Source organism: Rissa tridactyla, chromosome Z (assembly GCF_028500815.1).
Source record: "Rissa tridactyla isolate bRisTri1 chromosome Z, bRisTri1.patW.cur.20221130, whole genome shotgun sequence".
In the NCBI taxonomy this organism is placed as follows: domain Eukaryota; kingdom Metazoa; phylum Chordata; class Aves; order Charadriiformes; family Laridae; genus Rissa; species Rissa tridactyla.
The window spans coordinates 31,583,586-31,727,764 of NC_071497.1; positions in this window are offsets into that span (position 1 = coordinate 31,583,586).

Below are 144,179 nucleotides of genomic sequence, written 5' to 3' on the forward strand. Positions count from 1 at the left end.
TACCGATCAGAGGATTGCAGGGGATGCAGAGGGTAGCCTGTGTGTGCATAAATTTGGTTAAGGTCATAAGACACTCAGGTATTTGATCAAGCCAGAGGTTCATCTACAGAAGTATTTTGTCTACAGCAGTGGCGTGAGGCACATGTTCATCCATACAAGAAACAGAGCGAATATTTTGTAATTCATGTCCCCACCTTCCATTGTGGTTTGTGGATTCTCTCTGCATACTTGGCATCACGTTAAATGCACATCAGTGCATCTGTCCTCCATGCATTTTTTTCTAATTTGCTTTTGAACTCATTTTTTATTACTGACTTTCCAGTGTTCTGTAACAGGAGTTCCCAACCTGAACTGCATCATGGTAAAAACAGTTAATTTTGTTCATCAGCCTTACTTTTGTGATTACACTGCTTAATGGATATAAGAAAGCTTTGGTTTGCCAAGAGGGACAGACAAGTGGGTATACGTATGTAGATATGCATAGCAATTGTGCCTGCTTTCTACAAGACAGCACATGCACATTTGCAAGAACATATGCTTGGAAGAGGGTGAAAAAATCCATATAAACATAGGATTTGCCGTTTACAAGAGCAGCTCTTGCAATAGGCCAGAAATGGAGCAGAGTAACCCAGAATCTCACCCTCCCTGTCAGCAGCTCACGCGGCTGTGGTATGCTGCCCTGTTTGGTTTAACAGCACAGACAGTGACTCTCCGACACCACTTAGGGAGCAATCAAGAGCCTTCTCCTCCAGCCAGCGAACTCGAGCTGTCCAGGAAAAGGCAGCCAGGGGCCCATCTGGCTTGATCTGGACACCACTGCACACATCGTGGTTGAGGTGGAGGGGAAGGGGGGGTAGAGGTGTTGGTTAACCTTTCTGTAATTGCTTTGTTTTGACACGCCTCTTCACTTCCTGGCTTGGAACAGGAATGGAAAGAAAGTGTTTTTTTAATAAAAAATAAAAACTGCTCTGAGGTGCCACAAGCGAAAGGCCCATTCTGCCGTTATTTTAGGCTCAGATACCAAGGAGGGAATGCTACAGTTCTGTTTTCTATCTGGTCAGTTCAGATTTTCTACCTGAGGCAGCACAGATGGTCAACGAGCCAAAATAATCCACCCCTGAGTGTGTCCATGGCCACTGTATTTATCAGACTGGAAGAAGCAACTGCTGATTATCAGTACGTTCACTGGGGTAGTGCTAAAGACTGAGACCCATCAACCCAGACATTCTACAGATGTAAACTAATAGTTAGAGATTATTCAATTAATACATTGGTTTATTAAAAGATGCCATCATTCCCAACAGATACCAAGGGAGATTGTGGGAGGGAGCATCACAGTAAACCCAGAGGCCTTAAAGCAAAATGGAAAGTATCAGCATTTGAAATGGAGACCAATTATATGAAGAGAAGAAGATTAGAGAAGTCAGACCCAGTGGTGATGTCTGTGTCACAGGACCTGGCACCTGCAGTCCCCTGATCATTACACATGGCAGCATCATCAGACGTTTGACTAAACAGCTAACAAACAATGTGACCTTGCCATCCTTTCAGAGTTAGACAATCACTGCTATGGCAATGTTACTGTCTAACTTTTTGTCTATATTTGCATTCTGTGTATTTCCATCCTTTACCTTCTCTAAAGGCTATCACTTTACAGCTGTCAGGAAATGGGTATATTGAAAGAATTTTCTCCTGTAATATTGATGTGCCAGAGGTTGCCTGCGTGTAGATAACAAACCACCGTTGTTTTTATTCCTGAGCAGAACTTGACTTTGTTCCTCTAGCTAGTCCATTACCAAAATAACGGTTTATTTCTTTCACCATGGAGAGGTCTGTAAACTTTGATTATATCTTCCCTGTACACATGTGGGTTCCAGACTCCCCCAGTAAACCCTGAATCATCTTTTCTCCACTCTCCATACTCAGAGCTTTGAGTCAAGGCTGAGGAAGCCTTGGTGTCCTGCAAGGGACGCTGGAGACTGAAACGTCCATTGCACTTTCTTGACCTTTCTTCACAAAGAGGGTGGTCAGTCACTGGAATAGGCTCCCTGGAGAGCATCTCATGGCACCAAGCCTGTCAGAATTCAAGAAGCGTCTGGACAATGCTCTTAGTCATATGGTTTAGTTTTAGGTAGTTGTGCAAGGATCAGGGAGTTGGACTCCATGATCTTTATGGATCCCTCCCAACTTAAGATATTCTACGATTCTATGACCTGGAACACACAAACCCACTGTCTTGAACAGGGCACAGGCTGGTTAGGTAGTAGCATGGTGGAATTCATGTAGTTATGTCAACATGCCTATTTCTGACCAAACTGCCCAAGGGTCTTATTAAGCCCCACACTGACTACATTGGGCCCGGGAGAGGTTCACAATGATTCCAAGTGTGAAATTAAGAAGAAAAGGAGGTCAGATGCTTCTCACTGCAGGTTTGCAGGTTTATTGTTATTCCCCAGCAAAAGTCACTACGACAAGCCGTAGAGTAAAGGCAGAAGTAGAGGAAAGGCAGAAAAGAGAAGCAGTATTATGGAGCATAGCAAGAGTATAGTCACCACCACAGGCCCGACGACATCTCGTGGGTCTTCCGTTCAGAGGTGTCCCATTGATCCGTGGTTGATGGTGGTGGGGGTCTCAGTCCTGAATCCCAAATTGTGGTGGGTCACCGCACCAGTTATAGCCCAGGTAGCCCAGATCAGTCCGTAGCTTGACCAATCATCATGACAGTGGCCTTTGCCCAGCTAATTGTCATTTTACGTTACACGGTTGCTGTATAAGCTTTTCCTGCCCCCTTGCTGTTTGGGCAGCGCTTGGCTCAGTCATTGTGCTTCAGCAATTTTGGAGTTAACGGCACAGGCTCGGGTGGGCCCCAGGCTAGGCGGGGTCTGGCCACTCTAATAGCCAGAGACCTACACCCTCTCCAGCTGGGGGGAGCAACATACCCTCTTCAGCTGATGGCAGTCTTGGGTGGTGACTGGCAAGCAAGAGGGTGGTCTGCAGAAGGTGCTAAATAGATACAAGCAAGCATCTCATCGGCCTGCAAGCCTGCCGTCGATTTGCAGAAGCTTAAACAAGCTTTGAGACAATTATTTTAAAGCTCCAATCTTTCACAGCTCTTCATATAGACCACAGAAAGAATCATGCGCCTGGATTACTATGTGAGGCTGTAGAAAGTTATAAACAAGAGCTAGGTTGATTTTTACCAACACACCTTTTGTAAAGGCACATATGTAAAAGGAGGAGTAAGCAGGCAGTTCCTCAAGAACTCTTCTGTAGGGAGACCCAAGCCCCATACCCCAGGCTGTCTTCTCAGCACGCTGCTCCATGCCACCCTCATTGTCTGCTCAGTCTCACACATGCTCCCAGGAGACTTCTACCCGTGGCTTGGGTGTCGGCAGCCCTAAAGTGCATCACTTGTTACTCCCTGGAGAGCAGAGCACCTCCAAAGTTGCTGTATCACCCTAAAATCAGTCTGCACAGCAGGCGAGATTTGGGTGAAAAGTAAAACGAGTTTTAGCCCGCTACGAGACAACGTTAAGAAACTAATTACTAGATTTGGAAAATGGATACAAGGAGACAAAGCGGTAACACACCTTTTAATCTGCCTGTGCCTGGACCTGTTCCCAGCCTCCTCTCCGATTTACTCAGGGAAGAGCTGACGAGACACATTTGCAGCTTGTTAGTGCTGGGGCCCAGTTCCTAAGATAAGGCTCGTCCCTCCGGCAGCATCTCCTTGCGTTGGAACCATTCACATGGGGCAAAACCTCTCTGTTCTAATGTCTCTCTTCCAGGATCCCACTCGGTAAAAAGCAACCCCACAGGAGTTTCCCATAACCCAGATCCTGTGTAATTAGTTCAGTTTGGTTAACAACTTGGTGAGGGGAGCACTGAAGGTAAGTCTAGTGCTGTATTTGCTCATGTAATCCAATTGCATAGTGGGTGGCCAAGACTATTACCACCTTGGCAGTCAATAGATCACGGTCACAGTCTGTAGGCGTGTTCCTGTTTGGCAGAGGAACTGCAGAACAGGAGCTGAAATGCATCTGAGTTGGCATGTTGCATTTTCTACAGCCTGTGGCTCTAAAATGGCATCAGTGGTGACAGTGGGCTTATTATTTGTGTAGGGATCTATAATAAGACCACCTGCCTCTTGGTGCTTGTAGTTTCTGGCTCTCCAATCAGGTAAGAAAGAAGATTAATAATGTTAGCCCCACTTTGCAGATGGGAACAGTCAAACCCTTCAAGGAAAAGACAAGTAGTTTGTCCTGGAGCAAGCAAGGGGATCCTGTCCTGTCTCCTGCTATCTCAGTACTGATCCCGAAGGTTTTACTGAACCTCTGGAGCTAATCTACTTGTGGGCAAAGGTGTTTTAAATACACACTGCCTTCCTTTCAGTCTTCCACCCCAGTGTATGTATAAAGATGATAGAGATGTATAAAGAAGGAAGAGATCTTCCTTGATGAGATTTCTCACATCTTACTTAACTCCTCCCAAAATAAAAGTTTTCCTGAAACCTCGTATGTCTGCCTTGTGTCTTTGTGAAGCAGGTTTTTGTTGGGGAAACGTGAATGTGGTTTAGGTGTTCCACGCTCCTCCTGCCACCTGTGCTGTCCCTAGGAATGGGGTCTGGCACTTCAAAAAGCCCAATAAATGATGGAGACATACCAGTCGGAAGAGTCCAAAATGCAGCCTCTGGTTCCAACACATTTCCCTGTGGTCCAGGTAAGCTTGCTATAGGAGATGGCCTGGAGACATAAACCACCTCCAAGTTATCTTTGTGGACAGTGTTTAAGGTACCTCTGCTTGCGACCAGGGAGAGGAAGGGTCCAGGCAGTCACAGGGGAGGGACACCACTTGCTGCTGGGGAACTCCCTAGTAGAGCTCTTCAGGTCACTGGGTCCTCAAGAAGTGGTTGAGCGCCATGTGAAGGCCAGCAACTTTTCATCAGCAAGACTTGTCTGTTGCAACCTAAGCAATTATTTATAGCCTCTCAGTGCTCACAATGACCTGGATGAAAATAACAGCACAATTCTTGAGAAGGCCTTTGTTACCAACAGAGATGCTACGTCACCATTTGGAGATAGGTCCAGATTTTCAAAGAAGGGTGAATATATAGGAGTCAGCTTATGTGAGAAATAAGTCATAGCTGGAAGAAAGTGCAAGAGATAATAGTATCTCAGAAGACAAAAAAACAAAACCAAAAAAGACCAATCACCAAACTCACAACACATGTAATAAACATATGAATTGCTGTCTGATTTTTTATTTTTTTTTTGCCAATTGATGTAATGCACTATTGTAACAAGCTGTCTGCTCAAGGCCTGGTCTTCCAAGGCAGCCTATAAAACTCCAGTGAAATTAGCTTGGTGCTGATTGGTGCCTATTTACTCTGACTACAAGTCCTGCAAAGCTGTGGTCATGACCATACCACCCAAGTTGTGGAAACACAGGTGTAACCCTCTGCCCCTCTGGGGCACATGGTAGTAAGGAGGCTGTGTCAGGGGGTCCAGCTGGAGAGGAGCGAATACTATCAGGCTGTGGTTGTACCCTCGTTCCTTCCTCAGCATCACAGGAAACCTCTTCAGCGGATCAAGGCTCTGGTAGGCAGCCATGAGGGTAAAGACCTGATGGCAGCGTGGGGCTCCAGTGGTGAGGACTGAGAATTGCTAGGGGGGAAATTCAGAGACCTGAGGTGAGCAGGTGAGTCTTGCACAGAAGGCGTGAGATCTGAGAGATCTACCCACAGACAGCGGGGGGGGGGGGGTGGGGGGGGTGGGGGTGGTGCACCCTTTAAACCTCTCATTAAAATCCCACACCTGCTAATGCAAACACTGAAAACCCATCCTTTGATTCTCCCAGTCAAAGGAAGAGATCCTTGTGACTTTGCTTATAGCTGTCCATCCTTTTAAAATATATGCTGTTGCTTTGGATTTTTAACTCCTGAAATGCTTTGGGAGTGGTCTTCAGAAATAAAAGAAAGTAAAAGATCTGAAGCTGGAAAGCCACACTGAAAGATTCATCAGTGCCAAGTTATGCAAACAGATTTATTGTTTTTTTCCTTGTTCTGGACATGTAAAGCATCCCAGGGTGGCACTCTTTGTAATTATGGTTGAATACAGTGGGAGGGAACAGCAGTGCCTGACAACAGGTTGTTGGGACCCAATGTATGGGGACCTAGGCATGATGCACCAAGTCTATTTACTTACTAACCAAAAATATAAATCCTTCTCTATTTCAGATAGATAGTTTTGGGTGTCAGATTAAATCTTACCCACCTGCTTTTCCTTGACTTGTACTTAGTGAAAACTATTCTTGCTCTCAAGGGTAGTGGTACCCCACATCATAGGTGGGGAACTGAAGGAGCTGGCAACATTTTCCCAGGGTCACAAAAGTAGTCAGTAAGGGACACCGTAGTTTTGCGCTTTTACAGGGTGTTAGATCATGGTTACACAAGGGGATTCTTGTCCAGATCCCAGCTGTGAGTAAATTCTACCCATAACCCCTTCACACAGGACATTTTCCACATTTCAGTGAGAAATATTACATTTCTTACCATTCTTCTGGTTTGCTGGGGAGCCATCATCTTGTTACTTCATGTTGCTGCATGACCTCAATTTCATGAAGCAGACAATGGAATTTAGTGAAAAAATACCTATATTGCCCACTATTAGACATTCTTTATGGCTGCCAGATTGCTTTCTCCTGCTTTCCTGCTCTCCTGCCCTGGCAATAGGAACTTTGGTAGCTGGATGGAAACATTTGCAGACAGAGTTGCTCCAACAGTTCACTCATCCTTTTCTATCCCCCGACAATACAAAGGTTGAACATACCTGAAATGTAGCTTTGCTTCTGGCTTTTTTGTGAAGGTGGATAGATCTTGCTGTTATACAGATTGAAATGCTCAGATCACGCCCCTGTAAAAATGTATCCACCAGACCCTTGAAAGGGCATGAGCATTAGACATGAAACAGAAGGTATCACACAAGTGAGCAGGTTGTTATGATACTGGTATGCCTCAGACAGCTTTCCCTGCCTACATGCTCTCACCTCTTCCTCTGTGATGCTGATTTGGTTTGCCCAAAATATGCAAGATCACTTTCCTCATCATGGTGCTACCTCAGCCTGTGAATCACAAAGTCTTAAGTCCAACATTTTGTTTGCTAAGGGCACTGCCTACCTAGCAGAAATTGTGGGGAAGTGTTTGGAAGAAGAAAGTAGCATCCAATTGTCACAGTAAACTTCCCTTCATCCCTCAGGCATTGCAGTTTTAGTCCTTTACAAAAAAACCCTGAACACTAGCTGCCTTAGAGAGAAAAGGACTTTTTATTATTTAGCATCAGTCTGTGCTCCTAGAGGTAGTTTACAAAATGTAAGAGTAATCTGAAGGCATACTTCAACCACAGAATGTTTTTTTAATCTGAGGAGTCTGAGTGGGATTTTTTAGTTTGTTATTGTTACTTAGTGTAGAAGGTACACAATATTAGCTGTGACAGTTTTCGCATGCAGAGCAACAACACTCAACTCTGCACCACGCTGATCAGCAAAAACAATAGACAGGAAATTCTCAGAGCATGGCAGATGGAGAGTCTCTTCAAATCAGTTTGGATAACACGTCTTTCTTCCATTTTACTGTTGAGAGACACATAGCTATGTTGTTTATCATGACAGCAATGGTGTTTATCTTACCAGGATTATGTTGAAGCAAGTTTAATTCTATTAGCATAAAACATATCAATGCTAGGAGTGACGCAATGTGTTTAGCATCAATATAAAGGTTGCTAAGTTTTATGCTTTCAGCTGGAATTAGAGCAGCAACAGGACACTGGAACATATGGAATGCATTTTAGGTTTTATGTTTGTGTCTCTCAAGGAGGATTAGTACATTTGCAAAGATTCTTTATGTGCTCTACCATGGGCAGTAATAGTGTGTGTGTAACAGCACCACCTTTCCCTCCCCTGTCTCCCCATTTAAACCTGAACTCAATTGTTTGGGAATTCTTTAGAGGCTTGACAGCTGGTCCTAGCTTGCAAACATTATTCCATATCTGCTGCTTGATGAGTTATAAAAGTAGCACACTGTATACAGCAGAGCAGTCGGCAATTTAGATCGGATAAAAGATATTGCCAAGTTCCCCCTTATTTATATCTATTGGTGCGTATTAGATCTGCTAAGGTAAAAACTGTGGAAAGAATCTGGATTTTGTATCTGCCTGGTAGGGATGCCCTGATTGGCTACAGCCTTCACTGACCACAAAAGAAGTTTTCTTCAGCCCTTCCATTTGACATGCTTAGAAAACCTCAAACCTGAGGCAGTCCCTCAGGTACTGATCAATGAACCCTTTTTGTTGGGACCATCCTAAGATATGACGTGTTTAATTCCTGATGATTTGCACCAAGACATGAGACCTCACTTCCTGTCCAGGCCTTTTGAAACCTGCTGCTTTCTTAATGGTCCTTTTTTTTTTTCTTCCCTCAAGTCCAATCTTCTTCATTATTTGTCAGAATTGCTCTTATTTACAAATTAACAACATGCACACAAAACTGAAACAGACGCTATATCTGAGTCACACCTATGCAATGCGATGTCTCCCCCCAGCAACACACATACATGGATTTGAAAAGATGGGTCCCACTACCTGGTAATCATGGACCGTACTGAAATTAAATGCCAACTATGTCTTTCAACTTACATTTTCCCTACTAACAAGACAAAAATCAAAGCCTCGAACACTCTGAGAGAAACATTGCACTATGGACTTACATACAAGCAGCAGGATAAACACTCTTCATAGCGTCATCATGCCTACTTGGGGTAGCCTTGCCATCCTTTTGCAGCAAGGATTTGATCCTGAACCATTGAACTACGCTTCCGTTTTCCCTCCTTGAATGCTTATTTCACTGGTAGAAGATGTGACCTTTGAATGAGAACGCAAGCCACCAGGGTATGAGATCAGGGAAGAATGACGCAACACCACTGCTGCAGTAGCTGCAGTCCCGTCAGAGCAGCAATGTCTCGGTTATCTCCTGATGTCATCTCTACGTGCACATCAAGACTGAATGCTTTTCTGGGGAGTATGGCTTACTCTGATGACAATTACTGCACTCAGCTTTGGGGTAAGTTAATATAACGGTATGGAACTACAGGAAGTAAAAACCATATGTTTTCCTCCTGTAATTTATTTTGGCTTTAAGCTCCAGAAATCTGTGGGTATCCAGTTATTCTTCCAGACGTTAAGATGTAATCTAGTCAAATTATTGCAAAGACCTATCTGCAGGACCCAAAATTGGGCAAAGTTGCATGTAGTATTTCTGAAGGGTGGTGTAGAGATGATTTCACCGAGTAGTTAGAGATGTTGTAGAAGACTGAATTTTGGCATTTCCCTCCATGCAGACAAAACCTCCATTCTCAATGGGCTTTTTCTGAAAGCATATGGCTAAAATAGGGAAAGGGAGAAATTTAGAATTTAAAGCTGACAAACTCCCCCTGCATCCCTTATAGAGGTAGTAGAAAATCAAGCACATTCTTTAGCACAAGAGCTGGTCAGAGTATTTTCCCTTGCAGAAATTTACAGCTTTGGAAGCTGAAGTTTTGGAACTGGAAACATCTTATCAGAAAGCCAGAATATTTCAATAGAGGGATATTGCGCATAGATTTTGCATCTATTTACCTCCTTCTCCAATGATCCTCCCTACTCTGGGCTGCGTGGTCAGAGTATATCATTATCAGGTTCTCGTCCTTATTTTCAAAGCTGGTCTTCAAAAATATCTTCTTCAGTTCTCAAATAGGTTGCAAACTGCTGCGGGGTGGCAAGGGGAAAAGGACAAGCATTTGCCCTTTTCTTGAGTCTTTATTATTCTAGCTGTGAAATTCTCCTTTGTCTCACATCTCTCCTATATTTGTCACATTCAACTGTAGCTGGGGAAGGCCACTGAGAAGAAGAGTAAGCTGCAGACTCATCACCAAGTCTGAAAAAGTGCTGCGAGTTCTTACTTCTTCTCTAATAAAAGAGATGCGTAAGTCCTTCTCCTTAAAAATCCAGCCTAAAAGGACAGCAGATAAGGTACTGGTTTATCCTGCAGAGGAGCTTGACCATGGACCCCAAGTTCAGAGTCACAGTCTTTCCCTCTCTTTTACAGCTCCCTTTCCACCACTGAATGGCAAGTTCTGTAAAAGCCACAAAATTCCAAGCTATATGTAGCACAGAGCAGCTGTTTGTCCCAAAATCCCACTGAGCTGACTGCAGCAACACACAAATTACAAGCTTTACCTAGTTGCAGATAACCTACCAAGTCATTTCTGGCTTTGAGCTATGACAGTCAGTGGGGTTCACTCTTGCAGCTGCCTGCACTTGATTCAGCTCTATTTTTGAGTTGTGTTTTTCTTTTGGGGCCTTTCGTTCAGAAATGCCTGGGTTCAGAAGAGGCAAAGGGAAACGGAGTACTGACTTGGCATTAGTGTTCTGATTTTATATTTACAACTAAGCATCCAGCAACATCCTGCCCAATAGACACCTACTTATCTTGTTTGTCAATGTAAAATTATGCATAAAATTCTCTCCTGACACCAGAGATGGGGTGAACAGGGAGTGTAAGCTACTATGTCATTGCATACCTTTTCTTTTTTTATCGTTATTGCATATTAAATTATATGAGACCCAAATTACCATTGAAAGAAGATGACAAAGGCTTCCACGTTTCTGACAATGGAAGTTGTCTAAGCAACACAGACCTCACAACACAAAGTGGAACAGACCCTAACCACAATTAACAACTTGAGCTTTGGTTGTGGAGTCCGACTGACTTAATTAAAATTTTGACTCGCAAGCGGATGTGTTATTTTTGAAGGGCGTCTCCACACAGCCCCGTGGAGAATGGGCAGAAATCCTAATTTGTCTGAGGATCAGTTTAATTGAGCTGTAAAGACCACAACGCCAAATGCCATGCAGACTGAAAAGGCTGGGTACTGAAGCAGTAATGGCCAAATATTTTTGGTGTTCTTTATGAGTCCTTAAAGTCTGTGCCCTCATGGGCCCTCATGTTTCCAGATGTTAGATTAGGAAGTCCAGAATGGTCTAGGTGGTCCTGTCCTCGTCTGTACCACCCTTGAGACATTCATTCTGGTGATTTCATTGCTAAATTTGCTAAGAGAGACTGTTTAGCAAGACTAAGCCCCTTCCTGTAACTAACCTTTGGTTTTGACACATGAAAAGCTGCAAGGACACTCAGAACAACTCCAGGGCTTCCATCACAGCTGTTTCAGGACAGGCACAAAAGCCTTCCTGACAGACCTGAGGACCTGGAGGCATATTTCAGTCTTACATTTCACAGCCTTCGGTTCGTTTATGCACCCTGGGTTGCATAATGCTTAAAAAGCCAAATAGGCAGCAATGGGAAAACATTTCTGTGGTTGAGCTGTGGCTTTTGCTCCAGAAATACACAGAGCAGCTCTATGCCACAGGCATGCAAATGAGCAAGGGCTCAGTTTGCATGTCATGTTCAGAGATACACTTGATGCGTTTTCACCTGTCAAACCCATCAAGATGCTACTCTCCCCAGGAACAAAGTCCAACAAGTCAATGATTTGCATATTAATTAAGAGCAAGAAACACTTTTTATTCACCGTGCTTAACAAGTGCCTCTTGCACTGGGGAAGGCCAAGGCAGGCGGTGGTATGGTGACTGCTTTTTGGGAGCTAGCACTTCTACTAGTGCTTCTCAGTGTGCTGGAGGTATCAGCTCAGGACCTGTACTGCCCCAGTCAGTTACCAAGGGGTGTTTAGCTGCAACCCTGTGAGCAAGAAGCACAAACCATGGACAAGTCACTTCTCTTCTTTGTGGCTTGTTTATAAGAAAAAAGAAAATTATTTCTTGTTCCTCAGTTTGTATGGGTAGCACCTTACCTTGCCAGTACTTTCTTTTCCACAGGGGGATGACTGCTTCTTGACAGAGCCCTGTGGTGACTATCTAACACTAAGAATTGCGACTGTTTTGATTTTTGATATGTATTATACTGCTTCTAAGGAGACATACATACACTGCTTCCTATGTAACTGCCCCATGGCAGAGCTGAAGAGAACCATGCAGGCACCAGAACAAGTCCTGTATATCTGGCAGTAAGAACCTGCACCTGTTTCGCGTATATGCAATTGAGACAGGACTATTGGGTTTTCATTGTGTGAGCAGAGCGCAGAATCTGAACAAAAGAGGAAAATCAAATGATTTGTCGATGGTTATATAAAAAAGCTGCAGTAAAGCCAGAACACTGTTGTCCGAGTTAATACTCCGATAATTTTCCCACAGGACCATCTTTCTCTTCTCCAGCAAGCGGCTTCCACAGAGCTCACACCACAGACACAAGGATATTTATAACTAGACAGGATAATAAAACACTCACAGGAAGGCTGAATTCCAGACTCGATTATAAGCAAAACCAACAGCTCTTAACAATGAATGCTGGATATCTTGCATTGCATTATCACACTGCACACTGGATAGCTTTTCCCTAAAAGGAAAAGATGTGGTCACACTGGGATTTGAGATGGGAAATGGCAGAAACACTGGCTCATTATTTATTTTTCACTCTATGGTATTTCTGTGTAACCAGATGTTCATAGCAGTTAAGCATGGTGAGGCTGTCTAAATTCACTAGTCTGAACCTAAATGGACAACCAACCACTGCACTTAGCCTGTTACCCCTTTCAGGAAGCCTACATTTAGTCAATTCTATGGATACAAGGGGTACAGCTATGCCACTAAATAAAAGACTGGACAACTACCACAGGTGAAGTCACATCCACATGCTTTATGGCCACCTCCCTCTACAGCAAATCTGGCTATACTCATACCACGCAAGACTTGGTCTCCTCTGGACTCCAACCACTTTTGCTGTCAATTGACGAAATTTGTATGATTTCTCTTCAGTCTGTTCAAATAGTCTGAAATAATGTGAGACAGGTTACAGCCCTCTGGGATGGTGTTTCTCTAGCAAAATATAAGGGTGTACATAACATGGGTTTTGATGTAAAGGCATGTGGAGGTTCTTTGGGGAGTTATAAGACCTTCTGGAATGGTGTTATGAGACCCCACAAAGCAGAGGGATCCTAATCTCATGCCCACACTGGAGTCAGTTGGGGCATCCCAAAACAGAGCAAGGAAGTAAACTAGCAGTTCGGGAGCAGATCATCAGGTCTCAAGCTTGTTGCCTAGGCAGATTTGTATTATGAAGCACACCTAATATTTCTTTCAATGCAGAGACAAAGGATCAGGTGAATACAGAGATGGATGTTCCTCGGAGATACAGCACATTACAATGTACGTGGCGGTGCTGGCAGGACATTTGCTTCAAGGTATCAAGGAAGAAGCTCTCCGTAAAAAAATAGGTCTCATCAACCTGGAAACAAGGTCATCATTTTGAAGTATGTTAGTCAAGGGTGCTTTACAAGCACTGACATGCAAGGGAAAGTAGCAGTTCAGGACAGGTATGAGGTCTCACCCTCACTCAAGTCAATTAATAAAGTCACTATAGTGCTAGGCCTGGTTTTGGCAGACAGAAATCCAGTTTCTGACTTTCAGGCAAATCTCTGCAGTGGGAGAAGGTGGGGAAAGAGGAAACAGATCACAAACCAACATGATATAACATATTTCCTCTAAATGCTTCAACATGGAAAGACTGGTAAAGTTTTCCATGAGGTATTAGTAAGTGTCTCAGTGAATAACCAAGGGAGCAGAAACAAAATTAAATCATGCCGGGGGCAACCAACAGGTTTTTAATTGTGGTTTGGGTTGTTGTTTGTTTTTTTTTTTTAATTCCACTTTCTCATTTCACTCTGTATTAGGTAATTCGTTATCTAATTTAAAGCAGGTATTACGCGTTAGTCTCCGCACTTTGCAGCTGGCATGTTTAGACCATCTCCTTCATGCAGTCTCTTAATTTGGCTGCCTGTGTTGTTTTGGCTGCTGGAGTAGAAATCCTTTGCTCCTGACTTTCAGAAAATCTGGATCCCTGTTTCCCCTTGAAGGCAGTTGGAGCAGCTGGTGCGCTGCCTGCGTAGGCAAGAGGACAGAAGCCCCTAGAATGGCAGATACCTTTGGAAAAAGTGTCTGAAAATGTTTTAGGTACAATTTTCAAAGTGTCAAAGAAAGTCTTTAAGTTAAGTTTGCAAGTGACTTACCTTATTAATGTCATGAAAAAATAGCTGTCCAGACTACACCATATCTTCCTCTTCTGCAAAGCTGGAGATGTTTTCTCTTGTCTAAAAGAGCAGCTGTAAATGGAGAGTGAACTGGAAGTTCATGTAAATTAAACTCCCTTCACTCGCTCTCTCTTTTAGAACTACCTCCACCTATGGCAGGGAGCCAAAGTAGGTGTAACTCACGTGGGACCCGATCCAGTTCTCATGAAGTCAATGAGAGTCTTTCCACTGACTTTTATAGGCATTGGATCCAGTCCACAGTGAGGAGCTGGAAGGTGTAGGTTAAAATATCCCTCTCGTGTTTCCTTTTACATATACACGGTAATTCCCTTGCCTGTAGCTTGTTTCAGTAACACTTCGTGTTTTTTCATCCAGAATCTTTTACATGCAGCTTCTGTGGGGTTCTTACCCTGAGGCTAGAGAAAAGCTTTGAAACTCTGGACTTCTGAGGTTTAAGAAATGCTGCTAGGTACCATTTGTCCAATTTTTATCTTCGATCTTTCATTCAATCCCATCCCATCCTGACAGAGTTAGAAATCCTACTTATTTTGGGGAGGTAAGACCCTCTTGCCACAAGCCAAGCTGAAAACCATCGCTACTAGGAGCTGCTCCTCCCAGGAGATGTCTGTTAATCTATAGTAAAACCTAAGACTCTTAATATCTTATCTTGCTCCCTGTTTCTGCTAAGCATTCTCCAGAGAGCCCTAATGAAATTCTTCCTCGCATTTCTACCTTGACAAAGATTGCCATGCTGTTTGGTTTATTTAGATATGTATTTATAGAGTGTGACAGATCTCAGATGATGATAAGAATCAGGTTTGACACAGCATGAGCAGCAAATGTGCAGAAGAAAGGACTGGCTTCATCTGAATTTCATCTCAAGTTTATCCAGAGCCAGGGAAATTGCGGTATAAGGTTCCCTCTGCTTTATGACCATCAGGACCTGCTACAAACTTGTAATAACTCCCACCACAAAGTGAGCTGACTAAAAACTTGTTTGTTTATGTATGTGTGGCTACAAGCTAGAAACTAAGATGTAAACTGCAAAAATCAAGCATTTAAGGGGAGAGGGGGGAGCATGGGGAGTTTTTCACCCATAAAACTGTTCCCACTGAGATCAATGGGACCTATTGCTGAAAAACCTCTGCGGGAGATACTCACAACACCCTTTTTAGTGACTGTCTGGGGAGCAGTCCTGATAGTAAGCAGAGATGTAGTAACAGAGGGCAGTGACCTTTCACAGATAGCACACCGAGATGTGCTTCCATCTCCCAAACTGGAGAGTGAACACGTGGGAGGAAAATTCAACCGGATGTGGGAGCTGCTGAGCAGCAGAGAAGTCAACTCTTACCTTCACATCAGAGGGCAGTTTCTGGGTCCTTCCCTTACACCATCTGAAAAAGCAGGCTGGAGGTGGCTTCGTCTGCCTCCAGATGAACGCAGCAATCACGAACTGAAAGAGAAATAAAGGCAATGAAATGTAGGCTCCTCACTAGTTTTTAGGAGGTGGCCTGATTTTCCAAAGGATAAGTCAGTGAGTAGCTTTATGGGGATACTGCTTTTGTTTAAAAAACAAATCATCTCTCTGATGCAATCTTTGCTCCTTCACAAAGTCCACATGCTCAAAAATCAAAAATCAGATTTAGGTCCTTCTTTTCCTCCTCCCCCAAAAAAATCAGTTGATAGACTTAGAATTTAGGAACTCCTTTTTTTTTTTTTTTTTTTTTTCCCCCTCTGTGAGATGGCCTCTGTAAACTGATAGAAGTAATGAAGACTTCTTTAGAGAGTCCTATAGCTGTGTGTTCTAGATCTGTCTACTCTACACAAGCATAGCAGAGCTCGGGACAGAGGCAAGTTGGGAATGAGGCGAATGATTCATAACTGTTCGCCAGGCTGAACCATTGGCATATTTCACAGTAAATCCTTGATGCAGCAAAGTTGCCAGGCAGTATGATTTTGGTGACACTGAAACCATTTACAAATTCAGTTTGCACTTAGTGAGTGCTTTCTTAGTCCAAAACATTTTCTTCTTGCTGAGATTAATTCCCCCTCTTCCTCCCAGTCTCCAGGATTTTGCAGAATAAAATGTGTTATTCTGGGAAAAACAAACTGTGACACTTGGACATTTTTAAACAAAGCTTGGGAACCTTGGTTTAAGCATTTTTGTTTCAACTTGGGCCACTTTTAAATGAAAAATGCTGATTTGAAACAGTACTAAATAACCAAAACAAAACTATTCTGTTCAGCATCACGTAGTATTCAAATTAAGACAAATTAATCCCCTTCTTTTCCCCCCCCATTGCACTTCCAAACACTGACGAACTTCTCTTCTGGATCAGCTGGCACTTAATTTTCCCCTGATATCTTTGTTAACTCATTAAACTGAAAAAACCCCTCATCTTTTTATAACAGATTGGCATGGAAGGCTGTCTCCTCCACCCTCCTCCCCACTTCTCCCAGCCAAGCTGTTTGACCCCAGCAGCCTAGAGGGAAAGCAGATACCACAAGAGAAGTAGAGAAAACATTCAAAAAGAGCGCGGTCAACACATACCAGAATCATCATCCTCACCAAAGAATGTGTATGTTTGCATATGCATGTCCCTCTATGTAACTTTTTTTCTGTCTTATTATAAGCTTCAATGTCAGCTTCCACAGTAGCCACATACCTTACCGTGGTTCAGGCCCACAACCCCTGGGGGGGGAAGGAGGGAGTACAGTGTGACAACAGAGAATCCAGACCAATGGAAGGCAAAACACCAGCCCCAGGTAGAGGTCCAGCTCCATCCAAGGTGGGATAACTTAGAAAGACAAGCAGAAGAAGTTTTGGGAAACACAAGCAGAAAATAATGTGTGCTTCATGCAGAAAAAATGGGCTATGAAAAACACACAAGGACAAAGCAAAACCCCCAAAGACCTGTTTGGAAAGGTCAGCTGAATTCAGAGCAAATCAGGGCCAGAGCCTCATCAAGGAAGCACAGCTGAGGTTTGCCAGGTTACACCCTCCAGAGTAAAAGGAGAAGAGTAGAGAGTGCCAGAGAGGCAGAGAGGAAAACCAGGAGCAGGACGCCAAGTGCTTTGCAAATCAGCAAGCCTCAGTGGAGTTACGTCAGTGGAGAGACTAGCCCAGCAGCTAACCAAAGGCACACGTCTCAGAATAGCAAGCTTCAGCCTCTGCCTCAGACACCAAGCTAAGCAAACCTGCAGAAAAGGACAAATCTAAGCATTTAAATAGATTAAATCCCCCTGCAGATTTCCTCTGTCTAACCATATTGGTCCAGACTTTCTATGCCTGGTTCCTTAACAATCTACCTTAAAAATTTTCTATCCTTTCTCCTCTGCTCCAAACCCATCTGTTTTGAGTCATACCCGAATCACCATAACCTGCAGCTCCCCACAGATCTAGAGGTTCCCCAAGGCTTTGGGATGCCCAGAAAGCAAGGTTTATGTGTTGGAACACCTGACTGGAACAGGGGCCCACCACACAGGGCAGCTCATGCTGGTGTCACGGCACAAGCCATGTGTTTCTGCTCACCTCGAGTCACACCACACATTACCTTTCTCCTTTGTAGCTTCAGTTTTAAAATCTGGGCTAGCAAGCACTCCCGAAAACCAATATCCATCTCTAGGTGGACAAAAGAGACTGCATATTACTTTGAGCTCTATAGCTTCAAAAACACAACCATCACCCTTGGTGCAGTTCTGTTGACCTTATCCCTGGCCACCAATTATAAGTTTCAATCGATCAACAAACATTAGTCTTGGCTTCAGTTACTGGCAGGTGGACACCCAAGGGTGTAGGCAACAACGGAGCAATGACAAGGTTCCCAGTGTTGGGGCAAAAGTCCTTCTGTTGTTCAGAAATTCAGATTGTTGCCTCCCATGATGAGAACATGGAACAAATGCAGGTGACCCCAGTTTGCTGGAAGGCATCATTCCAACAGCCCTTTCAGGGTTTCCTCTCTATCTCCTGTAGGAGTCATGTTCTGTTGAGTAGAGAAATTACTTCTCGCCAAGCAAAGGATTTGATAAATCCTGTAATTAGTAAAAGCAATCTTTTAATCCTAGGCATTGTCTTCCTATCTTCCATTTCGCTCCTTTTCCCACATCCTCCACCCAGCCTTTGGTTAAAAGCTCTGTCTCTTGAGGATACTGAAGGAAATGCAAGCCTATTTTTTTCCTCTGTCCATCTTCCTCAAAATGCACCCAACGAGGCCCTCACCCACCACTGACTTACTCACTGGCTTGGCTTTAGTCTTTGAGAACACAAGTGCAGTGACTTACATGTTTTGAAATCAGCATGTGTATAAGCCTTTGCTGACTCTAGGACCTAAAGACATTAGACTATAACCAAAATTGACAGTTGCAGGGACCAACTAATTCAGTTGTGCTGTGCATTTCCTTAACTAGGAAAGGAAAATGTATCTCATATTCCCGATAAAGCAAGCCTCAAAGACAGCATTCGTAGGAATTGTTTCTTTGCCAGATGTTTTTTACAAAGGTGCACTTTTTTCTGTGTCTGAAACATGCACATCTTGCTCCACATTGATCAGCTAATGATTTCAGTTGGTTTTTGAGTGGCTGTTGTAGAGCAAATGGCCACAGGGTAACCAAATGAGAAAGCCACATGGTATGAAATGGTAAATTCAGTTTCAACAATAATACGAATTGACTTTATACTTGACAACATGGCTGCCAAAAGAACATTCTGCTCCTCTTTCTCCACAAGCAATACTCTTAGCAATTTCATTAACTCCTGTGTAAGTGCAGAGACTTTTGCCTTCAGAATCTACTACTAATTTTAAATGCCATCTGGGGAGATATTTACAAAATGCCAGTTTTGCATTGGTCTGAAGTTTCTGTTTCTAGCCAGTTAAAATAGAGATCTACAAAATCACCAAAGGAGGGTAACTCAGAAAAACCTACTCACCGTTTCACGTTAAAAAAGAAGAATGAATGAATGACTGGAATTATCAAGTAGCTTGTTTCAAGCACTCCAGAAACATTGCTCTTCTCAACCTGCAGAGATCCTGGCCAAAAATTTTAAAGGATTCAAAAGGAAATATGCAAATCCCTGAGGAATAAGTTTAATCGGTGGTTATTAGCCCTGGCAAACTGGCAATAACATTGGTCTCTAATGTCTCGAGCCCAACAGAAAATAAAGCTAGTAGGAAAGAGATGTCTTTATGTTGTTTTGTGGGATTTTCCATGACGTTCCTCGTACTGATGGCTTCTGGACACAAAGATCCAAGACTCAAAAACCTTTGGTCTGACTTAGTATAGCACTCCTTATGTGAAAAAGTCATACTATCAGAAGTACATCATCAGGATGATAGCATATACCAGACCCTTTTACACCGTGCATCACACCCAGCCATGTAGTATCTGAGGATATGACAAAAATCAAGCAATTGCTCCCCACATAACCCCATTAAGGCTGGAACGTATCATCATCTCCTATGTGCACTGGGAATTGAGGCACACAGACTGCCATTAATTGATTTGCCATGGACCACAGAGCCTTGGAGACATGAAGATGGGACCTCCGCCTTCTCTCTATCCCACCAAGAACAGCTTTCTACTAGAGCCTACTGCCATTCCAGTTTGTGCAGTTCATACTATGGAGTTGACCCACATCCATTGCTAGGCTGCTTGCTGTGCGTCTGTGGAAGTGAAGCATCCCATTCATTAACCTGAGATCATGCCCCAAGATCTGGCTTCAGTGGCATAAGACCCAGAAATTCCTAACCAGACCCTCATGGGATATTTTCAGGTATTTGTAAATCAGAATTAGGTCACCTCACAGCTTCTTTTTCTTGACAAGACACGGATTTGCTCTTGAAAAATTTCAAGATAGCCATCGTATATTAAATGAGTCTAATACTCGTTCTCTTATCGTTCTGAGACACTCACCCTCCATTCCAAATACTCAAAGTGAAATTCATCGACAGGTTGCAATCTTTATCTTTTACATGTATCAGAACAATCTTATGGCTTTTGTGTCAATGAACCTTTTAGCATTCTCCTAAGATGAAATATTTCACTAGTGTTTCAAGGATGCTACTGCCTTCCTTTTTGTTTTGCTTTGCTTTGCTTTTTGGAAACAAAGAAAAAATGTGTTTCCTCCATGTTATCCTTCTTGCCCCTTCCTCTATGTTTTTCTTACACACAGTAATGATTCACAACAGCAAAATGCTGTTTGGATGCAGCTCACCCCTAGTCACTGCTAACAATCTAATTTCAAGGTGTAGGACTCACACTGGCTCTGAACATCAGAGTAAATTGTCCCACTGGTTTGCAGTGTGTATGGTAGGCAGACACTGGGTATTTTAAGCTGTGTTTGCACTCAGAACATTTTCACTCTGTCATTCAAGTAGCGATGCCTGAAGTGGAGATCAACTGTATCAATACACAGGTGCTCCATATGAGTACACAGGAAGGTGTCCTGGTTGTAATGTGTCTTTATGATGGGGTTGTGTAAATGTTTCTTTGTTGGTAAAACGATCACGCTTCTAGCTACCATGGATCAATGTATACAAAACTGTGAGTAAGCTACATAGTTATATATGTCTTCAGAAAACCCTGTCTGCTTACTCAAACACAGAGAGACATCCAGTCACCTTCTGCAAACATTTTCTCATCACAGAAGTAATTTTCAGTGATCATTGAAAGAAAGTTAAATAACTGCTACATTCCACGAGCTCACAGTGTCTCAGAGTGTTCCTTTAATTTCTGCTGCTTATTATGCTTTCTGTAAGTTTCGCTTGCCTAAAAGTGAATGGAAATACCATCAACTGAACCTGGGGCGACTTTCACACAATAGACAGGTAAAAGAAATAGAAAAAACTTCTGACAAAGGAAATATTTCTTTAGGCGAATGAGCACATTCACAAACGTGTGCACACTTGCACACACACACGAGGACATGCATGTTTAAGCTAACTGCAGCAGGAGCATTTCTCCAGAAAGCATGCGAAGAGTGCGCATGAGGTAGACCAGTTTTTTCACTGACAGTGGAAGTTTCTGTCATTATTATGCACAGCTACGGTTCCCCAGTTGTTCAATAATACACCTGAACATACAAAACAGACAAATGTTTGTAACATTTGAATGTCGTGGGTCTACGTAGAGACAATGGAAAAAATAAGCAGGTAAATGAGGCACCTGGGTGGGGAACAAATCATGGTAGGGACAACTATCATTGTGCAGATGTTTTATTCACTGAACATTAGCCTGCTATCTAAGAAATGAGATCATTTCTCACTCCGCCTTTCTCTCCTTTAAGGCTCTGAAGAAACTTTGTGTAAATAGGAATTCTGAAATCTCAGGGACTGCCAAATATTTATTTGCTGGTACTTGCCCTTGCAGATGGTTGTCCCATCACCTATATAAATGAGAAGCCTATTATAGAAAACGCAGCAGATGGCTACATTTCAGGTTCCTCCCGCCACAAAGCTCCCACAAAGGCTATATTAGGCCACCCACCCACCCTTAGAAGTGGTAAGTAATCTAGTTAAACAGAAGCACAGAGTATTCAAGAATTTTCAGTCTTGGAAAAAAGCAGCAGTTCAGTTAAGAAACTGTAGCTGCCCCCTCCTATTTTTATTTCAGAAACTTATTCTTTTTTGAGCGCGCATTTCTGGAGTTTTTCATCTTCTTCTTGCTTGTTACCAATCTCATGTTTCATACGCAGCTGTACCAATATATCACACTGAAAAAGTGAGTAACAGACCCAGCAGAGGTAAAATGCTAGGGGAAAAAAAAAAGAGAAAAGGCCTGGGCAACAGGATATAGACCTGGTCTCGTGGTTCTGAGCAGTGAGACACAGTGAATCTGGATTCAACTGCCAAGTCTGACAGTGTCTTTTAGTGACCTTGGAGGGCATTGTTAAAACCTGGAATCAAGACCATAAATACAGCCCAATAAAGATCTTAATCTCATTGTGCCTCTAGTCCCACTTGCCAAAGTAAAGATACTTTGAACCTGTCTGAAAAGAAATTTTCAGCAGAACACCTGTCAGTTAATGCTGTTTCAACACCAGTTGAGCAGTTCATTGATGCATGTCAATTTCTGTCAGAAAACTTTGAAATGATTCAAACAAGTATTTTTCTTTTTCAATCTTTATCTTTCCACCTCTCATTCTCCTGTTTTGACTACCCTACTTTGTTTTGAAATGCTATTATATGAGGTAAAGCAACACTGTTTCAGTTTTGACAAAATGAGTTATCTTGATAATAAAAAACAAAGCACCATTAAATTTGAAAGTAATTGCTTTCATACAACAGCAAGAAGAAAAAATCATATTAGAATTCCCCATGTGATAGAAATTCTATTTCCTGTCATGCTGTCAGATACTGTTTTTCCTGACAATCTTTTCCATCCGTTTTAGGTGTATCCTGGGGCAGGAATTCCCTTCTACTCTCCACTTGCACATTCACTTTTTATCTTCTCCTGGTTGGAGAAAAAGGCCACAGTGAAAACAGGATTCAGATAACTATCTGGACTGTAATGCCATTTGCTTTTTTCAGGATATTTTCTGGGTGTTCAGTGCTAACAGCAGTCAGTTCTTATGGCTTCAAGTACCACAGTAGTAGCTTAGTCAGTGAGACTTTCTAAAGCATCTTTTCTTTATTGCTGTCCAGTGGGATCACTGTAGTCATCTCCTTAACCTGTAAGTTACCTATTCCCATCAGTTTCTGCATTCCTTGCAGAAAGAAGACAAGGGCCATTATCAAAGTCCCAAGAAAAGGGTACCTGAAGCTTGCTTCATTACTTAAGGCATGCCCATGGGTTTGGTAAGGGATCAGGCAGGGTACATGGTGTGATTGTGAAGAACTGTTCAGGAGCAGGAGTGTCATGCAGTTTCCAGAACACAAAACCTTGTGTGAGACCAGTGAAAAAAAGAGGCAACACAGGCAGGATGAGCCAGAATCCACTCCTTTTCTGGGGACTAGTTCTCCACTAGCGTGCTGGTGACCTCAAATCCCTCCAGTGTTTGATCTTCAGACCCCCTCACATGAGACCTGCACACTGAAACTGGACTCAGGCTCGTCAGAAGACAATATTTTTTAAGTCCACACAAGGAATTGTTCTGAGATCTGGAAATGCCAGTGACAGCAGCGATACCAGACAGGCCCTAAAGCAAGTGCTGCTCCATTTGACTTTATGAATATCTCCACTCTACCTCAGGCAAGCACCAAGGGCATCATGGAGAGCAGAAGCATGGGTTGTCATCACCAGACGCTCTCCATGAGTGCCCCCAAGGGCAGCTTAGGCTGCTCCTGAGATGGCATGCTGCCGCGGTACCCACAGTGGCTGAACGAGTTTTCTTGGGTACCTTTGCGATGCCCTTCCGTTGCACTGGGCAGGCTTTTAGTAGGGAACGGTCAAAGTTTACGTCTCCTCTCCACATACAGAGGACTGCAAACAGTAGGCAGCACAGGTAACGCTAAGGAAAAGACCAGCTAAATAACAAATTCATTACTCTCCTGATGTTACTTGGAAATATGCAGCTAAAAAGCATAAAGTGGGCAAGTATTTTGTTTCTTTTGCCGTTCCTCCAAACAGCCATGTTTGTTCTGTGTGGAGTCCCGGGACAGGAAGACAAGCTGTCAGCCCCTCGTCCTGGCTGACACCCAAAAGCAATTGCTCTCAACAAGTCAAATGAACAAGGGACAGGTTTCTTCTCTAACTCACTCCTCTCTTTGCAACAACACATGCATCACAGTGTTTATCCTGTGAGAATGACTCACACCAGGGATTTCCCAGTGGTGCAACTTTGTTCCTGGACACCGGTCTGAGCTAACAACTGTCAGTGCAGACAGCAAGGGAATGAGCATTGGTACCTTTCTTGTCCTGGTTTCTGTGGCCTCATCAACATGCCACATGATGACAATCAGCTTTTTCATTAACAGATCTGGGGTGAGCACATTTTGGAGGCCAGATTTTACCCGCAAAGCAGAAGGGAGAGCTGGTGCATGTCCCTGCCTAGCAACACCACAGCCCACAGAGGAGAGATGACTTCCACCTTGTCACCACTTCACTGGGGTGACAGTTTAAGTCTTAAAAGTATGTCACATACAGGCACAAGCACACCCTGTCAACACACTGAGCTAGCCAGAAGCAAGCCAGAACCAGAAGCCGTATGACTGTGGTTAGTGTGATGCTGTGTCTGTGGCAATAAACACTCTGCAGGGGCAGGCTGGCTCGTGTCCCTGTCCCAAGCACAAGCAGAGCAAAACGATCTGCCTGCAAAAGACCTTGTTGATATACCCTCAGGTAGTGAGGCTGAGACACCCTCAGATCTTTCTGGGTGCTGTAACTGGTGATGAACTTCTGTGTCACAGTGCCGAAACTCTCTGAGAGGCTGAGGGGAGGGTCATAGTGAGAGCAGCTCCCCTGTGCTGCCTCGTGACATACGCCTTCTTCCCACAAATGCCAAAGAAAGGCTTGTGGATCATTAGCCACTCAGTCAGGCACCCACACTTTTTGCCCTAGGCATCGTGTTCCCAACCTACCAGGACAAAAGATGGCATGCTCAAGACTGGCAGGCAACCCACTGACACAGTCTAGATTTTCTTTTCTGTGAAAGACGATGCATGGTGCACAGCGAGTGGTCAGGGAGCCCACCCCTGCAAAAGCGCGGGTAGCATTTCCCACAGCAGCGCTGGTATCTGGCACTGTCTTTGACCAAAAAAAAGAGCCTTGCCGTTCACACTGAAGAGCATGGCCACAGGCAGCTCCGTGGCCTGGACTCACAGCAGCGGGATGTTTGCCGTCAGGGTTTTTTTGAGCAGACTCCCCGAACTGTCCCTTGAGCCAGGGTGCTAGTCAGTGTCCTGCAAGCATTGGCAATGTCATGGCTGTCTCTAGTGGACTCAGCCCATGTTTGTCTGTGCCCTGAGCTGATGTTTTGCACCTTTTACTTCAGGATGCGTTTCCTGAGATGTATCTTGCCTGGTATCTCCACTCTTCCATGGCCACAACCCCCACTGATCCTGCTCCACCTCACTGGCCACTGCCCGTTAGCACTGTCACCTGTATCGAGGTGGGTTGTGGTCCTAAACCCCAATGACTGCTTGATGGAATGTGTTTGGGAATGGCGTTTGTAAAAGCTGCTGTATATCTCACAGCGCTGAGAGAGGGCCACCCCAGCTAAGTTGTGTCTAGCAGAGGTGGAGGCAAGGGCGCTCCTGAGCATGTGGGCAATGTGGTTCAGAATCGTGTCCTTCCTGGAAGCAGAGAAGCTTGTCACAGTTTGAGAGCAAGCTGACTATCTGTGCCCAGAATCCTGCAGCTGAAGTGGAGCAGCCTCCCGTGATGCTGAACTAAATGGATTTATTTTAGCATCCTCTCACTCCACTTCAGTCATATCACCACCTTCTTCCACTGAAGTGGGCAGCTGTGCCCCAGGGTCTGCTTCCCTGGTCCATGTGGCTGTCTAGCTTAGGAAACATTGTTTTGCTTGGTTCTTCCAGGTCTCTCTTGCACAACTTCCACTACAGCTTTCGACTCTTTGAGCTTTCACAGGGAAGATTTCTGACTTTTCCCTCATTACGATGCTTCCTTCATGACACTGCTGAAAAAACCTGTCTTCTCAAGGCAGTTTCTGAGATCTGTGCTGCATCTCTCACCCTGACAGTTTAGGAAAAATGAGGTCGCACTGACCTTTGATCTAGGATGACTGTTGCCTTTTCTCAGGCCATGGAGTTTGGAGCAGCAGAGGTGCTATGGCTATAGTGAGGAAGGGAACAGAGACAGAGAGATTACCTCTCAAAACGGCCAGGGAATACCTACTGCTCTTGCTATCTGTAGAGACACTTAGCCTAAAAGTAATTCTACCTAAGCGTCCTTCTCCCAAAATGCCAACTGCTCAACTCCAGAGGATAGTGACACTCACAAGAAGAGCTTGCCCAAACACTTGACTTGCATCAACTACAGGGAACTGACAGTGAATGAAGACATCAGGCAGCAGTGACAGAGAAGAAACCTCAAGTCTCAGAGTAACCCTGATGAAATGAGAAGAAATGGGATAGTGGGAGAGGGCAGTGGAAATGTTAGATCCACTTTTTGCATTTTTCAAGCAGGGGATGAGATTTGAGCTCCAGCCCTGCTTCTCTGACAGCATGGACACAGATGGTTCAACCCATAAAATAAAAAAAAATTGAATGCACCCTCCAGCTCAGATAACGCAGATTTTGTAGACACCATACTGCACAATTTGGCCACGGCCAGATGGGACAGACAGAGATTGTACCCAGATTGTCTCGTGCAGTGCTTTAACCACAACACATCCTTCCTCTCTGATTTAAACCACTTTCCTCTTCTTTTATGCACCCTGACAAAGCTGGAAATCTATAGTGCTGCACACATTGCACAGTGATTTTAATAACAAAACTGACATACGGATATGACGAACGGGGATGGTTCCAACCTGTAATAAGTAAAAACAAAAGCAGAAAGCAAAGAAAATGCAATTTGAAACTGCATATTTGAATTTGACTATTTGGACAGTCCTAGCCTGACTTGGAGGCAACAGGACAAAGGCCTGCTTGCAGCTTATCTGGAGAGCTATTCTTGGCTTCTCTTTCTTGAGTTTTAATTTAAATATCTGCAGTTATTTACCTACACCATGTACCATTTTTTTTCCTCTTCTTGAACAATGACTAATTGCCTCATATGAAGGTAAATATTTGAATATGTGCACAAGAAAGCTTTTCACTCCCAGACAGATAGCAAGTAGCACCATAAAAGGCCTGGTGTTCATACGTGGGGTTTCACGTGTTTTGCTCACCAGAGCTTACTATTTCTAAGCTCTGTGAGGAACCAGACCTCGACAAACTTGGACTTCAAGAGCAATGCTTGCATGAAGAAACTGGATCTATTACCACATAGCTCATGTCTGAAAAATTCAGGCTGATAATCTCGCAAGGTCTGACAGGCTGGTTGCATGAGCTCTGTCTTTTGGAGAGTTTTGTTTGCGTGCAGATATTAGCGTGTGCATCAAAGCAGGCCATGGTGGATGGAGGCTGCTTCCAGTGATTATGTGAGCTTTTTGCTAGTTGGCGCTCACCAGGGTGACTTTCCCTCCTAAGGTCACTTGTATGCTCTCAAATAGCAATCTCGGAGGACAAGTCTGCCATTGAGAGGGCTCCACAACCTTACCCTTAGACAGCAGAAGTGATGTCCAGGACAGACTGTGGGTTGAACACCCTACGTCCAAGTTTTAAAAATACCAGAGTTTTCTTGTCAAGGTTTTTAAATATAGACTGACAACTTGAGGCAGCTATTTCAATATGAACAGCAGGCAAATATGTGTGTGTGTACACATACAATTCATAAAAAGCCTTGAAGGAGAAATTGAAATAATAATAGATTTATGGAAAATGAAAACAGGAACTGACTAATCAAATTTCACAAATTTCTTCAGTACGAAGAAAGCATAAGACATTTGCAACACTTGCTTGTTTAATGAGCTGCTCAAAATTACCATATAAGAATTATTTTATGAAAATAATTATTTTAAAACAAAAAGGTAACGGTTTCCAAGCAATCTTGCCCTCCACTGTAGTCTTTTGATGAACTAGTCCCAGTACTTTTTTGCAGCAATATTGTCCAGGGGGTTGGGAAGAAAGCCTAGGAAGGAAACTCAGGTTGAAAAGATCATTTGGTTGTACTTAGTAATGCAAAAATTTAGGCATATACTTAAATTCAAATGGATGAATAATCTCTCCAATACTTGTTAGCAATTCACTAACATGCATTTCACATCTCAACAATTTTCTGCATCGTAGGTAACAGAATAAGGTCTGTCTCTGATTAAGTCTTTTATCGCTGCATTACAGATGCAGAGAGAAAATCTGTGTATGCTAAATATCAGCATGGAAAATACTATATTTGAATAATAAAAATAAAACTATAAGGAAAAAAATTATTATTTCACATTCAAATTGCCATGTGCAAAACCATATGGTAACTTTGACAATTAAATGTTCAGATGGCAGTTTATTCAGATCATTTCTGAGTATAAGCCTGGTCATCTGACTTCTGGAGAAGCAAGGCTTGTACAATATGCTGAAGTCAATATCATCATTTTATTTTTTCCCTGAAGAGGATACCGAACAGTTTCTAAACTGATCAGCCTGGAATTGCCTATTTTACTACAGAAAAATTCATATTAGTCAACAGGGCACTGTTCTGCCCCTTCCAGATGTAGTTTTTAATTTTCATTTTGTGTTGCATCGTCCAGGATAAATCACATTAGAATGGTAATATGAGCCTGCAGAACAGCATGTCCTGCTGTTAGCTGTAAGCGATGCTGAACAACAACTTAAAAAGTCCCTAGTTTCAGCTGCACATTCAATAGCTGTCAACACACAGACCTTTCATTTGAAGATGGAAATAAACATTTTTAATGTAAATTAAAGCATCTGGGCCTGCAGGAACATAAAGAAATATATATATTCTCCCTTTCACATACAGCACAGGACTTGGTTTGTCCAGGATGTATATGAGCTTGTAACAGTCATGACCTTGATCGTATGGTCGAATATTTTGTCCAAAGGCTGATGTCCTTTCCTGATGCACTTTCTAATGGTATTCCTACAAAGAGCTGAATCTCAGAGGTAGCAGTAGAAAGAGTTAAATGCTTGCTGGCTTAGAAAGCTTTCTCCCCACCCACCTTCATGCTCACAGGGAATCTGAACAATACACATGTACAACATGACTTGTACTTGTCAGCCACGCTGAAAATATAAACAACCTTCTCCCACTGATGGTTGAAATTAATGGCATAATCATACACATCTGAAATTATTTTTGCAAACATGGGATTATAAACATAAATTGGCCTGCCCATATTGACTCAGCACTGCTGTCATCCTGCAAATACTGAGGATCCTACCACGGTAAACCATGTCCGTTGAAACAGGGCACAAAGCGTGGTGGTCTGCAAAGCATCCAGTACTCAGGGGAGTAACTCACTCATAGCTGGCTGTTCCCAAATTGGAGTCATATAAGCCCTATCACTGCATTCACAGGGTCAGGGTCTTTCATACAGCTTTGGCTGAAATATCAGGCAAGGTATATCCGAGATAGATAATACAGTCCCAAGATAATCCCAACAAATGGTACAGTTCTAAATAAAGGGTACCATTTAACATGAAAAATCACTGTCTGTCTGCTTCTAGTGGCAGGTGTTTGCAGCCCTGTCCCTGCTCCCCTGGCATTCCCAACAACAGATATCTAGGCTTATCCCTCAGGGAAACCTCCAAATGTTTTGCCCAGATGCATACCTTGTTAAGTCTTCTGGGGCACCATGATGTTGTTCATTCTTTCAATGTGAACTCACCTTAATACTATTTGTGCCTGTAACAGAAAGTCTCTCCCACCACAGCTTAGTCTTCTTGTAAATCCAGGTGTAAAATTATTCTTGCAGGCAGTTGTGCTCTTGGACAGACTTCACTCTCCTTGAAGTCAATGACAAATTTGTTGCTGACTTCAGTAAACACATGGCCAGAATATTTAAAGTCCAAGGATTTGGAGATTAAAACTACTCAGAAAAAAACCACAGTTCAAGCCTATCCAATCTGAATACATTTTTATATCATATCCACCACCATAACATGGGCACACACTCCAATAATGTGCTATGCTGCATCACCAGCTTTGTCACACTGGGTGCACTCTTTGTGTGTGTGTATGACAAAAATAACACTTGCATAGAAGAATAAAACAAAGGACCACTTGCTGTGAAACAAGCAAAGGGAATGTAACTGAAGCCATACGCAGAGGTGCATACGTTCCCTATTGTGCGGTGGGCACTGAGCTTGGTGAGGGGGCTTAAAGAGAAAAGATATAACCTCTGGCAGTCTAGCAGGCAGAGCTTCTGCCCCAGTGATCCCAGCTGAGTTCATCCCAGGCCTCAGGGGAACTGCCCCACAACACTGTCCTACAGGTCTCCCTTAAAACTCTGTGGCAGCCAAGAATACATATACTACATTGACACACACGGCATAAAACTTTTCAGGAAGACAGGACTACTATAGGAGTCTAGAGAAAGGTCTTCATCGCTCATCCTGTGCTGACCCTTCATTTGGCAAATGACAGGTCAAACCCCATTGGCTGTACTTGACAGTGATCTAGTCATGACTGGATCTCAGCTGACACCCAAGCCCACGTTTTCTTTGAATGCTGTCTTATTTCTTCCACGCTGTACAAAACCAGCCCAAAAAGTCCGGACGAGGGTTGAGGTGGAAAACTACTTCCCTGGAGCATTCAAGACCCAAAGGATTCACCTGCAAATAAACTACAGCAGCAGCTGAAGCCCTTTCCAAATACTAATTCACCATGTTTGCCCGCTTCAGCTTTGTCTAGGTTCTATTGCCCTGATGGTCCATTCTCCATTCATGCTTTGCTCTGAAGATTGTCTTTATGCTTGAAAGCCTTAATGATCTTTTCTCATGTTCGTGGCAGACAGCATGAGCATAATGAGCCTCTTCCCTTTCCCGAGCCTCTCTCAGGAAGCTCGTGGAACATGTGTCGTCTGCCAAGTCCCTTGTTGGAAAACTTCAACCAAATATAGAAAGTCTGGACAAGAACTGGACATTTTTTTCCCTTCTTCTGCTGTCTGGTTTTAAGTTTGTCTGCAGCTGCTGGAGTTACACAGAGCATTGAAAGAGTGACCACTTTTATTTTTTGACTAGATTGCAAGCCAGCCTTACCACAAAGCCATTTTTATGGTTTTACAAAGAGCATGTGGCAAACCTTTGAAAAGCTACTTAGTCATCTTGTTAGTGACCACTGTCTTCTGGAGTTTTTCCCTCTTCTCTCTTCCCTGTTCCTCATAGAGATTTTCTTATGCCATTTCCCAGAGCAGAGGCACGTTCTTATCAACTATGCGGCATGTTTAATAAAAGTATCCCTGCTGTTTCTAAAGTATTTATTTTCCCAAAGCAATGTCTTCCAGAGCTAAGATTTAAAGCATATTTTACAGCAAAACTACAGATTAAACACAAAAGAAACTGAGAGCTGATAAAGCTTTCCCTAGGAACAATTACTTTTATAGATTCACAGCTTCAAATTTTCTGTTGTAGAACTAGGCAATTAACTAGGAAAAAAATAGAAGGAGATTTCATGGATAATTAAAAACAACAACAACAACAAAATCTAGTTGTGGCTTTGTATGTAGGAAGTGAGGGAGATCCATGCTATTGTCCAGCTTCAGCTCCCACCCGTGGCAGAATTTCTATGCTAAGGTGTAGACCTCATTGAAAACTATCCTCAGCGTTTGGCTTAACCCAGACCACTTGTCCATTTCCTACTGCTAACCCTTGCTAATCCCCACCTTCCCAACTGAAAACTGAGGAAAATGCTATTTTTACACCCTCACTGCCTGTTCTATTGTGTCACATTGTTATTTTTGTCTTAGCATGGTGGAGTTAAGTTACTTTCTATCTTCCGGTCATTTTCCTGTCCCTTGGAAATAACCCATTCCACGTTAGGACAAACCCTTCAAACATTTCCATGAGGCGTCGGGTGACAAAAATGCCCACCTGGACTTGGGGGATCCACATGCACCCAAGGAGGGACTGATGGGGGACAACATCTTTTGCGGGAGAGCTGCCTGCTCCTCAAGCACCTTAGTTCCCTTCGCTGAATATTAGGGACGTGGAGCTTATTTAGCTCAAAAGCAGACTTCTACCTTAGCAATGCGTAGCACAAGGCAAGGTGAAGCGCCATGAAGGGTTTGCAAGAGTGAGGGAGGCTGTTCTGACAAGGAATTTCGCTCTGGTTGTAAGAATAATCTTGTCAATACCAGTCCACCTACACAAAGATTTGTTTTCAAAGTAAGGCATTTGTTAAGCAAGCATTCCTTGGTGCCACTCCATCTTCAGCCCAAAATGAGGAAGGTCTGTGTAATGGGGTTGTTCCTCAGCAGGATGAATGCATTTCACTCACTATCTCATGCAAAGGTGTCTTTATAGGACATCAAAGTTGAACGGAGCAAAGTTCAGTCAGGCCGCGATCATGGCATTTGTGGGTATACCACACCTACCTCAGCCAGTCCCCACAGCAGAGCCTGAGGTGGAAAGGTGGTATAAACAGGGCATTCAGAAAGGCCTGAAGTCACATTTAGCCACCTTTTAAATTAGTTTTTTTATCAGTATTTTCACTAAACAAATTAAGAGGAGGAAGTCCTCCAAGTGCTCGAGGAAACAGGAAAAATTATTAAAACAAAACAAAAGCAGGCATTCAATTTGTTTCCTTTCCTTCATCTTTTCCAACTCTTTACCCCCTTTTGGGTGGAAGAAAGATCAAAAAAGAGGAACATCTGAAGGTAGCAGTGGTAGAAACAATCAGGGGCAGAAACAACCAAGCAAGCACTAACCAAAGTAAAGAATGGGGGATGGGGAGAGTGTCAATAAAAACTTTGTTTGCATTGTTCATGAAGAACATATTCTCCGAAGCTGTGCAAGAAATGCTGGAAGCTTTTCATCCTTGATCACTCTGTGCTAAAGACAACAACCCGTGCCTAAGACACGGTGCTTAGGCCACTGAAAATGATCCACTGAAAATACAGAAAAAGGAAAGAAGATCTGTGTATGTGAATGTAGCTTCCAAGTGGCAGAGTCTTCCAGCCACGCTCCAGGAACTATGCCTGCCCGGCTGGGAAAGAAGCAGGCGATTACACCTGCTGAATGAGCCGACGCTGCCCTGGAGATTTGTAAGCCACAAGTGAAAATGCAAGGAGGAGCGTGTTTCTGCTGAAGGCATGTCAGCTTGGGGTAACCTCGCTTGTTTGGGAATTCTCTTCAGCTCCTCCGGGAAACGTTCCCAGCTCACTCCACCCAGATTATGTCATATAATTTCTATCACTCAGAAAAAGAGCAGGAGCAAGTGAAACAAGCTGCAATATTAAACTTGAAGTGGTACGCAAAGCAGCCTACGTAGAAGCACTTTGCTTCATTCTGAGGGAGTAAAAGCGAAAGAGAAGAGCATCTTTCTCTAGCAGAGGGCTGTGAAGTGGGAATCTGATGTCGCAGGAAGCATACAGCATGTGCAACTCCAGGCACTTTTCTTGTGTGTGATATTAAGGTTACACAACTGTAAACATATCGTGTACGCATATTCCCAACTTCAGTAACCAGCTGAAAGCTACCAATGGGGCTAAGGTAGGTCCTCTGATAGCCACAGATCTTTTACTTGCTTCTAACATGTTATGAAGCCCACAGAAAAGCAGAGTAAATTGTATTTGAGATCACATCCATCCTTCTAATTCTCAGGAAGCCCATTTGCTTGCTGGTATTTACCTTAAGAACACTCATATGTCCTCCATACATTAGCTAACTTGTATTTATGGTGCAGAGTTTAGCATAATGTATTTTGTTACTATCTTTCACTAGAGTATTGGGATAAGTAAAGGGCTGCAAAATGCATGTATTTTGAAATCTAGTCTTCCACAAAGTGTACACAACCAGACAAAAATATGGTGCTATTTACTACTGGTATTAAGCTTGTCCTGGAGAGATGAGATTCAAATTAAAGCCCCACTGTGCATGACTGTCTGCATTCACAAACTAAGGGGTAAACCTTTTACTGGAGAGTTTACAGCAGGCACTTTATGCTGACAGCCCAGTGAGTGTTTGCGGAAGGAAAAGACTGCATACAGAGATTAAGCACCATCCCAAGGTCATACAGTGACTCAAGGGCAGGAGCTCGAAATAGACCACAGAGCTGTTCTCCACAAAATAAAACCTACTGCAGTATCTTGAATGCTTGACAGAAAGCGGCTTTCCTGGGAAGTCAAGACTGAGAAAAGAGTCCATACAAAAAGATAAAAACATCTTTGGATAAAGCAAATGAAGCAGGAATTAATATTGGAAGGGAAGTTGCTACCTTCAACCATCACAAACTATATTACAGACTTCTTTTTAATAAGGGAAAATAGAAAACCATTTTTATTGCATTTATCTAAATAGTAATTTTCCATGACAAAATAAAAAAAGGATTTGTTTGTTTGGGAATTTTTGTTTTTAAGAGGCTCAAAAGAGTTAGTGAAAGACAAAACTACACTGGATTCCTCCATCTCTAATTACCCACAAAAAGTTATTTGTTCTGAGCATAAAGGTCTAAAACTTTCCCTAGAGAACCTACAAACATTGGAGTTGATTTTAGCCTTAGATATACACAATCTTGAGAGTATATACTTATGAGTAACTTTTTGGTCATTTTGGTCAGCCTACTCCAAAACCCATCAAAGGCAGCAGAGATCATTGCTTTCAGAGAGTTCAGATTAGAAATGACCGATACCCACTCTAGCAGAACAAGGGGACTAAAAAATGGTAAGATTAGCTATGTGACAATGGAACCGTCCATCAGAAAAGGAGCCAAAACCAGAGCTAAATGTTAAAACAAAAGTGAAAAGCATAATTTTTTTCCTGCTTACAAAGACTTGGCATCAACTAGAGTATGCAATGTTATGCTTTATTGGACACTGAGACTCCCATTCTAAACATACTGTCAATATCTCTCTTCTTTAATCTCAGCAAACTGATGGGTGGTAGCAATTATACAGGATGATTTATTTTGAGTACTGTAATAGGCTACTACTCTGCCTTGCAGGCTAATCCATGAGCTCTTTTCCCTTGCCCTAGCCATGTGGAAATCATCCTTGATTTCCAGAGTCATATATTACAAGAACACAACTCATTTATCTTTAATTTTTCAAGGAAATCTGGCCCTGGGGGAAACAAGCATTTTTGCTGTAGAAGCAGCTAGTTCAGATCCACAGACGGGTAGAAAGGCTGTGGTGAACAACAGAACACCTCCTATTATTGATCCTTTTAATTTCAGGATAGGAGATAGGATTATTGGGATTTTCCTCTGACTAAAAACTCAATCCTGTCCTGCCTCATGCCCACTTTAGGACTGGTGAAAGCAGAGCAGATGACACACAACACACGTGAGAGAAATTTGGCCCCATGGGACAAGTATCCATAAGACCCTGAGATGTCTTTAAAGGGAAGGTTCTTTACAGAGAGGTCTCTTTACCTGAGACCAGGTCTCAGAAGCATACCCTGGTATACATTGCGGGGGAGGGGGCAAAAATCACTGCATCTGTGGGCTTTTACTTTGCAAACACTGCTGCACAAGTCTCAGAGGCAGGAATCCAGGCTGACGTCCTCCTCCCTCCAGACGCTTGGAGCAGCTCCGCTACAGCACAGCTCGCAGGAACCTGGCTTGAGAGCTGCGGAGGGACAGATGCCTCCGCAGTGGGTGGGGTCCTTGCTTGCAAGTCATCTCCGCAGCATCTTCCCCTCCCGCCCTCTTACCACCTGTCTGAGCTGAGGAGAGGTGCCAAGCTCACAGCCTTGCTCACTGTGCTTGCCCTCTGGCAATACCCCGGCAATGGAAATAGGACTCTGAAGGATGAAAGTCCTGAGATAAACCAGCTTGAGCCAGCGGGAGAAGAGAGAGTGTCTTGAAGTGAAGAGTGAAGGAGAGTGAAGAGTGTCTGTTGAAGTCTCTTGAAGTCTGTTGAAGAAGGAGAGTGAAGAGAGTCTCTTGAAGTGAAGAGAGTGAAGGAGAAGAGAGAGTGTCTGTTTCACCCTTTCCCCGGCACTCTTCTGTGCACTAAAGCAAGCTGTGATGACTGGCAAGGAAGCCCCTTACTCACATCTCCACTCATTCCCCCATTCCCTTCACCTGTCTGCAGGTAAAGGTGGTGAACAAAACGAAGGGCACAAGTTTGCTCTTCTTAGATATCTTGGGATAAAGGGCTTTGACAATTTAGTTTATGGGGAAGACAGGGTTTTGAGGGGAGGGGGGATGCTAAATAGGGGAAGACCTTCTGGAGGAATTAGCCCCCCTCATGCCAAAATTAATCTTCCATCATTTCTGCCCCATTTGCGAAGCCCCAAACTAATTCACAAAAGCAAATTGGGGAATTCATGAACCCTTGGCAGTTCTCTGATAGAAGGCCCACAGAAGTGCAAAGTATTCTTATTGCTGGAAAAAGCAGTCCATGGAAATATCTCTGCCTGACCCAGAGACGGGGAGAGGCACTGTCACTCGTCCAGCTCCTTGTTGATAGCTCTTCCGTCTGCTCCACTATTATAGTTACTCTGCCGAAATGAATTAACTGCCCAAAGCTTGGAGCTTTCCCAAAGATCTGAGTAACCAGAAAGGAAAGAAAAAAAGTAAGGAGGGAAAAAAAATTATCTTGTTGCTGGAAACTGTCTTTAATATAGCTTTTTTTTCAAGCAATATTTTGTGATTTTACCTGTTTTCAGATGTCTTTTTTATCTTGCAGCTTGATTGGGTGAAGTGTTGTCTTCTACCCATGTTAATTTGTGATGTTTTGCCTTTTCAATGTATTTTGGTGTTTTACACATGCATTTCATACTGAGAATGTTCTTTGTCTTTGCATTTCTTTGTTAGCACAAAATCCTTTACAACCCTGCGAAGCAGCAAAACTGAGAGCAGCACAGGTGTGCTGGTGTTCAAAATATCTGCTCTTATCACCTATGATGGATGCATCAGATGTCCTGCCAAGAAATCTTCCCTGCAAACAAGGTAGCATTGACTTAGAATTCAATTGAATTTCAGAGCGAAAAGATTGGTCTTTGCTCCAAATACATCAAGTACCAATAATATCTGTTTGACATCTCTAGATTTTTTTAAAGCTTTTTTTTTATTTCACATTGGAGAAAGGTATCTCCATCAAAATCCTCTTTACAAAATACAGCTTCACTTTAGGGAAAAAAAGCATTCCTAAACAAGACAATACTTGAGAAGTGTTTAAGGTTAAGCAGAAGCCACGGAAATTAAGCACATGTCTCTAAGACCAGAGCTTTTCTTCTGGAAATTTTTGGATGCATATGTGAAAAAGAGTCTAAAGGAGAACTGGCATGCTGAAAGACATATAGCTCTTCTGATTTACCACCGCTCAGGATCTGACACCCTGCTAAAAAGTTACCTGTTTTCAAACCTTTTCTTTCAAGATGCCTCTAGATCTTAAATCTTTTTGGTATGAATATTGAAAGAGAATTTAATATCTTTCTTTTATTGATTTCCTTTAAAAAGATTAATTGCACATTGCATCTGAGGACTAGTCTTATGGACACTGTTTTCTATTAAAGGGAAAAGGCTGTTACTCTTATTTTGTTGGCTGTTACATTACTTTGACTGTATAATGACTACAGACACTGCTCTATGGGGCAAAACCCAATAATCTGGGTGGACATATCTGGGCCTGTCTGTAAATACTCAATGCAGTACTCAAACACAATAGCACTACACCTTAACATCTTAACAGAAGCACTTGAAGACCATTTAACACAACAACTAATAAAGACAGTGGCAGAATGCCTAAAGTTTGATCACGCTTAATGTTTCCAGCTAGTTCGAGGTCAGGTCAGAAAGCCAGCTGAGAGGAAGCTGTGATAGGTGCATATCTAGTCAGTGAGATACGCCACCTCCAGCTCCTGTGGGCTCTGCACACAAACCACAACACACAACTGGTACAATACTCCCTATCTGAAGTGAGTCTAATTGTGCTTTCAACGGCGGATTAATTTCTGCAAAATACTGAGGTGTCCAGTTAAAAACTTGCTCTGTGAATGAGAATCCCTTCCCAGAAAGAAATTAGGCTATCTGCTTCTATATTAAAATCTCTTATTTCCCTGTGTAGGATAATATTTAGCTTTATCTCTAAAAGAAGTGAGAATCATTAATGCGGGCCTAGAAACTCAATTTTTTAGCAGTTTTTTCATCTTATGTTCCCCTTTCACTTCCTAAAAGTATTCAGACTGCTTAATGATGCACAGATATTTTAGCTCTGTTAGCTTGTTTGAATCTATTTCTATCTGTCCGTTCTGGATAATCGTCCAGGTGTTACAAAAAATTCTTGCAATTTTCTTCCTTTCTTTTTTTTTTTTTTTTTTTTGCCTTCTTGCGTTTAACTATTTGCAGGATGACAAAAGCTGAAGGACTTTGAAAAGTCTGATGTCAACCTGAAAGTCTCTCAGCCTCATTTGGGTGGAACATGACCCTTCTGACTCATTGAAGAAACATTCATAACAGAGTGAAGGCCTGCGAAATGCCAAAAGCGTCGCTCTGACGATAACAGCAGGAGGCAATTTCCAAGGGAAGGATGAGAACAGAACCAAGCCTTTTGAGCCAGCACGCAAACAAATTTGGCTCAGAAGATTTTCAATTTCTATTTCATTTTTTTGAAGCTCAGACCAGTTTGGAGATACTTCCCCCTCTATCCTCGTTCAATTTCATGTGCTTCTGCCCTTCTTTTTTTTCAGCTGGGACTACATGTGGATTATTTTGGCCCATGCTCCAGCTCCATGGCTTGGTAGGGCCTATGGAAATCACAGCTGCTTCTCCAGACAGATCCCTCTGTAGCACAATCATCATTACTCTGTTTTCCAGTATACCACTTTTGGTTCCCAGTTACCATTTGTGTCGCTTTGGAGCCATGCAACAAAATCTCTATTGATTGCATGGAAAACACACCTGTCATGGCTGAGACGGATGGATGCCAGAGGCTGAACACTGCGTAGCCATTCAAACCTGGAGAAGGAGTAGCACAGGATCCACTTGAGGTTATGTATGGATCATCCAAATCACATCCATTCTGATCAAGAGAAACCGACACGCAGGGCCATGAGGTTGCTTAAAATGTGTGTGATTAGAATTCAAGGGACCTCTCGATCCAGCTTGTAAGTGTTTTGCCCCTGAAGCTTGCTGCTTAGGAGCACAACGAAGATCACCCCTTCTCAGCACTTCTTTGCCAGCGAACCCCATAGTGAATACTCAGATATACTAACAGACTAAAAGGTGTTGCTTTTGTTGCCAAAAGTTCTTGCAAGGTTTTGCTGCCATTACTTAATTCCCAAATAAAAAAAATCAGAAGCAAACAATACACGTAGAAGACGCTATTTAGCTAGTGTGAAAGGAATGACTGTTTGCGGAGAGTCCTACCCCTCCACCGCTACCAGGAAGCTCTTCTGAGGGCAAAACTCACCCTACACTGGTGCGCATTACAAATCCATTTCTGCCTTGTAATTAAAAAACTTTCCTGATTCATCCTAGAGGAATAAAAAAGGTCTTGTATGGGCATAAATTACCTTTTCTCCCAACGTGAAGTCACTCTGCACCTCCAGAGTAGAATAAAAATCCCTGCAGGTCATGTATGAACAATTCTTTTCGCCTTCTGTAATAACTTCAGCTCCATGGCGTGTGTGTGTAGGAATGGGTGGGTGTCTTATTTCTCTATTGGAGTAGAGGCAGACTGGTGCAACTCTGAGCACGGACAGTATTTTAGTGTTTTATAGTGTTCATGCCAATTTTACTACATTTTCCCTTCCCTATGTTGCAATGTTCCCGTTCTCCCAGGTGCGGGTTTGTTCTCAGTGTGAAACCCGCTCGCTATGCACATATCTCAGATCTCTTCCTTGCAGACTCCATCCAGTCCCCTAACCAGGCTAGGTGCATGCAGCTGTGCCTACCTCCATTGCCTGCTTCACAGTCAGCTCATGGCTACAGTGTGCTTCTGTTCTGTCACATCAGCTTGGTTTATTTCGGATTGTTATGCAGAAGTGCTGTTTAATCAATGTGAGCAGCTGATCGGTTCTAGCTATTTAGAGGCCTGAGGACGTTGTGGCAGCACGTGCTGGTTCAGGAAGAGATTGAGTTAAGAAACCATCCTTAAGGATGGGTTTAACAAGGATGCCGAAACAGAAAGCATTAGATGTGAATTTTTTTTTTCTTTCCCCCCCAAAATAAACCCCTCAGACTATATATTATCTCAGGATTCCAGAAGCTGGTGTCTTTATAAATTTAACATACTTTTACCAATAATGACAGAAGAAACTTTGCCAACTATACCTACATCATGACCCCACAGGTGTGAGGGGCAATGAAAAAAAGACACTTCAACCTAAGAGGAATATTTAAAAATTAAAACCAGTTCTCATTATGAAGAAAAGCAAAAGTCATGAGTATAACTGTACAGATTGTCCAAGAAATTGTTCAAGTTGTTTTCAGTGGGTCAGAAGACCGACGAACTTCCATAGTTCCCACATACCACCTTCCTATTCTTGTCTTCCTGCTCCGCTAACACAATTGATACCCTGTTAAATGCAGCAACTCATTTATGTTCAGAAGCCTACTGTAATTTCTTGCTGTAACTGGCAGAAAAAAAACATTCCATCAAGCTCCTGACATGCTGTCCTCAGCTCACCCCAGCCTGTTGCTCGAACTTATAGTTAGTAGTAGCATAATGAGCTTCCATGCAAGAAGAGATTAAGCATGTAAAGGCTTGTTTTGACTGCTAAAAAAGCTGTTTTATAAAAAAAAAAGAGAAATGAAGAAGACAAAATCTGAGTAAAACTGACCTTGGGGAACACACTCCATGGGACAACTACACAGCTTGAAGATAGAAACTTGATCGTAAAGTGGCAGAGAGCCACCACTCTACATTTCCAGGCTATTTGTGCCACGTGTGAAATCCCTAGGGACTGTGGAAGCACCCAGTGGTTATGGTTTGTTGCAGGGTCCTTATGATGAAGTTTCGTCGTAAAACAACTTATGTTTCAACATAAAACAAGATATACAACTTTGGAGAGACTTGAAAGTAACCTAGGACTACTATCAGGCCCAACTAATTGTGCTGGATTCACATGATGCAGTAACGAGAAGACAGGCCCAAAAGCCTGAAAAGTATTCGTAAGTCTCTCAGCATGTCCGAAACCAGTCTCTGGGTATTTGTCATTCGGGTTACCCACCCTAGTGTTCCTGAAAATCAAATGTCTCCAAGTCATATCATGTATTGTTTCAAGCAGCGTGGACATTTGGGGTTTTTACTTGTCTCCTGGGTACCTGCAGTGTGTCAGACAGAAGTCAAGCCTCTCAGTCCTCCTGCAAGATGAGGTCACCATGCTTTACTCAAGTATCAAGTCATAAGTCTTCTTTTCTTCTAAGTAGGTAAAAGCAAGTTTTCTCAATGGTATTTACACGTGAAGAGTTAGGTAGAATTTCAATACCTCTTAAGAGGAGTTTGTGCAAAGGTCTTCTAGATTCAGTGACATTTGAGGAAAATCATGAAAGCTATTCAGAAACAATATGGACCTGTCCTTATCACAGTATAGCATCAGAGTCACAATCAAGCAAGGATGAGATTACATCTTAGAAATCCTCATGTTTTGCCTTGGTGAAGCAGAGTTACCAAAATAAATATTAAGATTATAGTTGCTGTGCTGGCAAATGTCACTAACTGCTTTCAATTCCTAGTAGTAATCCAACCATTATTACCATGTCTGCCGGATGCCTCTAATCCACTCACTTTAGCAGCCCTGAAATGTCATTGTTGATTTCTCAGTAATCTTGTCCCACCCTGAACCTGGGCAGACAGACAAAAGAGTTAGTCCTGAGCCAAGGACAAGATGAGATGAAAACATGGTCAAATAATTTCATGTTAATGGCATTTAGAGTACTGTCTGTTGCATAAATGTTTGTAAGGAAAGAGATACCCATAAAGATCTTAAATCTTAAAGCCCTTAAATCTGAAAAAATAGGAGTGGAAGCAGAATGCAGGATTATTATTGTACAGTAAGGCCTTCTGACACCCTGCAAACAGATGAATCCCTGCATAAAGAGCACACAGTCTAAACCACACTAGTATTATTTCAATTGTGCATGGTGTTAAACAGCTCAAAGCCACAGGACAGACCTTCTGTTATCACAATCATCAGGCCATGTTTTGTGACTCATCATTAAATCCCTACTGTGAAACATGGCCTTTCACTTCTTAGTGTACATAGTCAACCACAGCTTCTATTTTCCTTAACAGTTTGGGCAGGACATCACATTTTTTCTTAAGGTCTCCCATACAAGGATGGCATACAGGAGACTTCGTCACCCAGCTGTTTCTTGGACCCAAGGGCTGTAGACTAGCATTGGGTTCCTTTAGGTAATGGGAGTGATGGTGCTGAAGAACTCCATATGGAAGACTGTGTGAAGTTTGCCCTTTCCTATTGCAGAACACTATACCTTAATTTGTAGATTACTGAGGGGCTGGAAGGGGCATATCCTTTCAGTGTAGTTAAATTTGTGTCCCAGTAATACAAAGGACAGTAAATGCCATGGGGAACATTTACTCTGGTGACACATCTGTCCTGCAGCCCTGTCCTACTTTCTTTTTCCTCCCTTGCAAAGCATCAATTGAGGACATGAACAATACTTTTAAGGATGTGTGAATTACAGTGATGATTTGAAATCAGGGTACCATGTTGAACTGGTAAGGCGAAATTTCCTCTGGAACATTTTGAACCTGAGCTTTCTCTCATGTGCTTTGCTGGCAAATCAGGAATAAAACTACTTGTCTAGAGTTATGACAGTGTAAAAATTAAATGAAAGATAATGCAATTAAAATAACAGTCATTTATTTCCTAGTAGGAAATTGATCTGTAAAGTATAGTTCAGATCCTTGTGTTTTGACCGACAGTAAAGTTTGCTCTCTGTAGACAAGAAAGCATTTTCATCAGGTAGCATTTTCAAGACCAATATTAACTGCTCTACGGCAGATACCAAACACAGAAATAAAAATGCCTTTAGCTTCCCAGCTCTCTTGCCAGTGTCAGCACCTGATGGGATCCCTGGCGTGGGATGCCTACATATCATTGTGTGCTTGGAAAATGGTCTGAGCCACAAAACATTTATACTTGACAGCACAGGCAGCAGGTAGCAGCAAAAAATGTCATTCTTTGTAGAGAGCTGAAGTTCCAAGAAATTACACAATTTAAGGCCACACAGAAAACCTGTGGATGTACTGGGAATCAAAGCCAGATCTCCACAGTTCAGCCCCCGCTTTGCTTTAACTGCCAGAATATTCTTTGTTCTCCTCAATCAACCTTCACCTTAGCTGGCAACAGAAGGACCTCCCGTAGAATCCTAAGGCAGGCTGCTAATTAGCATCCAGCACAGCAGTTGTGCTTATTTCCCATGCAACTCACCCCCACTTCATATTTTCTTTAATAGTCCTGGGAATTATTTTTACATTTGCACGCACATTATCCAAACATAGAAAGTCACAACTGACTTCAGCCTCCTCCTGTTGTATTTTCAATACCTGAATTCAGACACTACATCTTTCAGCTGAAGATAAGCTTTCTGTCACGCATATCCTGTTTTTGCAGTGTTTTTAATGGGGAGGGAAAAGAAACATTAGAGCAAGAAAGCCACTGGAACACCGTAGCCCATGTGAGATCCTGTTAGAGGCACAGGTTTAGTCTGCTTTTGCCTTCCACCCTGCCTTTCTACTAGAAAAGCTGGAAAAGATTTCTGAGTCTGTTCAGGACACCTGGAGAACCACTGCCAGCTACCAATGGCAACAATGGCCAAGGAGAAAGACAATCTCCTACCTGCTCAGTAAGCCTCAGCACATTTCAAGCTTCAGACAAGTGATTGATACAAAATCCTGTTTCAGCTGGCTAGAAAACCACTATGTTACTCTGTTTCTGTTTTCTTTTCACTGCTGTCTCTGGAAGCACATTGTGATCTCATCTAGAAAAGGCAAACGCCAAGCTGCCGAGCAGGATGACCCCTGTCCATATGCCTTGGGCACACCATGGCGCCAATCCACGCTCCGTCTGTCAGCAAACAGCACCTTACCAACCATTAGCAGCAACTGGATTTAGTGCCTGGGCACTACTTTCTGAGAGTAAACTTGAGGGAAACAGGACGGGAAAGATGGGTGTGAAGGCCATTAAATAAGCAAATTCTATAAATAAAAAACAGAAGCTTAGGGGCTGGAAGGAATCAGATGGGGTGATCAGCTTGGGGCACTGGGAGGCCTTGAAACTCTAGCATGCTTATTTTTATTTTAAAAGAGGAAATGGTATGGAAACTCAAAGCTTCCTTTACTGGAGCTCTATCATGGGCAGAGAGCAAGGAGGTGGCAGTACTTGGTATTTGCATTTGGGGTGATTTGTCCTGCCGGTCCCCTTTAGAAAAGGCTAGCTGGGATTCACAGTTCTCTGGTGAGGAAGAAAGAGAGGATGGAAAGGCCAGTCTTTGCAAATATTTTTTATTACTTTTGCCTTTCACCGCTAAGTCTTCCACAACTTGAATTAATTCAATTTCTTTGGCATCCTGGTCAAAACCACTGTGTTTCAAGGAAATTCATATCAAAACCCATGCCAAAATTATACATTTCAGTGTTTTTGGTACAAATTGGACTAGACTGAGTTGGCCCAACAGATTAACCAATAAAAAGAAACTTAAAACATTAAGCACTTATGAATTTGCAGTCCGCAGGGAATTAAACCCAGATGATTTTCATGTGTGTTTTCTGAGTTTTTTCAGTAGAAATGGCTTAAAGAAGAATTTAATTTACCTTATGAATTAAAAGCACAACTTCAAATACACATTAGTGTGGCAGTATAGAGAAATTCTTTTAATTCATACTTCCTTTGTGAGGGTGTTCAGAAGTTCCCCCTAGAGAAAACCACTGCAGTGAGGAAATTGTTTCTTTAATACAGCTTTGCATAAAGGTCAAGCAATACCTTCTATTTATTCCTCATACCTTTTAACACACACTTCTGTATGTAAAAGGGCTCACCTGCATCCATAGCATATTTTCACTCTCGGTTCAAAATGCAACACTTACTTAGCTCTCATGGTCGCAGTGCAAATGGCCAGACTCTTGCCTGAGGAGCCAGCCCACCTCCACAGGTGACAAACTAACCTCTGCATTCACAGCACAAGTGATCAGATATACTGAAGAAGACCAGAGGGATCTTTCCCTCAGCTGAAAGACAACAGCAACTTCAAGTGCCTCAAGACAGATGTACAAGCTTTGTCCAGTAACAGCAAAGTGACAAAGCAAGTGGCCATATGTCCCAGGAAATGAACTGAAAGGATAGGCCTTTCCCACCCAGCCAACCGCTCCTTGCACACCTTGCAGATACACAACATTTTTGACTCCTCTCTGCTCCCTCATTCTTTTATTTGTTCTGCAAATTTATCTCTCAGACCTATAAATACTCTTAAAATCACTCCTGTCTTGTTGTGCTGTGTTGACTGGAAAGGTCATTTTCTCACAGATTAAACACGAAGACTGAGCACCAGGGCATACAGTCAATCAGTGAATCAAGCAGCTAGTTACTGGAGAACACAAGCATGAGGTTGCTGGAGCTGCTTCTTCCCCATTCCTTTACTCCTCTTGGTTTTTCTGGCATATAAGTTGTCTCTCTCTACAGTCACACATTGTTTTTTTGTACCTCAGCTACTCTGTGAAACCCACTTTATGTTGAATCTGTCCTTTGCTTCTTTTGCTAAAATCTAATTATCATTCTCTAGGCTTTTCATATCTTCATCTCATGCAACAAAAGACCTGCATGACCCAGAAGCAAATCCTTGTTTACTTCTCCATAGAAAATGACAATATTTCTCTGTAGACTTCCACTCTGCAGAAACAGAGCAACACCACAGAGCTGGTTCATAACTTCGTCAGTCACGCTGCTCCTCCTGCCCGACTTCTCATTGTCTTCTCATTGTCAAACATCCCAGAAGAGTGAACCAAAGCTCTATACAGGTGTACACAGTAGATGTCATCCACTTTGATGGTGAGTAGGAATTGTGCATCTCCCAAAGCTACGTGTAGGATCCTTTGCTACATTCAGGTGAGAAGTAGCCATGGTAATTTTAGACGTTACTTCTCTTTACTGTTGTCCATCCCAGTTTCCTGACCAAGAGACACATTTTGTCAGAGAGGAAGCAATGTGTGACTCTGCCTTTGTGACCTTTCCTTTGTAAGCAATGATCCCACAGATGGTTTTACCACCTCTGCCTATGGTGGCCTCACCCAGCAGCAGGCACAAGAACACCACATTTTAGATGGATAAGCCCAGTGCATAAGATAGAGGTCTTGCTGTCCGCAAGCTGGCTGTGAAAGGAGACGCAATAAGTGATTAGGCATAAAGCTTGCAGAAAACAGATGATATCTCTTCTGGCCTAAAGCTTGCTGGTACAAAGTCAGCCTGTCAAAGCAGTTTGTTCCACCTCAATCCAGAAGAGTGAGTTTATACAAAAGAACAAGTGACTGATCTTTGGGATCACAATATTTCTAACAATGTTCTTGGAGCCTTAAAGCCAAGTTGAGAGTACAGCTGTACCATAGCCTTACCGCAAACAAACCTTTCTCATACAGGGGTTGAGGCCCAGATAGAATTTGTGTCTCTATCCATCAAATACGTGATACATTAACAAATGCAACAAGACCCCCAGAACCAGCCATCCAGGGCCCTAACCAGCCACATGGACATTTGCAAATGCCATCACCCATTTCCCAGGCATAGGCTAAGCTATGAAACTCTTGGTGTAAATGATACCAGAAACACACCCCAAAAAAAAAAGGTGTGTAAAGCAGGGTACTATGGTTGGGAAAGTCGTTATCCTCAGCCTGTAATCTTGCAAATAATTCTCCAGCCACCAGTGCCTTCAAAACAGAATGGGCTCTCTGTCAAAAAGACATGCACAGTTCAATTCGCTCAGCCTTGTTTAATTACAAATTACAGAGCTGAACTGAAGGAAGTTTTACAGCCTGTAGTTATGCAGTTATAAAGGCCCCTCCTGGTGAACATTTGCTCCATGAATGCATGAAACATTCAGAAAAGTAAGGAAATCAAAAAAGGATTTTGCATACCCTTTTGCTGAAGGAAATCTAAACCATTAGAAATGTATCAGTGCACTGGGAGATCCCCAGTTTTAAAGAATTCAGGCTCAACAGGACACGTAAGTGAAAGGAATTAAGCATATGAGGAAAATGAGACGTAAAAGAAATTGCTGTAACTGCTGAAAATACATTTTTGGACTAGTCAGTTCTATGTATGTAAAAAATGTTGCTCCTAGTAACAGAAAAGCAAACATCCTCCAGAGATTGCAACTGCAATTTGGGTGGGATTTTTAAAAGCACTTAAGGTACTCTGAAACCCAACTTCCACTGACTTCCAGGTGTGTTTGAAATTCTCCACACTTGTGTCCCACCCTTCCTTCCCAGACTGCCATAAAAAGAACAGAGTAATATCTGGTAGATTACAGCAGCTCCATCCTGAGCCAGTATTGTTTCACACAAAATATTGGCTTATTTGCCAATAAAGTGATTTCCAACCTATCTATCTTGTAGCTGGTCATTGCCAGGGTGTCACAGATGTGTAAACTTCAGTCCATGACACTCACAAGAAATTTTACATATCAAATAATAGTAGGATAAAATTGTACTCAATAAAGTTTTATGCATAGATTGCATAAATGGCATTTCAGCAATGTTTACAAAACCACTACTTCTGAAATTTTGTGTCATGGATATTATACTTTCTGTGTATGTGGCAGAAAAGTTGCTCAACAAAAAACATTTCCCAGCAGATTTCAATGGGCAAACAAACAGACAAAGGAAGCCAGGAAGGTAGATATGCATTGAAAAGCAACTTCACAGAGCAAACATCAAAGTTGGAAAGCTACAGGAGCAGATAAACTAATGTGCAAGCTAAAGCAATATCTAGCAGAAGTTCTAGAAGTGAAATGCCTCTGAAAAAAAATAAGACAACATTTTTCAAATTGAACATAAGTTGCAGGCAAATGTGTCAACCTTATTTCCTTGCCCTATAGAGGAAAAAGTCCACGAAATCAATAACCAGAGTGTGAGGTAGGGATCAAAGAGTACCTTTGGTAGAATTTGGTCAAGCAAATGCAAGAATGCTATCACAGAACTATCCCAAAGCAGAATTACGTTGCTTAGATTAGACAATGATTTCAGACAGCAAATGAATGGCTGCTAATAGAAAATTGTTATTTAACATCAATTGTGGCTATCAAAGCAACAAGAGAAACAGGTTGTTCTCTTCTGGCGGCATCATGTTTGGTAGCCTGCAAAGACTTGCTGAAAAGCACCAGTATTCCCTGAGCACACTTGCTTCACTCCAGTGGTTCATGACACTTTGCAAATTCGCTTCTCGCAGCTTCTCTGAGGTACAGTTTTTGCTATGTTGATGGGTGACTTCTCAGATGAACGAGCTGAAGCACAGACAGTAGAAGGGTCACACTTTTTCCAAACATGATAAAGCCAGGATAAGGAAAGAGTTCGTGCTGTCGTTCATCCAGAGATCTCAAGTCAAGTTCAGTCTGGACAGTTAGCTTCAAAACAGGAAAGGCAGGATGAAGCTGCTCCTGTTAGACTTTACTGTAAGGCATTTGCTGTTCAAAGTTGCTGTTTTGGCAAATGAAGGCAACTATGTCCCAAGAATAAATTATATTTAAAACAAACAAACAAACAAACAATTAACAAGCTCGCTATAGCCATTTATTTATTGTCTTGAGCCATGATCATTTCACAGCTTTACTATGACCATGGAAATGGCTAACATTTAAAAATCCCTCTGAAGGGAAGATCTGGATCTCTCCCGGATCTCTCTTCTTGCTTTATGTGTGCTGGGACTTGGTTCCTCATGAACTGCTCTGAGAATAGGGAATAAATTGGTTTGATTTTTGAATTTACATAAAAACAAGAAGTGACTTCTAGATGGCATAAGGCAACTTGGACTAAGGGGCCACATATGTCAGCCCTTCACAAAATCTCCTCCCCAGAGAGACATGTGAACACTTTATGAACATGGGATGAACTGCAGTAGGAGAAATTACACATGTGCCTCTGAAACACTTTCATGTCTCTCACTGCAGACCAGGATTTATCCCTTGCTCCAGTTCCTGTATCTAACTCTGCACATCCATGTAGACTAGAACTCTATGAGACAGGTAATGCCATCAATGGAAAGATAGGTCTAACAGAGAGGTCATTGGAGTGCAAGGTAGGAGATCATTAAACTCTCCTGCATCTCCAGAAAAAAATCTGTGTCCCTAGACCCAAAGTCATTTATATTGTAAAACTTTGTCACAGGAATATGTAACACAGCAGAAAAAAATTTAAGACTTTGGGGCCACTAAGAGGAGATAAATCATAATAATAAGTATCTATGGTACAGAAACTGCATGGACAATCTCCGCTTTTGACCAAGTAGTTAAACATGCACAAAAATACTGTGAGAAAGTAACGGAAGATTGGCGAGGAGGACTGTAAACACGCTCAAGGGAATCACACGCGAGGCACTGGGAACACACATACAAGAGGGAATGGGTTCAAGCTGCAGCAGGGTAGTTTAGGCTGGACACTAGGAAAAAATTCTTCACAAAAAGAGTGGTCAGACACTGGAATAGGCTGCCCAGGGAGGTGGTGGAGTCACCATCCCTGAATGTGTTTAAGACTCGTTTAGATGCGGTGTTAGGGGATATGATATAAGGGAGAACTTTGTAGAGTGGAGTTGATGGTTGGACTCGATGATCCCAAGGGTCTTTTCCAACCTAAATGATTCTATGGTTCTATGATTCTATGTATCACACTAGTGTTGTTTAGCGTTATGGGCTCAACAAGTAGAACATCTGCACTTAGATAATGTAGGCCCATGATGGACTCAGAGGCACCTTTTCGAACATGCCCAAGATTCCTGCCCTGCTGTTGAAGAAGATCAAAGCACAGTGAAAAACTATGCCTGCTGGGATCCTTGAAATACAGGTGAGAACAGCAAGTCTGAGCTCTCGCTCTCTCACGCTTTTGCTAACAAGGATTCTCTTGCTAAAAAGGACTGTCTCTGGCTCCACTGTGCCTGCATCTCCTGCTTGTGTGCCTCTGCCCAGGTGATGCTTCGGAGATTCCTTGACCTGCAGGGTATCAGTATTAAATTCGTTCTTTGCCTTTCATCCATGGTTTTGTGGTTGTTCCTGCATCCTGCCTACATCAGGTCACACAAATACACAAACTCAAACTTCCATCATTCCTTACAAAGTTTTTAAGAAACATTATTTCTTTTGTCCACATTAAGATGGAAGCACAAATAGGAAGCAGGTTATTTATCATCTGTTTCTCTCACCTGATCTTGTTAGAAAAACAAACACAGAATGAGAAAATATTGTAAGCAAGTAAATCATATTGTAAAATAAACTTGAATACATGTAATCCATCTAGTTTATTCACAGTTTGTTCCAAAAACATTTTATCAGCTCCCCTCTGCAGTCCCCATCCAATACAGTCATTAGTGCAAAAATAAGAAAGTGAAGAGAATTATTTGGAATCTGACATTAAAATTCCCTGTAAAACAGTCATTTTAAAAGCTGTTCTCTTGATGCTATGTGACACAATAATAAACACAGCAATTGTTCAGCATTAGATAACAAATAGTGGTTTAGAAAATGTGCATTTGTTGGAAACAAAGTATTTTGAAGCCAGCCTGTCACATATCTTACCAAAACCATACTGAGCTGTTAAAGATACTTTCTTGCTCAAGAAGCGCGTAATATTTAAAAAAAACCAACCAAACAAACAAAAAAACTTTAATATTTGTTGACCTTGTGAAACAGATTTGTTAAAACGTGTCTGCATTCTTCCCACTGAAATATGAATGGGGACCCAAGACAACCTAAGGTGAGAGAATCGGAGCTCATCTTAGGTTCTGGAGATGCAGGATGAAGCCAACAGCGAAATTTTCATTGACTTCAACAGAGGTGGGACTTGTCCCTCATCTGAGTTTGCAGCTTAGGCACTGAGTAAGAAGACAACCTCAAGTATGTCACTTCATGTTGCTAAGCCCCCCATTCTATGTCCACACGCTGCATACCACCAGCTGAGGCTGCAATCTCACAGCTGCAAAGCTGCTGGCTATGCTGGCACTGAGCAATATTGGAGTTCGCCGCAATATGCATAGTGCAGGGGCACCCAGAGGAAACTTCTTGATAATTTGATGTTTCAACCATTGTCACCCACCTTCCTGGTTTTTTACTCCAGTTCTGCTAAACTGCTGTGTTTATGTAATGTCTTAAAGGACAATCAACATTTCTAAGTCAATATTACGCGTTACTGTGTAAAATAGTAATGGATTATTAATCTTTGACATGGCCTTCAAGTGTGTTAATGTTGTGAGGAAAAATAAGAAAATGATGTCTGTGTCCTGTAATTTGTCATCATACGATGTTCAGAAAGGAAGGCTGCAAGACATTATTTGTTCACAACACAGGAGACTGTGGCCCAGATGTGACAAGAAATTTTGGGGTAATGGAGACTGAAGCAGTTTCCCTTTCAGACCACAAGAATATGAGGCAGTGTGCTTTGTGACTAAAATATCAAAAATAATGCCCCTTCCACAGCAGACCCCTGTACCTATCACACTGAAATTGTACTAAAATGGGTGGATACTTCCATTAACATCCATAGCTCAGGTATGAGTAAAGTCAGATTTTTCCACTGAACAGACAAAAATGTGTGATGCAACCCTGGTAGCTTCCTGACTCAGTAAGCCGTGATGTCCTCAAGGTGAACACTCTCTAAATTAATGGGGAGGGGGAAAATGAAGAGGTCTTTGCCTTTGCACCAACACAACACCCTGCTGCCACAGTTCTTTCCTCCATGAATGTCAGATCTGCCCCACACAGACTGGGAAAGCAAAAACTGGAGAGATCTTTACATCTTAGTCTTCCTATATGCTTTTAAATGCCCCACTTTCAGTCTAAGTTGTACCAACGGCAAGCTGGAGTGTTATCAGCCCAGGCTGGTACTGTTCTCAGCCTAACCAGCCATGAGTGTCTGACTATTTGTTCCTTACTGATATCCTATTATATTAGTATAATACAGGGCAACTTTTCTAATATTTACCTTGTTATCACCTATGTACATCTCTTGACTTCTTTGTTTGCCTTCCTCCCGGTAAATTTGTACAGTGCTCCCGTGGCACTTAGCCCTTCCCCTGTGAAAGCACACAGTGCTCCAGCAGCAAGCGGCCAGAGTGCACCAGGACCTCGACCTGTCCCAGAGGAGCTCAACAAATTTCACCATGGGCCCCTCATCCTCCCCCCGCAGCCCTAAGGTAATATTTTCTTCATGATTTTTAAGTCTCAGACATGTTTAACCATGGAGATCTCGCTCCACCACGATACTTCTTTTAATAGCATACCACAGGCACACATATGTGAGATGGCACAAAGCCCTCTGGGCTAACAGTGAAGTACCATGGGAATGGAGAGAGATAAACCTGCTGTGTCTCAAATGTACTATCTACAAGGAACGTTCCCTATCATGCACTGCTCCACACCCAGCTTTCCTGTCAAAAGGAACTAGTTGATTTGTTGAAAAAAAAGAGCCTAAGATTATGTTTACATTACATTTATACTAGTTACCAAGGGACTGGGACCCAGTAAAGTAATGGATAACCAGGTTATCTGATGGAGAGTTGTCAAACAAAATGTATGGCTGTAAGGAGAACGTAACCGGTTCCTGATTCATCACAACAATTTTTTTCAAGTCTTTTGGGATTCTGGTCTTCAGCCCAGGAATCACAATATTTCCCTGTCAGCTTCATCAAGTCAACACTGTGATTCTGACATATTTTGGGGTAAACTGCAGAACCGTGTATGGTGCAGAGGGAGAAGTATGGAGTTGTAATAGCTGCAGACAAAAACCAACGCAACTAATTCTCAGCTATATACCATTTAGAACATTGTGTAAAATTAAAGAATGCAAATTACTGCTAGTTCTGCACATTCGTGTGGTAAAATGACTCTGGATTAGCTGCATTCATTCAACATACTGAATCATCTAATCACAAGTTGAGAGAGGAAGTGTTTAAAAAAAAGCCCTAAATTCAGACAGTCCTTGAGATCATTGGAATACATATTAGATGTGAATGATCCAATTCAGGGAAACTTTAAAAAAATCCTTTCAGTTTGAAGATTAGCTGATGATCTGAAAAACTTTATTAAGACTCTAAAACATACCACTAATTAGCATTTCATTTCAGCAGGGGGGTTGTGCTATGCATTGTTGGAACGTGGCCATTTACTGGCAAGAGGATTGGCAAAAGAAAACTAACTCTTGTGACACATTCAGTTTTGCTGCATCAGGGAAATCAGACAACACAGCTGAGCGCCTGATTTTTGCTGCCAGTTAGAAAGAACTTGTCACATGCTTGGTGTTCACCAATTGCTAACAGAGCTCCAGATACTTCCAGGAGAAAATATCTGCTTTATAGAAAGAAGAATTAATGTTTATGTCAACTATTATTTTTTTCTTGGATGGTCTGATTCAACAGCTCCCATTGAGGAGGCAGCTTATTCTGATAAAGCACAATTCTGGGCTAATCTCCATGTGTTATTGGTCAGGGAAACTCATAAGCATGCACCTAAGTGCTTCCTTTGAAGAATTTCTTTCTAAATCAGAGCTTCCAAGAACAAGGGAGCCAGGAGATGCTGAACACTTCTGCAAACCCAACTGGCTGGGCATGGGCTCAGCAAGGTCACAAACCACGTGTTCAGCTCCAAGCCTGTTCAGCACTCGAATCCTATTCATTGAATGGCTTAAGAAGATAGAAAAAGGGTGGAGTTGATTATATGTTAATAGTCAGGAATATAATTAAGTGGCTTGCTGAATTGTAGACATAATCAGGTATCAAAATAGTCCCTGGTCAATCCTGGGAGGGTAAAGCACTATTGGCATTTTGTCTTTGCCTTTTTCGCCTGGTCCAGAAACACCACAAAGAATCCTGCAGTCAGGTCACTCAGAGTTACTTCAACAGAGTATTTTGACTCCAGATTAAGACACATCCACACAGTTAAGGAGCCACGTCTTCAGGAGACTTGGGCCTGTCCTATGCATTCCCATGGGAAATGTTCACAGCTCCCTCTGTGTCATTGTCCCACAGCAATTTTACCCATATCTTTTTAAATCCAGCACTGCAAGCACAGACACAGCACAGTGCAGGTCCCTCTGCACCGACACAAAGACAATAATTGGTGAGTAATGGCCAGGCAACAGAGTAGTTATTCTGCTTCACCTTTTAGGTCTAACACAGTTTTGTGGGAGCCAGGCGCTCCCCCCAAAAAATCTGGTCTTACTTTTGCTTCTCCATTTATAAGGAGAGACACCACACCTTAAAAAGGAATAAACACTCATTTGCAACTGAAAAAAATTTCATGTTCCCAGTTAACTTTATTGTAAGACAAATGTTTAGACACATGGGCAGCTGTGAATTCGCAGATGGACTCAATATGCATAGTGAATAAGTGTCTTGAAATGTCCACTGGTTATGGATTCTTAAAGCCTTTTTTTCTATGTATTCTATTAGTACTGTCCCAGCTCCCTTCATGTCTGCTAGAAACTTTCAGATTTGGTGTTGCTGATGGTTTCTCTGATGCTCTGTCAAATTTCCATGCAAATAAATCTCGTTTTGCTGATGTCTGTAAAGTTATGCTTCAGACCAGAGATCTCTCAGAGCTCTGTCTTCAATAAAAAGGGGTAGAAGTGGAACTACTAATTTAGTTTCTTTAAAAGGCATGTATTTTCATGCACATTAAATCCATCTGTTTCTGAAATGTATGCCTTTCTTCAGTGTGTAATTTGATAAAACCCAAAAGAAAGCCTTGGAGCTCCAAACCTGAAGCAGAAAGGGAGAAAAAGTGAACAAGACCAAGACCATAACATGGCTGGGAATTTTATAAAAGAAAAAAAGAAAAAGGGCACTATATTTTTAGAATACAAAAAACCCTTAACAAACCACCCAGAGGATCTGACACAAACTCTCTATGCAATTTTAAACTTCTAGGAAAAAAAGAAATTAATCCCGCAGGTCTGTAGTCTGTACACTGCTGCTGCAATCAGAAGGAGGCATGTGTATACATTAATGAAATATGTACACCTTTACACGAAGGCTTAGGTGCTCTGTTTTAAGTATGATATGTGTCCAGGCTATGCTAACGCTACTTGTAACATTTTTAAATTCGCCTTTACTTCGGGGAGCTTTTATTTCAACACACGTCAAAAATACGACGTCTGTTTCATTAAGTTAGAAAAACTTTTGGATCTCAACAGCAGCATTACGCAAGCAGGGGCGTCATCAGTGTGACTACGCTTAGCTCCCTACATCACTCCCATTCTTCTGAATGATCTGCCTTTTAACAAGTCTGTGTAAAATATTCTGTGTGTCAGGATCCTAATTAATTTGGGCAGGTTTTTTTGAAAGCTTCAAACACCCCTACCCAAAAACTTTTCCACAGAGCACTGAAATAATTAACCATGACCACAATGTGACTAGGCAGGATTGTGTTAAAAACTGGCTGTTGCTATAAATTATTCCGCAAATGCAAACAACTGGAACCCAAAATGGTGATATCTAATTAAAATATAGAAGACTAAACTTCACTTTAAGGATTGATCTGACTTCACAGACATTTCTTTTGCTGTTTTCAGCAGAAAATGGAAGATCTGTACACGAAATAGAAAATCTTCAAAGTGCACCAAGCAGGAGCCTGTAATTGACAATTTATATTACTTGGAAGATGTGCTGTGGTTTCATAATTTTTCTATATATGGGGCCACAATTAGGGCTAAATATAAAAGCTACGACATGATTTTTATAGCACACTTTTTCTCCATAGCTGAGTTCAAGAAAAAATAACTGCCTTTATGTGTACTTGCCTCACGTGCATAGGAAAATAATTCCAAGGATGCCCTTAAGTTTCCTTCAAGTGGCTTGTTCACTCCTATGCAAAAATATGTGCTGGGAACCAAGATGAATGCAAGCATCTGGTCACTGGGATATGTATGGTAGGACCTCACAGTGTTTTGTTTGCTTGTGCTGCCTGATGTTCATCTGTTTTTCTTATTTGCCTTTTTCTCATGGAACGCGTCTTCTTGCTCTAGCAATCCTTTCAAAGCTTCTGCATCCCTCCCAGTATCACCGAATCATAGAATAGCTTGGGTTGGAAGGGGCCTTCAAACGCCATCTAGTCTAACCCCCTGCAACGAGCAGGGACATCTTCAACTAGATCAGTTTGCTCAGAGCCCCATCCTACCTGACCTTGAATGTTTCCAGGGATGGGGCATTAACCATTAGCCCTTGTCCTGTTGCAACAGACCCTGCTAAAAAGTCTGTCTCTGTCTTTCTTTTAAGCCCTCTTCAAGTATTGAAAAGCAGCAAAAAGATCTCTCTGGAGCCTTCTCTTTTCCAGGCTGAACAACCCCAACTCTTTCAACCTGTCTTCATAGGAGAGCTGCTCCAGCACTCTGATCATTTTTGTGACCCTCCTCTAGATCTGTTTCAACAGGTCCATGTCCTTCCTGTGTTGCTGGCTCCAGAGCTGGACACAGTACTCCAGGTTGGGTCTCACGAGAGCGGAGCAAAGGGTCAGAATCACTTCCCTTGACCTGCTGGACACGTTTTTTTGATGCAGCCCAGGACATGGTTGGCCTTCTGGGCTGCAAGCGCACATTGCCAGCTCACGTCCAGCTTTTCACCCACCAGAACTCCCATGTCCTTCTTGGCAGGGTTGCCCTCAATCCCTTCATCCCCCAGCCTGTATTGATACTGGGGGTTGCCCCCACCCAGGTGTAGGGCCCTGCACTTGGCCTTGTTGAGCTTCATGAGGTTCACAAGGGCCAAGTTCTTGAGCCTGTGCAGGTCCCTCTGGATGGCATCCCATCCCTCAGGTGTGTCAGCCACACCATTCAGATTGGTGTCACCTGCAAAGTTGCTGAGAGTGCACTTCATCCCACTGTCTATGTCACTGATGAAGATATTGAACAGTACTGGTCCCAATACGGATCCCTGAGGGATGCCACTTGTCACCCCTCTCCATCTGGACATCGAGTCATTGACCACTACCCTCTGCATGCAACCATCCAGCCAGTTCCTTATCCACCATCAAATCCATATACCTCCGACTTAGAGAGAAGGATGTTGTGGGGAACTGTGTCAAAGGCCTTGCAGAAGTTCATATAGATGACATCCGTAGCTCTCCCCTTGTCCACCAATGTAGTCACTCCATCATAGAAGGCCACTAGGTTGGTGAGGCAAGACTTGCCCTTAGTGAAGCCATGCTCACTGTCTCAAATCATCTCCTGTCCTCCATGTGCTTTAGCATAGCTTCTAGGAGGATCTGTTCCATGATCTTCACAGGCATAGAGGAAAGACATCTCTCAGAAGGTGTTCTCCCATTCCCACTGTGGCACAGGAACTCCTGAGATCTCTTTTGCTGACATCTGACTGCTCGCAGGTCAGGTACATTAGCAGGAAACACTTCCTGTAGGGAAACAAATTAAAAGACAGTTGATGTAATTGGATCTTGAAAAGAGTATCATTGATTTGCTTTGACATGAAAACCTCCTAACACCACTCTGATCATAGAGGAAATTAAAAAAAGGGAATTATTATATGTGCCCCACAGGAAGGATCTAGATTTAAAGTTATACCACCATAACTTTATCAGTGGGGCTGGGACAATAGGAAGGGACATTTTGCTTAAACAGTCATGTCAGAAAAAAATCCTTGGATAGATGCCAATAAAAATGTGTCCTTTACAGATAAAGAAGTATTTTGCCTCCTAAATTAGGATTAACTATACCAAGCCTTTTTTTTTTTTACCCCAGCATTGTTTCATCCACACTTAGAGGGAGCTGGCAGCTTTAACAATATCAGCAATCTTGGATAAGTGCGAGTCCTTGCTATAAGTAAGATTCACGTCTTTTGGGTTACGTTACTCACAGATGTTGTTTGTAGGGAGAGCAAAGCCTGTTTATAGCTCAGTGAAAAATACCTCTCTCTCTAGCATTCCTGTGGGTGTTCACCTATAATCACTTTAACACATTTCACACACAATTTTCTACGCAATCTGACCCTTGTTGAAGCCTTGTTGATGTGAATGATGTGAATGATGTGACCAAGGTACTCCCCACACCGCCTTCATTGTTTCCACGACAACAGACTGGGTACCACAAACAGACAGGTCTGCAAAGTAGCAAGTTTTGGTTTTCCAAGCAAGGCCTGCAAATGCAGCTCACACCTGTGCCTAGCAAAGGCAGTAGTAGACATAAATCACCTGTTTTATAATTCTTTTAATGCCTACTGGGTGGCTACAAAAGAAAGATCCCATTTTACACTGCATGATTCCATTTCAGTTGGAATTCGTTTTTAACTGACCACTCCCTGATTCCATTAGACTGGTCTCTGGAGTAAGAGTGGAAGAGATTATTAAAAACTATTTTTCTCATGAAAACATGTCAGTTTCTGTCCCCCTTTTGCTGTCCAACCTTGGAAGAAAGGATGTGATGCATTTGCTCCAATTCTTGAATGTCAGAAGCGAGGGAAAAATCTCATACTGAATGATGATGTCACAGCCTTGATCTAAGTATGAACTTCCTCCTTACTTCTCCTCTTTCTGAACAAAACAGGCACACACACATGTAAAACATATCTGCCAACATTATAATCCCACAGAATTTCCTGTGATCTATTCATTTGGAAGATATCACTCTGTCTTACGTTGAGATGGTTGGGCTGGCAAAAGATAATGGGAGAACATCACTGACTGCAAATCAGTCCAACCAAAGTTTATTACATCGCCCCAGGCAAATGGAGTCAGGTAATTTTACAATCAGTTAACAGCTCGCCCTCAACAGGGCATTTTTCCCCCAAAGCAAAGATAACTGAAGCCTCTTCCTCTTGCAGCTGTATGTAAAAACTGGACCTCTGAAAGGGCCAACCCAAACATACAGTTAAAAGGCTCTAGAGTCTACCCCACTCTTGGAAATCCCATTTGCAGACAGTGAAATTTTAGTTACGTGAAAATAATGTTTACAATACATGTATTGTAAAATATATCTATTACCTTCAAGTGTGGAAGATTCCTCTAAAATTATTGCAGGTCAATTGCTTGTTTGATGAATGTTTATTATACATGCACTCCCAGCTTGCCCATAACAAAAAGTTAATTGCTCCTATGCAGAGAGAAGAATATCTCAAGGAATAGCATCGTAAAATGTGCTGCTCATGCAAATCTTTGAAGAGAAAAGCAACCCTTTATTAACATTTTATTCTGCCATAACCTCAGTTCCCATTAAAAAACAGTGACCACTGGATTGATAGGGGAAATTAGTACCCAGCTTCCTCATTTGGAAACTAAATGGGAATGGAATCCTGTGAAAAAAAGGAGACTGCCTGCATCAGTTGGGTAAACAGCGGCAGGGGGGTGTCTTTTGTTGTTCTAGAGGGAGAAGAGGCAGGTTGTTTCCTCTTGGTACCATGCTCCTTCCAACACAAAGAGGATCAGACCAGAAACATGGGCATAACATGCAAGGGCAGTTCAGGTCCATGGCAACAGCACTTGGAGGAGCTTGCTCTTTCACGGTTGCATGACGAACAATGTCTTTATGATAACTCCTTTCAGCTCACCACCTTTCACCATTCATCAGACAGCTGATCAACCAGAGCTTTCTTTTCTTCACCTAGCAGAGATTGCCATTTCTGACAAGAAATTATGAGTCAGATAGTAAAAGCTTCATCCTTCTCCAAGGTATTGTGCCCGTCTTTGCACGTTCTCTGGTGTGAAGACCATCTTGATGGGCCTTCCTGAAGTATCCTAAACCCTTTGATCTTCACTTCAGACTACCACTGCTACCGTAACTCTGCTTACATTGCCCTGATAATTTCCAAACAAATCATTTATCCTTTTACTTTCATTCCCAGCAGAAAAAAAAGCTTGACAAGTATTGTTTCATTCAGACTTTAATCAAAGTTGACTCTAGTTTTTAATATATGCAAATATATGCAAATATGCACTTCATATCTTTTCCTAACTGTGAAAGAACAAACTTTTTTCCAAGTGCACAAAATAATTCAAACCTTATGACACCTTTTTTCTCTTTGCCAGAAATGTAAACCACTCCAGTCCGTTCAAGGAGAAAATTAAAAAAATAAAAAATAATTAAAAAAAAAACCACAGATAAAAACTGAAACAGGCCGTGGGTCCTCTATCTATATCCATTGAGCATTTCTGATTACCCAGGGTTGCTGCTTTTAAACTTTCCCATCACGATCTTTTTCTCTGTACACCCAAATTGGTTGCAAAGTTTTTCCATATCACTTTCATGATGTGAAAGCACACGGATGTGTTTTCTTAGAACTGCCTGCAAAGTTGAGTGCCAGGAAGTTACAACTCGAATGCTCCCTCTACACATATAAAATCTCTTTGGCAAACACATCTTACAAGGATAGGCAGATTCAAACACAGAACAGCTATTGCTGTTAGTAGGGATAATTCCCAGGGAAAAGTTTCTTTCCACAACGCCACAAGCGTCCGCTGTGAGCACGTGGGATCACAGATCCCGCTTGCAACAAATGGAACATGTGGGGAACCTCAACAGAAAAGAAAAATCTTTACATCATAGAAAATATCACCCCTGGGGTTGAAATATGGGTATGAGAACCCTTTTCAAGTGAAGGATTTACAGCCCCATATTTATGAGAAAGTGTTACATTGCTTTGAAAGTATTCTGTCTTAAAAACCAACTAGGACAAATTCATGTTCAGTAGTGTTATTTACTCTTCCAACGCTGTAGCAATAAAGTCTCATGAACGTGCCATTTCATACAGCTTTCTCAGTACTCACTTCCTCAGGAGCAGAGCATCCAGGCACGTCCATGTTCACGCACTCGCACAGATCCCACCTGCCAGCCTCTCTGGAATTCATTTTCCCTCTAAGTGGATCCTTGCAGAGGGAATTGTAGCATCTCCAAGGTAGGAACCATTTTTTAATCCGCATTTCTAGAGGCCCTAATGTAATACAGATTTTCGTTGTCAGCTAGCATTGTGATTACATAGTAAAAAATGTCCAAGACTTTGATCATAAAGAAAAGCCAACTTCCTTAAAAACTAAATGGTAGCATGAAGCAAATGATAAAGGTTAAGGAAGCTGGAAAGGTGCAGGTGTTGAAACATGGTCTTCTTCCCATCGTGAGAAGTGTCCAATGTCCATCAAGTGTGGATAAAAATAATTGTTCCAAAGATAATCCATTGTTATTAGAACTGAAGACTGTGCTCAGAATGGCTTTACAGGAATGCTGGGAAGATAACAACACTGAAAATCACACACTGTTCAGATATCACAATGAAGAGGGCCTTGCAGACATGTCAGAAAGACAGAGGGGTGTTCTGAATGCTGTACATCATGCATGAAATCAGAGGAGGGGCAGACTGCCACAATGAATCAGAGAGGCTCCCCCTCCTCCCCAGGTGCACACTGCCAACCTGAACTGGAGAAGCTGGAAACGAAAATCAAATCCTCTCCCAGAAGGAGAATAACCACAGAGTCATTTCTCTGAGCACAGCTTGGGTCTCAGCACCTGCTGCCCTGTGTATGTTTTGGCAGGCACTGGGGCAAAAGGAGAGAAAAATCAAAAACAAAAACCCTTTGGAATTGGTGAAACAATTAATCACAAAACACTTTCTCTGGTTCTGTGATGCCATGTGTTCTCCCACCACCACCCCTCCCCCCTTGTAAAATAATTTAATTATGAGATGACAGGGGCTTCAGACTCAGCCAAGTCAAGCAAAGACGATACAGGCTCTGATTTAAACCATCAATAGTTTACAGGAAAAAGAAAGAGAAAGAAAAGAAAGAAAAGAAAGAAAAGAAAGAAAAGAAAGAAAGAAAGAAAGAAAGAAAGAAAGAAAGAAAGAAAGAAAGAAAGAAAGAAAGAAAGAAAGAAAGAGAGAAAGAAGAGAAAGAAAGAAAGAAAGAGAGAAAGAGAGAAAGAAAGAGAGAAAGAGAGAAAGAAAGAAAGAAAGAAAGAAAGAAAGAAAGAAAGAAAGAAAGAAAGAAAGAAAGAAAGAAAGAAAGAAAGAAAGAAAGAAAGAAAGAAAGAAAGAAAGAAAGAAAGAAAGAAAGAAAGAAAGAAAGAGAGAAAAAGAAAGAACGAAAGAACGAAAGAACGAAAGGGAGAAAGGGAGAAAGGGAGAAAGGGAGAAAGAGAGAGAAAGAGAGAGAGAAAGAGAGAGAGAAAGAGAGAGAGAAAGAAAGAGAGAAAGAAAGAAAGAAAGAAAGAAAGAAAGAAAGAAAGAAAGAAAGAAAGAAAGAAAGAAAGAAAGAAAGAAAGAAAGAAAGAAAGAAAGAAAAGAAAGAAAGACAAGAAAGAAAGAAAAGAAAGAAAGAAAGAGAAAGAGAGAAAGAGAGAAAGAAAGAAGAGAAAGAAAGAAAGAACAAAAGAAAGAAAGAAAGAAAGAGAAAGAAAGAAAGAAAGAAAGAAAGAAAGAAAGAAAGAAAGAAAGAAAGAAAGAAAGAAAGAGAAAGAAAGAAAAAGAAAAAGAGAGAAAGAGAGAAAGAGAGAAAGAGAGAAAGAAAGAGAGAAAGAGAGAGAGAGAGAAAGAGAGAGAGAAAGAGAGAAGAGAGAGAAGAGAGAGAAAGAGAGAAAGAGAGAAAGAGAGAAAGAAAGAAAGAAAGAAAGAAAGAAAGAAAGAAAGAAAGAAAGAAAGAAAGAAAGAAAGAAAGAAAAAGAAAGAGAGAAAGGGAGAAAGGGAGAGAGGGAGAAAGGGAGAAAGAAAGAGAGAAAGAGAGAAAGAGAGAGAGAAAGAGAGAAAGAGTGAAAGAGAGAAAGAAAGAAAAGAAAGAAAGAAAGAAAGAAAGAAAGAAAGAAAGAAAGAAAGAAAGAAAGAAAGAAAGAAAGAGAAAGACAGAAAGACAGAAAGAGAGAGAGAAAGAGAGAAAGAAAGAAAGAAAGAAAGAAAGAAAGAAAGAAAGAAAGAAAGAAAGAAAGAAAGAAAGAAAGAAAGAAAGAAAGAAAGAAAGAAAGAAAGAAAGAAAGAAAGAAAGAAAGAAAGAAAGAAAGAAAGAAAGAAAGAAAGAAAGAAAGAAAGAAAGAAAGATAAAGAAGAGGAAAAAAAAATAGAAGTCAATTCTGTATAACAGCAGCGGCAGACCTGCCAAAAACTGTGCCCCGTACCACTGCAGTAAATTTAAGGAACTGCCCCATCTCCTCCCCTTCCCATCATATATAGCATTTTCAGATCCTAATGATACCTTGAAATAAGGTCTCCACCACCAATGACAGGCAAAGACAACTTACCTTTTGTGAGACCATATGAGCTGCAGGTCCCCAAGAGTAACCTCTAATTTATGCATACACAACAGTGGCTGCAGCCCCAGCTTCCCTGTGGCACCTAGGGACACCAGATACCTGACAGTGAATAACCAGGGTGAAGCAGAACAGAGACAAGAAGTCTTCATTTGAAACTTACTGTGTACAGACCATACAACTGGAAACTAGCCTGCCTCCAGAAACCTACCGGAAACTAGCTTGACTCTAGAAACCTAAGAGCAAAATACTGACTGCTGCTGACCCTCTTAATTTCTCTCACTTCTCCTGTCTCCCTTTCCTTTCTAGTCTTTCCTATCTTATCTATTCAGAATCAAAGTAAATCTTAGGGGACCTCAGGCACCCCCGTTCATCCTTAAGCACTCCTTTTTTATTTAAGGAATCTACAAAATACATTGATCTATTCTACGAATAGCTCTCCAAACTAAAAACCTGACAGTCTTGGTTATTACTATTTTATATTATTTTTAATGCTTTGAAGGCACAGGCTCTCTTCCATATGGACAGTTGTACAGAAGATGTAATAAACTAAAACCTACACTCAGTGCAGAACAAGACAACAGGATCTGAAATGCACCCACGTTGCAGCTATAGCAAGGCTACGCTGCTCTGCTTGTGAACATTGTTCTGAGCCAACTGCAAACAATGGAAGTACGAATCTGCATGGATTTCACAGCACACATTTCTTGCAAAAGCAGCACTCTGGGACTTGATCACTTGTTTCAGCTTTATCAGAGGGCAGCGCGACACTTCTATTCCCTATAAAACATCTACCTGCAATTAACTGCTGATTTACAACCTCATTCAAGACCTCATTACTTCCTGCTCTTGCATATAGATTTTCCCCCTACCATCACCATTTCGACAAAACCTTCTGTAATTTCTGTTGTTACGTTTCATTTTGCTCGTGTTGTACAACAATGTACCTGCCAAGACTCTAAGCGGTTTAGACTTTGGCTTTTCAAAATGAAAGGATTAAAAAAAAAAAAGGCTGCATTTCCTTTTAAAGCCTTAAACAACACGGGAGGGAGGCGGAGAGAGAGATACTTCATAAAGGAAAATACCATTACTGAAACCTCTTATTTCTTGATGCAGAAGCTAGGTCCTACAAATAGGTCCTCCCACAAAATATTAGCAAAATAAGAAAAACCCTCTGAATGTTTCTTTTTCCTTATCGAGCACAAAGACATAAACTGAGTAATACATTGGCTGGACACTCCAAATGGCCAGAAAACACAAGGCAGGCACCATCCTGACTCTTCATACCACAGTTGCACCTGATAGTCCTAATAGGTGTCCAGGCCCCTGAGGCAGACTGTGTGAAAGTGGTGCAACCTTATTTTCCAAATAGCTTGTTGATCGAGAAACGAATGGCAGAATGAAGGATTCCTGCAAGACTTTGAAAGACAGTGCAGGCCATGGAACCAGCATACAACCACATAACCAAGAGGGGCTTTTCTTGCAGTGCTGTAAGAAAGCACACCCGCACCAGTTAAAGACAATGAGACAAGAATTCCTTCCTGGACCTGTGTTTGGTAGCCAACAAAGAGCTCCACAGCTGACCCCACCACAAGAAACGACAGGAGGTGTCAGGAGTCTTGCTCAATCAGAAAGTCTCTATTTTGGCATAAGCACATAGCAAAGCCCCAGCTGTGGGTGGTTTTGCATGTGCAAAGTCAAGCCAGGCAGGAATGTGAGAGTGATTCAATCTGCATTGTCGTGGTCTGGGCAGGAGGCCAGTTCTTCCCTCTCTGTATTGCACTTCATCAAGACAGGTCCAGCCCGCTATGTCGTTTGAAGACCAATGCCAGGGTGAAGCTGATGGCACATGCCAGAGCTTGTCTCCAGCACTGCCAAGCTCTGCTTTGAATCCCAGGGAGCCAAACCTGCTGACAACAGGCCACAGCAGCAGACCATGTCTCAGCCTTTTGGGACCTGAGGTCCCTCTGACAGGAGTGGGCCTGGTACCGGTACCTGGTACCACATCTGGGTACCTTGTGCCCAGGGTGAGGTGACTCATCCATTAGGGTAAATCTGCAGAAAAGATGTTGAATTCAGCAACCACAGGGTGGTTTGGGTCAGTACGCTGGCGAGCACAGGGCTCCTCCTAGAGCCCACCAGCTCCGTCACTCTCCATGCATGCTTTTCATGGCCCTCCAGCATGGCCCGCCATCACTCAAACACCACCACCATCTCTCCAAGGTGAGCAGTCAGTCCTGGAGCATTGAACATCTTCCCTTAGCTGCAAGGATGCCAGTTTCCTGGAGCAAAGGTGCCGTGCTGCTCCAAGCACCTCAGGTCTCATCTGGGTGTGACAGATGTTCCTCATCCTGCACCAGTACATAGTGGAGCTTGAGTCACTTTGCCCCCTTCCTGATGAAATTCCCCTTCCCGATTCCCCCTTTCAGATGATGGCTGACCTCCTCCAGGGTACCTCCACTGCCTTCACTATGGGGAAGTGGCCACAGGTAGCACGGGGATTTTAGTATCACCATCAGGATGTGCCACTTATGACCAGTACAGCTTTAACGAACACTTAGATCTTCACTGCTGCTGTGCATTCATTGCCTCTTCCATGAGCATCCTCAATGCATGTGATGCAATGAATATAATCAAGTAACAGCCTTTCTGCAGAGCTGTCGCTGGATTCAGCCATTCTTGAGGAAGGACTCACAGAAACAACAGGCACAGAAAAAGTGACAGTAGCTCATGTGGAAGGTGGTCTCTTGCAAGAACAGGCAGATATTTCAATATAAAGAAATCTGAGCTGAAGGGATGAAACAAGACCCACCTGATGCAAAGCTAGGTGCATTTCCAGTTGCGTTCTTCCTAGGGAGCAAAGAGTCAGCATGAACATTTGTTTAAAGTACTGATCGAGAACCGAGAAGTATTTTCACTACAGATTCCACAAATACTCACAAAATGAGAACTTTAGGAATTTAGTGGCCTTCCCTTCACAATTCCAGGAAGAAAACTTAATTTGGAATTTCTCTGTAACTCACTCTCCTGTCTTCTTCTGGATATTACTGGAAAATGAAGGAAAATTGTGCAAAAAAAATGGAATTAAAGGGGCAGAAGAAAGAAATAATGACTTTTTTTAGGTTTTACCTAAACTAGCATGTCTACCTCAAAACTTTTGTTTTAAAAATTTGGAAGAGAGAAGGGATATAAAACCTGTACTCTATAAAAAGAAGAGAATTGAGAAAAAATATTTTTGCTGAATATTTTTTTCTGTGGGAAACTGCTTTGGGATAGCAATTACCTTTTTATTAGACATTTTTACGTGTCTGGTAAAAAAAGAAATCAGTGGTTTCAGTGACAATGTGTAAGTGAAGGAAATCTGGAGTTTATCAGCACAGTGAAGACAGCTAAAGTAAAAGAGTATTTATGTTAGATTAGGCATACGAAGAAATTAGGTGCCCAATATTCTCTGACCGATAGCATTTTAACTCTAAGACCCTTTGGAAAAATAGACAAGCTGAAATACTCCTGGACACCCATTCAGAGTTGCATCTGCCGACATGCTCTCTTTTTTATGGCTAGTTTTACAAATCTACCAATTCTCATTTTCCTAAAAATCATAGTATGTGTTCCAGGATTCAGAAAAAAACAATGTAAGAGGAAAACATGAATAAAATAGGAGCAGACTGAGGAATAGCCCTGGGATCCCAGAGCATCTTTGAGGAGAGCTGAAAAGGTTAAAGGAGCAAAAGTTGATTAGAACTGTACTAAAGACTGACTGACTAGCTGGGGACATGCTTATTTCAGTAGTCACCTCACAAAAACTCAACAAAACTTGAGTTAAAAGCAGACAACTGGAAATGTTCGAACAGAAATGCTTATGAAACTCTCTCACCACCCCCATTTCCATTATAAGCCCATCTCCAAAATCAATTAAAATATTCAGGTCATTCTTTGATTTACAGGATTTCTGTTTAACGCAGAACAGGACTTCTGGCAAAGGATGCAGACCTGAGGGTGAGGAGGAGGGAGGAATAGACAAATCTCTCCACCTCTTACAGTAGCAGCCGCAACTTAAATGGATACAGGCAGTAGAACTAGAAACCATAATGGCTCTGCAGTCCTGTGTAAGGACCATCAGTGACACGCAGCAGCAGCAGTAGCTGGGCAGGACACCCAGCTTCCACCCCACAGTGTGTTAAACTATGGGAAAGGAGTGGGGAAGAAAAGGCAAGCATTGAATCAGAGTCATGAAACACATGAGATTCATAAAGCAGAGAAGAACTCCAGGGAAGGTCTCCAGTGCTGTCACATCAGCATCACTTTACCATGACTGGCCTTTTCTCCTTAGCTGAGACCTGTTTGCTGAAGTACAGAATGCATCTGGTTAAAATAAGGACACCATATTTGTAAATTACTTTATCTGGAAAAAAGAGCATTTTTTTTGTCTGTTTCTTTATTGGCGGGGTGGGAAGCAAAAGGAAAGCAGAATAAAAGATAAGCAGGCATTTATTTTGCCTTCAAGCCTCCTCTTATTTCACTGAGCTTGTTCCAGTCCCTTTCAGCATGGCTGTCACATTTATCAGTGCATTCAGTTGTATCTAAATTCTTCTGAAAGAGTAAGGAGAGTAAGGAAGCCAATGTGGTTGAATAGAAAAGTTAAGAATTCAAAAACTGAAGTTGTTTCCAAGCAAAGCATGTAAAGGGGACATTAACTGTGGCACTAAATGTAGAAATGCAGGTGAAAAGGGGGAGAAACCAGCAAAAGGTCTCAAGCTACTTATTAAATCCTCTTTCTGCATCAAGAGGAGCAAAAAGCTCAGCAGAGTCAGTAAGTCCAACTGACAGCCAGGGCGCGGGAGGAGGGCTGAAAGCAGGGGGGAGTGTTGCAGGGAGGTTAAATGAATGCTGTGCACCAGCATGAACTGCAGAAAAAACCAGGGTGATGCCCACAGGAGAACCCTTTCCTTTGGGGAAAAAATAAAGAGTGAAAGGGGCACTTCGCCAGAGCATCTCTGCAAGAGTGAAGTTGTTGCGGAAGAAATAATAGTTGGCAAAATTAACAGTAGTAAGTCAACAAAGCAGAGTGTATTCACCAAGCAACCCAAAGGATGGAATAGCTGAATTATTAACAGCATATGTAACATCTCACTTCAAACACCTGTGGTACGGGAGGACTGAAGATTGGGTTTTTTTGTTTTACTTCTTTTCCAAGATTTCAGGAAACTACAGGCCTGTTAGTCTAACAATACCAAAAAGCAGAAATTGCAATGAAGTGCAGAGCCAGAGGGCACCTGGATAAATAAAATCTGATTGAGAAGTGTTAGCATGGCTTCTGTAAAGAGCAGTCCCTTCTTACAAGCCTCTTAGACGTCTTTGAAGGGATGAACAAACATTTGCATAAGGGCCATTTACATGATACAATCTACTTGGATTTCTTGCAGCTTTTGACAAATCCCTTCACCTGAGGCCTCTAAGGAGGCTTAGCAGCCATGGTACAGCAGGGATAGTCTTGACAGGTATAAGTAGTTCATAAAAAGGAAACAGAGGGTCTGGGGTAATGGTCAATTCCTGCAAAGGAAGAAGGTCACCCACCGACAGCTGTGCTCTGCGACCCATGCTTTTCCACACGTTCATAAGTGAGTTGGAAAACGGTAGGTGAGCAAGCAGGTAACGTTTTCTTGGCGGCACAAAGTTTCTCAAGGCATTAAGAAAAATGGTGAAGAATTACAGTGAGGCCTGGGTGTGATGATAGGTAGTTTCATGCAAATGTCAGCTCAGTGCTTGGCAGCAGCCAAAAAAGCAAACCAAAAGTTAAGAACTGCGAGGAAAGGAATGCAGAACAAAACAGACGACATTGCTATGCTGACGTCTAAATCTGTGGTTTGCCTGTACCTTAATATCGTGTACATTTCGTAGTTGTGTTTAAACTTTTTTGGCTGGGCAACTGCAGTACTACCCTATACCCTACACCCAGCCCTGATGGAAATGTGAGTCTAAAAGAAAATTTCCATTGAAAAGGTAAAGAAGTAACAATTACCTCTTCCTAGTGCTGTTTGCAGGACATCTAGAACCAGAAATATTTCAATACCTTTTGTTCATTCTGTCCAAATGTCCAAAAATTTTAAGTTGTCAGAAACATGAAGAAAACAACTATAACCTTTTTTTCTTTTGTTTGTTCTCAAATAGAAAATCGAGAGAGAGGAAAGGAAAATAAGAACGATCTTAAGACAGCTTAAAAAGTTTTCAATATTTTGGTCCAAAGGAAAAAATCTTTTGTCAGCTGGTTCTTTCTCAATATCACCAACCCTGTGCATTCTGAACATAACTGCAAAACACATATACTGTAGAATTAAAGTTTTGGAGAGAAGCTAGAAAAATACAGTCAGAAACAATGCCAAGCAAAGCAAACCACATTTGTCATCAGCTTGCAGATATGCATCCCCAATAAGAATCTTCAGGTACAACGGCGATGTAATCAATACATCTTCAAAGCAATCAAGAAAAGCATTCTGATGACACATTAGTCTGTGGAATATCTCCTAAGGTGAGATAGCGTGAATTTCATTGCTTTCACTGCATTTAAAAATGGATTGTGGAAGCACTGGAGAACCCAAGAGTGGTCCATTGTTGCGTGACCTTGTGCAGGTTATCTTAGGAACATAAAGATTTCTGAGCTGGCAGCCCCATTTCATAGTTTTTTATAGCAAAAAATATCAGTGGTCAAGCTTCTGTCTTGTTTTCTAGCTACCAGAGGAAACCTGCAAGATAATATAAAAAAAATAGCACAGACATTACTACTGGCTAAAAACTGAAATTATTCTTTAATTTATCAAATGGCATACCATTAAAAAGATTGACAAGAAAGCAGCAGGTTAATTTTTTAGCAGGATTTCACATGTGCAAAAAGCTGTATCCTCCAGTGGAGGGTCTGATCTGCTTTAAATTCTATACCCACCTCCTCAGACGGTGTAAGCCTGGATGGTTGTCAAAGACCACGTAGGATCTTGTGCCACAAACATTTAGGATGTTTGACTCAATTTAGTCAATCAGAACTCATACTGCTACTCATGAAAAAAAATTGTTAGGTCACAATTTTTTATGGTTCCAACATTCTGGATGTGGAAAAGTAAGACACCATTTCAAGAGGTATTGAGATATGTAATTACCATTTTTTGGTCTGTGGTTAGAAAAACTATGCAGGGTCACTAGCACAGCAGTCTGTTATGGTGGCACATAGTAAAGATACTGAATCATCAAAATCTTTTTTTTTTTTTTTTTTTTTTTTTTTTTTTTTTTTTACGAGCCCTTTGTAAAACTTCCTCTCTGGGAAGGATGCAGCAGCATCTCTGCTCAGTAAAATTTCTTGCTGAAGAACTTCATTTAGGATTGAGCAGACTTTATTTCCTTGTTGTACAGAGTATCTCAGAGGGATTATTTATGTTCCCTCACTTTTTCCTCTAAGAGACTCACAAGCTTTTTTAATCCAGTGTTTGACCTTAATCCTGTTTTTACTGATGTCCTTCTACATCCCCTGGTCTGCCTGTCCCATCCTGCAAGACCTGTCTTGCTTAAATAAATCCCAGTCAGCCACAACACACCCAAAAGCAATAGGAACATTTTTTTTTCTCTCTCTAAATCCTTGCCCTCTTTATAGCCAAGGTCATCAAAAGTTGTGGTTGCGTGGTTAGTTTCACTTACTCTCTCTTTCCTTCTCAGTCATCACAAAACCTAATTCAAAATGGGTTTTAGGTATCTGGCTTTCAGGTTTATTTATAGGCTTGTGCTTTAATCCAATTTAAACCCATTCCCAGGTGGACCAAGCACAGACTTTCTTGGTGCCTCCTCCCATACCGCCGCCACCTTTAAAGGATCATCTGGATTTCTCACTTCTCCTGCTTTCACAGGCTCAGCTGACGAAGCTTCTTGACTTTTAGGTTTGTGGCTGCCTTTGCATCCAAGGAATTTTGCAATCAGTGTCTTGAAGAAATAATTTCATGCCATTTCATTATACAAAAACATAGTATCCAGGATGATCCTGTCATGACGAGGTTGCTGTTGCTTTCAGCTGCTTTACAAGAACAAAGCAGGCTTCACCCCAGTAAAACAAGAGAATAAATAGTGCCTGATTGTACCCCGTAACCAAAATCAAGAATACCAATTTTTCAGCAACTCAGACATATGCTGAATTTTCAAAGGTTAAAGACTATGAGCTCCAATCCACTCCTTGCTTTTCCCCGCACAGCACAGACAGGCTATCCTGACATTGCTTCTGTAGATGTAGTCCCTTCGCAGCCTGTGCAGAACTGGCTTCTTTAAAAAAAAAATTTAAAAAATCTTTGTAAAGGATGTGTTTTTTTTCACCCACCCCCAGGCTTTCTCCAGAACAGAAGTGACTAAAGCAATAGGCATCTTGGGCATATTAGCCACTCTCCTTCAGACACGTGAGACCGCTGGAAACTCTGTGTCAGTTACCACGTCCAGGAGCAGATGCTATGCCAAGTCATTCATAAATGCCAGCATTCTTATCCCTATTTTAACTTTTTTTTTTTTCCCAAGCCACTCACCAGCAGGGCTCTTCCTCACCCTCCCTCCAGCCGACAGCAGTGAGCTCCAGAGATTCCCTGGCTGCCCTTCCCTCTCCTGCTGGCACCAGGCACGGGGAGCTGCTCCAGCTCCCGAACGAGCCCCCGTGGTGCCGACAAGAGGGGAGGAGAGAAACAGCCCAGCTAGCGAGGGAAATCCCCCCTCGCTACCCGCCGCAGCCAGCTTCAGCTGGCCTCACTTCTGAATGCTTCTCCAACCCCCTGGCTCCATCCTCACCTGCACCCACCTTTTGAGGGATGACTCAAATTGTGACTGAACACAATTTAAGTAGATAGCCAGAGGGAAGGCTCCTGCGAGGCACCACTTGGGTGCCTACCCACTACCAGAATTGCCCACCTATCTCCCATGTACCTTGGAGTAACGGGCAGTGCTGTGGACCCAACTGAGACCTGAGCAGGATGAAACACCCCGTGGCATCTCTTGTGGCACCTCTCCTCGCCAGACCAGCAGACCCACACCCATACCTTTCCCTCAGCACACATTGAACACAAATGTGTTTTTCTTGCATTCATATCGAAAGTGGAACTGCTTGAAGAAATTGAAAACTCACAAAAGCTCATACTTTTCACCTGTTTTCCACAAAATAGGGTCACTTTTGTCTGACAAAGTAACCCAAATCTGTGTTTTCTTCAGTACTTCAGTTTTAGTGGAAATAGTGGGGGATAAAAGGCAGCCTCACTCCAAAACCAGCACTCCCACCACACATGCCCTCTAAAGCCAGAGAAGGCAGATTACAGCACCTGTCACCTCCTTTGATGCGAGCAAGAAATATGGATTATCTGAAGAAGGGCAGGACTCTGTCCCCGGGAGCCAGAGAAGCAACATCAGGGAACAATTTCCACCTGGGCCAGGTCCTGTGAGGCCCAGAAGCCTTGTGGGTGAGACAAGACATGGTCACCTGCCTCCCTTGTGCTCAAAGCGTTGTGCTGAGCCTCCCCTAGAAAGCACCGAGGTGTCACCTGTGCAAGCAGCCCTGGCAGAGACAGCCTGACTATTGCTGGGGGGCTACCATGGCTGACGGAGCGATGCTGGGGCATTGCTGTTCGCAAGCCCGGGACAGGGCAATGTCACCGCACTTTGCTGGAGAGGGAGGAGAGTGCTAAAAAGGAGATGCAGATCCTCACCAGGAGGTTTTTGTGGGAATTGGTGTCTGATTGAAAGGAAAGGCTGTGGCTTCTTGAAACGGGAAGAAAAAGCTGCCCCGCAGTGTGACAGGCGGTTGTTAAAAAGAAGGATTAACAGCTCCAGTGTCCGTGGAATGAATTGAGTGAAGCAGCTCATAGAGAAAACACATGCTTTGACATCACTCCTGATAAGGACAACCTATCTAGAGTATCAAAAATTTATCCTTGCATACCAGGATGTGCCCTGAGAATTTAATCTGAAGTAAACAGTAGATAAGAAATTAAACCTGCTTCTCCAAAGCCCTCGCTATGCAGATCTTTCTCTTTCTTCTATGTTTCTTAGTTGCCCCCCAAATTCACTTGAAAATCTACATTGCCCTGGGACTTGAGAGGGTGCCTGATCTAGTGACAGGAAGAGAGGTAAGAGCTCTGAGACTTCTGCTGCTTCTATTCGGAGATACTGCTGCTGCTTCATGAGGCAACAAACTTTTCCGTGATCCTAAACCAGATGGAGGCAAGCCTCTTGTTTTGGAGAGGAGATTAAAACAACATTTCTATTTCTCGTCACTGCTGTAGTAGTGGGCCATTATCCCTCAAGCCTTCCCTCAAGATACGAGTGGGTATGAGATAGTCCCTTGTTTGGTTTCTAAACCAGTGCCTTAATGTCTACGACAGTCTGGAAGCAGCACAAATAATCCCAGCCTGGCTTGGAAGGAAGAGAAAACTTGCAAGCAACACTGAATGAACGTCCCAGAGAAGCAGTGACCAATGATTCACTTTGAGTAATGCTGACTCACTTCAAGGTACTTTCCATGTACACACGCACACGCTGAGAGAGTGAGCAAAAATAAATGCCTGATCTCAAGAAAGTTCAAACTAAATATTGTTGTAACCTTTTACTTTACCCAAAGAGAAAAATCAGGCTCCTTTTTATGGAGAGAGACTGCTTGGCAGAGCGGCTGAAACCAGTTGTTTTTGTTTTTACAGGAGTTTCAAATCCAGAGATAACTGTTAAGGACAAGTTTTTAGGGTGTGTGGGGCAGGCCACAAAATTGCAAATGCTTAAAGCCTGGAGTATGTAAACAAAGGCTTGTAAATGCTGCGGGGTCTCAGCACCTTCATCTGTCTTGGGGAATGGGGCAAAGCGGAGCACAATGGCAATGACTGTCAGTAGCATTTGCAAATCTTTGTCATTCTGAGAATATCAAATGTATCTTGCTTGTGAGCCAGGAGCGCCCTGAACAGTTCTTCTCTCCCTGTCCTATAGAAATATGTCCCTGGTGTATTGTTCCCTGTCCATGAGGTGCATGTACTGGGCTGAAGGAGCAATAAGGCCCTGCTCTGGACCAGTGGTACTTCTGTTTCCCCTCCCTCGTGTCTAGATCTGCCCCAGCAAGTGCTCTGCTTAGCTCCACTCTTGTGCTTCTCCATATCTGTTGCAGCCTTGTCATACTGCCAGTTTCTACTTTTTTTTTTTTTTTTTTTAATCCTCTGCAATTGCCCAAGCACGCGCTGCTGTTTGGGTATGCATCTTAGGGTCACAGCAGCGACACACTTTTGTGCTGCACAAAGTCCTACCATCCCAAGACACAGCACTTCTTGGAAATGCTTTCTGGATCTGAGACACATCTTTGGCCAACTCACTAGACTTGTGGCTTCTCCATGCTGCTCCTGAACATTTCTGAACAGTTGCTCTCTCTGCCATCAATGCCAAAGCCAGCAGGAAGCCATATGTTGTTCCCTTCAGCTCCCTGGCAGGATCAGGGTGCACAGAGACACAGAGTGTCACTGCTTTGTGGAACATCTTCACAGATGTGTTCATGGTTTTGGGGTGGGGTGGTGGTTGGTGAGGTGGTGGTTCCTCTCTTTCCTGTGTTTCCTTAATCCCAAATTAATTCCTTGTGAATTAAAAGCCTAAGAAAGCAGCAGCATTGTCTTGGAGCTCCCTAATGTAGGCACTGAGCTGTGCTAAGTTGCTCTCGGGAAGGTGCTGGGAGGCTGGTGGGAAGGGGCAGGAGGCACGGCTTATGGCCAGGAAGATTCCATGGTGTCAGGCAAGAGCCATGAAGCTAAGCATCCCTTGCAGGGCTGATTTAGAAAGCAGATCTTCACACAGTGGTACCATTGCCCCTGCAGTGCCTTTCACTGCAATAGTCCCTTCCCTGCATACACATGCAATGGATAGAGCTGGTCAGAAATCACATGCCAGCCCATGCACCTGCAGGGAAGTAGAGTAAGTCCCAGCAGCCCTTAATTACCCTCACCGAATGTTGGCCAAGAGGCTGCCATCATGCCTGGAGCTGAGTGCAGGTACTGCCTGCCAAGGGGAAGGACGCAGAACACCTGCTTCAACACGGGAGCCAACAGGCTCTTCATTAATTAAATCAGATAGAAATAAATAATGCCGGTGATAATAAGACAGAAAAAGCGAGTCCAATTATTAATATCAAACCAGATCCAAACTGCCGATACACAAAAACTTTCCACTGAAAACTGCCCCCCCTCCCCTCCCTTTCCCTGATTTTGTTTTGAAACTTCTCATTGCCACGTGTTATTAAATGGAAAGCTTTCCACCTCTAGCTCCTCCACGTATCTAAGATGTGACTTTTTTCCCCCTTCCTAAGCAAGAGTCAGTGCCAGCACTCCTGCATTGCACAAGGGAGACTGAGGCACAGGAATTACAGAGGGCTGAGTGATGAAGCTGTGGCAGCTTGCAGGCCATGTTGCCCTCACCTTTTTCACCACAGAGTGGCATGGGCTGGCTGTCACCACCTCAGGGATTTCAAGCTGTCCACAGAGCAATGGGATCATCCCAGTGTGAGGCATACAATAGTCATACTGACGTGCAGCAAAGCCGTCAGACAAGGCTGGATCACCCAGACCTTTGCTTGCCCACTCTCAGGCAAGCTGTCCCCAGCACCGCTCAGAGGTCTGCCCAAACCTGTGCTCACCAGGCTGTTGCAGTTACAGAAATTAAAGGATTTAACGGCCCCAGATGCCTGTTTATCAGCAGGGCTGGGTAAGCAGTGGATTTGTGCATATGGGCAGCAGAGGTGGGAACCCACTTTGTGGAGCCAGAGGCGGGGGGGGGAGTTTCCCCACCATTTTCTCTGGGGCTACAGTGTCCAGCAGCCATCCTGCTGCCCAGCCCAGATCTCTACTTGCCAAACTGGAACCTCTCTAACCCACCAGCAGCGGGCAAAACCAACCAGGCATCCTTGGGCCAGTGGTGTCTCCCCACGCCGCTGCGCTGATGGTCCTCCTGGCCACAACCCAGAGGGAGATGGCAGGAGTCTGGGTTGGCCAGGGCTGTCTCTCGAGCATTGCTGGTGCTGGCTGAGCAGAGTATTTCTCATCCTGAGCAGGACCAGCAGACTTGATACTCCAGTGGGGAATCTACCACATGGCAAGGATTTTGTCAGGGATTTTGCAGAGGCCCTGTTTGGAGAGAACAGGCTGTGCCTGACCTCCCTGCAGTTCATTTGGCTCACAAGACACCTTCTTGTGCTGGATTGTGCTTCTCCTCCCCTTCCCTCTGTGCCTTTGGCCTTTTCTGTGAAGAGAAACAGCAATTCAACAGTCACCCTCCTAAGACGAGATGGCATGCGTTTCCAGGAGAGGAGAAGGGGAAGGTGCTCACTCTTACCTCTGACAGTGCAGCGGGACCATGCAGCTCTGCACACCAAGCATCCCTGCAGGACAGCTTTCTGCAATGCGCTGTTCCAGTGTCGGAGCCAACTGCAGCTACAGCGAAATGAAAACTCATATATGCATAGTCTTTGCAGGCGCCATCAACGGTATGAGGCAAAACAGCTTTGAAAACACTTACTCATGTTCCAGCCACTCCCAATACTGGAAACATCATCAATGATAAATCATATCTTTCAATTAACCTTGATTGTTTTTTTCTTCGTGCAAAGCTAGCCAAAAATGTATCATATTACAAATGTCTATGTAATTTTGCCATCTATTTGTCCTTCCCTGTTTTTTTTTTTTTTTCTTAGGTATTTTGCCCAATTATTTTAAAGACTTGAGGAAAAGCTTCCCAGGGAATTCAGCATCAAAGGCTGCAACAAAGACAGCTTGTCTGGGGACAGAGGGCTACACCAATGTAATGTCTTGTCAATACCCGTACTACTCAGAATTTAAGTTTCCAATTGTCTTCACTTTGAGTGACTGCTGCTCATACCACTCAGTATCAGCAGAGGGGTAAGAAAGGCAAGTTCTCACTTAACCATTGAGCTGAGAAGTGAAAGAGATCAGTGTAATGCACAACCTTCTCTCCCACAAGACTCTGCAGTAATGCTGACCATCTCACTTAAACTGAGAAATCACTTCGACACCAAGCTGCATTTGTGTAACTGGAAATATGGTCTGATTTTCAAATTATGTGTGTACGCGTAGAGGCAGGAGACTACAAACTAGAAACAGCAAGGTACTTTTCAGCACAGTGGGACTTTCCTGGTTTTGAAAAAATCTTTAAAACTATCCCTCTGTTTTTAGATGCTTAGAACCTCATATGTGTCACATAACTGACTCCCTAATCCTCCTCCATATGGGTTGTTTAGGCAATTCTTTCAAATTTATCTCTCTAGTCTAAATTTCCAAAGACATTTAAACTCCAACACTAATATTGAATAGGTTTCTAAATACCTTTGAACATCCATTTATCGGTGTCCCTCAGACACAACAGGCTTAACAATGACCCCATTGCTTCTCTAGATGCTTCTATAAATAATATACTCTAGTCTTGATTGGTACCCTCACACAGATAATGATAGATTATCCCTCTCTTTTGGGAATCAGTCTCTTTCATGGTGACACCCAAGGCTCAGTGTGTTTTTGTCCATGTGGTCATACCTGTTTACCCCAAAAGCCTGACAAAAGGTTCAGTGATGTAGAGCATCTCCCAGAGGAGGAAGGGGAGGAAGGAAGAGAGCAAAACACCTGACACCTAAAACAAGGTACTGCTGACTCCCTGTTCTTACGTTGCACCTCCAGGCAATGAGGCTCCATAAGAGAATGCACCTTTCTCCTTTTAATTGTGTCCTTCGCTTTTCCAGTGTCCTCTAGGACTTGCAGGAGTGGTAATAACTTGCTTGTTCAGGGCGGTGTTATGAATCAGCCTGCACTTACTGGCTTAAGATATATGAAGTCTGACATTTCACTAACTATGTCTAGGAATCCCCCCATCTTATTATGTTGCAGCTTGGACTTTGCTAAAGAGCAAACAGATTCAAAATGCCCTGCACTACATATGTGGAGGCAGCTCTTGTCAATTAGAATCAGTAGGGTGGCAAAGGGAGAACAAGGAGGAAATCCTTTGAGATACTAAGAGTGTGCATCAGCGAAAGGAACCCTCAAGTTTCATTTGAGTAGGTCTTATCGCAATTGGGAATCACTGACCAGGGAGGCAGGGACATGGCCAGGTTTGATTTGCTGCCTATTAGTAGTAGCTCTGACAGTGAACCACTGCAAAGGGGTCTTGCAAGGTGTCATCAGGAAGAGACCAGCCTGATTCCACAGCTATGTCTCACTCATCATCCCTTCTGTTGAAAATGCCTGCTTACCTGCCAGCACCCGCACGTCACCCAAAACATCTGAGCCCTACCTCACCTGCTGTTTCCAGCAACATTCATGCAATAGCTGCCCCTGAGTGTCCAGGAAGTGGGAAAAGATCATCACTGAGATCTTTATTTCTTGTTCAAACTTACAAGATATTCTGGACAGGGAGCACAGGGAAATATGGACAAAGCTGTGAGTAGCACCATTTGCTTTCTACAGTCACTGAAATGAGCAAAATCAAGCTTGCAATAAAGATAGCCTTCTTACTATTCACATCAGAAATGCGTTCATTTTTTTCTCCAGGAAAATATCTTTTCAATGGACCAGTTTAACACTAACAAGAGAGAATGCACCTTTTCCATCCCACTGAGACTTTAAGACCTTTCACTAGACCAATCTATGAAACTGGTGTGACTGGACTTTCCCCTCGGCTTCCACACAAGCTATTTGTAGAACTGATTTCAGTAACAAAGGAATTTCTGTAGAAATGTGGCTGCTTGCACATGCTCTAGAAAAACAAAGAGGAACTGCTTTTTCATCAGACTGTTGGCTGCAAAGACTCCAGCTTGTTCAAGTGCAAAGTTTGTGTCTTAAATTTGGGTATCAGCTGCTGACTGTCTAATCAAATCCCCAAGGCTCTGCTGGCTATTGCAACAGCTAATGAATGGGCCCCCAGCCTCAAAGCACCTTTCTCAGCCTATGAGTGGTGGCTATCCTGACCATCTTAAGCTACATCACGAAAGCTTCATATGGTGAAGAGCTGCAAAACATACACCACATACCTCAGAAAGCCAAGGGGCCAGAATTGAGCTGGGGCTTCTCAGGGAAACGAGGGAGAGGGGCTGAGCTTGTTGGACAGGCACTTGTGTCCCAGGGTGACCCAGCAGTGTTAATTTCTTCTGCCCCTGCCAACTCAGTTCCTTTCAGAGTTTACAATCCAGATCACCAAGCAGACCTCACATCAGCTGTGATCACCTGAAACAACTCCAGCCTGAGGGCCTTGTCCAAACTGCAACCCTCACAGGATAACTTCTGCCACGGGACAGCTGCACCCCTGCAGTCCTTGCTGGTTTCTAGCACGTTCACAGAGAACAACTGGCATTTTGGCATCCTTTCCTGCAGGGCATATATTCAGCAGTGATTGGCCGCCTTTGGAAAAGACTGAACAAAACCCCTTGGTCAAATGCTAGACTCAGATAAGTTTCCATGACTTCAAGTTTCAGAAAACTTTCCATGACTTCAGAGACAGCTGTGACACTGTAACAGACATAATTTGGGTTTAAGTTTTCTAATCCCCCTACAAAGCCAATATTTGAAGTAAAAAGTAGGCTTGAAAGCACAGAAAGTGATTTCACTAGTACTTGAATGAGTTGCTCAATCTTTCATCTGTCAAAGGGAATGCACTGAACTCAAAAGAACAGTCCAGCTCTATTCCACAGATGAATCTCTACTGATGTATAGAAGACACAAAGAGTAGTCCTAAACCCATGGGCCTCTGTGCTGAAGGATTTTCCCCCATCCCCAAATCCCCTAATGCCTATGCTAAACTATGTGACTGTGATGTGTGAGTTGCCCCAGGCTAGAACGTGCCCAATGTCATAGAGTAGCTCATTAGCATGATCTACACAGCTCTTCTGCATAACCGAAAGGTTGTCTCATTGCTTAGGGACAGCTGAAAAAAGTGTCAGATAACATTCCAGAGCAAAGACTCCTAGATGAGTTTCAGAACAATGCCGTGGCAGAGCTCTCCTGTGGGATTACTAATGCCTTCAGTAGCCTAACTTCAGCTCCTAAAATGATTGCTTAAGCAATGTGGCAGAGACCTAATTAGACCTCCTCAGCCATTAGGGAGCCCAGTACTACCAGGTAATTTCTATGCATCCCCCATGGAAGTCAGCATTTGATTGTTAGGATTTGGCTTTGTCCTTTCTTTTTCACCTCTAATGCTTACCGCTCCAGAGTGTTTGTTGCTGACTTTTCAAAGCAGGAGGCATTCGACTTGACTCTCAGGACAGCAGGTGTATTGGCTTTATGAGATTTTTCATCTTGGTTTCTCCTCCTGTACTGTTGAGGTGGGGGAGTGAGAGAGCAGCTTGGTAGGCATCTGGCAGCCAGCCGAGGTTAACCCACCACACCATGGCTGGTAATGCCCATGCTGGCAAACGTCTTCCTCCATACTGACGTACTTGGAGGCACATGTGGGTTAGGCAAGAAACCTGGTCCTGACACAGCTGTGAAGAAAATGGTGGGAACAGAGGTGGAGTGGAGGTATTTATAGTTTTGCTTGGGTTTTCACCTAGGTTTTTTTCTTGTAGGAAAATGAAATTGTTAATTCAGGATTGTTCCTTTTTTTTTTTTTTTTGCTTACCCATGTTTCATACACTGGTAATGCTTTCTTCTTTGCATGTACAAGTATTTTTATTCTGATTGACGGCACTAATATTCAAAGAAAATTATTATTTGATGAAAGATAAATGTCAGCTTCTTAAATGCTTCAGTGATAAGCATGCAATTTTTCTTTTTCTCCTTTGGGTGCTGGCAAAATAGGAAAAGCCAATGCAGATTTGACATTTTTCCCAAAAGAGGTACTGACTTCTAGTTTTGTTAAGAATGCTCAGATCTAATCATTCATCTTTTCTTTAAAGAAAGACTTATGAATTGCACATCAACCACGAGCTGCACATGTGCTGCAGTAAGTACAAATATATTATCCAGATTTTGAATATGAAATTACTATTTATGCCATCCAATTCATTCTTGCAGAATTGCCTAGGCACTTGAGTAAGCACTTGCATATAAAAAAAAGTGTATTTTTGCTTAAGCAATTGAGAGCTTGTATTTAAAAAGTAAAACAGCCCTCCAAATGCATGTTAAGTACATATCCTAAAATCTAGAATTATTATTGTTCAGATTGTAGAAACTGAATGCTATACTCCCTGTTTAAATAAAACTTCACTGGAGTTTGAGTACTGAATGTGTCTCAGCCAATTTTTTTCTTCAAGTCAGTAAGATATATTATTTATTTTAAGGCAGGGCTGTGCCTACATAGAGATTACAGATGGTTGTAAAGCAAAATTTCTGGTTTCCTGAATTTCCAGCGATTTTTCCAAAATCTTTTCCCAAATTAGGATGCCAACATCTCTCTCAGTCATAGTTTTTGAAAAATGAAATTTTAGAGATGTTCAACTAATTTTTAGCAGTTCTGCCCCTTTCAAACAGAAACTTCCTATGAGATTTTAAAGAAGCTGGCACATTCTTGCAAGGCACTGACTGTAGTTTAATCAGTGTCTTCCTGCAGAGTATCCTGTAGGAAAATGTTTTTGTCTCACAACATTAGCAGGGCTCAGTGGTGCTTCTTCTCCCTGCTGAGGGATGAAAATGCCTTTCCCTTTTTCCACATTTAATAAACCCTTTAACATTATCCAATAGTAATAATAATTTTAAAAATCTACACATTTGCATGATGTCGAGCACCAGAGTGCAAACTCTACCCTGCTTATAAAAGACCGTGGAAGGTTCCTGGATATATTTTATTTCCATTGGCACAGACATCAATTTGGCTTAGAGGCTGCCTGCTTAAGATGGGTTTATAGTGGCTTTACGGCAGGAGATCGAGGTGAGGCAGCCAAAGAGCACAGGTACAGCTGGCTGTACCTCTACATGCTGACAAAACTGGAGGCGTGGAGATGGTCGGAGCAGCACTGCCTGCCATCCCTAAGCTTCAAGGGAAGATCTAAACTGCGATCAAGCCTGTTGTCAATCCCTCCAAAGGCAGAGATGTTGCAACCGGTGGGAGGGGGAGATGGCGAAGAGCTTGGCAAGACTTCAGCCTGCTATTAGTCCTGTTAAGGACAAAGAGTTTCCACAGCCTAGTGGTTTTCTTAAGTGTCAGGCTAGGGTTTCTTATTAAAAAGCCATCTCCTGACCTAAGCGTCTTTCCTGGGAGTGCAGGTTCAACAGTTAGATCCAGCCTGAGCTGACAGCTTCATGCTATCCCAACTTGATGACTTCCATCTGAAGGTTTGATCCTACAGTTACGAAGGTCTCTTTAATTAGGCAATATTCATTTCATTAACTCTGCTTTCAGAATATAAGAGCTTAACAGCAGGGACTGATTATTCTTTTCAGTGCAATGTAGATTTTTTTTTTTTTTATGATGCAGTTGGGAAATACTTTTGGGAAACACTTGTTCAAAACAAAACAAGACCCAAAAAAAAGGAGTTTTTTAAGCCAAGAAATAATACTCCTAAAGAAATAATTTGGCTCGAAAAGGTTGTGCTGGGGTGGTACTAATGATGTACCTTTGTTGCTGCTCTAAATTCAGGGTGATGAGAAGTGCAGCAAACTGGAATCAACATACACCATGGGTGATTCGAACATGCGCCCAACACAGGGCTATCTGCATACACGCTCACTTATTCTCCCCATCTCTGCTTCCCTTCTCCATCAGCCAGACCCCAAGCCCCTTCAAAACTGACGGCAAACTTTCCATTGACACACACAGGCTGTGGGCTGGATCCTGCAGGCTTGCAGCGCATGTCCGTTCAACACATTGAACCGAAAACAGGCAGAGCCAGGAGGGTGTAGACCGCAAATCCGCCAGACCTGTGCTGCTAATTTGAGAGAGGTTTTTTTAAAAAAAAAAAAATTTAAAGAAACCCAAACAACTTCTTTTAAAAAAAAGAAAGAAAGAGAAAGAAAAAAGGAATTGCCAAGATCTGACAGAGGAAGGGCTGTGATATGTGAGAATTTGGTTAAAAGGGGATATTAAACTTTATCATAGCATGGCAGCACAACTAATGTGAAATCATCTGAGAGGGAAGCAGGATATTAAACTCCAATTTGATCATTAACCCTTAGGACAGCAATATAAGTGGTATTAGCAGACCAAATTCTGGCTCCAGTATCTAGGTGTCTAAGGCTTTCTAATAAATCTCTTCTCTGAGGCATGCTGAAAATAAACCACATTTTTTGTGAAGGGCCTACTTATGAGAAGCTCTGGGAGAGAAGGTGACACTTCAAAGACACCAGATAAATAGATGTTAAGCATTCAGAAACGCTGCACCGCCTGACCCTGACAAAGTTCTTGCTCCTGAGCCTTTGCAGATCCCAGGGCAGAGCTGGTTCCCGTGTTTGGTGAAAGCCTGCACCACTGCTGGTGGGAAGGCTTCCCCTTGGCACCGCCAGGCTCAGGGGTGACCCTGGGGTGAGCTCTGGGGAGCTGCAGGAAAGCAGGAGCGGGCAGGGTGGGAAGAATAGTGTGGGTTTTCCCGTGGGATGAAGCATGCCAGCTCCCACCCCCTCCATCCACTTGCCAGCTCTTTCTGGTGTTGAGCCAGAAAGGAGAGCCCTTCAGCTGGGGGAATGCGAAGGGAAGGAGGCAGACCGAGTACAGTGGGGATGGTCTCAGCCACCAGCAGCTGGACCACAAGACAGGGGAGACCAATGGGAGCCCCTCAGGCACCCCAGATTTTATGTTTCTTGCTCCAGTTGCAAAGCATGGTTCATCAGGCCCTGGCCAGGAGAGGTAGGGCAGGTGGGAAATTTACCATTCATAGGACCTTGATCAGAGCTTACAGATATCAGCACATCAAGTTCTAATTTCACGGTCCCTCTGACTTGTGGGGAAGGATTCTCACTCAAGGCTTTACAGAGCTCAGTCCTGTTATTTCAAAGGCAGCCTCCACCAGGTTTCAGCTCTATGGTCGCAGACACACATGGCCCCAGACATGTTGCTGGTGGAACAAGGTCCATGCTCTGGTCTTGCACACAGGAAACAAGACCTCGCTATGACCAAACAGCAGCCTGCAGCAGTCTGGATGCAGACCCTCACTGTCTGCAAGCACAACCCACAAGTCCCCCTGCCCACCTCTAAGTACGAGAGTCATTTTGCAGACTTCTTTGATTTCAGCTCCTTCTTCGAGTGGGTTTCAGTCAGCGTGAGCTGTGGCTGTGTAACCTGGCCCAAAGGCAAAAACTATCCAGGAGATTTTAATTTTTGAATCATATACTTTGGGGTCTTCTGTTTTTCAGTGTAAGTGTTTCATTATATTATATAGTGCCTTGGCTCTGGGGGAGCTGTATGAATAAAAGTACTGTTGTATTGTTTTATTATGGGTTCTGCTTTCCAGCAATGCTTCAATTGATAAAGCTTTTCTCTGATAATACGGGTGCCTGACAGTATTGCGATAGCCAGGACCAAGAAGAGAACTGGACTGCACTACACTACACAGTGCAAACCTGGCAGCTTTTGCCATTGGATTTTGTGGAGCCAAGATTTTGTCCTATAAATCTCAGGGATGCCTCCGACTGTAAGAGCAGCAGCACACAGCAAGAAGGTTGAGACAGTAAACCTGGATGAAATGTGAATGTTGCAATGAATGAACCTGTCAAATAGCACGCACAGCTCCGTGTCCTTGCTTGGAGAGTGTGGAGAGAAAAAATCAGGTTGCATTAATAGGATGTCACGGCTCCATGAAGGAGGTGGTTGTAGAGCCCTCTGCTACTGAATGCCTGCATGAAGGTGTACAGCTCCTGCTGCTTCTTCATTCACAGTCGTTACCTTGTCCCTCACGTTGGATGTCTGAATGGAGGCTCCACAGTACGATGTGTTTTGACTGCATGCTGTGCTATCAAATGCTTAGGATGATGAAAAGAAAAGTCCTGCCTTTCTCACACTGGGCGCCTAAAGCTCAGGTGTGTTTTTTGCCTGGTGTCTTCACTTGCAGGGGGCACAGACCTGATGTGACATTCTCAGATGCTATAATGAATCATGGGCAGCTGGAAGTGGAGGAAACTTACTCTGCTGTCTTTGGATGGGGTTTGTGCGCTATAAATACAGCACGAGGGGTGTTTCTTCTCTGTAAAGAGGAGGAAACTGGATAATTTTTCATTAAATGAGCACAGATGGTCTCATGTACAAAGTCAGCTAAGATTCCCACAGAAAATGGAGTACAAACTTGTAAGTAAAACTGATGTAATGAAGCTATGATGTTGAGTTAAGGTTGGCTGAAACTACAGACACGGGCTCATCAGTTAATAGCAGACCTTTTTGCTAGCCTTTCCACCAGGGCAAATGGATCAGGATTAGGCACAGCCACCCAACTGAACTTTTATTGGGGCAGCTGGTACTTGTGAAATGATGTGCGTGACCACTGAGTGTTTCTAACCCAGCTACAGGAAGTCAAGCAATAAACAACCTGCCACAGAGCACCAGGAGGCAAAAATAACCCACCGTTATCCACCCAGGATCTGTGGGCCAAACCTGGGAGCCCTATGGCTGGGTCTGCTGTGCTGCTGCTGCGTTGCTTCCTATCCTCAGCTTAACCAGCTTCACAGCCCAGGGCCCTTTCAAAGGAGTGGACTTTTCTCCATATGTGCATGCACAGAGATGATGGTTACAGGGAGATAACAGATGCCTTTAATCCCATGAGGAAGGCGCTGGGTGATTTCCACCCGCACTCAAAGGTGGGAGAGAGAGCAGCACGCTTGAGAAGGACAAACTTCATCAGCATCACGCTGGTTCATTTCCCTGGCCCATACCAACAAGTGCATTCCAAGAAAGGCCTTTTATGTAGTGGGGAGGGCGGATTTGTCAATCCCATGGGGACTAAGCCTGAGCATTTTCTCTTTAGCTAAACCTTGAAGGTGCCAGGTTTCAGGGCACTTCAGAGGATCTCAACAGCTCCTCTCGTTGAAAGGTAAAGCCCTGCAGCATGATGTTTTCCTCTCCTCAAATCTTTCCCGCTTGACTGTGGTCAAGGTTTGGATTGAGAGCGCTTCTCCTTTTGTGATCGGTTCTCATTATGTGGCCTCCAGTGCTCTTTTATGATGTTCTTCTCCTCTATTCTTCTCTGCACTTTGAAGTGCTCTTGCATGAAACAGCATGACATAAAATAAAATGACACTCGTTATTAACACAAATGATACATTTGGTTTCAATTATCTCCCCTCTCTCCAGTTGTGTGAGGAGTGAGAAATCACTCATAAACACAGGCAGTGTTTTAAGAAATTGCAGACTTTACAGAGCAAGAGAAAGGAAGAAAAGCAGGCCCTGAGATATTGAGCTTTTCACAGCATACAAAATGATAAGAGAGAAAAAAAGCCTTGCCTGGTGTGCTTCCAACATGCATCAACAGAGGTGCATGGGCTGAAAATAAGAACAAAATTAAACACCAAAGCAGAACTGTCAATTAAACCCTAAACTGAGAATTGACTCTGCCACTGACCTGAGAGTGACCTCTGGAAAGTCACTTTGCCTCTTTGCGTTTCTGGTTTCCCCCAGGTTGTGTTTTTGTCCATTTGGCCTGTCAACAGAGGAACTGAAGGAGGAAAAGGTCTCTTTGGTCAAGGATTTTTTCCTGACATATCCCCATACTGCTTCCAGCTTCAGGAGGATAATTCCAGGCAGAATTTCTCTAACTCTTCTCTACAACAAGGAGGAAAGGACCATTAAAAAAAAAAATTATCTTCATCTCCCTCCGAATTCTGCTAGTTTTACTAGCATTTTGTCCCCTCTTCTATTCCACCAGATAACGTTTAACCTTTAGAAATAGCGTGCATGGCCTCTTGAACTGAGAGCAATAAAAAGGCTTAACACTATGCAAAACAGAAATCTATCCAACCTCAGGGTAGTACAAGCCTATTATCCCAGCCTGTTCCATAAAACAGCTGACTTGACAGCCCATGTCAGTATGGAATGCAGTTAGCTCTGGGTTTTTTCATCTTTGCTTAAGAATGATCCCATTGAACCTAGGCTATGACGCACTGCAATTGGCATTCATAGGGCTTGCACACATCTTGAAAGGAGGACAACTCTCTCCAGGGACTGCAGCAGCGGCCATGGGACTCGGTAGAAAGATGCCCTTCTTGCCCTTCGTTTGAAATAATCTCAATGCACACCAAAACTCTTGCTGAGAAACTGTAGGACCAGGGTTAGATGTGGCTGGGCTGAGCAGTCTGCTATACGCAGGCTGCACCAGTGAGAAAAGGGTTGGCTAATCATGTGCTTTTTGATCCTTGAGAGATCCCTTGTCTCTCCTGAGGTACAGCACAGCTGCTGTTTAGAAGTGTATAGCACCACAACACATGGATGTAAGGAAGGGAGGGAAGCAAAATAGCATGTGCAGTAGAGGAAACTTTAAGTAAGCTAAAGACTATTACTCATATGAGAGCCAGAACCTCCACCCAAGCTCTCCAGCAGTGCAAAATGGACCAAAAAAAAAAAGTGCTTTTCCCTGAAAAAGCCCTTAAGGGAATTGCCTTGTGGAAGAGAGATGGTATAGGCACTCGTGGGACAGCTGTTTCTTTTTGTTTATAAGAGGCATTTATTGTAAGAAAATCAAGAAACTTTATGGAAAGCAGGTAATTCTATGGGAAAAGAAAACATGTTTCTTTTCAGCTTTTTCAGATTTCTGGCCCTCATTTTGTATGTGATCATCAGAGGGCCTCTTTCTTCTGCAATGTAATTGCAGCAACAGTCCCATGAAGCAGTGAAGAGCAGAGCTGGATACTTTGAGGGGGAAGTGCATTTGTTGTTCTTACCTTTGGTGTCAGCTTGCAGTGTTGAAAAGTAGATAAAGCCTGGGGCAGAGGGGACACATTTGTTTTATCTTGTTCATCTCTCCAGCAGGAGATACTGTGACACTCTCACTATCAGTTTCCTAGAAGTGGTATAATGCAGGAGCAGTGGGACCAGTCTTTGGATAAAATCCCTGGAAGGAGATATCTCTGCCCTCACACTTCAAGAATTTGGAGCTTTGCTTCAGATGTATCTTAAGTGCCCTTGGGAGCTGGGGGCTAGGAATATGAACATCTTTATAGGAGTGGAGTAGCTATTAAACAATACACACAGAAGAGAGGTTTGCGTGTGTTCATCCGGCTCATGACCAACATGGTCTTACGCCAAGGCTGGGTGATAAGTAAAACTAGGCACACCACATTCTGCTAACTGGGGTGACAGAAGGGGTTTTTTAGGCATCTTAGCTCTTCCTTCCCACCTTGCCTATGGTACCTGGGCATTAACTGTGAGTGAATCTGTGACAGCTGATGCTCACTGCCTCCCATTTGAGTCCTTCACCAGCAGCATGTTGGATGCTGCTTTCTCACCTCTGGTGGGAATGCAGGTCCCTGTTGACAAGCCACTGTAGATTGGCACAGACCAAGAGCCAAAAGTTCTGACCCCCTGAAGTGTCTGTGTCTTCTGACACCCTCCTTGCTGGCCACTGTGGGAGGTGGTGGGCACAGAAGACTGGTCTGGCACTGGAAGTAACCCCTTCTCCTTCTACCCAGGACATCCTGGGTCACTCCTTCCCACTCTCCTCTCAACTCATCTCCATGAGGTCTCTCAGGACATGTCCCTGCCAGACTATAGCACCCATGGAAATCACTCTAAGAAAGTCTAGTGTCCAAATCCTCGAGGCTCCACATAGGCCTCACTCCATTTCAAAACACAATACAATGCCGTAAATTTATCCTTTTCCAGTTAAAAAAAAAAAAAAAAAAAACAAACAACAAAAAAAACCCAAAAATAAACCAATTATGAGGCAGATAGGAACAACGGGTGCATTTTTAGGGAGAATGCATTTTGTCTTGTTTTCTACTTGTAGGGGTTTCTGTTTTGTTGTGTAGGGTAAGAGAATATGCCCTGTAAAATGGGGAGAGCTGATCTTTTACAAACATAAAGCCAAAAAGCTCCACAGAATGGACAAAGAGCAAAAAGGTTTGAAAGGGTATTTCACCTAGGTTTTCACAGAGATTATTAATACAAGTATACTACATGATATTAAATGCAGCTGACCTTTCTCTTTTATTTGTTTGCTGTTAATAAATCTCCAAAGACAGGCTTTTTGAATATGTTATACTTCTGCACTTGGTTTCTTAAACAAGTTGAATAACCTAAGTTTTTCATTAGAGACCCATAATCATTAGCCTTGCCTGCCTCTCACTACACAAGGAACGGAGCTGGAGCTGTGCCCCAAATGCACCATCTCCTTTCTCCCAGAAAACCACCTTCTTTCCTCTGCCAGATCTTCACTTCAGATTGGTTTTCCACCACCAAAGAGCTGCCCACGGCTCCAGATTTGTCTCTCAGTCCAAACTGTTTCAGACCTCCATCCTCTAAAGGCTGCCTCTAATTGCCTCTGTTATTTAGCTATGCGATGCAACGGGCTGCTCAGATACACACCAGAGCGTGGTCAATGCATTCCCCACAAACAATAAGCTGTCACCTTTGCCGTGGTGAAGTCCCTGGAACATGGCACACGTACTGCCTCCGGGAATTTGGCCCCATTGGTTTGTCATCCTGTGCAGCTGGGGAATAAGAGGCTTCTATTGAATGTCAGCTCTTATTTATTAGAACTTGCAGTCAAACAATAGCCCACACACAGGGAGTGTCTGACAGACCAAAAAATATGCATGCAACTCCGTAAACACCTCAGCCTTGGTTTTGTGTGTGTGTGAAGGCAGGGGACACTCTCTCCTTCATACTTCAGATGCTACTTCTCAGCTTCTGCCTGTTAACTGCTTTGATTCTCTGGATTGGTGGTTAGAGATACCTGTGTGTCCTCTTCCCTGAGAACCACACAAGCCCATCCGACTTTGCGGGGAGGAAATCACCAATTTTATCTAGTTCGGAAAATTTTGAAAAAAGGGTATGATTTTTCTTGCAGGCAAACTTCTGAAGTTTCATGGAAATTCTCGTGTGAATGTTTTTAGATATACTTCTCTGGAAAGTTTGAAAATGAGGTAAAAGACTTACAGTCTCCAACTGAAAGAAAAATGCTTTTCAGCATTGAAATGCAGTTTTGATGGAGGGAATTGTCACTTTGTGGAAAATCCAGAAAGAAGGAGATTACAAAAGCTGGGAGGTGATGGGCAATGTTCTTAGAGTGCTTGCCAGCACCTCTGCCTCCCCTTCCATTAAGGAAACCTAAAGGCAAAGGAAAGGCAGACAGAACAGGATAGGCGCTACCATGTCCAGCATTACCTGACAAAGAGCCCCAATATCAAGGTAGATTATTGCCCTAAGTGATGCCACTGAAAAGCCAGACTGATACATTTTAAAATTTCACTGCCTTACTTAACCCAGAGCTACCGCTACTGCAAAAGTACGTAGAAACTGTCAAAATGGCATATCTAAGAGCAGACCAGCTCATTCTTTCTTCCAAACAGAAGTGGAGTGACACCGAACAATAAATACAGTGCTCAGAAGCTTGGCTAGAGCATGGGGAAATGGCTTCGATGTTGTGTTGTTAGCCATATTGTTTGTCTATTTCTACCATCTCTTCAAATTTCTTTGACCATAATTTTGCCCCCCTTTTCCTTCAGAGGTGCCCACCATTCATGAGCATGGGGTAGCTTGTGAAGGCAGTCACATACTATTAGTGTAATGTTTCTCATGGAGTTTTTTTAAGTTTTGCGAACCAGTGGTGATTTCCAAACAATTGTTTTCTTGTGTGTGAGAATCTGGTCTTTTACATGCTTCAGATCAGGCACCTGAAATCACCAGCTGTTGCCAGATGTGATGGCCTCAATGCTCATTGTCCTTACAAATGCTGCACAAAACCAGAGGAGCTTCAGGAAGTACGCCTGTGCCTCTTGAAGTAGCCATAGAGCTCTAATACATTTCAAGTCAAGAGAGGCCTAAATGAAATATAAAAATTAAAGCCAAGGAAGGACATTTGAAATTAATAAGAGCAGACGTATGATTTAAAGCCACACAATGTTCGTAAAGGCCACTGAGTATGACAAGCGCCTCGAGGAATGCACCCAACACCATCCCCGATAATGGGAAAGGAGGATTTTTGTAGACGGGTTTATAAACATCTTGGGGAATCACTTAAGTAGTAATCTCATGGGGATGCTCTGTTGCTCATTCCATTATATAGACAGTCTGGTTGAAAATCTAAATCCTGGGCTGTATGTGTTTTTCCCCTTCTTCTGCACTTATTGTTTTAAGCTTTTTTTCTAATTAGCTGATTCAAAGTCTCTCCAAAGAAAAGTTTATATGACATTGTTGCCACAAGGACTCTTGCCAAGAAAATGAGCAGGGCAGATGCTGGCTGACTTGTTGATTCACTCACTCAACAAAAAGCTATGATGTGGATGATTTTGTTTTCCTCTGAGGTGCAGACTGTCTCTTTCCTCCGTGCTTTCTTGGACCTGCATGGACCACATGCCTAAAACAAGCTGTTGCTGAATTTCTGTTAACCTGCTCCTGTCTGGAAGTCAGGAAGTGGTTTGCCATTGACTTCAAGAGCTCCAACCGCTGCCTTGTCTTCCTCTAAATCAGTCCTTATTAGTTTGACTAGCTGAACCTGGTTTGTATCCTTCTACCTCCTACTAATCTCTAACTCATATCCTGATTCCACTCAGGGAAAAAGAAAGGACATAACAAGTTCAAGGGCTCACTGGAGAGCTAATTTTTATTTTTCTTTTTGGATGGGAAAATTAGGTATTGAATTCAATCAACATTTTTGTGCAGCGTGCTTCCCTCAGATTGTTCTGGTATTTCATGTGAAAGCCAAAAATTGGGGGAAATGCGGGTTTTTTACAAGAGAAAAATGTTTTACTGAAAACGAAGAAGACAACTAAGGACTGCTACATTTTATGCAGAGGTGAAGAAATATTTTCCAACTGCCTCTGATAGACACTTGCAAGGCCTTTCAAGGGGAAAAGTTAACTTAGATGAATGGGAGGGTTTGCTTCTGATCCTCCCCCTCTAATCTATAGAAACAACCCTAAACTCCCTCATGGATTATACGTCCAAACATGGATAGCATCTGGAGTGTAGACAAAATTTTCTGCCTATAGTGGGATTCATCTCAATTGCCCACAGCAAAATGCCGTGTTTATTTTCATTGCACTACAGACTTTCAGAGTTACTTTACTAAAGGGCACAAGATCTCTGCTGTTTCACTACCAGTGGCCTTTCTTTCATAAATTGAAACCTGTGATAACTGGTTAAAAAAGACATTATTAAATTAAAGAGCACCACTTGTTCCCAGTCCCCATGGTGGCTTTTTGTTGTTTGCATTTTGTGTAAGTCATTTTGTATTCATTTTGTATAATTCTGTGTCTCTACAGCCATATGTCAACTGTAGGAAAGTAATTTTTTTTTTTTTTTTTAATTGCACCTTTTTCACTTTTCATACATTAATATATTTAGGACTAAGTTCAATTACTAAGGAACTTCTTAAAACTGACCCTTAGGCACAAACACCTCCATGTGTTAAAAAGACAAAGAATGAAAATTCTTTTTTTCTGGGATTCTGCTGAAGTTCCTGGAATTACTATAGATAGATAAAAAATGTAACTTGGTGTGTTATTTTATAAATCACAATTTTTATGTTCAGAGCTTAATTTCTTGCATCACAATCTTCATTCACTTTGATTTCAGACACTTTAAAACTTTCCACCTTAACATAAAGGGCAATTGCTTTCTCTTTCTGTAAAAATGGTATAAAGAGCAAAATATTGGAGGAATTAAACGCTGATGTCATTCCAAGAGGGAAACACATATCAGCTGTGAAACTCTCTGTTTCTCACTCCACCTTGGAAATATTTCGGTACTCCTGAGAAAATAAATATGCATTTGATGGCAACTTGGACAGAATTAATAGGGCTACACAGAAATGAGTGGGAATGAAACAACACCACACACTGGGTACACTGAAATTATTTCTCAGCATAAACAATACTATGTAATGTACTAATTCCCTTTTCTTTTAGTGAGAAAAGAGAATCAGCGTTACAAACTCAAGCTGTGCTCCCTCTGATAGATCTGGCTTAAGCTGAAAATGACCTGGCTTCTACATTGATAAAGCAGGCTTTCTCGTGCTAGGCTAGCTAGAACTCTGAATTTAAAAATGACACATACTAAACAACTCAAATGTATGCAAACACACTGCCTTGTGGCATGTACTTTTACAGCTAGGAAAAAGAAAACAGAGCAGAAAAAAAGTGAACTGAAAACCTAAGACCAAGGCCTGGAGCTTGGGAAAGGTGAGTTTGGGTGCTGGCTTCATCCCAAGCTTTTTACATTTGTGAAACTGGTGCTGGAGCTTACAACTTGGTTTCAAAGCTCACTTCCCACACTCCCACCTTTCCACTTTCCTAAGGTAAAAGGCCTTACCCCATCATCTCATCCTTTCCTCAGGCCCAGGTAAAAAGTTGAAGTAGAAAGCCTAACGCTGAAGCTGAGTACCATGAAGCTGAACATCCCCTCACCCTTTGCTTCCCCAGTTACATGTGCAACTAAACAGAAAATGTCAGAGCCAGAACCAGACACCAATTCTGGGTGCCTTGTCACAGAATCACAGACTAATTTAGGGTGGAAAGGACCTCCAGAGGTCACCCTGTCCCACTCTCTGGTCAAAGTGGGTCTAAATAAACCAGGTTGCCAAGGAACCTGTCCCATTGAATCTTGAACCAGTGAACACAGCACTGAATACCCATGCCTTTATCACACCCCGTGTCACTAGGTCTCTGTTCCACTAAGCAGTGAGCCCGCAAACTTCTAAGCCTTCCCTTTGCTGCCAGTGTTCTAATAGAAAGACACTGCTGTCTTCCACTTTCTCTGATGGTTTCAACTCCTGATAAGCTTTGGCTTTCCTGACCCTACTCCTACATTCATGAGCAAAGGAGAGAAACCTTATGAAATTCAACAAGGGCAAGTGTAGGGTGCTGCACATGGGGAGGAATAAACCCATGCACCAGTACAGGTTGGGGGCTGACCTGCTGGAGAGCAGCTCAGTGGAAAGAGACGTGGGAGTCCTGGTGAACAACAGGATGACCATGAGCCAGCAATGTGCCCTCGTGGCCAAGAAGGCCAATGGCATCCTGGAGTGCATCAAGAAGAGTGTGGCCAGGAGGTCGAGGGAGGTCATCCTCCCCCTCTACTCTGCCCTGGTGAGGCCACATCTCGAGTACTGTGTCCAGTTCTGGGCTCCCCGGTTCAAGAAGGACAGGGAACTGCTGGAGAGGGTGCAGCAAAGGGCTACCAAGATGATTTGGAGACTGGAACACCTCTCTTATGAAGAAAGGCTGAGGGATTTAGGTCTCTTCAGTCTGGAAAAAAGACGACTGAGGGGGGATCTTATCAACGCTTACAAATACTTAAAGGGTGGGTGTCAGCAGGATGGGGCCAGGCTCTTTTCAGTGGTGCCCGTGGACAGGACAAGAGGTAACCAGCAAAAACTTGAGCATGGGAAGTTCCACCTAAATATGAGAAGGAACTTCTTTACTTTGAGGGCGTCAAAGCACTGGAACAGGCTGCCCAGAGAGGTGGTGGAGTCTCTGTCTCTGGAGACATTTAAAACCTGCCTGGACACATTCCTGTGCAACCTGCTCTGGGTGACCTTGCTCTGGCAGGGGGGTTGGACTAGATGATATCCAGATGTCCCTTCCAACCCTACCATTCTGTGATTCTGTGATTCTGAGCCTGTCCCTGCTTCCACCTTTCAAGTCCTTCCTCTCTGCATGTGAGCTCAGACAGGAGCTCCATGATCTCTGTGTTGACCTATTGCCCAAGTTGTTTGCCTTCCCATTGCAGCACACCGTTCCTGTGCTCTAAAGAGGTTGTCCTTGAAGATCATCTGGCTTTTCCTGGGTCCTTTTGATCCCCTAAGGGCAGTTTCCTATGAGACTGTGCCAAGCAGGTCCCTGCACAGCCTAAAAATCTGCTCTTTTGAAGTCCAGGCTTGTCTTTCTGCAGTTTATCTTGATCACTTCTCTCAGGAACCTAAACACCACAGCTTCATGGTCCCTGCAACAGAGGCTGCCCTCAGCCATCACATCTTCACTCTGTTCTTAATCGTTTGTGAGTATCAGGTCCAAAAGAGCACCTCCCCTAATCAGTTCATTAATTACATGTATCATGAAATTGTCCTCCATAAACTCCAGAAATCTCCTGGATTAATTGAAATTTTGTCAGGTGTCTTTCTTTGCCACACACCACCCTGCCTTTTAAGTCAATGGTCACATAAGCATACACAAAACCTAATAAATTTTTGCAAAGCCTGGATTTCGTTATCTTCAGAGATGCATTGACGAGCCCTGCTTAATCCTTTCCAGGGACACATTAAGGACATATTGTGGAGTGGGATGATTCTCATCCAGTGGTCCCTCTTGTTTAATTAAAAGATATTTCGTAGCCCCAAAGTCAGCCACGAATTCAATTTTATTAACTGTTCATGAATTAAATGCCCCACCAGAATAGTGAACAAGCCTATGTCTCCTAAAAGAATGGAAATATGATTCAGGCTCTCAGGGACACACAAAGCTGGGACAAAGAAGACCTCTGTTTTTCTTGGGCTTTTTTGTTGAGGACTCCATTAGTCTGTGTTTTGCAGACCAGGAACATTGCACCACCAGCACAAACACAAACCTCAAGCAGTCCCCAGCAGACAGCTCCACCTGAGATCCCCTTCCAAAGAGAAACCCCAGGCTTCATTTTTATCAGAAGCAGTGTGTAGTCAGCACTGATCAGAGAAGACAGCTAAGCACACGTCCCTCCAGCAAATGAACAGGCTGATACCTTCACGTGTGGCTGAGTTCCTCACACCATCCTTCCCATCCCTTGTGAATCACTGCTGCATCTTCTGCTTTTGTCCATGCCTTGCCTTGCATGACTCCATCCATCTCTAATCACCAGACTGTGCAGTCTCACCCTCTGACCTCAATGACAGTCTTTGTGGAGGAAGAGGAGAGGATGCAACCCAGGCTTTATGACTGTTTTCTCCTGCAAGGAGTGAACTGCCACCTTACACCACTGCAACACCAGCACAGCTGCACTGAGTGCAGCACACTGCATTCAGAGTCACTCCGGCTTGCAAGAGAATAACTTCTTAACAGCAGTAAGTGCTTTGCCAGGCAGAGCTACCATGTGGCAAAGCAGGTTGTTTTCCTAGAATTAAATTCTGAAACACAAATTAAGCACTACTGCATTGCCCTGCAGCTTTGCCAAAAGCAGCAAACTAGACATAGCAAGACAAAGCTTAAAAATAAAGACTCTGAGGCAGCTGCCTGGGACAACTGCCTTAACAGTTTGATTTTAAGTCTTCATCCACCTCAGCTCACATACAGCAGTAACACCTTGAGAGGGCTGTCAAAGTCTGCCCATTTCAATTCCCTTCATCGCTGCCCACTCCCCACCTGCCTGATTGGAGACCGAGGGCCTACTGCAGAGCTTGGTTAGTGCACAGTGCCCAAGAATGGGAGAGAGTCTGTGTCCTTGCCCACGGGAAGGAAGACAGTTACAGGCAGGACCTCATGGTTTAGCTGTGGTCCATCCTGCCAAAACAGGTCGAAAGTCCAGATATCATTTTGGGTTGCTAACGCAGATTAGAAACACAGTGTAAGAAGGTGAGCAGAGACCTGGTATCAGGGAAAATGGGTTCCACTTTTTGCCCTTCTACAGGCAGCCGTATAGCCTCAGCCAAGGCACTGGAGAAGTGTTTAAGCCTCTCACTTTGGTAGCAATAAGAGTTTGACACCAACGTAACTACAAGGATGGGAATGTTATCCATGTGTATAACCTCTATGGGATGACATTCATTTGCAATCAGGATTGTGAACTGCGGAAATACCCAACAGGATCTGTCGTAAGTATACAGCTAAGAACACTGTATAGAGTTAGTTGCAGCCTGCTGCCAAGGAAAGCAAAACATATCCTCCAGTGGTAACAGCCCACTAAATTGTTCAGAGGAGAGGGTTTTATAAAATAGAATTCTACCAGGGCTACCTTCTACCTTCTTCTGCATCTTTGTTGCAGAGATGCTTTATAGACTTTTTATCCAAAGCTCTGCCAAATGCTACCTCATACATCACAAGTTTCCTCTTTTTCTCTCACCACAGCAGTAAGTTACTTCTCACTTTCCTGTCCCCCAACCACTGCAAACCCTTAGTGTTGGGTTTTAATTATAAGCCCAGGTCTGAGGCTTGAAAGAAGCTTGTCTGAGTACTGATAGTCATGCAGAACTGAATGCTGTTCTTGCCCAAACTGCTAAAAGACTTGGCTTTTGCTCAGAAACAGGGATGATTCAGGATGAAATGAGAAAGAGGTTGAACCTGCGCTCTAAGCAGCACATGACAATAGCAAACAGCAATGGGTATCTACCTTGGCCCAGCTCTTTTCTATATACTTTCTATTACCTTCCATAGGGAAGGATTCCCAGCAGAAAGTTTCACAGCACAGCTCAGTGGCCAAGAACTGTGTTGGTAACAGGACTGCAGTCAGAAGATGAAAAACACAGCTGTAGGAGAGGGTTCATGATATGGCTGTGGCTCCCCACTCATGCATGCCCAATTCCTTTCAATGACTTATGACATTCTACTTCCTGCTCTGATCAGGTCAGAAGGTAAATCACCGAAAATTACAAATGGGGGAAAAAATCATTACTCATCCATACATTTGGTCTCTGTCTCTCCAGAGGGAGTGGGATGAGTGGTGGAGCGCTGGGAACAAAGACTAGACTCGATTCCAGGTCCTAGAGCCTAACATGAACTATGCTGGGGGATCTCTGCAGACAAAGCCAGTTCCTTGTGAGATTTACACCCTCAAACCTCAAGCCTGCAATGCCCGGGGCAGAATCCTGCCTCAGTGTGGCTCTGCTGTTGATGGCAGGATTTGTGCTGACAGATCAAATTTGAGAGTCCAAGCCAAGAAGAAAATGGCAAGGGACAAAACAGCAACAGCAGGGGGCTTGACCACATGCCTCTTCTGATCCTTCCCTGCCACCCACCACTGCTTCTGTACCAGCTAAACGTGCCCTAATAGTCATCCAAGCGTTGGGAGAATGGCGGGGCAGAGCCTTCACCAGGGGAAGAACAGAAGGGAAAGGGTTAATGTTTCATAGTGCCTGAAGGCAGTCTGGTTATGCTGTTATCCCAGCATATGACAGGAGGAAAAGGGAAGAGGGAAAACTCTGCCAAACTTGCATCACGGACAAAGCAAAAGCTGGCTCCTCTACCAGGTTTGAAAGAACCCTGATAAATAGAGTTGACAGATGGTCTCCAGTGGCTCCTCACCCACATGAAAATCCCTTTCCCTTCCTTGTCTGTCTGTCCCTATCCCATTCCTGCCTCTTCTGGAGCTGGTAAGTCGCTGCACTCTTCACAGAGGTTTTAGTTCTTTGTCAGACAGTACCACTCACGAGAGGTTTCTTATGCAAGAGCGTCATCTCATCAGCCTATTTGCCTCTCTTCCCCTTTCATCTCGTTTGGTTTCCATTCATATCCAGAGAACTCACCCCTTTGCCAGGGCATTTGCATGTTTTGTAATAGGTACCAATGGTGCAAATGTCAGGAAGCGCATGTTGTCTATTATTTATGCAAGACATTATTTACCTCCAGGTTATTTACCTTGTATTATGTATTTAGTTCTTCCCTATTCAGACCTTGGCCCAGCAATAAACTCAAAGGAACATCTAAGTTTAAGAGCTGCAGGTGTGCTTTGGAACAGCTGAGGCAGAAGAAAAGAGAGCTGTTAGTTTAGGCGTTCGGAGCTCTGGTCTGATCCTTGCCTGGCCACCAGCCCATTACAGTGTCTTGGGCAAGCCCCTTTGTCCCCAACAGGCGGTAGAGGAGAGGTGTGTTTGTACAGCTGCATGCACAGTGAAATGCTATGGTCCGCTTTCACCAGGGTAACGTATCGTTCCACAGAGAAAGACAATTTTCCGCCTCTTGGTTTCACGTGGTGAAGGATGTTTCTTCAGGGTACTACTGCAGGAAGTAGTCAAGCACCCTTCAGCACCTTTCTAGGCTTCAGACTCCATCAGAAAGGATGGGGCAAAGGTACTATCCAGAAAGAATTCAGAGGTATCTTTACTTTATTGTTACAAAACCAGTCTATTTCCCAGTTCAGACTGAGGATACTGCTGGAGCCTGTTACAGAAACATGCACTCAGCATAGCTCCAGTGCCCTGGTCAAAGCTGAGCAAACAGGAAAAAACAAGCAGACATGTGAATGGACAGGTAAATTCCTATTTAAAGATGACATTTTCAGAGCCTGGTGCCAAACAGACAGACCAAATCAGACTTCCAGCTAAACTGGTCACTCGGTGCATCACAGGTTGCAAGGAGCTCATGGATGTTTCAATAGCTCAGTAGTTGCAGGGTGTTAAAAGGAGAGAATAATAGTTATTTGCACGGACTGGAAGAAATCTGTATTGTTCCTGTCCTTATAAATCCTGTCTCTAAGGTGCTAATGACATCTATTAGTCATATACTGGCCCTTATAAAACCATCTTTAAATGGGACTACAATATGAAGTGTGGCTGCACTGAACGGGCAAAATACAGTTTTGACATTGAGAACACACTGACAGATAACTTTTTCTTGTTGCCTCTTGTTGCCCTCAAACAAAATAAGTCTTGCCACCCTATGCCACATCACTGAAATCACAGAAGCCCACAGCCAGTTGTTTACAAAGTAACTCATCAAATTCATTCACTGAAAAAAATCTATAAACAAGTTGATATAGTTGCATGTCTGGGAAATTTACCACTGATTCTCTCAAGCAACTTTGAAAACGAAGACATGTAAACTGAATGAAAATTCCCCAAATGAGTTTGAAAGTTAAATGAGCACCTGACAATTAGTCACAAGGCTTTGGTGACAATCCTTGCAGGAGATACTTATCACACTGAAGAAAAAACTAACAAACCTTGTTACACAGGTCCAGTAAAGCAAAGGCCTTAGAATTCATTTACAGTCAAATTTCCAGGTCTCCTTGATTATCTGCCACTTCTACTGCCCTTCATGAGGACCCACAGTTATTAATACCTGAATTTAAAGACCTGCTTTCTTTTAGGAAAAAAAGCACTTTCACACTGCCACAGGGGGAACTAAATCTTCTTCACTCGTATTCACAAACTTGGCCACCTCCTCAGCACACAGAAAACCTCAAGATATGTAAAGAGGAATTGTCATGACCTACAAAGCAATGAATGGGCTTAAGATCACCCACCTTAAGTGGGTTTTAAGAGTACTTAGAACTTATTAAGAACACTTAAGAATAATTTTGCAGTGGGCGAGCATGCAATACAGTTTTATCTCACAAACCAAATGAATATGCCCCTATGTTTTTCAGTAACGTAGGCCAGTGGGATTTTTGCACAAACTGAGATCTAAACTCAGTTCTCAGTTTCTTTACTTTTTTTTAACACATATTGACTTTGACTGCTATAGAGTACCACCCTGATAATAATGATTTATACAGAATTCTTGTCAAAGACCAATTCAACCATCTCAAAACACTTCATAGATTCAGTAAAGTGATATGCAAGCCATGCGCAAGGATCACATTGCATCATCCACCAGGACAAGGCAAGCATCTCTGTGATGATGAAGAGCAACTGTTTGAACAATGCACACCAATATTACTCAACAGCTCAGAAAGGGAAGTGAAAATTAAATGATTGCATCTAATTGAAACTGCAAGAGGAATTTTGAGCAACAGAATTCAATTACCCAAGTTGGAACTTAATCAGGAGCTAAAGTGAACGTGCTACCTGCTATGAAGAAAAAGCCAAAAGCATTCCAAATTTGGGCTGACTTAAATAAGAAATATCAAGGATAAGCTTGCAAACTTAATGGGAACTATGATTTTGTTCTCATTTTCTTTCTTTCTCCCTTTTTTATTTTCTCGTCTCTGTTGCAGCAAAGAAAAATGTGAATATGTACCAAACACCATAGCAAGTGCACAAGCCTGCAGGCAGGCTGCATCCTGCTGCACCCTTATCTCTGAACGGCAAGGGTTGCCCAACCACCCCGTGGGGCTGCTAGCTCTTACTATCCTGGGTGGCAGTGCTGATGCTCCACCAGTATTAGTCTCTGGGAATTGGAGAGACCTAATCCATTCCCTGAGTTTTGTATGTCCAGACAGGAAGAATGCTATTATTCACAGAGGAGTAAATGTTCAGCCTCTTTTGAAATGCAAAAGATCAGCCACATGCCAAGGACATTTTTCTTCTAAGCAAACTAGGACATCTGACAATGATTACCCTAACCAATACTTACCTAAAACCGTGGATTTATCATACTGGCTGCATCTCCTGAGTAGTCACTGAAGACAACTAGATGCTCCAGCATCCAGGGAAAATTAATCTGGGCCTAAAGACTGGAGCCATCACTGTGTCTTATACCAGCCCTCAAGACTTGATGGAACACAAGTGTACCAAGGGGTTTTGCTCCCTACAAATCTCTATGGAAACGTTTGAGGAGTCAGAAAATTTGTGCTGTGATACCAAAGCTTTCCAGTGATGGGTGAAGATGAGAAGGTTGTTTGGCCAACAGAGGACAGAGATGAACAAATCCAGACTGCTTCTGTGCCAGGTGATGGAGCCTTTATGAAAAGAAACCACATAGTGATGTGTGTCTGCTATATGTCAACCTAGCTGTTCTCCACAGCTGAATATTCAACCCTTCACAGTCTCTGGATATTCCTGTGACACTAGCTTTCACCCAGAGCTTCAGTGCTAAAAACGCAAGCATGCTGTTTTGTAAATACTGTTTGATCCAGTCCTACACTTCTGGAAATGGAAGGCAGCTCCTCCAGACTGGGAGAGTGCAGTTCACAGCATGGAGAAGGAGCGAGAAATGAGTGTAAATTACACTGTTGTTCAATTCACCTTGTTCCTGGGAAGTCCTGAGGTGATGTGGTTAATCCATCCAGCTGCAAAACAAACAGGGTGAGTGCAACCTGTCCGGCTCAGGCAGCTCATCTGCAGCAGTCAAGGGCTGGGAAAGACGGTGTTTCTGCACAGCTTGTGCTCAGAGGCAGGTACGAGGGCTGAGGACTCAGAGTTCTCAGGGGCCTAGGAGGATAAATCACTCCTATTTTTTAAAAACATGGGGCTTCACCCTCGGCAGAAGTAGGAGGGGATGGATCTGGTTGCTTGTGCACATTGACCGAGACCACACAGCTCAGCACTGGGGGAGAAAAGAGAGTCAAGGGAAAACAGAAACTAAGGGTACGTTTACATATGCATACACATATAGCGCATACATATTGCAGAAGCCTTTTTCTTTTAAAACTCCTGGAGGAATCTCTCTAAAGTTTCTAATAACAATTGCTTACAAAATCTTTATTAAAATACTATGGCCAAGGACATTTCCTTATCACATCATGAGTAGCGTCTCATAATATTTCAGCAGCATTTGCTTATACTTTGCTATAACTGACTAGTAACCGCTCCTTCCCATTATTACGAGCTGCTGTAGCTGCTGCCTTGTCCTGCAGTTACCAGTTCTGGCTGGCTGGCTGCAGCCACTTGCAGATCTGGCTGCTAAAGACAGCCAGCAAATGAGAAAATACAAATGGCTTGATTGCCTGAAGACCATATCTAGCTCCTGGAGGAAAGGGCTAGGTCTGTCCCGCGTGCTGTCTAGCTGTGGTGAGTCAGTTATCTGCTAACAGTAGCGGGTTGTGCAACAGACACAGCTGTTCCGGCAGATGCGCCTCTCAGAAACCAAGTCACAAGTTTCATTTCCATTGCCCAAAGTGAAGACTCCTATTTTTTCAATTTTTTTTTCTTTCCTCCTCTGCACTGGGGTTATCCCTTCTGAATACCAGAGGCTGCTTGGGATTTATTCTGCTGTTTCCCCAAGGACTCACTGACCGTTCTTGGGAGGTTGAAGGGGACACTGGTGCTTGCAACCCAGCAGGTTTTCCTGCCCTACCATCTCCTTTCAACAGTAGGGAATTGCCTAGCTTCCCTACCCTGCAAGCTGCTCTGCTCCAGCCCTCTTGGTCCTTTCTGCTACAACCAAGGTGTATTTTTGACAGGCAAATACCCAAGCAGGACTTGAAAAACAGAGCGTGCCTTCCTCCCTCCTCCTTTGCTCTTTCCATAGTCTTCTCTGCAACTGTGGTGGCCTTCAGGACGTGCTGGGTCCCTCTGCCATGGGGCCTGGCTCAGGGCTGCAATAAGTCTGCTGCAGTCAGATACCTGCTGAGAAAAAGACAGTTGGGTGGTGCAGGCACCCATGCTGGACAAGGTGGATGAGCAGGTACCCCTGTGAGAAAAGGAGAGGATAACAACCAAGGTCACACTAAAATGTAGCCAATCGTCGAAGGGCCTGAAGCAGCACTAATGATTTGGTTCGGTTCATCACGTTGGCCGTTTGGTTGGGGCCAAGACAACTCAAGCACAAGTTGTCTCAGGGTGGAATCCACGACCACCACCCACCCCACCTTCAAGCACCTGCTGCCTTTGGGAGGAGCCGCTGCAATGATTTTCTCTGCATTGGCCCTACGGCACAGCACTCTGTGCCTGAAGTTCTCGCTGCAGCCAAGCGGGGTTTGCTCGTTAGCAATGTTTACAGGCGGTCCTCTGGCCATTGATCAGCTGCTTCTTTCTTGGGCATTGTGAAATCTGCTCCTTGCCACAGGGAATAATCAGTGCTGGAAGTGGAGCTCCAGCATGAAGCTGCCGGCTCTTACAGCTTTTTATCATAAGCTTCATAATATCTGATGTTTTGTTTAAAGCTCCAGTTCCTGTCAGCTAGCAGTTACAAAACAATATCAAAGGTTTTAAATTTTTTTTCAATATGAAATAACTCTCTTGCGCTCAGAGTTGCAGAGAAAAGCCTGAAAACATGGCCCAGGGCTCCAGAACCAGACAAGCAAATAAAACTTCATATTTATATTGTATTTCCATGTCATTTGTAAGACTGCCTCACCAGCCTTTCAAGACTGGCAACACCACAGTGTTTTCATCTGTGGCTGGGAAGCACAAAGGCCAACTCTCCAATAAGATTATAGCCCTGGTGGTTTCTCAAGGTCACATTCTGCATGACCCAAACAAACTTATTAAATTGCCCTGCTTAGAAAAAGGCAATTTTATTTTTTTTTAATCCAAATGCATGTTTGAAGAAGGATGTGGTTCTAGGCAGGTCACTCTCTGGCTCGCTGGTGACCCCAGAAAAGCTCCATGCCAGCAGTGGAGAAGCCCATTCTCGGTTTCACAGACAGACATGTCACTTTCTAGATGTGGGTCCTAATGATGCTTTGGTTTCCACCATGCCAGCCCCACATGGTGAATTTGGCTGAACCCCCTGCAGGTGTAGGGGGCCAAGCCTTCGCGTGCTGCTGTGCGTCAGCAGCTGCTGTAAGAAGTCCCATTTACAAAGCAGCATTGCAGTCTGGAAGTACAACAGAGAAGTAAGAGGTAATGTGGTAACACCGTGTTTGTGCTTCTGTCCCAAGCACAGAAAGCATATATTTATATTTATAAAGGCAGTGGTTGCCACAATCTAAGGGTACATGTATACAATGAAAATGAGCAGGTCTGCTCTGCAGCCTTGAGGACAAATGGCACCATTTAATCCCATACTCATTACTAACTTCCCTTCAGATCCAAGCTTCTTGCTGATTAGGGCCCCTGGCCGGGGCCAAACCCTGTGTCAAGCATAGAAATAGTTCAGAGCTCATCAGCTAGGTAGAGGGATTGTCACAGCAACTTCACAGTATGCATAATCGAGCTCTTGTGTCCAGACATGAACCCTGCCATTCTTCCCTTCACTTTCATAAATGCAGCCTAGGAAATCATCACACTGCCGTGATTAGGACATGCCAGTTCCTGTAGCTACGTGCACTTAAGGGCACCTTGCATTCACCTGATTTGCATGAGCTGGATACACTTTTAGGTCTGGTCCACCTTGACACCTATCGTAAAGGATCTACTGGAATGCTCTCCATCCACATAGAATCATAGAATCATAGAATCATTTAGGTTGGAAAAGACCCTTGGGATCATTGAGTCCAACCATCAACTCCACTCTACAAAGTTCTCCCTTACACCTTATCCCTTAACACCGCATCTAAACGAGTCTTAAACACATTCAGGGATGGTGACTCCACCACCTCCCCGGGCAGCCTATTCCAGTGTCTGACCACTCTTTCTGTGAAGAATTTTTTCCGAATGTCCAGCCTAAACTACCCTGCTGCAGCTTGAACCCATTCCCTCTCGTTCTATCACTAATTACCTGTGAGAAGAGACCAGAACCAACCTCTCTACAATGTCCTTTCAAGCAGTTGTAGAGAGTGATGAGGTCTCCCCTCAGCCTCCTCTTCCTCAAACTAAACAGACCCAGCTCCTTCAATCGCTCCTCATCAGATTTATTCTGCAGGCCCTTCACCAGCTTCGTTGCCCTCGTCTGCACTCGCTCCAGCACCTCGATATCTCTCTCATATTGAGGAGCAAAGACATGCCTTGCTCAGGTTTCTTTCAAGAGAAACCCAGGAGGAAACCAGGGTGCACATCAGGGGACACAGTGCACATCCCTCTTCCAGTGCAGACATTGACACAGGGTACTCAGTCCAGAGAGGGTAGGACAGCAAGGATTCCTGAAGAAATGAAGAGAGGTAGTTAATAACATGTTCCTTGTGTCCATGGCAGGTTGTATAAGAATCTATGGTTTAAACTGTAGAGAGGAAGGTGCATTGAAGGATTGTTGTCATGGTAAGGCTACTCACATAGCGTAACAGATCATCAGGGAATTTCCATCAGTGGAAGACATTAAGAACAGACAAACATCTGCAGGAGTGGCACAGAACTGCCTTGGGTCTCTTGGCCACCATAGAACACTTCCAGCCCTACTTTCCCTTTTCTGACCACTTGCTCAGATGGATTATAGCAGCCCTCCATAACAGGCACCAATCTGGTGTGGGCTGCATTCAAAATACAGCCAGAGCAAGATTCCTACTTGTAGCTCTGCATCTATAGAGAGGAGCTCCAGCTGCTTTGCTTCACACTGAACAAGTCACCAAAAATGAAGGATGTGTCCTCCTGTGTCCAGCTCTGACCCTTGCTCATCATTGTCAACCAGTCTCCTCACACCTTCTTTCCTTGAGTTGGCTACCAGAATGGAAGCAAGATCCAAACAATCACTCAGGAGGGTGAGACCTTTGGTTGCACAAGACCTGCTTTCATGTTCTGGGTTAAAATGCAACAGTCATCTCCAGGACTTACAGACACCAAGTTATCCAGAAGCCTTGTGCCATGATGCTGCTTAGAAAATGGTGTTATAGCATCTAGCCCTTATGATCCACATGCAGCTGCTTCATGAGTCATATCGCAGCAAAGCATCTCCTCAAAGGCATAAGCAAGGCTGGATCACTCAGACTTGCTAGGAATCCACATGCCCCAGAACATGAACCAGAATGTCCTTCCACCCTTGACAGACCTAGATCTCCTGTGGGCATGAGAAGCCAGCTTGGAGGAATATCACCCATGAAAACAAAATTCTGCCGTTCCAGAGCCAAAACAAGACTTTGCAATGTCCCATCCCACAAGTACTCAACAATCAATTTTGTTTCTAAAGCTCTTGATCTCATATGTTCCTAATGAGTTGGTGTCTAGGTGGGAGGTCTGAGAGCCACACTGTATTAAAAAGAGCAGAGAAAAGAGCACATTAATGACCATGTTCCAGCCATGGTTTTAATAAAGCAGCAGGTACACTGGAAAGAACTCCTCCAGAATTATCTGCCAAAAAAATGTAGCAATTGCAAAATATTAAATGCCCTTTATATGTTAAAAAAAAAAAACCAAAACCAACCTCTCAAACTGCAAACCATAAAGAGAAATAAGAGTCTGAGCTGTTAAATAAATAAGAAAGGGGAGCTTTGGACAAAAATAAACAATGACTGGCATTTAGGGAACTTAATCTGCATCAGAAAAAAACTCCTCCTATTTCGCTCTGGCTTCTAATTTTTTCCATATTTTTGTCATTAGACGTTATTAAAGTACTACTGTTCCAGGGCTGGGTGATGAAAGGCTGAGATATGATTCAGCCCCCTACGTTACATAAACAAACCCGGGTCGTTATGACATCCACTGTGATTTTTTTTCCTTCATTCTTTTGAGTCCTTCACCGTACCTCGCTATTGGTTGTGCTGCAGAAGCTCTTTCAGGTGATCAAACGCAGCTTCAGGCCAGCTCTTCGGCTGCTAATGTGGTATAACAGGCACGCAGCCAGATGGCTGCTTCCAAAACACCCCTCGGTGCAGTCTTCTTGTAAGTGGGCCATGTTGAAACTGCAATATAGCTGCCATTTAAAATAGGATTTAAAAAGCAAACCAGGAAGGATTAAAGTTAGCTCTGATCCATTAATCAGCATCGGAGACAATGATGTCGGTGTGACCGGATGGGCTGACTTATGATTAGTTCAGATTTATCTGAGATATAACAAAAGGGCAGTCTGCTGGTTTAAAGAGTCTCTTTCCCTTTTCCTTTGGCAAAATCACGACATTGTTTAGAAAGCCAAAGAGAATGCCACTTAAAAGTCTGAGGTCATTTCCAAAGATAAATCTAGTAAGAGGTATGACAAAACAAGAATGAAAAAACGGGTCTCTTCCATCATGGAAAATTTCTCTGGCATTTGGAAGTGAGCCAAAGCCAATTGAAATCAGTAGGAGGACAGGACAGCCACTGTAACAGAGTGAGGCTTGTATGGGACACCATCACGGTGTTGCAGTCATCGGTTTAAGGGCAGATTGGTTCCCTGGGCCCTGCAAACCCAGACATTAACCTACACATCTGGTACTACATAAGGCAGTCTCCATTGAGTGAGAAATGTGGTACAAAATATGCCTCCAAAGCCACCAGGACATTTCACGTAACTGTAAGAAGGATTTTTCCACCCTGACGGCTTCCCAGAGGAACAACCATACCAGCCTGGCACAAGGAGCCATACAGAGAAGGTTGAGGGCAGTACGCCTGCTAGTGGGACGTGCAGTCTATTTCTGACCACCCTTTTACACAAAATCGGATCAGCAATACTTCCTCTGAAGGCCAGGCATGGCCAACGGTGTGGAAGTGGCAGCACAAGCCTCACCACGTCATAAAGTGCCTCAGCTATAGGGCTATGCTATGGTGCAAGAGTTTATCTACCTCTCTGACTTTAATTATTATATTTTGTGCAATAATAACAAAAGGGTCCACAAATAAAAAAAAGTAAAACCCTCAGCTAATATAACAGCAGAATAAAAATGGTCATCTGGATGCATAAAATTTATATATATATAAACACGTGAAGGGATTTACTTTTCGTTTTAGTTAGGTGGCCCGCTTACAGTATGGATGGTTGTTGGCAATCTACAAGATAGCATCAAAATATGTTTAATTTTATGTCACTATTAGTTTGGAGAGGTCATAGAAACAGACTTCTGTAGTCTTTTGTCAGTTAGTACTTCCATGCCCTTGAAGGATTCTCAGAGTATCAAAAAAAATAAAATTTTTCTTGTCTGTGAAGCTCGGGGTAGATCTTTCAGAGGCACTGTACCCCCTTGTATAGGATTGCAAGAGAGCAGCAATATGCAGATATGTCCCACCTTACTGGAGACTGTCGCTCTGCAGCATGCAGAAAGGGATGCGGCTCTCAGACTGCCTTAGACTGTGGGTGGGCCACGTTGCCCTCTGGAAGTGTCAAAATCTCTGCCTGGATGACAAATGGAGCAGAGCCCAGCACTGAGCTGTTCTTTGAAATATCTGACTTTGAGCTAATTGAACTTGGAACAGCTATTGCACAGTTCCTTTTCCAGTGTCAGCTCACAGTGCGTATTGACTTTCAGGCAGCAGACTCTTGACTTCTAAACAAGATTTCACTAACCTTGCTGAGGGCTCAATTCATGTCTCGTTGGCAACAACGGGCAGATCCTCTTTGACTTGTTGGCAGCTGCCCCAAACGCTGAGAGAACCACAGAGCAGGACCTAAGCAGGGAGAACTTCCTGTGACCATCCTGTGGCACTGGCTTTAGGCTAAGCATTAAGCCTATTGCAGGTGGCAATAAATTTCTCAGCCCTCATTCTTACAGTGTAAGCATCTGGGCTTCGGTATCTGCCTCTGCAAGAAGCCCTGCTGCCCAGTTTGCCCCATCGTTGGTTTGGTTACCCCTCATGACAGCATTTGAAATTCCCACCAACTTCAGTGGATGGAGGAACAGATGAGGTGGGGGGTTGTTCCAAACATACTAAGGGATTGCCTGCTGACAGACTGCAGTTGAATGTGATGAAGAAACTGAACAAATTTCACTGAAGCACTGGTGTCCAGCAGACAGACCTATCCCACGCAATGGCCAGGTGAAAGGCAGCTTATTCTGTTTTTTCTTTGAACCAGCTTTTCTTCCACAGAGATACAGAACGCCGGGCCACCAGTACCCAAAGGGCAACTCCCTCTCTGGAAAACACTCAGAAAAAATAGGCAGTGAGGTAGCCCAGGCTGTGGAAACCTGCAAGACCTACAGAAATCACCTAAGCTCCAGTTCTACCTATGTGTGTAGGTCCAGTCTTGGTTCCAGTGCAACTTCTGCCCTTCCACTGCTGTTTGTACCCTTGTTTCTCTCAGACGGACTCAGTAAGAAAGTGGTTTTACAGACTCGAACTTCAGAAACAGTTTACCTCTGTCCACCAGTGCAGCCGCAGTCTCAGCTGCTACTGCAAGGTGGGACATCCATATGGGATGCGGAGGTACATGTGCAACTGCGAGGGGGAAGAAGGGGGACTTCCCCACACCATCCCATGTTAAGGTGGCCTAAACTGCTTGCTGCCGTGACCTCGCCCCTGTGTCCGGTGCTGTCAGCGGTCCATTCGCTGGGGGTTTTGCACCACCTGCACAGACGCAGGACCGCCTTCCGGGCAGAAACAGCATCTAGGGAACCGCTCCCGCAAGGATGGATAACAACAGAGACACAGGACATCTGTTTTGCTTTTGCGAGCAGTTTGGAAATGTCTGCAGCGTTCCAGCCGAAGGAGAGGAGAGACAGCCCAGAGGGCAATGCGGGCTGCCCCTGTGGTTAGAGCACTGTCTGGAGCAGTTAGGAGACCCATATTCTAATTCCTGCTCCGGCACCGATTCGCTATGCACTTTCGGGAGAAGCCACTTAGCTGGTCTGCGCCTTTTGTTATTCCAGTTGTAATAATATTTACATCACAGGGGAGTTAGGAGGCTTATTCAATTATTGCGTGTGAAGCGTTTTGATATCCTCCGGCGGCCGGGGCTGGAGGCAGCCTCCCTGGCCAGGCTGCTGGCCCCCGCCGGGGCAAGGGCGGCCGGCGCCCCGCTCCCCCGCTCCCGGCCCTCCCCGCTCCCCCTCCACGCCGGCCCGGCACGGCCCGGGAGGAGGGCGGCGGCTCCTCCGCGCCACCGGCGTCCCCCGCCGCCCCCCGCCCCGAGAAGGGCATCCCTCCGGGCAGCGGCGCCTCCTGCAGCCTCTGCCAGCCGGGGTTGCTCCCCACCGTCCCCTCCCGGCCCTGCTGCAAAAAGTGCGTGTTTCCTCTGGGTTGCGCCTGCCTCTCGACAGTTGTTTTTTAAGGGAGTTGCTAGAAAACTCTCCTGCTTCTTCTTTTTTTTTTCTTTTGTGTAACTATATCATGTCTGGTATTGTATTTCTATTTTCCCCTGAGGAAAGCAGCCAAAAGAAGTAGGAACAACAAATAATGTGTGGGAGAGTGTTTTTCTTTTCTTTTTCTCTCTCTTTCTTTTTTTTTTTTTTTTTTGTACCTCTGTTCAAAGCCTCTTTCTGTTTGGCTCCACCATTATTGCAAGTACAATTCCCTTCTCTCTGATCTTTTTTTTTCTATTATAGTTGTATTGACTTAATTTGGGGTAATGAGCTTGTTTGTGTTGAACCCCTCGATATTTTCATATTTGCATCCTAAAAGCTCTGCTTTTCTTCTGTCATGCTTACTTTTTTCACACGATTTTTCTTTTTGTTTTCTTCTTTCCCTTTCCTTCTTTCTTTTCCTTTGCTTTTCCTTCTTTCTTTTTTCTATTTCTTTTTTGGCTTTTCTATTTTTCTCCCTTTTCTTTCTCTTTCTTTTCACTTTCTTTTTTTCCCTCTCCTTTCTTTGCCCTTATTTCCTTCCTTCTTTCCCTTCCTTTCCTCTTCTTCCTTTCATTGTCTTTATCTTCCTCCCTTTCTTTCTTTTTCTTTTTTTCCCTTTAATTCTTCGGAAAAAAACTAGCAGAGAATTAAGCAAATCATCTGCGGCAATTAAGGCAACGTCTCTGGGAAAACACTAGCTGTGAAGCATGTTTGCTTTGTGAAGTACTCTCATCAGACACCTTGGCACAGAGCCACCTATTTATTTGGGAGAGGGGTAAAAAACATGCAGTGGGGAGACTTTTTGATTGTTGTTGTTATTAGTGGCACATTCATCTTGCTTGTCCTAGGTTCCCACATGTTTTTAAACCATTATGGTATGTGGTTTCTAACCACGGATGAGAGATTGCTGAGGAAAAATACTGCATCTGTTCAAAAATTAAAAGTCAAGCGTTATCTTTTCCTCCTTGCCTTAGGCGAATGTGTCGTGGCCTTCGTGCCCAGAGGCTGTGCCAGCGATAATTTTCAGACTCGTGTCTTTCAGTCTCCCCTCTGCAAACACATAGAAACCCATGCTCGTCCTCGACCTACCTGCCAGCAAGCACACAGCAGTGGTGCCCGTTCAGCCCACTGGAGGTGCTCCCTACCAGCACCGGAGGGGCCAAAGTGTGAGTGCTGCAATCCCCCCAGCCTGCCCCGGCAGAGCCACGATCCCCCCCTGATGCTGCTGCTCCAGGGAAGCTCGCTGCCTGAGAGGTGTGCCTGGGAGGGAAGGCAAGGAAGGAGGCATCACAGGAGAAGGCACCTTCATCATCCGCTGGGGGACTGTGCTGGGGTGTAGGAGCTCCCCTGCTTGCACCCTGCATTAGAAACAGATGGGAGCAGAGTTTTCCGCTGAGGCTGGTTGGTAGGAAAGCGTTATTCCGGACTGGAAATTGGTCACAAGTCTGCAAACAGAGGCAACAACCTTGCATGCTCACTGCCTTCCATGCTCCGGGCTTCCCTGGTTGGGAAAGTGCTTTTTCCCTGCAGGGGTGCTGGAGTGAGATGGGTCCCAGCCGCTCCATACACTGCTATTAGACGTAAACCAGAGAGCAGGGACTTGCGCTTTTCCCAACGAAGCAAATTTTCCTAAGCAAGCAAAAGTACCTGGTATTTAGCATCCCTTTCTCTGAAATTAGTTTGTCCCAAGGCAGCAAGAGTAGTTGTATTAGTCACACATTAATCTCACAAAACAAAATTCCATTTTAAACTTCTCTCTTCATTTCCCTGGAAAACTGGTGTGGGGAAAGGGGGAGAACTAACAAACCTGCCCAGCATCCCACCGACCTGTACCCCGCACACACAGAATGCGGAAAATACAGTCTATAAGCTTCAAGAGGTTTTCACTTTGAGGCGTGGCCATGGCTTCCTCTATCCTTACTAGAGAAAGCTATTCGATAAATAAAATTTATAAATAAAATTTTACGCTCCATCTCTCTGTGACCATTTCACACACACACACGCAGAAGTTTGGGGAACACACAAAACTGATTTCAGAGCTGTCAGAAACCCCTCAAGCCGGAGGAGCAACGTGGACGTACTGCAGCCGAAGATCTGCTGCCCTAGTCTGTACAGACTGCGTATGCTTTCACTTTTTTGGGTGTTTCAACTTCTTAAAAGGCTTCTAAAGGAAAAGAACAAATTATTCTATCCTATAATTAAAGGACAGGTTTTGCTTTTTTCCACCCTGCCTACTTTCCCTCTCCCACAGGAGAACTTGGAGTCGTTAAGTTACTTTTTTAAACAAAACTCATCGTTCTCAGCTCCTTCCACGCCGAAGAGCTGCTACATTTTTCGCAGGCAGCTCTGCGCTCAGGAGCTTTTAAGGGTTTCTAATCCTGGAAGGCCGTCTGACATCACCCTGCTTCTTGTCTGCTGATGTTTCATACAAGCCTCACATTTCCTTAGTGTTTTTCAGAGCCACCAATTACTGCAGCAATCTTGTGTTTATGTTCTGGTTTTGTGCTTTCTTTTTTTTTTTTTTTCTTTCCCCTGATGCTTTCCTGGCTTGCGTCCCAACAGGCTGCTCTCTCGTAGACGTTTTTTGTGCCAAGGGTTAAGTTGGACCAGCTTGTTACAAAAGAAAAAAAAAAAAAAGAAGTGGGAGGGAGGAGGGGGTTTTTTCCCTAATTTTCTTCATTGACTTCAGGCACCATGTGATCAGGAAGCCTGGCCTCTTTCCATTTCCCTTCCCGACTAAAGGGAAACATTGTGTAGCTGTTGCCCTGCCACCAGTGGGACGGCCTCTCACAGCATTACGTAGGAGGATAAAAATAACCGGGATATTTAAGGCCAGCTGTGGAATCCCAGCGCAGGCAGAGCGAGCCTGGTCAGCCTCCGAGCACCACCAGCCCCGGCCCTGGCCGCGGGCGCACACACGTGCCCGAGAAATGTGCTGTATATGATGCAACTGCAAATATATGCCTGGCAGCGGCGCCGAAACAGTTAGACCCTGGGGAGGCCCAGAAGAAGAAAAAAAAAAAAAGAAAAGGGGGAAAAAAAAAAAAAAGAAAAAGAAAGGGAGAACTGGAGAGCTTTTTCGTCCCTTTTAACACGCTGTTCCTAGGACAGCAGGTATTTTTCAAAAAGCTGGCGACTATCCCCGGTATGTTGTGTGCTTGCTGCAGGAGCAGGAGCATCCAGAGAAAGTGTGAGACCCTCAGCAGGCTGGCTTCTGCGGGGCTTGCTCGGCTTCGGGTGTAAGCCAATACAGTACACCTTTGTCCCAGGGTTTTGTAGGGGACAGCAGCAGGAAACTACACTGAGCCCCCCCCGAGAAGGAGAGGCTGGGACAGCACCACGTTCCTTTACAGTCTCATTAGGCTTTTTTCTCCAAATCACAAGTGTTGCTGAGTACAAGGCGCATCTTGTTTGTTGATTAAAAGTAATTAAAGAGCAGACAGCCCACAGGGCTCAAACAGAAATGGTAGCCTCTTTTATGTTTGGTTCTTCTGGGAGTCACAATTGTCAGAAATCTTTGGAGGTGATTTTTTTCCTATTTGTTAAGCTTGTTTTCACGCTATACCCCACCTCTAAAGTTTCCAAAGAGTAATACTGGACAGCGTCTGCCACAACTCCAGTGATGGGAGGAGGCTGTCATTGCCCGGACAGCAGTGACAGCCCTTCTTTAAAACTGGTCTGTCGTGCAAACTGGGGCAACTTCAGCTTTCCTTTGCCCATCAGGGGCTAGGACGGTGCAGATGAGGAGAAGCCGAAGATACCATGGATGGTCTTGTACTTTGAGGAGAATCTCCTCACCCCCCAGCACACGTCAGGGTCTGTCCCCCCCCTCCTTTGGTCAGAATTGTCAAGAGGGCCTGAAAGGAGAGAAAAAGGGACCCAGGGGACACTTCTCCCTTAGTGCCACCCTGCGCTGGGACAAAACAGAGGACGTGGCAGTGGTCCCAGCAGCTCCCAATTTCCCCTGCCGGGAGCTGAGCTCTCTGAAGCTCTCTGAGGAATCCATACCCATGGGCAAAGCCAGGTTATGCGTCCCCATGGCTTTTCAAAAGCTGCTCCTACTTAAAAGGAAGAGCGCAGCATGTGACTAACCAGCCGGGAGCAAAGGGGTCTAAGAGCTGTGTGCTTTCCACACCCCGTTCCTGTTCCTCGTGTGCTGCCAAGGACTCAATTGCCCAAATGGCCTCTGCTACCTGCCCACTGCAACGCAGAGGCACACAGCTCTGCTGCAAACCTCTGCCGCGGGGCCAGGAAACTACCCGTTCTGGGCAGATCGCAAATGCTGGAGCAATCTGTTTTCCTGGAATACGCAGGGAACCTTCTAGTAAGAAAATATAAGGCTCTGTGACTCCTTCCTGAAACGATGAGTGGCCTCCCTCTCCTCTTGCGGAGGGAAATCAGTTATAAACCCTGATGAGGGACAGAGATTGTTCCTGAGATTATTTCTGCTGTGGAGCTCTGTTAAATGTTAGCCAGAGAATAAAATTACTATCTTTGGTTTACCTTGGAATTTCCCCTTCCACAATCTATAGGACCCAGTGTAACAAGAATCCAGTTTAGAGAAGTTGTGACAATTGCTGGGCACAAACTTGAGATTTGCTTATTGCTTATGCAATCATGTGGGTTTATTTCAAGGAATTGGGGAAGGTGGGGGGAGTTTAAGGACATTTGTAAGGCGCTACACCTGTTTGGACTTTCTGTTTGTTTTTGCAAGTGCTTACAGTTTTACTGTTACATGTTCTAGGTTTATTCTTTCAAGTTGAGTAAAATATTGAAACCAGACAGAAAAACAGACTTATTGGGAGGAACGAGTAGAGCCTTAGTTTTCAGCCTCATAAGCAGCCCTCCGTGTAGATACTTCTATAATCATTAATATTTAACAACACAGTATTTGAGAACCCCTCAGACCAAATGGACTTTGATCTTATAAACCCTTTATTACACAGGGAAATATTATCCCCACTTTATATAAATACGGAGCTGCACAGGAGGAAGAGCAAAGGCCCAGTGCCCATTTATCTACTTAAAGTCCCTCCAGTTTCACTGGGAAAATAGTTTTACATGTCTGGGCGTAAGTGGCAAAGCTGGGGTGTCACCCTGCCTTGCTGCATGTCAGTCTGCTCCCCAGCACCAGAGGAGCATCTCATGAGTCACTTTCACATGTCTCCAGTACAAATCTGCTGGATGGGAGCCGATTCCCTCCTTCCTTTTTTGTTGATTTGCCTAGAGAGTAGAGGCAACCGCAGCATCAACTCTTCCTGCATGGGAGCAGGCTGAAATGCTTTTCAGCCAGAAGAAGCCATGGGAGACAGCTGGGTAATTCAGCCTGCCGAGTGCAGCCACCTGGATTTATGAATGCCTGCACCCACATCCTGAAGCAATTCCCAGCTTTTCTGGACACTGGCTAAACCTCTGGGTTTGTCGAACCGCATGGAGTACCACCAAGGGGCTTAATGGGGACCACAGCCACAGATAGGGATCACAGATGGTGAATCTTCCTCCAGGCAGTTAAAGTGTGATCAGCCTCAGCCCCCCAACTTCTTGCTGCCACGGGGGTAACGTGAGCTGCACAAAGTGCAGCACACATGCCCACACCTCGCAGTCATCCCTGCGTGGGATGAAGGGTTTCAGCCTTCCTGGAGGAAGAGGAACTGCCCAGATCATCCCAGCAGATTCAGCAGGTGGCATCTACCTCAGCTGTCCTGCACCAAGGTCCACCCAGGTGACACTGAACTGCACAGGGAAATCAAGCTTTGGAGGCATCCAGCCCTCGCGCCACTGCACGTTTCCATCCGCCGACGTTTGGATATCCCACCTACCATGGTAGCAGCACATGGAGCCACTTGGCATTAAACAATTTCATCCTGGGCTGCCATGGCCATGCAAAGAGGATGGCAGGCAGGGATGTGTGTTTGGGGGCTGTCACGCAGCCAAATCTTCTCTGCAGCAAACACAACCCGGCAAGTTTCACATGCTTTGGAGTTTCGGAACAAAAGTTTCACACAAACTTAATTGGCCCCAGATTTTTAACACTAGTAAGTAGTTATACTTACTAAATAATAATAAATAAATAATAAAAAGAGCTATTTCTTATTGACCGTTTGCCACTGATACATGTTCCAGTTGGCGCTCCCATCACACCTTTACTAAATGAACAAGAACTCCAAACCCCTCAACACTTAAGCTAAACTTCTCTCTTTTTTTTCACATGTAGCTTGCCATGTTGTTGTAATTAAATTTCAAAGCTCAAGCCTCTGCAGTTTTCTTTTTCTGGTGTTGTTTTTCATCCAGTAGCCATTACAGCCTCACACAAACCAAAGTCACCCATCCAGAGATTAACAGGCCTCTCTTCTTCCCATCAGGTGTCCTGGTCTGCTGCTGAAAGATAAAAGTGGATTCTGTTGAATTACGTGAACATGAATGGCAGTGTAACAGGGCTCTCATTTCTTTCTACTCTGATATTCTGTTTACCCTGATATAGTAAATATCAGGATACCTGGCTTCTCTGCAACTAATCACCTATGTGGCCTTGGTCATAACACTTAAGTTCTGTGATTTGCCTTTGGCTGTGTTTCCAGCTGTCTCCAGGCTGCAGATTCTGTGGGATGGGTTTCCCTCATGGTCTCTTTCAGCTTGGGCGTACACGAGCACAAGAGAGTCAAATCCCATGTAGGGCCTCCTGTTGCCATGGCCAGCCACGATGGTTTGGAGCTGAGGCTGGCGAGCCAGCAGGGTAAGGGAGCACCCCTTGTTACAGAGTGGGGAAGCCTCTGCTCCCCTTCAGCCTTTTTAACAGAAGCTGCGTCTTGGTGAAGTCAGGTTTGTTTTACCCTGCTGATACCACTGTGATTTCTCCATTTATTGCTTCTTCATGCTTCAAAGCAGAGCCCGGTGTCCTTAGCACCTCACCTTTAGAGAAATAAATGTTCTTTGGCATGAAAGAGAGCTGCTGTGCTCAGCATCCCATGAAGCTTTCCAGGTGAAGGCAGCCTGAAAACACATCTAGCCATTTCAATGTTCTCCCCCCCACAACAAAGGTGACAAGCGAACAGAGAAAACTCCCAGCCCTTGCACATCCATACCCTATAAGGAACTGCCTTCAACCACCGTAAATAAAACAAAGGTACGGTCTTCAGCTGATCACAATTACTGGAGCTCCATTGAATTGAGCAGAGCTAGGATAATTTACACCAGATGAGTATCTGCCCTCAACATATGTCACATTATGGTTCAACAAGATGGTCTCAGTGTGCCTTGGGGGAGGAGCAGTTGGAGGGGGGAATTAGGTTTGCTCATGTCTAGGAACGATGGGCTGCAAAATCCCTGAGAGTGAGGAGGTAAGTAGGGAAAAGAAGGCATTTGGTTATTAGGCCATCTTATTTCCAGTGATTAGGGTGGGAAAGAGCAGACTGTGTGGGAAACAGGCTTCCCTACACCCATTTTGGCAGCTTTTGATTGGCCCCTAACCAGACATTTATTAAAACAGCCTCATAAGTTGCGGTCTCACTAAAGAACAATACAAAACCAACCAAATGTTAATGTTTTCAATCTGTTCCTGCTGAGATTTCCGCCTCCCCACCTCCCTGATTATTAGAGAAGAAGAGGGGGGGGAAAAGGGGAAAGAGAAAAAAAAGAAAAAGAAAAAGAGTGTGTATTCCCAGCCTCAGCTGACAGATCTGCTGTAGCCTCCTGGAGTTTTTGTAATTAGAACAAAGGGTCCTCGGGACAGGACCTATAATTGTTTTTGAGTGTTCATACATTTTAACTCAGCCCAGGTTAGGCATCCAAGCAAACTCAAAGCACTGACAGAAGCAGCTTGAGCCCTAGGAGAAAAACTACAAGGAAGGATTAAGAGCCTTCAAAAGAGGGTAGTGGATCACATCTGATACTTTAAAAAATATATATATTTATTGTTAATGTGCTCAAGATTGTTTTTCTTAGCAAGCCAGAGCAAAAGCTGTGCTGCAAACACTTGTCAAGCAGAGGTCTGGTATAGTCTGAGCTTCAGCAACAGGAGCAAGGAACAGGGAGGAAATAAATATTTCAGCAAGCAAAAACCTCAGGACAGGATATGTGACGGAGCTTCTGAAGGCTGACAGGGAGTGGGAGGGGTTTTAACCCACCCCTCTTGCTGAAATTTATGAGGGCTGTGCATCCCAAGCCCACTGCCAGAACAGGTTTTGTGGTTCGGCTTCTTCAAACTCCTGAACCTGCTCCGGGTAGGAGTAAGTCAGAGAGGCCGGGACCTTCCCTCCGGCCACACCTCACATCCACGCGTCCAGCCTCATCCCCCTCCTCGTCCCCGCGTTCCCCCGAGAGCCCCCTCCAGCCATAGTGTGCCTGGGCATTGTCTGGAGAGGGCTGGCCAGCAGTGGCCCGCGCCGTGCCAGGGCATGTGCTGGCAATTAAATAATATAGGCAATCATGACAAGTGCTCGAGCCCACACTGGGGCTCCATTGGGTTTACCGGTACAGACACATACAGCAGCACCAGCTGCAAGCAGCCTTTCCATGGGAAAAGTATTGGACCCAGAACACACACGGAGAAAAACGCGTTTGCAGGCAGTGTCTCTGGTAGCAGTCTGGGGCTCTTCTCTCTAAGGTTAACATTCACTGCTCGAGAAAAAACAGTGCTTCTGCAGATCTGCAGGCGAGATGTGGTTGCAGTGGGTCGTCCAGATCCACAAGCAACAGTCCCTTTTTGGGTGGGATTTTCACATTGGTTCCTCTCTGCCCTAAAACCAGTTTCGCTGGGGCAAAGCTTGGACAGCACTGGGCACTTTCAGAAAACTCTTCTGTCACTTCCCAGCTCCAGTGACAGCAATGAGCTCCTTGCATGGAGAGCACGTGAGTGATGGAGAGTGCGCATGACTGGGGCCTACCTCTACTTAGTTATGAAGAACTACTTTTTTTCTTTAAAAAAAAAAGCACTTGCTGGAGCAGATATTGAAAACAGTTTCTATGAACAAGTCCACACAGTGAAGGCAGAAGCTGGGCTGAAGGCAGGAGTGGTGTCCGTGCTGGAAGCCATGTAGCTCTGCAGAGTGGTCCTGAGCGTTCTTCTGGCTTTTAATTGGGAAAACTTTCCCAGTTCAATCACTCAGACAGCCTGTTTATGCCATCATTCTGAGCCTGTTTATGCCATCATTCAGTGGGTGCTGGGGACTCTAAAGCTCATCATGGCATATTTATTAAGAGGTTCTGATCCTTCCTGCCATACATGAATAATTTCCCTCCTGCCTCTACTCCCTGGTAAGAGGGTGGCAGGGTTGCAAGAGGAAGCACCTGGGGGCTGACTCCTTGGTGGTTCAGACGCTCCTCCCTGGCTCCCTTGTGTACCTGTTTCAAGCATTTTTTAAGCCTGAGGCAATGGTGCTTTTTGGTAGGTGAGGAACAGTGCATAGAAATAGACAGCTGACTGGTAATATAGCAGTTGGCCTCTGCTGAACAGATCACAAAGCCCAGCCTCCTGAGAGAAGACCTCATGTTAGGCATGTAGGTCCCAGTCCAAGTCAGCATTTTCCCATGCTTCCAGGGGGATCCAAGCTGAGTGGCACTTCTTCTGTAGGAACCAGACTTTTAAGAGCTGTTGGGGAAGAAACCAGATAGATGAGCTAATGTCTTACATGTCGATGATGGTGGAGATGTGGAAATAACTGTGAAGAAAAGGACAAAACACATTAGTCCTTTACAACACCCCGCCAGCAGCAGGTACTAGCAAGGGAAGTGTTTCTTTCCTACAATAGAGATGGGGTAGATGCAGCCTGCCTACTGCATGGAATTAGTTATGTGCATTACCCATGAGCACTGTGAGCTATCCCCTTGATGAAAAAAAAAAAAAACTGAGAAACAAGTCTTATATGCAACCAGTCCTTCGTAGGACCACTGCCTTACTTCCTTGTTGCCGTCCCAGCGCACATGGTAGGTACGTCCCCTGAAATCACAGGGGAGAATTACGACTGTTGTCTCCAGTGCGGCCGCGATCCAACCTGCTCTCAAAGCAGCCACAACACACAGTTGGCCATTCATGCAGGGTGCCCAGCATCCACCAGCCTGGTGGTCCTCCTGCTCACCTAAGGAGTGCATGGTCTTGCACTCATGCAGATGGGACCCACAACCATGGTCAAGCTTCGGTCCGCTGGGCTTTCAGAGCCAGGCAACTTTGAGCCGCGGCAACTGATAGTAGGTTTTCTCCTCATCCACTCCATCAAGAAGGAAAAATACAGTCATCGGGAGACACTGCAAATACACGCTGCTCTTCTTTGGTTACTGAAGTTGGCCAGTCAGCCATGAGGATGGTTTAAATGAGTTTATTTTCAACTGCTGCATTTCAGGATCATGACCACTGGTGGATTGTAGGCAGCCACACTGTAGCATCCAGACCGCTCTCAGCTGGATGGCCCCGCCATAGATTTTGTATTAGCAGATTACAAAATACCAATTTCTACTCACTATTTACAGGAAAAAAATCACATGCTAGGCACTACGTGTATTTCTTTCCCCTAAGCCAAACTATCCAGTTCTCTGTTTTATTTGGCAAAGAACAATGGCTCTAGGAAATTATGTTTTATATAGAATATAATCTGCAAAAGTAACACCGAGTGCAAAAGCAATAGATCTTGACCCTGAAATGCAAATCAAGCAGATGCCAAGGTAAGAAAATGGGCTAATTAGATGTTTTATCCTCTTGCCAATATTTTGCAAAGCACAGAGTAAAAAGCAAATCTGTTTACAACATTTTGGCTGTTGCTGCATATTCCAGCCACAGCATTTACGTCAAAAGCCTCTTTATGTATACAATAAAGTTCTTGATATCTCCTAAAAGGTTTGGAATAACACTCCCTATAGAAACAATTGTCTTTATACATCATAATTCCCCATCCCACTTCTTCAGTTGAAGTCATGGGCTGGATGCGTTTTGATATTCTGCATGATCAGGTGCAAACTGGTAGTAAACACACCGATTCTACATAAGGTGGTCTGAAACGATGTAGGAAGGTAGGGCAAGAGGGAGCAGTGGACCTCCCTGAATTCCTTGCAGCAACTCTGCACTTGCTAGGACTGGTCATGGAGGCTGAAAGAAACTGCTGGGAAACACCGTTTCCTGTGAGCAGGTTCTCCTTACTACAGCCTGGTGGCCACACCGGTTGCCACACTGACATATTACTTTACAATCTTCTTTGTGCAGCCTAACCTCCATCTGAAACATCTACCTGCATCCAGGCTTGCAGTGGCAGGCAGCCTTTTAAATAAAAGGCAGGCTTTAGGAGGGTCAGGCAAGCTGCCAGCTGGTCACCACATGAAGCATTTTACAGAATCCTCCACCACTGGAGGAGTTTTAGAGCTTTTTTTTCACTGCTAAAGTTCAAGAAGGTGGGGGGGGACGGTGACGTGAATCCATTGTCTGGGGGCTTCTTCCTTGGAAGGGACTGGTTTGGGCTGCGGTCAAGAATGGAAAACAAGGCAAGAAGGGCCTTGGGTTTTGCCCAGTCTCATAATTCCTGTCAATGTTTCCATTTTCCATCCATTTTATTCTCTGCCTCCATAGAAGAGTGCATTTCAGGATTTTTCCAGCATCACGCACAGTTTTGTTCAACACAGGAAAGAGTTCTCACTGTTTGCATTTGAGACGCGACAGGGTGCACCAAACCCAAAAGCTGAAACAGGCCATACCAGCACCTCCAGTCATGGAGATCTTCTCAGGTGGTCTGTGGAAGCATCTGAATACAGACCACAGCATCTGATTTTTGGGGGCCGTGTTTGCTGAATTCAACTGTTTCAACCACTGGTTCCACCTCAGATGAATTTCTGAGTTATCAAGAACCAACAAGTTGTTTCTCAGAAGATTGTTTTCTGCAGACTCCTCTTTTTGTTCGCCCAAGGATATTGGCCCTTCTTGAAGAACCGGACGTATAATTAGAAATTAATGTCTATTTGCTTTGATGGATTTTGCCTCTTTTCTGAATCCTGAATTATCCACAAAGCTGTTACAAACAGAATAGAATGTATTTGTTCATCAAAAAAATGATTCACCCGTTTCTTCAGGGATTAATTCTCAGTTTTGTTCGTGAGTGGCTTGTTGCAAATAGTCATAAATTCTACCATGTTGGGTTCCAACCCCGGAGTGATCTTTGTCTGGACTTCAATGGGGCTTTGCATGGGGGGGGCCTGGCCACACAGATCTCATTGCAGGATTGGGCAATGGTTAGTTACATAAGTCATATGATGTTGTTTCTGTTCCCTGACTGGCTAACTTATGTAACTACAGAACAATAGCGTGTATTTGAATATAAAGGCAAAAATCGTGCCTCCTATTTGTTCTTCGTGAGAGTCTGTTCAAGGGCTGGATTCTGCTGTCCGCGCAAGCTATAAAGATATTTTCTTTGACAGTCTCTTGGTTGGTGAGGACATCTGGAGTAGGTGACACTAACAGAGCTACTGAGATGCTCTGTGTGAGTTCATCTGAGGACTATTTGCAGACACTGGGCTCACGTATTATCCCCAGTAGCAGCTGAAATGAGAAGGAACAAAACCAAAGAGAACGACTCATGAACCTGGGCCATCCAGTGGCCCAAGTTCTTGACTGCAATGCAACCGCATTGATTTGATTTACAACTTATAAATGTCTGGCCGTCAAGTTTAATGTTTCCCTTATTCCATTTCAGGGAAATAAAAAGGCTTAAAAGCATGGCCAGGGTTAAAATTGGACATCTTAGGGAAAACATTGTAAAGTAAATGTTTGTGTGTTTATGCTTAAACGTGAGTATTTTCCCCACTTGTTATTTTTTTTGTTAAAATCTGAACATAATTTCTGTTCAGAGAGGGAAAATAGGAATCCACGGCTTTTTTTTACAGCTGATGTTTTATTTTAGTTCATTTATACGATTCACCACCAGAAGATTTTATCACAGTCACCTGGAGATTTTATCACAATTTTTGAGTTCAGATTTTGTTTCGGTTTTTTTCTCTTAAGGTCCCAGTTCTTGGAGTCATGTGATTACACAAACATTCCCTACTTCCAGTGTTTTAAAAGTAAGTTTCTAGCCGGCATTGTTGCAGAGAAAAGACTGAAAACATAAACCCTCAAGGCTAAGAAAAAGAACACACAATTTACAATTTTTTTTAAACCTCATGATTTCTCAATCTTATGTTTTTTGAGGATAGCCTGACTAATAAGTTTTAAAAGCCCAGGGTTGACAATATTAAATCAGAATCAGGAGGAAACCATTGCTTGAGTTCATACAACATGACCTGATAGTCTTCCAGACTCCTAGGAGATGTTACCGTGCAGCGGGCAAGTACTTTTTCAAAGTCACTTATGACCGTATAAGACCATCATAGCCTATCCAAAGTAATTTTGTTCTTCATGCATGCCGGTTTTTAGCACAGTCCCAAAGTATATATTATTTATATGTCAAGCTTCAACCTCTCAGAAAGCATCATTGCAATCCACAGTGTAAATACCTGTTCTCATGCTTTAGTCTCCAATGTAAACATGGGTTTTGACATTGAACACAGCAAGCCAAAACTCAAGAGGTCACAACTGATGCCCTCATGCCACCTTCTAGCCTCTTTGAATCTGCTTTACAGACAATTTCGAACCCAGTCAGTTCCTCAGTTGTCAATTTCTACCCTGAATTCACAAAGGCATGTGCAGCAAGTTGCATTTGCAATGTGCAGCATAGCCGTAGAAGTGTCCCCCTTCATCTCCTAATTTTTTAACATACTTTGGAAACACTCTCATGTCCTGGAACTTGCAATTTGCTGAGAACTTGCTTTTTAACATATTTTATTTAGATGCCACTAACACAGATCTATTTAAGCCACTCCGCTGGTGGCAGAAAACATAATTCCGGTATAAACACCTTCTTCGTGGCTTAAGGGAAGCTTGCAGCAGCCAGAGTCAGAGTGAACTGTGTACATTGTGGTGGGAGGACATCCATTGCTAAATATAAACAGGGGCATTCCAGGAGATCAAAAGTGCTGCTAAAAGCCAGGACAGGGAGCAAGTGGTAACATCTCAGGGGTTACGTGCCTGCCTTTTGACGATTTCTCCTGTGTGGTACCTCCCAGAAACAGTTCCTCTCGCCCTTGCAGAAGAGAGAAAAGCCTTTGCCAGGTGCCACAGGACCTCCATGTTAAAATCAGCCGGTGGAGACCACTATACTTTTGAAGAGAACATGGCTATGTGAATAGGTAAATAATCAGTGAACAACATTTCTTCACTGCTTGGACACGCAATCAAGATCCTGCATCTCTACCAGATGCCCTGTTCCAGTTGACTGAATGCACACATATACTCTGCAGCAAATGAGAGACAAAGCACGTTACCTAAAACCTTTAATTAAGATCAAGCTCATCTTGCGGGGGCCTAAGACCATGCTCTGCTGACACGCCATTCTCCGTCAAGACAGCTCATAAAGCCAAAGTCCCAAGGAAAGTGAGCTGCAACAGATGCACAGCTGTCACTGTTTAAAGGACAATATAATGTGTAATGGGACTAGAATGAGTGTTGGTGGCAGGGGAGTTGGTTAGTACATCGTTTCTGGACACTTGTGAGGCACCATGCAGAAGAATGAATGACTTTCCCCACCTGAATGCTATTTTAATAATTTTGAAACATCTTCCTTAGATGTCTCATCATTATTCCCGTAGTTAGAAGCTGATTAATGGCATGCCCCTCAAACACATATCTGGGCACATGTACAAAGACTTTTTAATAGTCCCTAACAATGGCCAACAGCTGGCCACAAAACCAGATGATTCTCCACCCTCATAAACCCATGCTCGCCAACAATAAAAAACCCTTCTGGCTACTAAAAAGCCTGATGGAACAGATGAATCTTGTTATGTACTGGATTTTATAAATAAAAATTAAAAAGAGGAAAACATTTTAGCTTGTGCATTCATAGGCTGAAAACAGACATAGGTTTCACATTCTGGAGTAGCCAACTGCAGAGGTCTTATTTTCAGAGTTAGACTTCATCTTCCAAAGACTTCTTTAAATATAGTTCTGGGTTGGGTTGTTTGAGGTTTTTTCGTTGGTTGATTTTTATACTTTTTTTTCACGAATTTTGCTGCAGCCCCAATAAAAACACTTCCTCTGCTCTCTGGGGCAGGAGCGGTGTATCTGTGCCCCTCGCAGGCAGAAATCTTGGGCATGATCTGAAAGGGTTTGTTCCCCAGGCCCTGCCGTAATGTCACAGGCAGGCAGTCCGGGCATATCAGCCCAATCATACATTATGCCCATACACTGTGGAAGGTATGTGCTTGCCAGCCTGAGTGCCAGGGTTTCTCTGTGCCCCTCAGGAGATGTCAAGGTGAGCTTGGAAAGCTGCCTGACCCAACGGCCGAGGCATGACCCTGCAAGGCAGGAGACAGGGGAGCCAGGCCAACGCTTTTCTCCCCTGCAACTCACAATAAATCTCTCGGTTGGATCTATTAGCTTTGCATCCAACACGGCTACGTGGTTTCTGGAGCGGAGCTGGCCACCCCGGGCTGGCACCGGGAGCCTGGCCACACACCTCGAGCCATCTGCACAGACATTCCCTGGTGGCGGTGGCCCAGCTTCACGCAGGAAGCTGCAGCTGCGCCAGCAGCAAACACAAATCTCCACAGACGGCACCTTCTCTCCAGCATAGTCCTTCTGTCCTGCTTCCAGGAGACGGGGGGGAGAGGCTTCCTTCCTCTTCTCTTTTTTCCTTTTCTTTGATTTCCCCCCCACTGTCACTTCTGCTTAGCCCTGGAGCTGGTGTGCAATCAGAAGAGCGCAGAGCCAGGGAGAGGAGCAGCAGCCAAGCCATTTGAGGGTGTGCAGAGTCACCAAAAAAAAAAAAAAAAAAGAAAAAAAAAAGAGAAAGAAAACAAAAACCTCTAAAGAAGCTCTTTTTGTTTGTTGTTAACAACTATTTAACATCAGGGCTAATTCACAAGTTTAATAAAATCAGGCTTTGTTGAAGATTCAACACCTTCAATTACGGCATTAAGAGCTCACAATAATTACTCCTCAGACCTTCCGAAGATCCTTCAACAAAGTGTGTGTGTGAGGAGGGGGAGGCCAGCCTTCAGTCCCTAATGTCCTAAAGATTTAAAAAAAAAATAAACAAAGCAAGCAGAAAAACCCTGATTCTAATAATGATGACGACTATGATGTCAGGCTCTCATTATACAACAAAAAGCAGCAAATGAAAGAGAAAAGCCTAATTCTTAGTTAGTCACCTTAAATATGACTCCTCTGTTAGTGGATTTCTGCAGGGATAAACAAGGGATTTTCACAGCTCAGGTATGCCCAAAACAAGATTTCCAGAAGTGAGGAAGTGAGGAATTTGACTGAAATCTTAGAACAAGCTTTATTTTTACTGCCCTGGGCAGGATTTAGAGAAACATCAGCCTCCGCTTCATCAGGTCCTGGCGTAGCTGAGCCCAGCACCTCATTACACTGAAAAGACCCTTATTGATATAGAAAATGGCTGATTATTTGCATTCCTGGTGACCACTTAGGAAGTGGCTAGTATGGTGAGGAGCAAAGGTTGGGGAAAAAGGCTTTGTTCCTGTAGAGAAGGCTTCCTCCTCCTGCAGGGACCAGCCAAGTTTTCCTCAAGCACTAAAAATGGAAGGGGAACAACAGTTCAGCAGTGTTAAGGCATGGGTAAGATGGAGCCGAGCCACATTCCAGCTTCCCATGAAAATAAGGGGAATCTTGTCCTTTGGAACTGGAGAGACTAGGTTTGGGTTCCTGTTCCCCAACGCTCAATCCAGCCCTTGTATTTCCTTCAAAGGTATATCCAAGGCTCATTTAGCAAGGGTTAAGTAAGGGATTTCCCCAGTGCAGGAACAGAACTCTTTAGCTCTTTTTAGGGTAAGTAGCATGCAATGCCATGGCTCATGCGAGCTGCACTGCATTTCAGAAAAGCCTGACACACATTAGAGCAGCCTTGGGATCACTCTGAATTACGGCAGGGACATTAACTTCTGCCAAATCCTATAGTCTCAACAGTACTGATAATGATGCCAGATCACATTTGCTCCCTCCTGCAATGGATTGCCATTCCCAAAATTTCATTCAGTCTGTGAAAGGTACCTTAGAACGAGTTTTATATCACACAATATTTTTTACATATTGAAACACAATTCCTCTTACACTGCAAAGATGGATAACCCAGGGTGTTTACAGTACCTCATATGTACTTGCAATTGCCAAGAAAGAGTTTTAAGTAAAACAGTTGAGTTGTTTTTTTTCCCTCCAGCAATACCACACAGCTACACTGGTAGAATTTTGTCCAATGTTTTTTCGCTGGCATGCACTGGCCTTTCTATAATCTCGACTCCGTGCATGGCCAAACCACCTGTGCAGGCAGAGAGGGTTGCTAGAAAGAGAGATTTACTCTAAAATGCCCTGGAAGGGGTTTCTCACTCGATTTGTTTACACAGTGAGGGTGAATGCAGGATGAGCATTAAATCACCCTGTGCTCCCATCCCTCGTGCACAGTTTCACACTGTGCTGACAATGTCATGGACAATGTCACAGTTATTGCCGACTCCCTTTGGGGTAAATGAGGCGGGAAGCAAACTTCCATGGAAGTGGTGTATGCTGAAGGTAAAGAACGTGTCACAGGCTTGAGAAAGAAATTTGCGAGGAGCCTGGTAAGGAAGGGGAAACCACTCTGCCACATGCCCTTCAGCGAGCTCCTTTCCTGCCTGCGAGAGGCTCCACGTGCCCTGGAAGAAAGGTGCAGACTTTGCGGCCAGGTGTCCTGGTTTGAGCCTCACAGGACTAATTTCTCTTCTAATGCTTGGGAAAACTGCACTTTCAGAAGACTCTACTGTCTAAATTTGTGAAAATATTTACTTCATAGCCAGCTATGGTATGCGGGTTTCAAGGTCTCAGTGTTTTCGAGCCTTGCCAGGTGCGGGGATGAGGAGGAGCGAGACCCGGGAGACTTGACCCAGCCTGGCCAACAGGATTATTTCATACCATGAACATCACATTCAATATAAAGTAGAAAGTTTACTGAGAAGTTCTCTCTCTTCCTTGACGGCTGCGATCCTGAGAACTTCTTGCCTTTGTGCTGGACCCCGGAGCCCTTCCCCAGCTGTGGACGGGTCATCGGGTGATAGAATAATTGTTATGGGTCCCTCAAACCATATCACTAGGGGTGCGGGTGGACTGGAAGGAAGGTCCCTTTTGGAAAGGCCTCATGGAAAGTATGAGTTGGTCTCAGCAAAGCGGCTTGCTCGCCCGGGCGGGTGGCAGTGCAGGGCAGCAATGCCATTTGGCCTTGTGGAGCTGAAATGGCTGCCAGAGCCCCAGGGAAAATTCCTTACCACAGCCCGGTCAAAATCCATAGCGTGGGATTTCTGACCTCCTCAAACCTGTTTTCAGCTCTGCTGTCCTGGTGGCCCTGCTGCTGCGGAGGTACTGCTTCAAGTGGTTTTCTTCTGCTGGCGCCAGCAGGCTTAAGGCTTTAGACCTTTCCCACCACTGCTGCTCCTACACTGAGCTGTGCTTTGGTGAGGACATGGGCATTAAGGAAAATACCTCGCTTTCCAGCAGGCTTGGGTGAGAGACTCAGGGGCTGGCCCAATCAAGCAAGACCTTTTTCAATTAAGCACCAAATGGTATCTCCAGGGATTTGGCTCCATCAGCCAGCTCCCAACAGTGACCTTTAACTTGTCCCTCAGGGTAACATCCTCCTGAGTGCCCTGGTCCCTATCTTCTGTGGAAATCTCTGGAAATTAGGCACCCTAGTGGTATTTAGATGATTAAGTACCTTTGCAGGTGCGATTCTCACTCTCAGGCAGTTTCAAACCTGCAAAATGGGGGTGGCAGTGCTTTGTTTGACACTCTCATGCTCTTCACTCTTTAGTCAGATTTCCTCCAGATGGATATGGGAACCACACTTAAGACACGTGGTCTGCTGCCAGGTTGCTAAGAATGAGGAGAGCTTCTTTCGGCAGCATCAGCTGTGCAGCATTGCCACTTCAATGTTAAGGATGCTACCTCTGATGTCCAAAAAGGAGGAGAAGGAGGTGGCCAGGATAATGCCTCTCTGATGTGACCTCACATGGGCTTGCTGTGTTCACGGATACCCTTCAAGTTTGGCCCATGCTTGTTGGACCTTTGCATCATTCTAAATTAGGTCCTGATGCATTTTATTTACACCAAATTGAACTTAATGTGCTTGCTTGCTAACTTCCTGCTTATCTGGATACCACATAAGCATATGCCCAATCCAATTATGAAAAGAATGAGAAATACAGTGAATGCCACACATTTTAAGTAAGCATAATAAATTACCAGAGTTGTGGCACATACCTGTGCATGGGAGAGAGAAAACGAAGAACAACAAAAAAAAGCTGGAAAAAAACAACCAAACAAAAAATACAGTCAACTTCCTCCAGCCATTTAATTAGAAGTAACAGCATCTCACTTGCAAGACTTGCACAGGACTTCCAAGGTGAAACTCATCCTTTAATAGCAGCTGGAAATTTCCTGCCACATTAAATAAGGAAGAGCTGTGTTACAGAGCAGTGGGAAGAAATAAGGAAATAGCAATAAGCTATAATATTGCTTATTATAATAATTATAATATTGCTATAACAGCAATAAGCAGGCTTCTGCGGACTGTGCTGGGTATTGATGAACAGCTAGTTGAAAGGCACGGTAAACTATAATGAGCAACTGCAACTCCCAGGTCTCCTGAAAGAAAGAAAAATCTAGTGAAGAGTTTCACAATTTTCCACCACGTGAGTAAACTATTTTGGATAGCAGTGAGGCAATACCACTTGTATGAGATTGGGAGTGGCGGCTGTACGTGCCTCCAGTGAAAGGAAGGGGGTAACGCTCAGAGGCTTAAGTGATTCTATCGCTAAATGAATCAGAAATTGAGGGGAAAGAAAAGACAAGTGAAAAAGCATTGAGACGGGGGCCAGGGGAGATGGAGAGGGAGTGTGAATGAAACCAGAAGAGGAGAATGTATGATTCAAGCTGTTACTTATGACATCTTTTTTTAGCCACCAGAAACAATGAGATATATATATGTATTTCTGATATATATATATATATATTGCTGATAGATCTATGGGCATAAGCGTACATCTTTTATTCATGGGGGGTGTACCCTCTGTAAGCCAATCCATTTCAAGGAGGCACTGTGTTAAGTGGCTTGCAGAGGAAGTTGCTCCGACTGGGGCACGGGAACAGGCTTTGTCAGCTGGACCCACGAGGCTGAATTCACCAGTGGGACAGCCGGTCCTGGAGAGAGACCAGGCCCTGGCTTGGTGTGTTTTGTAGCCAGACTTGGGGGCTGAAGGCAGGGGAGGAAGGGTCTCCTGCTGCCACAGTGCCTTTCTCCCGACAGGCAGCAGCAGGGAAGAGCGGGCAGGGGGAGCAGCCTGGTTGTGATCTGCCTCTGCGCTGATCTGTTTGCAGAGAGGTTAATGAGACACTTGTAAGAGCCAGGCACCCACTGCTCACTGTAATTTCACCTCCTCCTCCTACCCCCCCCGCCTCCTACCCTGCCTCAAGATCAACACCAGCGGTGCTGCCAGCCTCTAATTACAGTTTTAAAATCCTGTCAGGTCGTGAGGATGTGATGAGCTCTAATTGTGGAAGAGCGTTTAGGGACACTTGTAATTACACAGTCATTAAGCCAGTTAAACACACCACGGTCTCTTTTGCAATGCTGTGTCAGTTGGCTCTCTCCCAGCAGTGACACAAAGGCAGGATTAAGCTGGCAATTAGCAATCAGCAGGTACCAAACAATAACTCCCTGCCCCGCCGATGGATGACACTCCTCCTGGTCTGGGGTCGGTGTTGTGGCTTCCCCCTCCAAGAGGTGTCCTAGGCCCCCATGAGCTACTGGGTACCCCAAGAGGGAGGGGATGCTTGCTGGTGTTCCCCAACCAGAGCAGCAGCCCTTGTGTTCTGCCCAAAATCTGCCAGTGCGTGGATGTGATTCTCCCATTTCAGAAGTCTGGGAATGTTCTTGGCACCTTACAAAACCCAAAAATCTTGCATGAGGAAAAGTAAATCATGGGCAGTACGGGGAGGTGGGAAGCCCTTCCGATTCGCTCCACAGGAGTTACGCCCAGGTGAGGGACCCAGCACCGAGTCCCTGCTCCTCCTGACCATGCCATTACGTGGGGTGGAAACTCCTGCACTGGGGCAAAGCAGGGACCTGCGGGTGGTTTTCCCCCGTGATGCTTATGTGGCTGCCCTTCTCAATCCTCCTCCACCACAGCCTTCTGACAGACTTTGTTGAAAATCCCTTGTGTCCTTAAAAACACTTGAATAAAAATGGAGCTTTTTATTCTTTTGGTTTCTACCAGGAAATATTCCCCAGCCATTTTTTTTAATTGCCTCATTTACTAAACGAAATGACTCTAGAGAAAACAAACAAAAACAAAACTTCTCCTGCCTGTGTGGGAGGACTGGGAAGGGAGGTCATTAGACCAAACTCTCCTCCGTCTACATCTCAGACCTTGTGACAAGGCAAACCATAGCCCTTGGGTTTTATTCAGCTCTCACAGTTTCTTTGAAGTTTACTTTCATAACTGTTCACCTCATAAAGGTCAGTTACGTATATATGAAACATTTTCCAGATTCAAGCTTGGATGGAAGAAGACCTATCGGGATGCAAATCTCAAGGACAGTAAAGCTGCGCACAGAGAAGCTCCAGCAAGCAGCAGCTGAGGAGGCCTTTTCTTGAGATAGACCTGGTCCCATCTCATATTGTCTCATAGTGTCAAGTAATAAAAACTGTGGTACTTACATAAAGAGAAAAAGTGGAATAAGGTCAGCCTGGATGTCTGAATTAGCCCCGAAGATTTGGTCTAAAGGCATTCCAAGCGAATTGTTGGCTTTCAGCTCCACATCCTAGAGGAAGGGAATGCCTTGGCAGCTGCTGCATCCCGAGCGCTCAGCTTATGAGTGTGAACTTAACTCTGAGGCATCTGCCTTTCTGCCTCCTCACAAAATAAAAGGCCAAAGTTGCTGCAGCATCTTGGTCCCAGAGAAGCTTAGCAGGTGGATGTCCCCAAGGTACCCTGACATCCCCAGCCACCTCCAAGCAGAAGATCATGGTGCCCTCCTATCTGCACTGCAATGTGGGCACTTAGGGGGCAAGGGACGTTGCTTGGGAGGGGTACGGATCCTGGAGATCCATCCAGCCCAGCCACGCGGTGCTGCTCGCAGCCCTGCCATGGCTGTACATCGCGGTGCCTTCTCTGGGGAATGGAAGCTACAGGGCATGTGCATGGGAACTGCTGCTGGGGAAATAAGTAGCAGTGCCCTGCCAAAAAGGCAACGTGTCTTAAGCACCATGCAAAAAATCCATCCGGCCAGTCAGTCCTCAGGCAGACTGAAATTACCCTTTATCCTCACTGTTACCCGAGGTGGGAGCCCTGTGTATGACTCCAGCAGTCCTGTAACACAGAAAAAGTGTCATGTCATTTTATTTGTTTACTCGGTTATCACCAGAGCTGCTTCACTGAGCCATGCCAGGAGGAGAGTCCTCTTTTGATGTAAACCTGTTATGAACCAGAGTAGAAAGCTTGTAAAAAAATGACTGGTTCCAATCCAAACTCACAGAACAGAAAGAAGAAAAAAAAAAGACAGGAGACACGCATTATTCCTGCATGTGTAAGAGGGTATTAAATCGATTAGTGACAAACTTTAACCAGAACCACAGTATTACTCAGAGCAGCTTGTCCAAGCGTGCAGAAATTGTGGTCAGAGAGTCTCCCAATCAGTAGAGGTGAACAGGGATGCCAAGAAAGACAAGTCTTTGCTGGTCCTGCTTTATGCGGAGGATCCTCTTATGAATGCTTTTAATAAAGACTTAATTGATTGTTCTGGAGTCCATCAGGCTAATAAATGTTTATGGTCCTGACTCAGTCATCTAGAACACATTCCACAAGGCACTTAGAGGCAACCATACAAGACAGCCAGACGCATGTCTGTCATATGCTGATGACGTCCATTAATCATGCACTAATCATGCGCAAGTTGAACCTTAAGAGAAAGTGGGATCTCTGCATCTTTTTAACCAGCCAGGAGGTGGAATAATCGTTTTGTCCTTGTACTGCCAAGCCAGCATTTGGGAGACATCTGTTCAAATCCTGGTTCTGCAGCAAGTTTCCACGTGTGCCCTGGAGTAAATCACTTAAGGATGTCACCACAGAAAGGATCAGACCTTTCAGCTCTCCTGTTTCCTGGGCACAGACCAAAACAGAGGCAAATACAAGGAAGATACAACCATAAAAATACAAATTAAGATAAAGCCAGATTCCCCTGCTGCTTAATCATGTAAACGTACAAATATAGCTTGACGACAATGACTCAAGGGAAACAATGACCTTATCAGTACTCTTAGATAGACCTGAGCCATAAATGAAAATAAATGATCTACTGACATTCCTTATCATCTCTCTAGCGTCTGTTGGAGAACTCAATTTACCTCCGCATATCTGTTTTCTCTAGCACACTCAGCATCAGGAGAGTCTGTTGTCTCTCCGTAGGTTCCCTTTGCCGTGCTGGCAGCGCACTGCAGGATTTCCAGCCATTGCACGGACCTTGCCTTGGCTTTCAGCTGGCGGCTCTAGCACTGCACTACCTAGCAGAGCATGGCCAGCATAGAAAACCACCTCCCTCTGTTTTTTTGCCTCCTGAGCTGCAGCCTTATCATTTTCAACCACTCTGGCATTCATCTGCACTCGCAAGACACAGTGCCGCGGGAGTTTCATCAATCAGGTCCCCAGGCCCGCTGGGCAGGATCTGGGAAGAGCCCCATCTCTTCACACTTAGGGCTTGGGAACTTGTGCGGGTACAAGGAGTCATCCAAAATCTCTTTACATGCTCATGTTGGCCCTGACTCTGCTGGTCCTGGCGCAAGCATCTGCAGTTGCTCAGGGAACACTAGTGCAGTGGGAAAACCCACTGCGAAAAGGAACCTGCTGGGACAGGATGAGCTTTAGACCTCCAGCTCATGCATGTTTGAAGTTAAGCCAGAGGACTTAAGGGGATGCTTTTCCTATCAAGATAGAGCAATTATTTATTTTTTACAGACAGTTAGTTGTTGAAAACAATACTTGGGGGAAAGAAGAACAGCACTTGTAATTGCTTGGCAACTTGTGCTAAACTAAATGTGGGCTTTCTAGTTCATTGGAAATTTGAGTATTTGATATACGTCTTCATTTTCAATTGGAATTGAGGAAAACAGATTTTTTAGTTACCTGAGAAAGGCTAATTCTAAAAATTGCTATCAAGATTCAGAAAATTTGTTTAAGACCAAAAAGCATACTTTTGGAAATTTTCCAGAATGAAAACTTCTTTTTTTAATTTCTCTTTCCAAGGAAGAAGTTGCTTAGAGTCAAGAGATTTTAAAAATATTTGTATTTCAAGAGAAACAAAAATCGACCCAGCATTTCCTCCTATCCCTGTTAATAATCATAAACGTGAGACCGTTAAGACCTGCATGGGAATTTTAAGGAAGAGGCATGAAGAAGAGAGTTGATTGTTTCCTAAATAATAAACCAAGAAAAAAAATAGCCCTGTACCCTCCTTAGAGAAGAATTTAACAGAAAGGGTGAAAAGGAGTTCTCTGAAACAAAGCAATAATTAAAATTACCAGTTGACTGTGTGTTCCGTCGGACTTTGTCAGTCACAGCGGACCTGAGCTGGTGAGGTTGTAGGGGCTCTAAGAAGGTCTGGATGACAAGCCTGGCTTGGTTTGATGGTGTCACAGACCTCAGTTAACCACCCTCATCCCTCTGCTATGAGACATAGCTGAATGGAGCGGGCATCTTCTCCTCAGAGTCTCAAGTCCAAGCATGGCCAGGAGACACGTGTCCACGTCTCCCTCCTCTGGCACAGCTCTCTAGACTCCCACGAGCAGTGAAAACACTGGCTGCACCTTGAGCTGGTACAGCTAAGTTGAGCATAGGATGAGTTTGCTAACCTTCATATCAGTTTTGCAACACCCAAGTCACGGTAGGTGCAATGGGGTTGTTTTTTTCTCCATGCCAACCTGCTGCCTCCACAGTGTTGTTGGTACCCTGGAACATCTACTGGACCTTGATGGCACAGCTGTGCCTGATGTACCTCACATTCTTTTAGGCATTGCACAATGCTCTGACAGGGCTGTTTATCTTCTGCAGGGATATCCACAACAACCAGAAATTCTAAGAACAGATTTCAGGTGTCTGCAGTCACCGCAGATGGCAGGCTTACTCACACAGGGCTCAAAGCCCTTCTCCTCCATCTGTGCCAAAACACACTGTACCCCAAGGGCCCCACAGATTTCAGCGGGGCTCTTCCCAGAATTGCACACATGAGTCACTGTGATTAAGTGCAGCATCTGACCCTCACTCTCCACTGGTCCTGTGGGCCTCCTGGCTTTGCTCTTATGCATAAGGTCTCCATCACCAGACCTGGGGTCAGAGCCAGGGAGCCGATCCGGGTGTCCCCAGTACATGGCAGTGCATCCTGGGAGCTTAGCATCCAGCACCAGTGGGGCCTAACATCCCAGTGCTAGATTTCAAGAGCAAGGAGAGGGCTGCACTCACGGGGTCTGGCTCCTGGTGAGACATCAACAGGGGATTTCAACCAGCAAACCCCACGCCAAGCCCAGAGTGGACGGTGGGGTGAGACTCCATCCTTCCAAAACTCATTGTGATCTTCTGCACCGCCCCGCCCTCTGCCTGGGAAGAGAAAGCGCTGAGCTTTGGTTTTCCTCCCAAATTCCTTTTCTCTCCAGCAGTGTCTGTGCTTTGCAGAAAGCAGTGGGAACAAGTTACAGAAACAGGGAGCAGCACACATCCCAGGTTGCAACGTCAAGTTTTCCCAGGCATCTCAGCACCCCGTAATACCCGAGGAGAGTTAGGCATTTAAACGCCTTCATACCCCAGGTCCTTCTCATCGGCTGCACGCAAAGTGCCTTTTTTATAGGCAGACAGGCAGAAGCAGTTCACCAGCACCCCTGAAAGTTTGTGTTGAAAAGGAAAGCCTTTTCCCAACCAGCTACTCCTTGTAATGCACCTCTGCTATTGCTTTATCCGTGTTTTGGTGGTACCTGTGGGATTTGTCCGTGCTGCATTTGGCACCACAGGAAGCACACAAGGACAGGCAATGGTTGGAGAGCAGACTGGAAGTGAACTTGCTGTCTTCTTCCTGTGATTTCTTCCCCTCCTACCTCTTTTTACTCACCTTTCCACAGAGGAGAAAGTAATGGTTGAACTAAGTTTAATTTAGAAGAGGGACAGGGATTTTATTTAAAAAATATATTAAAAAAAAAGATAAAGTACTCCAAAAGAAATTCTGGTTACAGAAAAAAAATAACTTTCTGTCAAAAAAGTGTTTTGGCAAGAAACAGCTTTCACCAGCTGTGACCCATGTTTATCTCAGTATCTTCTTCTCCATCTCACGGTATTTTTAGCCATATTTGCCAGAGACACGTTTCAGTAGCAGCACCACCCATTCCAGGATTAACTCCCTAGAGACTGCCATCATCCCCCCATGTATTTGGCTTCATTGAACGTGATCCTAATTTGATTAGGAGCAGCTGTTTGTTAAGGGTAAAACTGGAAAGACCCCAGGGAGAATAACTGATGCCTGATCTCAGGGGGAGGAGAACCCGAGCAGAGCCCTCGCAGCAGGAGGAAAGGTGGGGGATGCCCCTTGGTGCAGAAGCAACCATGGCATCCATGCGGGATCCAACCAAACCTGGAGCCAGCAGCCCATTTCTGGGCAGGCACCAATGCTGGGGATAGTGCTGCTGTCAGGGCAGGGCAGGGAAAGATGGAAGGGGAGGAAGAGGGTCCATCACCCCCAAAACACTGGCTGCACACAGAGGCAGGCTGGGTTGGCCCTGCCTTCCCAGGTACCCAGCCACTGCTCGTCCATGGACCTGCAGCTGGAGCCTCTGTGACTGGCACCAGGCACTGGCTGCCCCTGCCTGCCTGGCTAACATAGATCCTGACCCCCGACAAATGGCTATCACCCACCTCCTGGGGGCTATCACAAGCCAAATGAAGCATGTGATTGGGAAAAGCCAGCACAGATTCACCAACGGCAAATCATGCCTGATAAACATGATCACCTTCTATGACAAAGTAAGCTGCTTAGTTGATGGGGATGAGGCGGGGACGTTGTCTACCTCGATTTCTCCAAGGCTTTCAATATGGTTCCCCACAGCCTCTGACGGCACCAAACTGATGTTTGGTGATGGTGCTGATGGCACCAAACTGAGAGGGGAAGCAAACACTTTGGAAGGGAGAGCCACCCTGCAGGAAGACCCGGATAGGCTGGAAGAGTGGGCTAACAAGAACCTTAAGAAGTTCAACAAGGACAAGTGTAAGGTCTTGCACCTGGGCAAACACAATCCAGGAGTGCAGCACAGGCTGGGATCTACCTGGCGGCGGAGCAGCTCTGTGGAAAGGGACCTGGAGATCCTGGTGGACAACGAGCTCAATATGAGTGAACAGTGTAAAAGCCAACAGGATGCCAAAGCAAGCCAACAGGATGCGGGGCTGCATCAACAAGGGCATCACCAGCAGAGATAAAGAAGTCATTCTCCCACTCTACTCAGCGCTTGTCAGGCCACACCTGAAATACTGCGTTCCGGTTTGGTCCCTACTGTGCAAAAGAGATGTGGACGGGCTGGAGAGGGTCCAGAGAAGGGCCACAAAATTGATCAAAGGACTGGGAAGCCTGCCGTAAGAGGAAAGGCTGAGAGAATTGGGTTTGTTCAGCCATGAGAAAAGAAGGCTTAGGGGAGACCTTATCACCATGTTCCAGGCTACAAGGAAGACGGAGACTCCCTTTTTACAAGGAGTCACATGGAAAAGATGAGAGGTAACATGTACAAGTTCCTCCTGGGAAGATTCCTATTGGACACAAGAAGAAAATTTTCCGCAAAGAGAGCAATCAGCCATTGGAATAATCTCCCCAAGGAAGTGGGGGATTCCCCATCATTGTGCAGTTTTAAGATTCAGCTGGACAGGGGGCTGGCCTATCTCATCTAGACTGTGCTTTTGCCAAGAAAGGTTGGACCAGATGATTCTTGACGTGCCTTCCAACCTATGGATTATGTTCTATGAATCTATGATTCTATAGGATGCTAAACAGAGAAGCTCTTGTTGAATGGCTATTGTGGAGTACCACCTTTTGAGGCATCGGCTATCAGCTTTTGTTCAATTGGGTCTTTTGGCATGTTTGGAGCACAGATAAAGATTTGAGCGTTGCTTCCACACAAGCAGACGCAGGCAGATGAAGCCAGCATGTACTCTTTCCCACTCAGTGTGGCCCTGTCCCTCCACTCACTCGTGCCCAGTTGTAAATGTCAGGGAGAAAATAAGCTAAGCGGATGCATGCAAATACGAGAGAGAGAGAGTAAAGAAAGAAAACACCCTGAAGACAGAAGTTTGTGTGTCTGCTGCCAATCATTGTAGCAATAACGGCCATCAAGCACAGACAGAGATTACTCTGCTGTCTCCTGCCTGGCTGCCTGCACGGTCAGGACTTTAGTCCAACTCATCAGTTAGAAAGTCAGACATTGAACTTGGGACCTCAGTTTCTCTGATAAGGAGAAAGCAAGATGAAGAGCTGGGAGCTAGCTACCTTTTACACACAGTGAGTAAACCCAGCTTCGTGCTGATATTTAAAAGATCTTTGCCCTTTAGCTTGAACAGGAAATCTTAAAATGGAAAATATGCAGCTTAAAGGAAGGGGTGAGGCTCACTTGAAACATAAAAATGTACATAAGGATAGGAAACAACAGGTTGTTAAGAAACTACAATTAATTTGTTTAAAAAAAAAAAATCAAGTTCCAATACAGATTTTATTTCCTCTCCTTAGGGATCAGCAACGATTATTTTTCCTTCTTTTTTTAAAGGTTTTGCCATGAGCAGAGGGAACTCTATCTCTCTTCCACATCCTGGAGCATCTCCTCATTTTGCCAGACACCGCAGAACAGAGGGGGTGAAGAGCCCCTTCCCCGAGCACAAGAAAAGCAGCTGGAGGGCAATGCCAAGAGAGGTGCAGGGCAACCAGCCGCTGACAGAGGCATGGTGGCTTCAGAGCTGCACAGACCACCAGCACCTCATTTTTGGGTGATGCCTATGGTAGTAAGCCGAGCAATGCCACGGCCTGAGCTTTGTTGGCTACGGCAAAAATGTACATACAGGTCAGTGTGAGACCTCTTGAGGGATGAAGGTAGAGATTTTCAGATCCTCAAAGGCTTCCCAATTCAGACATCCTACAGCAAAGGTCAGGGAGCTTCTGGCACCATCAGAGATGAAACTTCTACCATGCACACAGCTTTGAGCTTTTGTGCCTTCAGGATTAGGTAGCAAGGTGATGTTTTAGCAGCAAGAGCTGGACCAGGGCACCTCTTTTCCTCCCAAGTTCTGCTCTGGCAGCCCAAGTCTTTTTTATACAGTCGGAGCTGCTTTTGTAAGTCATCAACTTCTCTCCCACACACAGATTTCCTCTGATAACTGACTTCAGTGGGATGGGATGCCAGCCCAAGATGTGTACAGACATCGGTCCAAAGGATCAACCTCTTGTTATACAGTTGCTTGGTAGCTTCAATGCCACCGATCCACATGTGTCCCAAATGGCATCACTGATGTCAGGTTAAACTTACCTGCCCCGCTTCCCTGCTTAGTAAACATTTTCTCTCTTTAGTAAATCCACAGTGCCAGATGGCAAAAGGGAAAAAATTAACTCAGTATTATTAACAGTATTACAGCCTTACAGCCTTGCCCTTTAAGTCTAATTAGAGAGTTACTGCCAAGACATACAGTGTCTGACAGCCAGCTGGGTTCACCCCAACACATTGGCAGGACCGGACTGCTGGTGCAGTGGAAAGCCTTCTCCAGTCCGCAACGATGACACTGAACCTGCAAATGAGTGCTCTGGACTACCCAGCCTCTCTCTTTGAAATACTGCTGCTGATGGATAAGTGCCAGCATTCCAGTGGTGCTGCTGCCTGGACCTTTCTGTCGCTTACCCAGCTGCAGTCTGCAACAGGCTGGCAGGACGAGCGTGCCTATCTGCCTGGGGATACGAGTGGCTTCTGAGATGCCTGACACCTCAGTTTTCTCCCCCAGTTCTGCTGGGCCCCTCAGAAAACTTCGTGACTCCTCAGAAAATGGGCATTTTCTTTGCTTCCTTCCACCCCTGTACAAAGCCAGTTTCCTACAAGGAACAAAGCTGGAGGGGTCCCTGAAGGCACAGAAGAGTTAAGCTAAGTTACATCAGTGTGGGGACATAGCATCTTATCTCACTCCCTCCATCCCATCATCATGGGGGTAGAGGACATTTCTGGGCTCTCAGGTACTGTCCCAGGCTTTCTCCAGGACACTGAATTTTCACAGCTTCATCAGTTCCCGGGAGGAGCCCCAGGCTTGGAGTTTGCACTGCACAAGGGCAGGCAGTTCTGACCTTTGAATCAGGGTACAAAACCCGAAACAGGAGATATGACTTTACTGTGTGTCCTGTGTCTTGTTATGTGACCTGACACTATTTCCAAGTGTCCGATCCTGACATGAGATCAGCTCATCTCCCCTGATGGGCACCAGTATAATTCCAACAGTGTCCAGGGAATTATTATGTTCTCACCACCATTATGGCCAAGAAAAACCCCAGCACTGCAGTGAGGGAGTTCCGGGAACTAGCTAAGGAGCTGAGCAGAGCCAGCTGTGGGTCTCTCAGCAGTGTAAGCAAAGTCGGATATTGCTGTTCAAGACCAATTGCAGCTGCTCCCACTGCAGTGAGAATGGTGATGGCATACGGGAAGAAATAGATGATTTTAAGGAAGGTCATCTTCACTCAACTGCAATATTTTGCCCCCTCTCCACACCACATCACTTGATGACACTCTCCATAAGCAGCCTGAAATGAGTGAAGGCAGCAGAAAGGGCATCCTTTGGCAGCACAAGCAACCTACAGCCCAGGCAACAAGTAATTTGCTCAGCTCTGAAGCTGGACCTGAATCCAGGTCCTTCCTTCCTCCCTCTCATGCTAAAGGACTACTAGCTGATTTTACCCGGCGGTTTCTCTTCCCCCTCTGACTTGAACTGGATTCTGGGCGATTGCTCAGGCTGTTCATTGCCTCTGCTGTTAAAGCAGTAGTGGCTGGGGAGAGATCAAGGAAAGAGCAATAAAATGTCATCAATGGGCTCTGGCACCTGCTGTTGCTGTAACAGCACTGTCAATGACGCTATATCAAGAGTTCATTTGCATGGGCATACATTGCAAGATGCTCCTCACAGTCTGTCTTGCCCAAGAGAGATGCAGGTATGCAATTCCCTGTGTCAGGCAGGTACTCGGGCAGAGACGGGAGGCAGGTGAATCATTCTGGAGAAATAACTGTGCAGAGACAGCCATGTGTTCACCAGCCTGTTCTCTCTCTCTCCTACTTCCACTCCCAGCAGCAGCTTCTCAGCCAGGATGGAGGAACTGTGGTGCCTGCACCCCAGTGGGCACCACCTGTGGAGAGGTGGTGTCTCCACTCAGGGCTCTCAGAAGGCAAATCCTGCAGTTGGTTTACATTGCTTGCCCAGTTTTACCAGGGAACATATACAGATCAGGGTTCTGCAAGTCCATTTGTCTTTCATAAGTTTTTTCCAGTCATTCACCATTATTCCTCCATCTATCCAAACAATATGAGGGGTCTGCTCGCACAAGAGGGATGAGGCACAAAGCAGGCGCCCTGAGGAGCATCCTCGGGCTGGAGAAGATCATGCTGTGGAGGAGGGCGTAGTCCTGGCTGCAGCACTGGGGCTGATTGCTCATCGGCCGTGGCACCAAGTCCAAGGTTGTAGTGCGTGGTTTGTGGTAACAGCTGTTTATGGTCGAGTTCCCCCAGCGCCTGCAAAGCTGGGATGTGTCAGCGCTGTTATTCCTTGCCTACTAGGTCCCAGGTGGCATCTCCACAAGGACATGAAATAACCAACAATGGCAGGAAAGAGGATGAGATGCTCGGTGCTGTCAACCTGCCTGGTGTGTCTCTCAGACCAGCACCTGGACTCTTAGAAGAAGCAGTCACAAAGCAGAGATGTCTAGCACAGGTTGTGCATGGAATAATTCAAAAGCAGGTGTTTCTTGGCTGCAAGCAGAGATGACAGAAAACATTCCAGCTGCCTTGCAGTAATATGTGCTCTGTTAGCTTGCACTAAGGCAAACTCTCAGTCTTTTGTCTGAAGCCAAATATTGTTTTTTCCCTCCCAGGGAAGAAGTAACCCATCTCACAGCATCGTTACCCTACAGCCTCTAGCATTCTGTTTCATTTTACAGGCTGTACAAGACAGTAGCATGTTCTCACCCAGATTAATAAGGCTCTTAAAGATGTTTGCTCAATGGGAGAAAAAAATCCCAAACTTCTCTAGTAGGAACATAGACTGCCTTGAGCAAAGCTGCTGCTAGACTGCTGGACGCCTTAGGTCAAGGTTAGGACCTTTCTTCTCCCCGCACATTGGATGAATTGCCCTCATCTTTTTAGCCTAGTAATCATTCTCATCCCTGCAGCTGTGACTCTGTCAGCACCCAGTCCTAGAACCAGATCTGGCCTTCAGCAGGTATTTTAACCTGTTGTTGTTTGTGCTAGGTGTTGGTGACATACTTCCAGAAGCCGTGGTTTGTACCAGCATACACAAGTCTTGTTCCTGTGCTTAGCTCCATCGGCACAAAGAAAATTGCTCCCTGCTTGCCTAGAGGCGTGCACTGAGGAGGATGGGCCAGGAGCTAATGAGCTGCTGGGAGCAATGGGACATGGCCCATCACAGGGCAGGCTCCTGCCAGCTGACCCGCGGTGCCTGCAGCGAGGCTGTTTTCCAGGCAGCTGAAGGATTAAAAACGCCTCCAGGGTAAATGACTGAGTTACCGTGTGGCTGGATAATCACTATGGGGTAGATTTCCAAGCACTGATCCTCTCCAACGAATTTTATTAAAGGCCAGAAATTGTAGGCCACCTAGCCTCCCGTGGCACATATGTGGCTGCATGTTCCAGTGTAACATCCCCTAAGTACATAGCATGGCTTGAAAATCTGGTGAAGACACGTTGCTGGCCTCAAATAAACTGTCGTCCTTCAAAAATCTAGCTGGGCAGGTTCTGGAGGGCGTCACAGAGTCACACAATATAGAAGTGGAGTCTGAGAGGCTCAAAAATCATTTGGTCTTTGGAAGAGAGAGGTCACCACGGCTGGGCTACCAAAGAGTTGGAGGGCAGGCACTCCCAGGACACAAAGATCTCCTCTATGTCGGGTTGTGCCTTTTCAGAACTTCCAGTATGGAAGGTCCCAACAGGCGCTGTAACACACAGATAACTCATCCCAAGAGAGGACTGTGAAGACAGAGATATAAGACTTGGAGACACTGTCTCT